The sequence below is a fragment of the Leucoraja erinacea genome, chromosome 3 (assembly GCF_028641065.1).
Source record: "Leucoraja erinacea ecotype New England chromosome 3, Leri_hhj_1, whole genome shotgun sequence".
Classification (NCBI taxonomy): domain Eukaryota; kingdom Metazoa; phylum Chordata; class Chondrichthyes; order Rajiformes; family Rajidae; genus Leucoraja; species Leucoraja erinaceus.
The window spans coordinates 106,924,590-107,068,768 of record NC_073379.1 but is presented as its reverse complement, the minus strand read 5'-3'; positions in this window follow the sequence as shown (position 1 = coordinate 107,068,768).

Sequence of the window (144,179 nt, the reverse complement as noted above, 5' to 3'; positions counted from 1 at the left end):
TTTAGCTTGCTGCCGACATTAAACAGATGAAGTAAAATTATTTACTTTCAGGGCTTACGTTACACTATCTTCAGTTACATCTGGCTGTAAAATTTATTAGTGTCACATCACCACCTGATAATCCATAACCTTATATCTGATTATAATGTAGACTGGTTGCATTAAAAGAAGGCAAAGCCACTTCACATCAGTTATTATAACTGACATATCTGAACAGGTCTAAGCGGAAGCTCAGAGGGGATAGAGCCTTTTCTGTTGCTGCTCCGGCACTCTGGAACACCTTGCCGTTGCACGTCAGACAGGCCCCCTCACTGTCCATCTTCAAATCTACCCTAAAAACTCATTTTTATTCTCTGGCTTTCGACACTGGCTGAGACATTGCTCCTGTTTTTAGTGCTTTTAATTTTTACTGTTTTATAGTCCTTTGTTTTACGGTTTTTAATGGTTTGTAATAACTTCTTGTCCATGAGTTCTCATGTACAGCAATTTGTGGCAACTGCAGTTGTTTAAAGTGCTTTATAAATAAAGTTATTATTATTATTATTATTATAACACTACTCAGTTTTATAAGTTGTAAACAATGCACAAAGATACACTTTGCTGATTTATGTGATCAAAGCCAGAATGTCAGGTGAAAGGGGATGGTGGCAAGAATTGATGTTTCTATATAAAAAATGATCAATGTGATGAAATCATCTATATATATATTTTGAAAAGAATAAAAGTACCAGAACTGTTAAAAAATAATTGTATTCAGACCAGATTGTGTGTCAAAGATTTAATTTAATTTCTGCAAGTGCTTGAAAATTCAGCATGCTTGGGTTAGATTCTGCCCTGCGGTTGTGTGAGCTAGGGGTGAAATATGTAGATCCTGCTAGTGCTGTTCCCCTTTCACAGTGCCAGTCTTGGGCCAAACACCAGGCTCAGAAATGTATGAAATTCATCAAGGCCTCACGAACGCTGGTTGATCCAGAACATGTGGGGCACTCCTGGCAGCACAAAGCACATTCCTACATTTGCGGGCTCTGCATGATATTGCAAATAGCTCCAGTTTCCCTGGATATGACCTGCTGCCGAGAGTCAAGCTGCTGTGTAAACAAAAAAAGTCTCCAGAATCACAAGTTTTTTTTTTTTTTAAACATTCATTGTGGTCCTTAAAGTCAAATCATTTTTATACATGTTATTAATTTCACCAACGATATCATAATCTCATTACAAAAATGTATTATAGTTATTTAAAAATATCTGCTTCAGTAGAGTTGATTAAAGCCCTAATTTGGTATCGTACTGTTGATCAGAACATGCTGATTCACCATCAGATAAAAAACATAAGAATGCAAGAATTAGGAAATAATTCCTCACCCTGAATTCCACCATTAGAGTTGTGTATTAAGACACAATCTGTTCATTCTCAGTATGTTTTCCCACCCCAGCTAATATTTCTCCTTGCAGAACCTATCACTTGGATGGGGAAACAAATTAAGCCAAAGATGCTGTAATCTGAAACATAAATAGAAATGCTGGAAGAACTCTGTTGGTCAAGCAGCATCTGTGGGAGGAGAAAATAGTTGGTGTTTTGAATCAGGGAGCCTTCCTCCAAACGGGAAAGAGCGGAGAGTTTTACAGGAAAACCTAATGGAATTGTAAAGATCCCAAGCAGGTTTCCTCATTTTAGCTTGATCCATCTAACAATAACGTAGGAATAAGGAATATCCCTTACGTCTGCTCCTACATTTGATCTGATAATGACAGTCTGAAGAAGGGTCTCGACCCGAAACGTCACCCATTCCTACAATCTATATATGCTACCCATCCTGCATTTTGTGTCTATCTTAGATCAATATTCTAGTTCCTTTCATTCATTTACCCAATGCCTCTAGTTTACAAAAACGTAGTAATTTCAGAATAATTGTCTTTGTATCAATTGCTGTTTGTGGAAGACATTTCCAAAATTTTATTGACCTTTATATGCATAGTAATTCCCAACTAAAGGTTTTATAGGGAGTGTTTTTCGGAGAATGTCCCCAGTACCGACTTCCTATTCAGTACCAACTATCTTATGTAATGTTAATGTGATCTAATGTTAACAAGGCAATAATATACCAATATTGGTTCTCCTGTATACATTGAACATCTAGATTGAATCATCTCTCACCCTGCTAAGTTCCAGGAATACAAGCCTAATTTATGTAAGATCTCGTTGTTGTTTAACTCTTAAAATCCAGGGTTCATTCTGCCAACTTAAAATGCATCTCCTTTAAGCTGGCTTCTTCTTCTGTGGTATGCCTTTTAGACCTGCAGCTCTGTTGAGGCGAGCCATGCCAACGTGTCATCGTCCAGGTCAATCAGACCTCGTTCACCATTCGGTGGCCGGTGTTTGGGGCAACTGGTGACTCTGTGCTCCACTGTCTGTGTTGGGTCCCCACACTCGCAGGAGGCGCTCACTGTCCACGAGGCCCCACCTCTTCATCGCAGCTCCATAGCGTCCGATGCCTGTCCTCAAGCAGTTGAGGGTTGCCAATGTTTTAGCTGACAATGTGCTTCTGAGCAGGTGATCTAACCAGTTTTGCACAGCTGTAGCATTTCACATCCACTCACCCACATACCAGGGGCAATTTACAAAGGGATGTTGCAGGAAACTGGAGCACCTGGAGGAAACCCACATGTCACAGGGAGAACATGCAAACTCCACACAGACAACACCCAAGGTCACATTAAACACTAGCCCTGTGAGGCAGCAGCTCTACCCACTGTGCCACTTTGCTGACCCCCCAAAAAATCTTCCTTTCTATTGTCTTTTGATTAGTTAAATGATTTATGCAAATGATTCTCTTAAATATCTTTGGACTTCACCTACTTTTAACGGCACTACTTAAAAGTAACTGTGTGTTCAAAGTCTAAATTTAGACAACATCAATTTAACTACTTTGATCCCCGTTTGCTACAGTTTTGCCTGTTTACTTATTGTATCAACTTTTCTTCTACCTACACTGCTAATAATGTTTTTAAGAAGGAACTGCAGATGCTGGAAAATCGAAGGTACACAAAAAAGCTGGAGAAACTCAGCGGGTGCGGCAGCATCTATGGAGCGAAGGAAATAGGCGACGTTTCGGGCCGAAACCCTTCTTCAGACTGCTAATAATGTTACCTGTCTTCAATATCAGGTGTTTGATTTCTTCATCGTTGTTTACACATACAGAGGGTAGCGTGCTCACAACATGGATTTTTTTTGTGAGCTATTTCCATTCACATTATGCTCCTTAGTATACATGGCCATTATCCCTACTTTACTCCTTTCCATGTAACTTCCTGGTTAATCCAACACCAAATTACAAGATCTTTTAACTTTGCTAAACTTTAACAATATTTTTTTTTTAATATATATTTTTTTTACAATAAAAAGGAGACAGGAAAAGAATAGAAAAGAAATAGAGAAGTGTGTGATATCAGAAAGTGAGAAAAGGAAAATAAGGAAAGAAAGAAAATGAAGAGAAAAGAAGCAGATGTAGTAAGCAGAAGAATAAAGGAGAGATTGCTATTTGTTAATAATAATAATAATAATAAGTTTATTTATATAGCACATTTATAGTCAAGTTTCATTGACCCCAAAGTGCTTTACATAATTTAAAAATCAGTTCCATACAAAGCATAAAGATGGGTTAACAAAATAATAAAATGCATAAACAGGACACAACATTGTTATTCTTGACCACCATTCACCCAGTCCTGAAACGGATCGTTTCTACGTTTGTATTGCACCATATGCTTCCAAGAAGTCGACAAATGGAGACCAAGTCCTTTGGAATTGCTCTGCTTTGTCTGTTAGGAGGAATCGTATTTCTTCAAGATGTAGGGTTTCCAACATGTTTGAAACCACATCTTAAGCGATGGCATCGATGTATATTTCCAAAATGTCAGAATAAGTATTTTTGCCGTTATTAAACCATAATTAAGCAATGATTTTTAAACATATTCAATTTATTCTCGTCTTCAACAAATTACTTTCGAAAATCGACAATTACGACATTTGTTAGTTTTGAAAAAAATGTTGTGATGGAATTTGTAAGTAACCTGTTCCAGTTCGACCTGAAATAGGTTGCATATAACATTGATGCTCTGATCAAATGATCATCATTTAATGTGCAGCTATCACTGTTATTGTGTCAGTACATGTCCATGTGGTGCAGTTTTGTTAATGCTTGTGACACTCGAATCTGGCTGACACTGATTTAAACCTTAATCCATTTCTTAGTGGGCAGTGGTTCTCATTGCCGCATGCTACTTGTGGAAATTATTGCAAAATCTGAGAATTGTGTTGTCATCAAGGACCCAAGCAGTCGTTCCAGGTGCGACAGAGGTTCACCTGCACCTCCTCCCTCATCTATTGCATCCGCTGCTCTAGATGTCAGCTGATCTACATCGGTGAGACCAAGCGGAGCCTTGGCGATCGTTTGGCCGAACACCTCCGTTCAGTCCACAATAACCAACCTGACCTCCCGGTGGCTCAGCACTTCAACTCCCCCTCCCATTCCGTATCCGACCTCTCTATCCTGGGTCTGTCCTGGGTCTCCTCCATGGCCAGAGCGAGCAACACCGGAAATTGGTGGAACAGCACCTCATATTCCGCTTGCGGAGTCTGCATCCTGGTGGCATGAACATTGAGTTCTCCCAATTTTGTTAGCCCTTGCTGTCTCCTCCCCTTCCTATCTCTCCCTCAGCCCTCGGGCACCTCCTCCTCCTTTTTCCTTTCTTCTCCCTGAGGCACACCACTTCCTGGTTTTATAGTCCCTCCCCCTTCCTCCAGCAGGGGCAGCAGAGAGAATGGCTATTTTAAAAAAAAACATTAATATCTCTCTGATTTTTCATCGATGGGAAAAATCCTCTGATCCCGGAATGCGGAGGTGGGGGGGGGGCTCTGAGCGAGGTGGCCAAAAATGACGGCCATAGGTGCCGGCGTTCTCTCGGAAATTGCAGCACAGCGAGTCAAAAGCGGTCAAGATCAGACTTTTAGTAATATAGATATCCTGCACCTAGTCAATGCCTGGCTACTGACCACCAGTAGAGCAAACACACAAGCATTTGATCTGACATGCATCCACCGCTTCAGATACTGGCATTATGTTCAGAGTAAAAGCTGCATTTGGAGTAGGATTTGTGCATGCAATGAATAACTAGGCAAAAGTAGACATGAAGGTAGGTGACTCACATGCCAGTTCTCAGGAAAGCAAGGTTACAAAAGGAGTTCTAACTCAGGGGCTTTAGATGAGGATTTAATGTGACAACCTTCAGGTAAATGGATATGTTTGGTCATCGGCAGACTTGTATCAAAGTCTGCATGAAATGTCATGTGTGCATGAAAACATCAGCCTCCTACCTTGCACCGAGCTTTGCACAGGGCCCAGTTCCAATATTTTACTTCAGAGAAGAGATCTATTCCTAAATATGCAGTCCCTAAAGTTCATACAGCGATTTCCCAGCTGAAATCCAAGGTTCCACTGCAGAACAAATAACATCCATCTGGAATGTAAGTAGTGCAGTTTTTAGCATACATTGTCATCAAATGGTTGGGCTGAAAGGAACCTTTAGGCTAGCTGTAAACTTCACACTTTAGAGATACATCATGGAAACAGGCCCTTCGGCCCACCGAATCCATGCTGACCAGCGATCCCAATAGGGCCAATTTACATTTGCAAAACCAATTAACCTACAAAAATGTCCATCTTCGGAGTGGGGGAGGAAACCGGAGCACCAAGAAAACCCATATGGTCACAGGAAGAACATACACACCCCGTACACACAACACGCACACTCAGGATTGAATCCGAGTCCCTGGCTCTGTGAGCCAGCAACTCTACCACTGCACCATTTTGCTGCCCTCCACACCATAAGCATTTCTGCTTGAACAGATTATTAGGGCTGCCAGGGCAATGTCCTGAGAGAATGGCAGTGGCTCCATGTCTGACATTGGCGATCCTCTTTAAGGATTCGTATTCCTACTACCACCACTCCGAGAGGGACCTCAAATTTGCTCAGCAGGCAGTCAGCTCAGTCTTCTGCCGCCCATGGTAAAAGGGAGCAATCCAAAGCTGGCCCATTGAACTCAGAGCTGATTGAATAAACCCTTCTGGCTTAGTGCGGGCATATATTGCAAGTATGCCTGGCATCGGAGCCACATACGGTGAAACCACATACGGTGAAACATTGCATGTCCAGACCCTCTGGAAACAGGCCACCCAGTTCACATCATCCCCACGTATTTTTTAAATGATACCAATGAACCTGGCTCCACCACTTCCACTGGCAGCTCATTCCACACCGCTACCACTACCAAACCACAACCCTACCACTCTCTGTCCCTTAAAGAAGTTCACTTCTTTCTTTTGAAAAAGGTCATTAACCAGGACAAGGTAAAGACAGTGAGTCGTTGGATGAATATTCCTTGAGTTTAACAAAATATTGTGTTTTAATTGGGTTCTAGTCTTGGTTCAATGTGACTTCCTTTTTAAGTTTGCAAACTACCAAATGTCATTGGTTTGGGTACTAACTTCACATCTCATCTTAATGTGGCTTGTACGGGAGAGGACAGAGCCGAGGGTTTTTCTAAGGTAACCTGAGCTTGTGCAGTGAGTAAAATAAATGCTGTTCTGGTTGATATTTTGTGCTTCCCAATTGTGCAAGTGGGCAGAGCTAATGTCTGTTTTATTTTGGTTTGGTTGAAGTTGATAGCAGCTTAGAAGTCAGTCATCTAGGCTCATGCAGCTGTAATAGTGTGCTTGGTCTGGGCAAAGGGGGTTGCAGGATTTTGACCAGTGACAACAATATATTTGAACATTAAACATAGAACAGTACAGCACTTGAGCAGGCCCTTCAGTCTACAATGTCTGTGCCAAACATGATGCCAAGACTATCTCTTATCTACCTGCACGTAATCCATATATATCCATTCTATGCACAGCCACATGCATATCTAAAAGTCTCTTAAACACCACCATCGTATCGTCCTCCAAACTCTGGCATTCCAGGCACTCACCATCCTCTGTGTAAAAAGTTGCTCTTGAAATGGAGCTTCTCTTAACTTAAAGCTATCCCCTTTAGTATTAGATGTTTCCATCCTGGGAAAAAGATTCTGACTGCCTACCCTATCTATGCATCTCATAATTTTACAGACTTCTAACAAGTCTCCGATGACCTCTCTTGGACCCACAATACCTCTACTCTGGTCAAGAAGGCTCACCAGTGTCTCTTCTTCCTGAGGAGACTGAAGAAGGTCCATCTGTCTCCTCAGATCCTGGTGAACTTCTACCGCTGCACCATCGAGAGCATCCTTACCAACTGCATCACAGTATGGTATGGCAACTGCTCTGTCTCCGACCGGAAAGCACTGCAGAGGGGGGTGAAAATTGCCCAACGCATCACCGGTTCCTCACTCCCCTCCATTGAGTCTGTCCAAAGCAAGCGCTGTCTGCGAAGGGCGCTCAGCATCGCCAAGGACTGCTCTCACCCCAACCATGGACTGTTTACCCTCCTACCATCCGGGAGGCGCTACAGGTCTCTCCGTTGCCGGACCAGCAGGCCCAGGAACAGCTTCTTCCCTGCAGTTGTCACTCTACTCAACAATGTACCTCAGTGACTGCCAATCATCTCCCCCCCCCCCCGCGGACACTCCTCCCACAGGAAAAACACTATGTCTGTATACATGTAAAAAGATTTATTTATTGAAATCATATTCTATGTCGCTCTTCCAGGGAGATGCCAATTGCATTTCGTTGTCTCTGTACTGTACACTGACAATGACAATTAAAGTTGAATCTGAATCTTGTCTCCCCGCAGCCTCTGGCATTCCAGAGAAAACAATCGAAGTCTGTCCCACCTCTTCCTGTAGCTAATACCCCTGAATCCAGGCATCTTTCTCATAAACCTCCTCTGCACCTTTTCACAAGGCCTCCACATCCTCCCTGTAATGGGGTGACCAGAATTGCACACAATACTTCAAATGGGGCCTAACCAAAGTCCGATAAAGCTGCATATTATGACTGAGGTATGTGACTTGCAGATGAGAATGAGAGTGTTAGTGTGACCATGTAATGCCCAAATGGCTGCCATTCTGGTTGGTAAAACCGTGGATTTTCCACATGGTGTGAAGCCTTGAAGGGTTGTTTTTTCTGCATTTAATAGATGATAGACATTGGGAATTGGTGTAGGAGGGAGGAAGTCTGATGACAGTGGATGGGGTTTACATTTACTTTCAACTTTAGAGTCAAGGGCCTGTCCCACGAGCATGCAACTCCATGCGGCAAGCGTGACCTAACCAGAAGAGGGGGCCACGCGGAGGTCGAGTGAGTGACATGAAGTGCGAGCGAAGTCCGCGGGGAGTTTGCGCGGTACGTACGGCGACGAGGCGGCTGTGGGCCGGTAGGCCGTTGCCGCGAGGAATTTTTGAACATGGTCAGTTTTTCGGAGCCTTGCGTGATGTCGGGACCAGCGCCGCACAACTCCATACGGCTCCGGCGATCGAAGTGGGACCGGCCCCGCGAGGCCGTACGGCTCAAGCGACCACGTTAGGTAGCGCCTGCCGCATGGAGTCGCATGCTCGTGGGACAGGCACGTGCATGAACAGGCGCTTCAGCCCACCGAGTCCACACCAACCAGCGATCACCCCGTACACTAACATAAACACACCAGGGACAATTTTACACCAACTTACTTAAGCCAATGAACCTACAATTCTGAATGTCTTTGGAGTGTGGGAGGAACCCAGAGCACCTGGAGAAAACACACGAGGTTCACAAGGAGAATGTAGAAACTCCGTACCGACAGCACCGTGTAGTCAGGATCGAACCTGGATCTCTGCTGCAGCAAGGCAGCAACTCTACCATTGTACCACTGTTTGTAGTTTGATTGGCTTGGTAAATGTAAAGATTTGTCCCTAGTGTGTGTAGTGTAGTGTTAATGTGCGGGATTCGCTGGTCAGCGTGGACCCAGTGGGCCGAAGGGCCTGTTTCCGCGCTGTATCTCTAAGCTAAACTAAACAAGAATAACAACCAGTACATTGTATCAGGTCTATCCAAGCTTAAGGGCCTGTCCCACTTAGGCAACTCTGCGCTCGCCTCATGGTCGCCACATGTTCGCTGGTGGGCTCTGGTGAGTCTCCTTCAAGGTCGCGAGGAGTTCCCGCATTCTGAGAACTAGTCGTGGCCTCAGTATGGTCGCAGCAAATTTTTCAACGTTGAAAAACTTTCTGCGACCAAAAATTGGTTGCCATGGAGAAAATCAGTAATCCTGTAGTCGTAGGTGCAGTGGTAGTGTGTGTGTGTGTGTTTGTGTGTGTGTTTGTGTGTGCGCGTGTGTGTGCGCGTGTGTGTGCGCGTGTGTGTGCGCGTGTGTGTGCGCGCGTGTGTGTGTGCGTGGCCATTCCAGTTCGCGTTTATTCAGGCGAGTGCCCCGAGCTTTAAAGTCGCAGGCAGTCCGCTTAAAAGTCGGCCTAAGTGGGACAGCCCCTTTACTCAAGGAAGCAAAGCTTAAAATTCTTTGCACCCTATTCCAACCTTCCTTGGATGTGGGTGTAATAATAGAGCATTTGGGGCAGTAAATGTCATTATATAGTTATATGGTTAAATGTTAATTGCAATTTTTAAAAGTAGATTCAGAAATAAACCTTAAATTCAGTTCTAAGACCGTAACATTGTAATAGTGAAACCTCTGCGGACAATAGGTTTATGGACAAACGAGGGCTTAAAAATGAAGGTCAACATGGTTTTGTTAAAGATAAATGATAGTAAACACAAGGAACTGCAGGTAATGATATACAAAAACAAGCACAAATTTCTTGAGTAACTGAGCAAGTCAGGCAGCATCTCTGGAGGACATTGAAAGTCAAGATTTCGGGACCGAGTCCTTCTTCAGAATAAAAATTCTAGTTGACTAACTAGATTGAGATCTTTGATGTAGCAACAGAAAGGGTTGCTGACAATAGTTTGGGTAATGCTACATATATAGACTCTTATAAGTTTCCATTAACCAAAATACCACATAATGATTACTTAGCAAATTAGAAGGCAATGGGATTAAAGGAACAGTTGCTTTCAGCGATGATGCAGATTGCCTAAGGGAGATTTTGTTTTAAGCAATGAACAACTGTTTCTCGAGCTGAAATTCAGAATATTGCTTTTTTTGTTATATTTTAATAACCTGTATTTGTTATACTGTACGTAATTTCAAAGGTTGCATATGGAAACAAATATGAAAGTGTAATAAAAATATGAAGAGGGGTGAGTCATGCGAAAATAGTGAGTAAAGTGCGTGGATGTGGAGCAGTGCATCAATTTTTCAAAGCAATGGTGCAGGCAAAATAATCTGAATAGCTGTGATATATTCTGTGTCATTTGATGATTCTATCTATATTACTAGACTAAGTGGGACCCGTTGGGTCCCAGCATCACACAGGAGGGCTGGTCATCCAACTGTATTGCGTACAGTTTAGGTCTCCAAATCTGAGGAAGGACATTATTGCCATAGAGGGAGTGCAGAGAAGGTTCACCAGACTGATTCCTGGGATGTCAGGACTGTCTTATGAAGAAAGACTGGATAGACTTGGTTTATACTCTCTAGAATTTAGGAGATTGAGAGGGGATCTTATAGAAACTTACAAAATTCTTAAGGGGTTGGACAGGCTAGATGCAGGAAGATTGCTCCCCAATGTTGGGGAAGTCCAGGACAAGGGGTCACAGCTTAAGGATAAGGGGGAAATCCTTTAAAACCGAGATGAGAAGAACTTTTTTCACACAGAGAGTGGTGAATCTCTGGAACTCTCTGCCACAGAGGGTAGTCGAGGCCAGTTCATTGGCTAATTTAAGAGGGAGTTAGATGTGGCCCTTGTGGCTAAAGGGATCAGGGGGTATGGAGAGAAGGCAGGTACGGGATATTGAGTTGGATGATCAGCCATGATCATATTGAATGGCGGTGCAGGCTCGAAGGGCCGAATGGCCTACTCCTGCACCTAATTTCTATGTTTCTATGTTCTATGTTTCTAATCCACCTTTCCACCAATTCTAATATTGGTGGCCAGTTGGGGGGCGTGGGCTTTCTGGAGCGCTAGTATGGGTGTTGTGGGCTGAAGGGACTGGTTTCCAGAGGGCTAGTATGCAAATTGTGCGCCAAATGGATTCTTGGGCTGGCGTTTCAGTCAATCAAACCTGTTGTGGTGGCAACTCACTCACGGCTGGTGGGCTGGTAGTTGACTCATGGCTAATCCTTGAAATTCTATTTCAAGCAGGGTATAAGGCCATCAAATTCAAGTGCAGTTTCTTACCACTTCTAACAGGGTGCAAGACCACTAAATTCAAGTGCAGTTTCATATCATTTGAAGTAGGGTGCAAAGCCACTAAAGACAGCGAGTCGTGACCTCTCCTTCCTCCATCTTGCAGAGACTGGGCCACACCCACATTTCCGAGTTTTATAACCCCCCCCCAATCCCCACCGAAAAAAGGTGTGGCTTTCATGGAGTGATTGACAGGAGAGAGATTCTCAACATTTAAAAAAAAACTAATAACACTTTTATTTTTCATTGATGGGAAGAATTCTCTGCACCTGTTCAGTGGAGGGGGACCGAGTAAGATGGTCAAAAATCACAGCCGTAAGTGGTAGTGTTTTATCTAAAATCAATATACAGTGCAAACAGCAAGTAAATGCATTTACAGTAGTGCCTTTTAACTTCAAGCCAAAGCACCCAAGCCACCATTAGCAGTAAATAGTGCCTTTCAACACTCAAGCCACCATTTGCAGTAAGTAGTGCCTTTCAACTTCAAGCCACAATTTGCAGTAGTGCCTTTCAACTTCAAGCCAATGCACCCACGCCCCCATTTGCAGTAAGTAATGCATTTTAACTTCAAGCCATTGCACCCAAGCCACCATTAGCAGTAAATAGTGCCTTTCAACTTCAAAGCCAATGCACCCAAGCCATCATTTGCAGTAAGTAGTGCCTTTCAACTTCAAGCCAAAGCACCCAAGCCACCATTTGCAGTAAGTAGTGCCTTTCAACTTCATGCCACCATTTGCAGTAAGTAGTGCCTTTCAACTTCAAGCCAAAGCACCCAAGCCATCATTTGCAGTAAGTAGTGCCTTTCAACTTCAAAGCTCCCAAGCCACCATTTGCAGTAAGTGGTGCCTTTCAACTTCAAGCCACACCCAAGCCACACCCAAGCCACCATTTGCAGTAAGTAGTGCCTTTCAACTTCAAACCAATACTCCCAAGCCACCATTTGCAGTAAGTAGAGCTTTCAACTTCAAGCCAAAGCACCCAAGCCACCATGTGCAGTAAGTAGTGCCTTTCAACTTCATGCCACCATTTGCAGTAAGTGGTGTCTTTCAACTTCAGGCCACACCGAAGCCACCATTTGCAGTAAGTAGAGCTTTCAACTTCAAGCCAAAGCACCCAAGCCACCATTTGCAGTAAGTAGTGCCTGTCAACGTCATGCCACCATTTGCAGTAAGTGGTGTCTTTCAACTTCAAGCCACACCCTGGAGCGCTAGTATGAACCATTTTAGAACCAATAGACATTTTTTTTGCAAGCTTTAGAACAAATAGACATTGTTTTGCAAGCTTTAGAACCAATACACATTTTTTGCAAGCTTTAGAACAAATAGACATTTTTTGCAAGCTTTAGAACCAATACACCCAAGCCATCATTTGCAGTAAGTGGTGTCTTTCAACTTCAAGCCACACCCAAGCCACACCCAAGCCATCATTTGCAGTAAGTGGTGTCTTTCAACTTCAAGCCGCACCCATGCCACACCCAAGCCACCATTTGCAGTAAGTAGTGCCTTTCAACTTCAAGCCAAAGCAACCAAGCCACCATTTGCAGCAATAGTGCCTTTCAACGTCAAACCAATACTCCCAAGCCACCATTTGCAGTAAGTAGTAAGCTTTAGAACCAATAGACATTTTGTTGCAAGCTTTAGAACCAATAGAGACACTTTTTGCAAGCTTTAGAACCAATAGACATTTTTTGCAAGCTTTTGAACCACTAAGGGCACTTACATTATAAAATGGTGCAATTAAATTAATTAAAGTCCATACAGATAGATTTTCATAAATTCAAACTTTAGTCTTACCTTTCAGTTAGAGTTGATTCATGGGGGCCTTATTTGTGTTCCAGCACATCAGCAGGGACTTTAAAGGCTTTCTTGCACTTTAATCCACTTCGCAGCACTTTCTTCAGCCTTTTTAATGCTTTTCCCACTAAATACAATTACCTGCTTCAAGTTTCCACGACATTTATTCCACAGAACATTAAATCGGAATCTCCAGTCAAACTGGCATCTGTGAAGCCCCCTCAGCCATTTTGTGTGCTAGCCTGAAACAAAGCGCGTGATTGGCCAACTGGCAGACAACTCAATGTTAAACGTGCTTTGATTGGACTAAAAAATCCCGACATTTTTCCGTTTTTTCTCTAATTTAATAAAAATGTGCAAGTCTTCTTCATATCGAGTTTCAGGGGTGATTTATATAATTTTTTTTACACAATATGTGAAAATTTAATGTAGTTTGGTGACTTGGGTCACGAAACTGCAGAATAAAGCTCCTCGGCCCACAGCCTATACCACTTTTGTTGACTTGACTTCAATAACAAAATCTAAAAGAGTTTAATTCATATTTGTTGCAACTTTGTAATGCCACGTTTCCAGGAGTTTGTTTTGCATGGTGTTAAGCAACTGCAGTTACTATATTTGGGTAAAAATGTGAATAAACCTTGTTAAAAATGCTGAGTAATGTATCTTGAAGATGGCATTAACCGATAAAGTAAACTATGCCTTAATCGTATACTTGAAATCTGTTTGAAACATTTAGTGAATGACATTTTGTCTTTGGTTCAAATCCATATAACCACAAAGGATGTTGAAATTGGATTCTTGCTTTTCTTAGCATATCTAATTTATTTTCTTCCTTTGAAGACAAGTCCCATTCAGTTTTAGTTTTATAATGGAAAGGGTGCACATACAGCTATCATGCCACCTAGCAGGAGTTAGGCACTCCACTCATAAAGACATGGGTGGTAGTTTTCATGCCATCACCATTTAGCAGAGAGACTTGCAGTGCATGGATATCAGATGTGCACAATTGTGCATTTAGGCATGATGATCTCATATCAATTTCAGCATCCAGACTTGCACATAAATAACAGCCAGGAAGGCCATGTGAAGTGAAAATGGTACTTCACAAACTTCAAAAAAAAGACGATGAAAGTAATTCATATGAGAAAACTCGAGGAAAAATGTACTGACTAAACATTTTGGTGCTGAGTCTGCAAAGTTAGCAAAGGGCTAAGATCATGGATCTGTGCCCATTGTAAATAGCACTCTGCACATGTGAACATATGACTATTAACAGACAACTATCTTTGCAAAGTGACCTTGACCTGTTATCTCTGGATCTAATTCCACTTCAAGCAAAATATGTTTTGACTGAGACCACTGCCCACATCTTCAGTTGCATACAAAAAAAACATTTATCTCTTAAAAATTATTGCTGATAAATGCTTGATAATTTCAAAGTAATATGATTTCACTATGATTAACCATTTCTTATACTTTCTTACAGCTTTACCCAATCCACATATCTTAATAGCACTATCTATCTTACACATGTAAGGCCAATATGCTGATATATTAGCCTTGATATTTTGGTTCAACCCCAGTAATGTAGATTGCAACCACCTGCATGGTAATAATGAAATGTAGGAGAAAGGTTGTTAATTTCTCTGATAAAAAGTAGGGGAGAAAATTCAAACGATTACCATTCCTTTGTGTTTACGTGAAAATAGGTGCTAATTGATCCGATTATATCCCAAATAATTAACCTGCACGGTTCACAATTATGGATTTTAATGATTAATCTTCTTATTTTACCATTAGATTGAATGGTTTACCATATATTCTTTTTGGAAGCATTGTACTTATTTAAATATAGATATAATTCATTATTAAATAACTTGTTTGCTAGCATTATAATGATACTTTATGAGGAATATACAATATGCGTATTCTATAAAACATACCTTTGGTTATTGCTGTTTGCTTGAAAAAATTCTGTACTTCTGGATCAACGCCAACGGAGGTGTCAAGTTCCATATGCCCTTGTCATCGGCTGCTGTGCTAGTTTTGCAGAACAGGCAGCAGCTGCTAGACAAAATAATCTAAATTCTCACATGTTCCCTTCCTTCAGGAAATAACTGACATTGCTGCACAATTCTGCCAGTTAATGGTGCCACACCTTATGTTTATGTGCGGAAAATTGTGCCCTATGTGATTAAAACTTAACCCTCCATCTTCCGTAGCTCCGAGTAATACCACTAATGCAAGCAGAATTTCACCAACACGCAATGTATTTTAATAGAGTGCGGTATATGTCTATATTATTTTTGCGCTAATCTCAGGTATTTTTGAATAAATCTTTCCAAAAATTGTTGCCTACATTTGTAACATATTTCATATTGTAATATCCTTTACCAATTCTAGTTTAACAAGTGAAAAAAATGCAGATTAACTTACTTATTCATAATAAACCATAATAAATTTTATTATAGAAGCAATAAAATAGTAAAATTGAAGATGTATCTGGATTTTGTCTTTTATGTAATGCTTTTATATGCAGCCTACCATTTTGCCTGGATGCAGAAGCAAGGTTCGGGAATTGCAAAAGCATTTTTCTCAGGAATGTAAACCCGTTAAATCCTTCACATACCCAACAAAGGAATAAGTATTGGTGAGAATCCATGATTTAAAAAGATCACACAAACCATACTTTTCATTAAAACCCATGCATCTTTGTGCATTATTATTTTCAGAACCTGCATGTCATGTACAAAAGGAACTACACTTGTTTTGATTCATTTTATCATGAGCTGTTAGCAAGTGTATGCTTAATGTGCTGCTTTGAAATTCTTGTCTTCAGATGAATGGAACAAATGAAGTTATTCCCATAAAATACTCCAGACCAACATACTGTAAGTTTTGGGTCAATGTGTCAAATATAGATTGACACAATAAGCACTGAAATTAACAACACGTGGCATTACCTTATATTTTTTGAAGTAACATGGTTAGCTAAATAGCTTGTTTTTAATTACTGAATCTTCATTAATTATGAAGATGAGACCGTGTACAGTAAATTCACTTATTCCAAACTGTTACAACTCCTTTTAGAACATCACTAATTATGATAATAAACATTTCAGCAGACGTTATTGGGAATAGTTTAGGAAATGCTAGGAGACTATGTGTCTTATTTTATTCAATTCTACAATGTATTCTAGTATTAAGCGATTTAAGGTATTCATTGGTACTGGTATGAAAGTAAGGCTGGATTTTATCAGCTAAATGTATTTGTCTATTACTTACTTGCCACTCTTACATGATTTTCAGCTCAATTGCTTTGTAACTTCATACAAATCCAGTTGTACTGTTGTTAATGTAATGCCAAGGGATTGGAGAAGTACATTTACCATAATTGATCCCTTAAGTTTAGCTCATTTGTATTGTTAGACAAAATGGCATCAAATGGAAAAATGTAGTCAACGCCCACAGATAGATGACGTCAACTTGGGGTTTGTGAAAAATCATCAATTTATTTTTCTCGACTCGATAATTTCAACAGGCATGCAAATACATCTGCAATCTATATTACATGTCCAATAACATTAGCTTATGTATATTAAGTATATAGAATGAAACATAGAAACATAGTTGCAGGAGTAGGCCATTCGGCCCTTCGAGCCTACACCGCCATTCAATATGATCATGGCTGATCATCCAACTCAGTATCCTGTACCTGCCTTCTCTCCATACCCCCTGATCCCTTTAGCCACAAGGGCCACATCTAACTGCCTCTTAAATATAGCCAATGAACTGGCCTCAACTACCTTCTGTGGCAGAGCATTCCACAGATTCACCACTCTCTGTGTGAAAAATGTTTTTCTCATCTCGGTCCTAAAAGATTCCCCCCTTATCCTTAAACTGTGACCCCTTGTTCTGGACTTCCCCAACAGCGGGAACAATCTTCCTGCATCTAGCCTGTCCAACCCCTTAAGAATGTTGTAAGTTTCTATAAGACCCCCCCTCAATCTTCTAAATTTTAGCGAGTACAAGTCTAGTCTATCCAGTCTTTCTTCCACAACGCAAACTCATTTCAAAGCCGGCAGGCAAAATATGAATTGTTAGTAACTTTCATCTTAGTAAATTAAGCAAAGTGAATGTAGTATTTCTTTTGGTTCAAAACACTGAAATTTACCACATTCATTTTCTTAGCATTAGAACATTATGCAGGTGGAAGAGCTTGCCTCAGAGTAATTATCAGTTTTTATTTTCACTGAAGCAATTTCTCTGATAGTTCAACAACATTGGGAAACAGAAGTTCTAGACAAGTTGAATGTGGTTGCCATCATGGGTGGAGGTTATTAATTTTTGATACCTTTGCAACGTTTAGAAATAGGTTCCTAAACGTACAGCAAAATTAAACTTTTCACATTGGGGCAACTACAAATATATCTTGGTCTGCTTCCAATCATTTAAATAGCTCGTGACATGTTGCTATGTCGAACTCCAAGTTGGCACAAGAAGAAAAACATTTCACCAAAAATAGTGAGGTGACAGCGATATAAATGTTATTTCTCATATTTCTCATTGAAGCAACAATTAGTTGAGGAATAACACAGATCGCATTTTTAGACAATAAATGCTGAATATTGCTCTAAAGGAAATGGGTGAAAAAATATGGACGCAGAGATTTTAACACTATGGGTGCCAATTAGCTCAAAGTATAATTTACAAGTCACGAGTGCTTAGTTGTAGCATGGTTTACACAAACTGTGTTTTGCAGCTATGTTTGCATCTGTGTAGACAGTTGATGGCGTCAAACCTCATGCAATGTTGATATGGTGCCAGGCTTCCATAGTGCCCTTGAGTCATCCAAACAATGCCACATTTTAACTACTAATGGAAAGCACGGAATTTAAAACCGCATGAAAATCTTTTCCAATCCGTAGATTCAGATTCAATCTCTATTGTCATTGTGTAGTGTACAGTACAGAGACAATGAAATGCAGTCAGCATCTCACCCAGAAGAGCGAACATAGAATAATGAGTAATAAATATATATGTGTACAGTAAGTAAATTATCGCTAGTTCGTAAATTCTCGGGAGACACGGGGCGTCGCGATGTGCCGCGCCGCTGCTATTTTAGAGTACTACTGTACTACTTAAAGAGATCTTATAATTGAAAATAAATTATTACAAAAATATGTTTAATATGTTCTTGGATTGGCAAGTTTGTTGGTGATTGGGAAAACGCCTACTTCTCATTAACCATCAACTCAGGTTCACCTTTGGGCTACATGCTTATCCCCTTGGTCTACACTCTTCACACACACGTGACTGTGTAACTAAGCACAGTTACAATGTCATCTTTAAAGATGCCGACTGCACCACTGTGGTTGGGTGAGTCAATAGTGTCAATGAATCAGTATCCAGGAGTGGCATCACATCTACAAGCCGCTCAATGTGAACCAGACCAAGAATCCAGAAAGGGGAATCCAGGAGCCTTAAAGTATCCTGACCAATTGGATCAGGATCAGATATGAGTATGTACAGAAACACAAGAGGCTGCAGAGAGTGGTGGGTTGAGCTCAGCCCATCATAGGCACAGCACTCTCCATCATCTGACCCATGGCCTCTTCTCACTAAAGGGCAGATGGTACAGAAGCCTGAAGTCCCACACAACCTGCTTAATACTCTCCCTCCATCCATCTGGTCATTTTCGTTCATCCCACCTACCCTTCACTCGCATTGTCCCATTTTTTTAAGATGGCGGATGTGCGGGAGTGGGCGCCGTCTGTGTATGGCAGCCTGCCCGCAGTCCGTCTCTACACCTTTTTTTATTTTATTTTATTTTAAGTCCTGTTAAAAAATGTTAGTGGAGGTCTTCTATGTGGGGGGTGGGGTGTGGGGAAGGGGGAAAACTTTATTTCTTAGTCCCCTACCTGGTCGGAGAGGCAGCATCCCTCTGAGCTGCTACATCGCCCCGTCCTCGCGGCCTACCATCAAGAATGGAGCGGCGTTTCCTGTCGGGACCGGCTGGGACTACAGCTTTGGCGGCGGTGGCGCAGCGCTGGGATACCAACACAGAGCGGGCGATGCCTTACCGGGTCACCGTGCAGTAAGCTCCGGAGCGCTGTGGCCGCCGACTCCCAACATCGCGGAGCTGTGGCTGCGGGCGTCCGGCCACGGGTGGCGCTGGATTTGGAGCGCCGCAGAGCCAGGGATCGAGTTCGCCGGGGTCGGAGCTCCAACCGGCGCGGCCTGAGGGCTACGAGTGCCCCGGTCTCCGGGGAGGAGGCAGCCGCTCCAGACTTTCCAAGCCGCTGAGGAATGTTTCACCCGACGCCGGAGTTCCATCTTCACGGCAAGAGGGCCCTGAAAATCATCGGACTGGCTGCAAGGCCACAAATGGGCCCCGACCTCGGGTGTTTCACTGAGGAAGAGCACTTAACTTTCTGTTGCCTTTCCCCACAGTGGAACGTTTTGATTCTGCTGTGGGGGGACGTTTGTGTTGAACTCTATAATGTGTTGGGTCCATTTTATTCATTTTTTTTAACATTTTTCTATGGTTTGTAATGGAACTTATTATTTAATTTATGTAAAGCACTTTGGGGTCAATGCGAGTTGACTTAAAACGTGCTATATAAATAAAACTTACTTACTTACTACTTACTATGGCTTAAAACACGTTTCTCTATCCTTTAAGAGGAACAGGCCTGGTTTCTACATTTAGAGCAGGTTTAATACAAACAATACAATACAATCAGTTTTATTCATCACATTGCGCATAAAGTGCAAGTGAAATGAATTTGTCAGCAGCGGTACAATGAAAAAGAACACACAAAAACACAATTAAAAATTTAACACAAACATCCACCACAGCATTCATCACTGTGGTGGAAGGCACAACATTTGGCCAGTCCTCCTCCATTTCCCCCCCGTGGTCGGGACCTCAACCCTCCGCAGCCGCCGCTGCCAGGACCCCCATGGTTTGAAATCCGGTAACTTTGGGCATTGGAAAAAGCGATGTTCTAACCACAGTAATTGAAGACATCTTTGAATTCAGTGGCAAATGCTGTTGTTTCTCTGCAAACCATGAATTCTGGACTTATGCAACTTCTTGAAGCAGCAGAGAAAAAAAAACTGTCAGAGTCATGTGAACTCAGCAACGAGCCAAATGTCTCCACTGAGGCCAGGAGAATCATTCATATCTCTGGCTGGCTTCAAACCAATCTTGTATCTATAGAAAATAATATGCCATTTTGGACACAACATTGCTTGGATTCAATAAACCTCCTGCCTTGGTCAAACTTAAATATTCTTTTCCCCTTTTTGTTTTTTCCATTTCCTGTCATCCGGTCAGGGACATTCTGCAAAATGTCACCAAGCCCCTGGCGTTTGCTCAAACGGAGAATCCCCAACATTGCTGGGGGCTTTTTAACCAGCTATTTGAAATTGAGTATTGGCTGATATCAAAGTTGGAAATCATGGAGAACACTGATGCAATTATCAAGAAAGCTCATCAGCGCCTCTACTTCCTGAGAAGATTACGGAGAGTCGGTTTGTCAAGGAGGACTCGCTCTAACTTCTACAGGTGCACAGTAGAGAGCATGCTGACCGGTTGCATCATGGCTTGGTTCGGCAACTTGAGCGCCCTGGAGAGGAAAAGACTACAAAAAGCAGTAAACACTGCCCAGTCCATCATTGGCTCTGACCTTCCTTCCATCGAGGGGATCTATCGCAGTCGCTGCCTCAAAAAGGCTGGCAGTATCATCAAAGACCCACACCATCCTGGCCACACACTCATCTCCCTGCTACCTTCAGGTAGAAGGTACAGGAGCCTGAAGACTGCAACAACCAGGTTCAGAAATAACTACTTCCCCACAGCCATCAGGCTATTAAACCTGGTTCGGACAAAACTTTGATTATTAATAACCAATTATCTGTTATTTGCACTTTATCAGTTTATTTATTCATGTGTGTATATATTTATATTACGGTATATGGACACATTGATCTGTTTTGTAGTAAATGCCTACTATGTTCTGTGTGCTGAAGCAAAGCAAGAATTTCATTGTCCTTTCAGGGACACATGACAATAAACTCACTTGAACTTGAACTTGAAATAGTATTCAGGGAACAGTCATGCGAAGAAGGGGTTTTAGGAGGTCATATTAGTTGGCAAGAATGTTGGTGTTGCCACATTGCCACATTGGCTAGTAAGATGGGCAGGTTAGACGTTTTGTGCTTGTTAATGCCTTGTAGGAGTTGGCCAGGCCTTGGACTAGTCAAAGGATTGGCAATGGATCCTGCCGTAAGTCAACTGCCCCAAATCGGTGGATTGAGAGTGAGGTTAGTTGCCGGGGGTGGGGGGGTGAGAGATCAGTGTCTGCAGGATGAGGAAAGTGAGTCAAGGGTCGAGGAGTGATTTGGTCGATTCCAAGGAAAGATCCATCATGGGGAGGCCTGGAGGAGTAGAGGAAAAGTGGTCCAGCCCGAGGCAAGGTCCCATTGTTGGGTTCCCCAGGCTTTAAGTAGCACTGAAACAGCATAGCAAGACCTACAACATCCCACATCTGTATGAGTGAGTTGTGAATGCTGTGAACCTTGCATAAATCCCAAAATATCTGCATGTCCAATCTCCTTCGGGTGGTAGCCTGCTACATTCATGCATACACTATGCAACAAATAGCTGGAATAAACTTCCTGAAGATTTAAGACTTGCCTCAACTTTGACCACTTTTAAAACAAGACTGAAAACCTTTATGTTTACTTTAGCTTTCAGCTAAATCTTAACTACATTGCACTTTTAACTTTTGCACTTTTTATAATGCATTTTTAATTTTTCTTTGTTTTCCTTTTAATTCTATTTTATTTCATTTTATTATTTCATTTTATTGTATGACACGTTTTTATGTGAAGCACTTTCAGTCTGCCTCGTGTATGAAATGTGCTATATAAATAAAGTTGCCTTGCCTTGCCTAATGACTCGGTTAATGTCTTAGTTTGACCATGTTATTATTGCCAGCAAAATCCTTCCAAATATCAATTAGCCCACACCACTCTATCTTATTATTGTCTCCTCTACTTATCCAGTGTATTTTCAAATTGGGAGGTCCACTCTTGGGGTGGATATTCCAAAATGTAAGATGCTAAATGTCCTTTCTATCAAAATTCATTCACATCTTGTTTTCATGACACAGGGGTTTAAATAATTACTAGACTAAGTGGGACCCGTTCGGTCCCAGTCACATGGGAGGACTGCCCCCCCCCCCCCCCCCCTAACGCAACCCATTCCCTAATGCAATATTTCACCACTCACCTGTTCCCCCAACGCAATATTCTACCACGCAGGGGAGGGGCTGTGGGGGAGGTGGGGTGTGGAGGAGGGGGGGGGGGGGGGGTGGGGGGGTGTGGGGGATGGGGGTGTGTGGAGGAGGGAGGGGGGGTGGGGGGGAGATGGGGGGGTGTGGAGGAGGAGGAGGGGTTGGGGGTAAGGGTGTGTGTGGGGAAGGGGGGGTGGGGAAAGGGTGGTAGGGAAGGTGGGTGAGGGAATGGGGTTTGTGTTCCGGGGGGGGGGAGGGGGGGTGTGGGGGGGGGGTGTGGGGGAGGGGGGGCTCGCACTCTGCTCATCCAACATCTTCAGCTTTCGGCCTCACGCAGCAGATCCCGGTCCCATTCCGGCTTCACTCAGAGGCTTCCGGTTCAACTCATATCTTCTGGCTGGTCGTGCTGGTCGCCGCAGAAGCAGCCCGCGAGCCACTGACTCTCTGCGAGCTGCTCAACACACTCCTCCCCTTCAGCTTTTTATTCTCTTCACCGCATTATTGACAGCGGGTTCCAGAAGGGGGCGGTTTTTATGATTTTTAATCCTTCATAACTTTTGTACTATTTCACCGATCAGAACAAAACTTATATGACCTGCAGCAGAGGAGTATGGTAAGTAAGGTGGCAAAAAATCGTAGCGCTGTAGGGGATCGTTTTTGCACAAATGTAATTACATCGAAGTGGTCAAGATGAGAGTTTAAGTAATAGTATAGACAGATAGATGATTACTATAATGATTAGTAATTTCAATCCATTTCTCAGCAAAGTAAAGGGCCTATCCCACTATACGAGTTTACCCAAGAGATCTCCCGAGTTTAGAAAAAAATCAAACTCATGGTAAGTACGCAGAATGTAAGTAGCAGGTATGTCGGAGCTCGGGACTTCTCTTAGGAACTCGGGAGAGCTCTTGGGTAAACTCGGAGAGTGGGACAGGCCCATCCTGCCTACTAGGAAAGTACAATTATCACATAGTAATATCTGAACTGTAATCTCATGCTGCAATACCATTCTCTCTGAATTGATAAGAGTACAAAACAAGACAGGGCAACTGTTAGTTAAATTATTATTTATTTAAAATTATATAGAAGCATAAATCGTAAACCAATCAGAAACTAATTATGCCTAAATAATTCAAGAACTATGAAAAAAAGTCACTAATTTGCTAGTTTTCATCACTTCTCTTGCATTAAGGGCTGAGATTTTCTTTTTTAAACAAGGCCCTGCTACAGCAATATTCTTTATCTCCCCCCAGTACTTGTATTTCTTATTTGGAATAAATCTATACATTAAGTAGTCATCGCAAGACATTAGACGACTCTTCTGACTACCCACAGAAATTAACTGACTTTCAGAGTCCAAAAAGTTCCCATATTTATCTTTCAAAACTTTTTGCAGAACTTCAGAGACATCTGACATCAGGGACTTGGTCAATTGACTGATCAAATTTGAGAATGCAACAAATAATATACAGTGTATACTTATGCAAAAAACTATCCTGACTTTATAGCATTGTATTACAGAGAGCAGTGGCCGCTGTGCACAACTGCTTCTGATCAAAAATCAAAAGAGGAACCCAGCAGGTCATTGAATTAGACTGAAGAAAGGACTCAATTGTATTGTATTGTATTGTATTGTATTCAAATTTATTGTCATTGTCTCAATTTGAGACAACAAAATGAATTTCCCTTACAGGCAGTATCATAAAAAAAAATCATTAAAAAAAAAATAATAATAATAAATAAATAATAAAACATATTAAAAATAAAGTTGTAATTGAATTTTAAAAAAAAAGGAAAATTGGACTCAACTGGAACCATCGACATTTCCATCCACAGATGCTGCCGAAACCTGCTGAGTTTTTTCAGTAGATTTTATTTTGCTCAAGATTCTACCTTCTGCAGTTTCTAATACCTCCATGCTGGACACATTATGTTATAAATTATGTTTGAAAGAGAACAGCAGCAAAGGGTAACAACAGTGCTTATGAACTTTTGCTTCTTATTTCAAATTGGATTTTCACAAAATGTATACTTGACACTGCCAAGAGAGCTTCTATGCCAACAGAGTTTACTTTAGTTTAAGGTAGACAAAAAATGCTGGAGAAACTCAGCGTGTGAAGCAGCATCTATGGAGAGAAGGGATAGGCGACGTTTCGGCTCGAGGATACACCAGGATACTTTTCCCACATTTTGGATTTAAATCTTATAATTTCTCTGATAGTTCAACACCATTGGGAAACAGAAGTTCTAGACAAGTTGAATGCGGTTGCCATCATGGGTGGAGGTTATTAATTTTTGATACCTTTGCAACGTTTAGAAATAGATTCCTAAACGTACAGCAAAATTAAACTTTTCACATTGGGGCAACTACAAATATATCTTGGTCTGCTTCCAATCATTTAAATAGCTCGTGACATGTTGCTATGTCGAACTCCAAGTTGGCACAAGAAGAAAAACATTTCACCAAAAATAGTGAGGTGACAGCGATATAAATGTTATTTCTCATATTTCTCATTGAAGCAACAATTAGTTGAGGAACAACACAGATAGCATTTTTAGACAAAAAATGCTGAATATTGCTCTAAAGGAAATGGGTGAAAAAATATGGACGCAGAGATTTTAACACTATGGGTGCCAATTAGCTCAAAGTATAATTTGCAAATCACGAGTGCTTAGTTGTAGCATGGTTTACACAAACTGTGTTTTGCAGCTATGTTTGCATCTGTGTAGACAGTTGATGGCGTCAAACCTCATGCAATGTTGATATGGTGCCAGCCTTCCATAGTGCCCTTGAGTCATCCAAACAATGCCACATTTTAACTACTAATGGAAAGCACGGAATTTAACAGCGCATGGAAATCTTTTCCAATCTGTAGATTCAGATTCAGGTTCAATCTCTATTGTCATTGTGCAGTGTACAGTACAGAGACAATGAAATGCAGTTAGCATCTCCCTAGAAGAGCCAACATAGAATAATGAGTAATAAATATATATACGTACAGTAAGTAAATTATCGCTAGTTCGCAAATTCTCGGGAGACACGGGGCGTCGCGATGTGCCAGCGCCGCTGCCATTTTAGAGTACTACTGTACTACTTAAAGAGATCTGATAATGAAAATAAATGATTACAAAAATACGTTTAATATGTTCTTGGATTTGCAAGTTTATAGGATAGGCGACGTTTCGGGTCGAGGATACACCAGGATGCTTTTCCTACAATTTTGAATTTAAATCTTATAGCTAAAACCATCCTGCCAGTGGAAACAGTTCAGTATTCAGTATTTCCTTTATTGTCATTTCACTGAGTACTTACATACACAGAAGAAACAAAACATTGTTTCTCATCAGTTCCTGTCAGTGCAATCAATAAAAACAGAATAACTACATACAACTTAAAAATAACATATCTAAAATTGATATAAAATTGAACTAAAAACAATATATTCAGACCGAACAATGGCTTTACCTTGACAGGTATCTAGCTGTCAAAGTATGGGCGAGGTTAGATGTGTGGGGAGGGGACACAGTCCGTTAACCAGTCTTATAGCCTGTGGGAAGAAGCTGTGGAGCATCCTGCTGGTTTTGCAGCTGATGCTCCTGTACCTCTTCCCAGATGGCAGAATAGATAAGATGCGATGTGATGGGTGATAGGGGTCCTTAATAACGGAGAGGGCTCTGCTGATGCTCCGCTTCTGATAGATCTCCAACAGGAAAGGGAGTGGAGCACCAATAACCCTTCGGAAATTACTTTGGAAATCATCCCACATGGGTAACATTGATGTGTTATAGTAGGGTTGAAAGTGTTTGCTATAATGGGTGAACGAAAAGATTATTTGGAGAAGCAGTTTATTATTTTTCACCAACAAATGGCATCCATACAGAATTTATATTTTGCTTTCTGAATGTTGCATGAAGCTTTCCAAATGTGCATTAAGATTCCAAACTAATTCCAAAGATTGACACAAAATGCTGGAGTAACTCAACGGGACATGCAGCATCTCTGGAGAGAAGGAATGGGTGACGTTTCGGGTCAAGACCCTTCTTCAGACTGATGGTCTCGAAGCTCTCGACCCGAAACATCACCCATTCCTTCTCTCCAGAGATGCTGCCTGACCCGCTGAGTTACTCCAGCAATTTAGGCAATAGACAATAGGTGCAGGAGTAGGCCATTAGGCCCTTTGAGCCAGCACCGCCATTCAATGTGATCATGGCTGATCATCCCCATTCTGTGTCTATCTTTGGTTTAAACCAGCATCTGCAGTTCCTTCCTACACACCAACTAATTCCAATTGTTGTAGTGACATGCCGGTTAGTGTCGTGATGGTGGATTAACAAGAAAGGCTAAAAGCCTGAATGGAAATGTAATGAGAAACCATTTTATATAATGCGCAAAATAAAATAACTGATTTGCTGAAGTTGTTCGGCGTGACAGAACTCGCTCCGGGTGCTCCATTGCTGAGCAGAAACGATAAATGTTCTCTTGTGTTCACGCAAGCAGCTAATAGCTGTGGTTAAAGAAAAAACAACCAGACATTGTGACTGGTGGGATCATTTTCAATGCTAAATCCATATCCTGGCAGATTGCAAAGGCGTCTCAGATCAGCTCCCACTATGTTTGAATTAAGCTTCAGCACGAATGATATACACAGGGATCCATGCTCATAAACCTGGACACTAACCGGCCCAGTTTCAGTTTTCCCATTAATTAATGGATTATTCTCATCACATTGATTTAATCTCTGAGACTTTCAGAACATCTATCTACATGCCCTTTAGATTCTGTGAGATTGATGGGGTATACAGGATTTTGCCGTTTTCCCCCCTCTTTTTTGTTCAAAAACCACGAACCAGTAAAGGGCCTGTCCCATGAGCATGTGACTCCATGCGGCAAGCGCGCCCTAACGTGGTCGCTTGAGCCGTGAGGCCTCGCGGGGCCGGCCCCACTTCGATCGCTGGAGCCGTATGGAGTTGTGCGGAGCTGGTCCCGACATTGCGCGGGGCTCCAAAAAACTGACCGTGTTCAAAAATTCCTCGCGGCAACGGCCTGCCGGCCCGCAGCCGCCTCGATGCCGTACGCACCGCCTCGACGGGCGTACGCAGCGTCTCGATGCCAGATGCAGCTGTCTTGACGCCGTATGTCACGCACGAACTTCCCGCGGACTTCGCACGAACTTCACGTCACTCACTCGACCTCCGCGCGGCCCCCACTTCCAGTTTGGTCGCGCTCGCCGCATGCAGGTCGCATGCTCGTGGGACAGGCCCTTTACTCTGTTTCCCTCTGCATTGATGCAGACTGACTCACTGAGGGTTTCCAGCAGTTTCTGCATTTATCTCATTTTCCCTGTCCTGAAATACCATGTGGAAAAGCAGTTTCTGCTGGAGTTTAAAAGAGTGAGTGGGATGATTGGGATATATAAGGGCCTAATGGATTTGAGAAAATGGATGGGAAGAAATGTTTCTTCTTTAATTCAGGAAGTAGGTGGTCAACATTTAAATAGGAGGTTACCCAATTAAGACAGAAGTGAGGTGGAAATATGTCTGTCAGAAGGTAGAAACAAAGAGATGCTGGTGAATCTCTGGAACTCTCTGCCACAGAGGGTAGTCGAGGCCAGTTCATTGGCTATATTTAAGAGGGAGTTAGATGTGGCCCTTGTGGCTAAGGGGATCAGAGGGTATGGAGAGAAGGCAGGTACAGGATACTGAGTTGGATGATCAGCCATGATCATATTGAAAGGCAGTGCAGGCTCGAAGGGCCGAATGGCCTACTCCTGCACCTAATTTCTATGTTTCTATGATACATTAAAGGACACAAAATGCTGGAGTAACTGCACGGGTCATGCAGCATCTCTGGAGAACATGGATAGGTGGTGTAATTGTTCTATTGTTCAGCAGTTCCCCACTCAAACAAATCAACAAGACCACCCTTCTTGTTCACATGATCTTCATATCTGTAGTTAGATAACAAAGAATATGTTTTGATATTCTCATCTGCTAACAGGGGATACACCTTGGAAATTCCAATGATGCGGAGAGGATGTTTCCACTAGTGGGAGCGTCTAGGATCAGGAGTCACACCTCAAAAGATTCATTCCACCTTTCCTCTTTTTTGATATTTGTAATTCTTTTTTTTCTCTTTCTCTCTTTCAATCTGCATAAAAACACACTAGAAGCAGAATTAATTGACAATTGAAGATTTTAATAATAGTTGATTGATGTTATATGAAAAGTTCTTTTTACTATAATATGTAACTATACTTTACCATAATATGTTTGCTTCTAATAAAAATATTAAAAAATAAATTTAAAAAATGAGGTAGGAATTTCCTTAGTCAGAGGGTGGTGAATCCGTGGAATTCATTGCCACAGAATGCCGTGGAGGCCGTCAATTGATATTTTGAAGGTGGAGATTGATAGGTTGGTGATTGATACAGGGGTTAAGGGGAAAAGGCAGGAGCATGGGGTTGAGAGAGAAAGATCGGCCATGATTGATGCGCCCAATGGCCTAATTCTGCTCTTAAAACTTATGAATATGAAACTCAAGTTACTATACGATTCAATTGAAAGATCAAAACAAAAACTACAGATGCTGAACACCTGAAGCATGCGCTGCCTGCTCTGTGGAATGTTTGGTGTATTTTCTATGTTATTTCTGCCTGTAATGGGGTTGATTCATGTTGAGGCCAGAAATGGCTCGCCTGTCGTCGATCTGAAACATCCATTCTCGTTCTCTCTTCACAGGTGATGCTAGGCATGTGGAATATTTCTACCACTTTTTAGTTTGTTTCAGATTTCCAGTATTTGCTTTTGTTAAAATGTTTTGGATCTGTCCTGAGAAAGTTTAGATGGTAGAGACATGATCTCATTCATACATGTAAAATTCCACGAGAGGGCTGACGGAGGAAGAACATTTTCTCCGAATCAAAATAGTGGGCACAGACTGAGGAAAATTAGTTAGTCAACTTGTACTAGGGTGAAGATGAGTAGGCATAGCTACATCTTTGACATTTGCCTTCGACGTGCCAATAGAAATTCAACCCACTGCATATATGTGAAGATGTTTGCTTAGTGCATTGTCTGAGGTCCCACACCAACAGGTTGAGGAGTGACTACTTTCCAACGGGCAGATGGGACTGGTCAGCCTGGGAAGGCAGTCCATCTAGGAGAGGGAAAAATCTGATTTAAAACCTCCACTGCCTTGTGGCCATATTCAGTCATGGAAAAGGCTCCTGGAATAAACCTCAAGAAAATCCGGAGTCGGAGCCCCTAAGGCAGTTCGTCGTTGTCTACAACCACGCTCTGGCAGCTCCTGCAACGGCCCTGGTGCCAAACTGTAACAGCCCTGCTGTTACTTTAGATCGATCAACGACTGCGTGGGCAACAGCCTGTCCTCCATATGATATCACCCAGGCTTGCATCCGACACACATCACCTGCTAGTATGCATCACCCATGGTCAGTCATGCGTAGAGTTTTGGTCTCCTAATCCGAGGAAAGACATTCTTGCCGTAGAGGGAGTACAGAGAAGGTTCACCAGACTGATTCCTGGGATGGCAGGACTTTCATATGAAGAAAGACTGGATGGACTCGGCTTGTACTCGCTAGAATTTAGAAGACTGAGGGGGGGTCTTAAAGAAACTTACAACATTCTTAAGGGGTGGTACAGGCTAGATGCAGGAAGATTATTCCCGATGTTGGGGAAGTCCAGAACAAGGGTTTAAGGATAAGGGGGACATCTTTTGGGACCGAGATGAGAAAATCATTTTTTACACAGAGAGTGGTGAATCTGTGGAATTCTCTGCCACAGAGGGTAGTTGATGCCAGTTCATTGGCTATATTTAAGAGGGAGTTAGATGTGGCCCTTGCGGCTAAAGGGATCAGGGGGGTGTGGAGAGAAGGCAGGGATGGGATACTGAGTTGGATGATCAGCCATGATCATATTGAATGGCGGTGCAGGCTCGAAGGGCCGAATGGCCTACTCCTGCACCCAGTTTCTATGTTTCTGTGTCATGACCGAGGGGTGTCTACTATTACTTTCCTACAGCCATCAACTCTAGAAACGGCCAACACAATCCTGACAATGCTCTCTCTCCCCATCCCCGCACTCGCAACAAGGGCCGAGTCCCCCTAGTCCTCACCTTTCACCCCACCAGCCGTCACATACAAAAAGTAATCCTCCGTCAGTTTCGCCACCTCCAACGTGACCCCACTACTCGCCACATCTTCCCATCTCCCCCCATATCTGCCTTCCGCAAAGACCGCTCCCTCCATAACTCCCTTGTCAATTCTTCCCTTCCCTCTCGGTCCACCCCCTCCCCGGGCACTTTCCCTTGCAACCGCAAGAGATGCAACACTTGTCCCTTTACCTCCCCCCTCGACTCCGTTCAAGGACCCAAGCAATCGTTCCAGGTGCGACAGAGGTTTACCTGCATCTCTTCCAACCTCATCTATTGCGTCCGCTGCTCTAGATGTCAGCAGATCTATATCGGTGAGACCAAGCGGAGGTTGGGCGATCGTTTCGCCGAACACCTCCGCTCGGTCCGCAAGAACCAAGCTGACCTCCCGGTGGCTCAGCACTTCAACTCCCCCTCCCACTCCGTCTCCGACCTCTCTGTCCTGGGTCTCCTCCATGGCCACAGCGAGCAGCACCGGAAATTGGAGGAACAGCACCTCATATTCCGTTTGGGGAGTCTGCACCCCGGGGGCATGAACATCGAATTCTCCCAATTTTGTTAGTCCTTGCTGTCTCCTCCCCTTCCTCAGCCCCCCTGCTGTCTCCTCCCATCCCCCAGCCTTCTGGCTACTCCTCCTTTTCCCTTTCTTGTCTCCACCCACCCCCGCCCCCGATCAGTCTGAAGAAGGGTTTCGGCCCGAAACGTTGCCTATTTCCTTCGCTCCATAGATGCTGCTGCACCCGCTGAGTTTCTCCAGCTTTTTTGTGTAACCTACAATCCTGATCCTGCCTCGACAACGAAATGCTACATGCACCATGTCTTGCTTTTTACATAGTTCTTTTACTTTCACTGTCTTGTGGAAATAAAATGTGATATATGTACAATTATATCCAATTTATGTTTTCTGGTCTATGTGGCTGTGATGCTGTTGCTGCAAGCAGGATATTCACTGTACATGTACCTCATTGTTGTTCATATGACAATGAACTCACATTGACTTGATGTAACTGCTGGGACTGCAGCATCACGGATGTATCCTTTATAGGAATCTGAATAACTTTAATAAATGAAATATATTACCAAACCTAGCAGATATCATTCTATTAAAACATCATGAAGGGCTCATTTACAAAAGCTTCTCAACCAGCCTGCCAAAAACTTGCTGGCATCTAGACCCCAGCGTCACACAGTTGTATATCCCCAATAATTCCATAATCAAACTATGAATTCATCAAAACCATAAGATCTTTCTTTACAAATATGTTAGGTTATTCTATGCCACCCTTGAACTTTTTAATGATCAGACTCTGATTTCTTGCAACTCTCTTTACCATCACTTACCATCCCCATGAAAACAATCCACTGCTCTCAGCCCTCACCTCTGGCACAGTGGTGCAGTGGTAGAGTTGCTGCCTTACAGCGTCAGAGACCTGGGTTCCATCCCGACTACAGGTGCTGTATTTGTGCGTTCTCCCTGTGACCGCATGGGTTTTCTCCGGGTGCTCTGGTTTCCTCCCACACTCCGAAGAGAGACGTTTTTGTAGGTTAATTTGCTTCAATAAATTGTAAATTACCCTTGGTGTGTAGGATGGTGCTAGTGTCTGTGTCACAGTCTGCCCTCTCCTCATTCTCATCCACTTCACCTCCCGGTACTTTTCCACCGGTCCCTCCTTCTCCTCACCTGCCTGCCTGCCACTCCCCTCTCATCAGCCCAACTCTCCTCACCTGTTGCACTCAGTTGCCTCTGATCACCTATTAACCCGGTATATAGACTCTCCTCACCGTTCACACAGTGCCAGATTGTTCTCAGCATTCATGCAAGACTCTCCAGTGATTTCCCGACTGCCTACACGGATTCGAACCTGCCTGCCCCTGACCATTCCGTCCTGTCGTCTTCCCGGATATCACCTCAGCCTTCTGTCCCCGACCACGGCCTTCGTCCCGTACCTCCTGGTTTCTGTCTGCCTCTCTCCTGGGCTGTTTGGTGTATCCCTGCAACGGCTCCTCGACTTCCTGCCTGGCTTCGACTCTCCTTTCGTCTGTCCCTCGCTGGTTTGTTTGCATCGTGTGTTGGATCTCCTGGTTACCGGACCTTCCGCTACCCCGACTATGTCTCCTCCTGCCTGCCCCTCTTCGGAACCCTCGCTCAATCCTGAGCCTCTGTGTGAGTACGGTGTACCCATTCCTGTGTTACTACTCTGTGCTGCTATTGGGTCCAAGCTATACCAGTTACAGTCTGGGGTGGATTGCTAGTTGGCATGGACTCGGTGGGCTGAAGGTCCTGTTTCCACACTATATATCTGAAGTCTAAAAAGCATTATCCAATTCCCTGAATCCCTGAATCAGCTTGATAAATCATTAGATAGATGTATCTCCTCCTAAATCACCATGTCCTCACACAAATCAGATTGGCTTCTTAAGGCTCAGATGCCATATTGCTGTAATCCAAATGCTCACACATCTCTCGACAACCATCCCACCATTATTAGGTACTGGCAATTCCATTTGTTCATTGAGGAATGACCCATAACCGAGATCCACCCCAGTAAATGTTGGATCAAATAACTTAAAGCAACAAATCACAATAAACAATGTCAAGAGAAATCCACTATTTATATTCTAAAATGTTTGATGTATAATGTTGTCATTTGTATAAAAGGAAAAATAATAATTGAACACAAAAGAGAATAGCACTTGATTGCCTATTATTGAAGAAGATTTTCAGTTTATCGTGAAGCTGAAACTATACAATGTTCAGTCATCCAGCATCAATGATTAAGATAGTACACATCTCATGATTTTGCTTGTTCGAAGCAGCAAATGTTAACGGATTAAATTAGTACCTGTTGTTCACACACAGGTCGTTGACTTGCATCATCCTACATGCACAACAAACACTTGGTGAAATGTTCTGCTCCGATTTGGCCTGTACACCAGTAAGGAAATATATCTGCGACCGGTGGCACCTTGTACCCTGAGATAGAAACATAGAAAATAGGTGCAGGTGTAGGCCACTCGACCCTTCGAGCCTGCACCGCCATTCAATATGATCATGGCTGATCATCCAACTCAGCATCCTTCTCTCCATACACCCTGACCCCTTTAGCCACAAGGGCCACATCTAACTCCCTCTTAAATATAGCCAATGAACTGGCCTCAACTACCTTCTGTGGCAGAGAATTCCACAGATTCACCACTCTCTGAGAAAAAAAAATGATTTTCTCATCTCGGTCCTAAAAGACTTCCCTCTTATCCTTAAACTGTGACCCCTTGTTCTGGACTTCCCCAACGTCGGGAACAATCTTCCTGCATCAAGCCTGTCCAACCCCTTAAGAATTTTGTAAGTTTCTATAAGATCCCCCCTCAATCTTCTAAATTCTAGCGAGTACAAGCCGAGTCTATCCAGTCTTTCTTCATATGAAAGTCCTGACATCCCAGGAATCACCTTCTCTGTACTCCCTCTATGGCAAGAATGTTTTTGAGCATTGGGCATGTTGACATCACACAATGGAACGTTCACCAGGGGCTGGGGCTGGGGCTGCTGCTATGGGAACTGTACGCAATACTCCAGGTGTGGTCTCACCAAGACCCTGTACAACTGCAGTAGAACCTCCCTGCTCCTATACTCAAATCATAGCATATACTCCTTGCAAGGCTATGAGCTTGCACCCCTATATCTTTCTGGGAAGTGAGAATGAAATACAGTCATTTGCTTTCAGAACAGAACAGCACAGATATAGGCCCTTCGACCTCCAATGGCAATGCTGATCGAGATGCAAGCAAATCTCATTAACACCACAAATGTGCATGGATGATCAGTCACTGTGTTGAGAATCAGAGCACAGATCAGAACACAGCTCAAGGGAAACTATGACTCTGAAAGATTAAACCTACAGATATAATAGATAGCAATACTGTGTTTATTGCAAAAGACCACGTTGTGAATATTTTGATTATGTTTATATCAGGAAGTTAACTAAAGGTGTGGTGTGTAATCGTATCAGTACGTGATTATTGATAAATTCTGAACAACACACAAAAAGTGTTAAAAAAAACACTCAAGGGATTTAATAAACTTATCTTTTCCCCTTCAATTAACACTTATATTATCACCACACTGGCCCCTTATTAACATGTATTTCACCAGTGAAAGTTTCATTATCTCATCTAATTATGGCACACATTTTTATTACCTCTCCACTATCAATGATTCTCTTTCCCAATTTCATTTACTAGGAGCGTCAAAATATTTCTACAATAGTAGACACAAACACAAGTCAAAAACAAATGTCTTCAAGCAATTGTTCAAAAAGGAATGCAAGTAAATGACAAAGTAGTCATGAGCAGCAGTTTTGGTCTCCTAATCTGAGGAAGGACATTCTTGCCATAGAGGGAGTACAGAGAAGGTTCACCAGACTGATTCCTGGGATGTCAGGACTTTCATATGAAGAAAGACTGGATAGACTTTGATGGCCACGGGACAATCGCCATCGCCAGCCGGGGGCTTTGACTTTGACTCTGACATCTGGGGGGGGGGTAGGGGGGGGGGGGGGGGGGGGGGGGGGAAGAGTGCAGTGGGGAGATAAGTTTTTTGGCCTTCCATCACAGCGATGTGATGGATGTTTATGTATGTAAATTATGTTGTGTCTGGGGTCTATTTGTTTGTAATGTATGGCTGCAGAAACGGCATTTCGTTTGGACCTCAAGGGGTCGAAATGACAATTAAATTGACTCTCTTGACTCTTGATAGGGCATCTTATTGAAACATATAAGATTATTAAGGGTTTGGACACGCTAGAGGCAGGAAACATGTTCCCGATGTTGGGGCAGTCCAGAACCAGGGACCACAGTTTAAGAATAAGGAGTAAGCCATTTAGAACAGAGATGAAGAAACACTTTTTCACACAGAGAGTTGTGAGTCTGTGGAATTCTCTGCCTCAGAGGGTGGTGGAGGCTGTTTCTCTGGATACTTTCAAGAGAGAGCTAGATAGGGCTCTTAACGATAGCGGAGTCAGGGGATATGGGGAGAAGGCAGGAACGGGGTACTGATTATGGATGATCAGCCATGATCACATTCAAAGGCGGTGCTGGCTCGAAGGGCCTACTCCTGCACCTATTGTCTATATTCTGCCGAGATGCTGCCTGTCGCACTGAGTTACTCCAGCATTGTGTGTCTACCTTCGATTTAAACCAGCATCTGCAGTTCTTCCCTACACAGTTTCCCCCTCCTCCATCAGTCTGAAGATGCATAGGTAATCAATTAACAAGCCTTCTCCACCATCTTTCAGATGGCACTAGCAGCATCAGTGTTATCTGGATTCTCTTTGTCTAAAACATATTACAGACAATCCCTTTGCCCTGTCCACTGTCCACTGTCCCCTTGTTACGGATCCCAATTGTTACGGAACCCAACTCAAGATGTCTTATGGCCAATGTACTATTTTCCTTCTTAGCCATGTTTCCTTTCAATGATTGTGTAAAGGGCCTGACCCATGAGCATGCGACCTCCATGCGGCAAGCGCAACCTAAAGGGCCAGTCCCACCAGCATGCGGCAAGCGCGACCTAACGTGGTCGCTTGAGCTGTACGGCATGCGGCATTTGAAAATCACTGGGGTAAAAAAGCGTATGTGATGCGTGGGCTAAGCATACCTTACAAGTGTTTTATAAAATAAAGTTAAATGGAATGGTAGGAAAATTAACACTGTGCCTGTTAGTCCTACTTGCTCTTTAAAAAAAGAAAGCCTACGGCAAATGAAGATACAAGTATTTCATACAATTTTCTTTAATCATCCATCTATTTCACCAAAGTAAATTTGCATAATGATGCAGAACAGGGTCAATCTCACCTGAATTTGTGCTTGTTTTTGCCCTTGAATGTGACAAGGATAAATGCATTGAATAGACCATGATGATTGGTGATGAGAAGGATGACCATGTTGCCAATGAACTTGATGTGCAAGTGTATAAGGCTTGATACTGGTACTGTTTGAGTGCACATTATCAGATTAGCATACAAGTTTCATCTCAGCTGATGGTAATAATTCATCTCTATCAGCTTGATCAAATTTCAAGTGAGTTTCATTATCTTTCATTTTCTGCACAGCTAATAACAATTAATAGGTACACAAGAATGCTGGAGAAACTCAACGGGTACAGCAGCATCTATGGAGCGAAGGAGATAGTCAACGTTTAGGGCCAAAACCCTTTTTCAGACCCATTGACGATTAATAGTGACTGTGACTAGGAACTCAAATAACAAACAGCTCAAAAACTTTTATTCAAACAGCTCTTACACATTTATATCAAACTTAGCACTTTCAATTAGATATCAGAAAACATTTTATTAAAAAAGAGAAATTATATTTAGCAATATAGCCGTATGGTGCATGGAATGTACTGTCTGCATTTGGAGACAGGTTCTTTAGTAAGTGTTGTATAATTAATTAAACAAGACTTACCAAAGAATCTGCTTCCAATAATGAGGCCTTAATACTTCATAGATAACATGTATGATCGAGGAGGGGAGGGGGGGGGGGGGGGGGAGGGGGAGTGGTGGGGGGCGGGAACTAATTGAAACCTACCGAATAATGAAAACCCTAGATAGCGTGGATGTGGAGAGGATATTACCAGTAGTGGGAGAGACGAGAGGACACTTCCTCAAAATAAAAATACGCACCTTTAGAATGGAGGTGAGGCGGAATTTCTTTAGCAAGAGGATGGTGCAGTTGTGGAAGCCAAGCCATTGGATGTTTTTAAAGTTAAGATTGATAGATTCTTGATTCATAAGAGCATCCAAGGTTATGGGCAGAAGGCAGTAGAATGGGGTTGAGAGGGAAAAGTAAATCAGCCATGATCGAATGGCAGAGCAGATTCGATGGACGGCATGGCCTATAATTTTGCTTCTATGTCTTATGATCCTTATGATTTGATGCAAGGGCAGAACTTGTGGAATATCACACAAATTGAGAGTATTTGGAATCAAAACCCTGAAACAAAGTTAAAACTGGCTGTGATACTGCAGCAAAGCTATGAATCTCGGCGACCTTGAAAAAGCCGCCTACAAAGACATGGTGACCTCTGTGGTGTCCATTCGTTCTTTTCTGACGTCATTTGGTATCAGAAACTAATTCAAAAGGATTTATGGTATCCAGAGTTGTGATTTTATCAAGATGGCTGACCAATATCACAGGAATATCACGGTTCGTAAACATGAAGAAAAAAAGGTAGAATATTTCATTAAACTTTTAAACAATTTATAATGTTTTTTAAGGATTTGGAAAATATTGAGGAGGTCTCAATATTACGAATAAACTTCTTTAACAATTCTCTATATCATTAAATTTTTGCCTGTAGACATTACAATCCATGTCTCCAAAATTATCTTTGCAGAGTACTAACATTGAGGCAAGAAAAACTCACACCAACACATAATATTTCTGGGGTAGACAAAAATGCTGGAGAAACTCAGCGGGTGCAGCAGCATCTATGGAGCGAAGGAAATAGGCAACGTTTCGGGCCAAAACCCGAAACCCGCTGAGTTTCTCCAGCATTTTTTGTGTACCTTCGATTTTCCAGCATCTGCCGTTCCTTATTAGCAGCTGTTTATATGAAACTTCCCATCATTTGACATTAAGTTGCCTCACAACTTTAGCTAACTGGGCTCAATCCTGACCTTTTCAAAGGTGGCACAACCTCCCTATGACCACATGGGTTTCCAAAGGGTGTGCCACTTTTCTCCTTAAGCTTCTATGCAGTATGACTATGACTCCCTGATTCATTGACGTTGCAGCGGCGGTGACGGCACGTGGGTGGCGCGACTCGCGTCGCAGCAGCCTCTGCAGTCCGTCTGTTGTTTTTTATTTTTTGTCTCATTTGAATGTAGTTTTATTGTGGGTTTTTTTAAACTGGGTTTGTGTGTGGGGGGCGGGGGGTGGGGGTGTAAATTGTGTTGTGTCTTGGTTCTTCTACTTGTGTTGTATGACTGCAGAAACCAAATTTCGTTTGAACCTCGATGAGGTTCAAATGACAATGAATAAATTGTATCATTATCTGTTGCGAGAGCCAAAGCACATCATTAAGACAAATAGAAGTTGACTCTATATTTTCTAAATTTGATTCCTGCCTGCTTATGGGTGCTTAATTCAGTTACAGTATGAAGTGTATGCTTAGAGAAAGTTCCAATTGCGTAGTGATGTCCATCACTGACAAACACACACGGATACAAATAAGATTTTTCAAAACGCGAGATAAGCTGCAGAATATTTAAGCGATTCCCGAATATCTTTCAGCTTGCTGGTGCTTTCTCAGCTTTGACCACTGCTCGGGATGGCATCCTACTGAAGCCCTGCGTGTGAGACACGATAGAGACATTTCAGGAGTAATCTACCGCCATGTCCCTCCTGTGCAGTTTCGCGACACTGACAGAGTCAGGAGACTTGGCAATCAGGAGCATCTGTCACGTTGAATAATGCCAGGCCAGCAGATGACAGATACAACAGGACCACACACACACACACCAGTCGACCAGTGACTATGTCGTAGATCTTGCATGTTACCACTATAATAATAATATTTATTTATATAGCACTTTTAAAGAAAATCACTTTGAACCAAAGTGCTTTACAGAGATTGATTAAACTAATTGAATAGATTAAATGTCAATAAATCCACATAAAATAAAAAAGAAAAAGAAAAAAATTAAAAATTAAAAAAAACAAACAAACCACAGAACACTATAGAAATCAATAAGAAACGTCCCCCCCGCAGCAGAATTCACTGTGAGGGAAGGCACTAAAAATATCCAGTTCTCCTCCTCATAGTCCACCTGAGGTCGGGGTCTATGTGTGGCCTCCTCAGCCAACCCGGTGTTTTCAGGTCCTCTTGCCGCAAAGCTGGATCATCGGCGTCGGGTGAACATTTTTCAGCGGCTTGGACTGTTCATGGAATTCTGATAACACAAATAATAGGCACAACACGAGTCATGGGAATGGAATAATGAGGATTATAATGAAACATTAACCTCACTCTGACAACTGCAGAAATTTGCAAAAAAATCTCAAGGTATGATCCACGTAGAAACTTACCATCAATTGACACCATTATGTTGATCACGGATTAACACATATTTTTGATACCTGATAGTCTTCAAAGATTTTCAATGGAAAATCAGTTTTGAGAAAAGAACATGGTGAATGGATATTATGTGGAATCTGCAACATTATAGGATTACTTATATAAAAATAAACATTTTGCTACATTTAAAATGTACAATGAAAAATCCTATATGAAAATAGGTAATGGCTATCCTGGCATTACATTGAGGTTACACAATGGCAGAGCAGATAGAGCTGCTGCCTCACAGCACCAGAGACACAAGTTTGATCCCGACCTCAGCTGCTGTCTGAGTGGGGTTTGCATGCTCCCCCTGTGCAAACATGGGCTTCCTCCAGGATCTCTAGTTTTTTTCCCCACATAGGTGAATTGGCCTCTATAAATTGCTCCTAGTTTGCATGGATGTGTAACTGGGGAAACATAAAACTAATGCAAGTGGTTAATCAATGGTCTGCATGGGCCGAGTCGGCCGAAGGGCCCATTTCCATGCTGTATCTTTCACTTAAATCAATTAATAAAACCACTAACAATCACACTCAGCATTGCTCAAAAACAGATCTAAAATGGTGATTAAATATAAATCATATTGATCCAATCTGACCTGAATTAAAAAAAAATCAACTTGTCACCTAACAGATGATTAGAATATATCCAAATATTTTGCAAACATATTTCATTATGTACCTACCTCAACGTTGCCAAAATGATATGTTATAATTCTGCTGAAGTCATGATTGCATTGTTGCCCATTGCTGGCAATCATAGCATCTGCTGCTGGGAAAAAAATCCCCATTAAAAATAGAAATAGGAATAATAAAAATCACTTGTAAGTCTTTATAAATTGTAAAGAATAACCTCCCTAAGTGCATTGTGTTACAAGATAGTAACACATCCAAAACCTCGCAGGTTCCATTGTCCCCCAATGTGGCACCAGTTCAACCATTTGATGTATTACTGTTATGTACTGATTGTGTTATTTCCCAGCAAACATTTTACAAATACAAACTGCATGTAAGCCAGTTTTACATAAAAAGGCACAAGAACTCCAGCCTAATTCACTGCAGCTGTATGAGATTTGCCCATTTATATTTTACCATTCAATTCCATGCAAAAAAAAACTATAAGACACTCAAAAGCCCCTGATAACCTTGCAAATCTGCAGTTGCACTGGGAGGCACGATGGGAAGAGGATTGGAAATTGGGAAAGAACAAACCAGATATTCTCCATGGAATTATCCTATCAAAGTGCTAAAAGGGGAAGGGAGGACAAGACGTGTTTGGTGGTGGCATCACATTGGAGATGTTGGAAATAGAGGAATATGAATATAGAAGAAGAGGAGAGGGTGCTAGGGACAACAGGAACCTCCTCATGGTCCTGGCAGAGACGGGACAGGATGAGAACAGCAGTGAACGAAAGAAATTGAAAATATATGGTTGTGTGTTCTATCAATTAAGGTGGAAGGGAAACAACATACATATCAAAAGGAGACACAAGGTACTGCAGATGTTAGAACCTTCATGTTAGAAAATACAAAGTGCTGGAGTAACTCAGTGGTCAGGCAGCATTTGTGAATCAAATTGTTGGGTGACATTTTGAATTGGGATCTTTCTTCAGACTTATCAAAAGAACAATAACATTTGGCGCCTGGAGTGTGTGTGGAAACACTTTCCACATACATCTGCTTTACCCTTTGCCCATCTCACCTTAAATATAAGGTGGCCCTTGTGGCTAAAGGTATCAGGGGGTATGGAGAAAAGGCAGGTACAGGATACTGAGTTGAATGATCGCTGGAGAGTCTTGCATGAATGCTGAGAACAATCTGGCACTGTGTGAACGGTGACGAGAGTCTATATACCGGGTTAATAGGTGATCAGAGGCAACTGAGTTCAACAGGTGAGGAGGGTTGGGCTGATGAGAGGGGAGTGGCAGGCAGGCAGGTGAGGAGAAGGAGGGACCGGTGGAAAAGTACTGGGAGGTGAAGTGGATGAGAATGAGAAGAGGGCAGACTGTGACACAAAGGGCCGAATGGCCTACTCCTGCACCTATTTTCTATGTTTCTATGTTTCTATATGTTCTCTAGTCATTGACATTTCTATACGGGGAAAAGGGTTCTGATTGTCTATCCTATCTGTGTCTCTCATGATTTTATATACTTTGAACACATCTCCTCACCCTTTGATGCTCCAGAACAAAACTACCCATGTTTGTCTAACCTCTTATATATGTGTGGGAAGGAACTGCAGATAAAACTACTGAAAATAGTCACAAAATGCTGGAATAACTCAGCGGGTCAGGCAGCATCTCTGGAGAAAAGGAACAGATAGAACAGATAAAGGACAGCCACCACACAGGTAACATTTCGGATCAAGACTCTTCTTCAGACTGTGAGTCAGGGGAGAGGGAAACTAGATGTATGAAAAGATACAATGAACAAATGAATAAAAGGTATGAAAAGAACAAATCAAAGCCGGCACCGATGACCAAGGAACGATAGAGCCCACAATGGTCTATTGTTGGCTGTGGAAAAGGTGATAATGAGGGGATATGAACAGATAAACTAAGTAGTGAAACTAGTAAGATGACTAGGGTGGAGGAGGGGTGGAGAGAGACAATGCAAGGGTTACTTGAAATTAGAGAAGTTTCGGCCCGAAACGTTGCCTACTTCCTTCGCTCCATAGATGCTGCTGCACCCGCTGAGTTTCTCCAGCTTTTCTGTGTAACCTTCAATATTCATACCGCTGGGTTGTAAGCTGCCCAAGCGAATTACAAGGTGCTGTTCCGTTTCTTCAGAGATGCTGCATGACCTGCTGAGTTACACCAGCATTATGTGTCTCTCTTATATCTACCATCTTCTAATATAGAGTGGATTTACAGAGTCCCAATGTCACGTGTTTTATTTTGGGAATGTGTGAAGTTCAACGTGAGAACAGGTTGAGATAAGCGGATGCTGGAGGGGGAGGGGTTGTTCGGCCTTGCAAACCGGTGCGAGAAATATAATTTGACATTTAAAGTTAGTACATGGAAGTCAATCACTAATGAGATAGTAACAATAGAACATCAATGACTATGGGATCAGAACCAGAGAATGTTGATGAATGCCATAGAGGGAGTACAGAGAAGGTTCACCAGACTGATTCCTGGGATGTCAGGACTTTCATATGAAGAAAGACTGGATAGACTCGGCTTGTACTCGCTAGAATTTAGAAGATTGAGGGGTGATCTTATAGAAACGTACAAAATTCTTAAGGGGTTGGACAGGCTAGATGCAGGAAGATTATTCCCGATGTTGGGGAAGTCCAGAACAAGGGGTCACAGTTCAAGGATAAGGGGGAAATCCTTTAAAACCGAGATGAGAAGAACTTTTTTCACACAGATAGTGGTGAATCTCTGGAACTCTCTGCCGCAGAGGGTAGTCGAGGCCAGTTCATTGGCTATATTTAAGAGGGAGTTAGATGTGGCCCCTGTGGCTAAAGGGATCAGGGGGTATGGAGAGAAGGCAGGTACAGGATACTGAGTTGGATGATCAGCCATGATCATATTGAATGGCGGTGCAGGCTCGAAGGGCCGAATGGCCTACTCCTGCACCTATTTTCTATGTTTCCATGTACTTCTCAGTACTTTTCTAGTTAGAGAGTAGTTTACATTGCAGCTCCTCTGAGATTCTGGGGGGTTTTGTTTTGCCTGTATGATCTGGGCATTTGTAAGGAGTATAATCTCTAAGTCGTGAATGATGCAAACTTGGCAAAATGATATTAGTGATTTTCTTTGCTCATTATAGTTGGCAGGTAAAAAAACTCTTAATGAAATAAACACATTAGTTAACAATGGGTCATTGTAAACTTCAACACTTGAATATTCATGAAGCAAAGTGATCAGAAGAGATATACCATGTAAAAGTGAAATCAGAGAAAGGTACAGTCAAAAGTATTTATGGTAATTCTACGAGATTTGAATATAGTTACCCATTTCTAATAATTTAAAAAGTATGATCATGAAAACAATAGTCCCTGTTACACATTGAACCATTAAAAACATCTGAACAGGAATAGGTCATTTAGTCTCTGAGGCCTAATTTACTACAGATGAACTATTGCCCAATTCCATAATGTGGCCTATTTATTTTCCTGGGTAAGAAATTGTGGAGGCCCTTGCAGAGATATTTGCATCATTATTAGCCACTGGTGAAGTTTGAGACGATTTGGAAATAGCTAATGTTCTACCATTATTTAAGGGCAGCAAGTACAAACCAGGGAACTACAAGCAGATGAGCCCTGACATCAGAGGTAAGTGAGTTACTGGAAGTGATTCTGATGGAAGGATTGTTGAGGGTGTTGGCTGTATGGACTTTAGCAAGGCCTTTGACAAGATCCCACATGATAGATTAGACTAGAAGATTACGGATTCCAGCGAAAGCTAACTAACTGGATACATATTGGCTTGATTGTTGGAAGCAGAAAATGATGGTGAAAGTTTGTTTTTCGTACTGGAGGTCTGTGATTAAAGTAGTGACACAGGAATTGATGCTGGGCCCATTGTTGTTTGGGAGTCACATGTGGACAGGGTGGTGAAGAAGTTGGAGGAAGGAACTGCAGATGCTGGTTTAAACTGAAGATCGACACAAAAAGCTGGAGGAACTCAGCGGAACAGGCAGCATCTCTGGAGAGAAGGAATGGGTGACGTTTCGGGTCGAGACTCTTCTAAAGACTGGAAACACTGCCCATTCCTTCTCTGCAGAGATGCTGCCTGTCCTGCTGAGTTCCTCCAGCATTTTGTGTCTATCTGTGGTGAAGAAGGGGATTGGCATGCTGGCCGTCATCTGTCAGGGGGGGATGAGGACAAAAGTTTGGCATATTACATTGCAATTGTACACAGTGTTTGTGAAGTCGCGCTTAGAGTATTATGTACAATTCTGTCTACCTTGCTATCGGAAATATGTCATGAAGCCTGAAAGGATGCAAAGAAGATTTATAAGCATATTGCGAGGACTCAAAGCCCAGCGTTACAGAGAAATGTTAGATAAGCAAAGATCTTATTCCTTGAAGTATAGGATATTGAGATGGTAACTTTATATTGGTATATAAAATCGTGAGAGGCATAGATAAGGTGAATAAACAAGGTAGTTTCCCAGGGAATGGGAATCAAGAACTAAAAGGCATAGGTTTACAGTGACAAAGGAATGAGTGCCATGAAAGGCAATTACTTTTCTCACAGCAATATATACATCCGCTGAGTTTCCAGAGAAAATGGTAGAAGCATGTACAATAACAACATTTAAGATATATCTGGACTGGTACTTGGATAGTAATGGTTGAGAGGGATACCAGCCAAATGTAAGTAAATCGGACTAGTTTAGATAGGCATCCAGTTTGGCATAAAAGATCTTGTGCAGAAGACAATATCTACCAATCCTGGGTCATAATCATAATAATACTTTATTAGCCAAGTATGTTTTGCAACATATGAGAAATTTGATTTGCCATACAGTCATACCAATAAAAAGCTACAGAACACACAAAATACATTTTAACATAAACATCCACCACAGTGACTCCTCCACATTCCCCACAGTGATGGAAGACGAAAAAATGTCCAATCTCTTCATTTGTTTGTTCTCCCACGGTCTGGGGCCTCGAGCCTTCTGTTGACGGGACGATCTTGGCTCCCGTAGCCGGCGGCGTTTGTGACCTCGCGTCGGGGCGATCAAGCTCCTGCATCTCAGTTCCCCCGCGCTGGGCGATCGGACCCCGGGTCGGGGTTGGTCGAAGCCTTTGGCATCGTTTTGAGCTTCCCGACATCGGTCTCTACCCGAGACTGCGAGCTCCTCGATGGTGAAATCCATTGGAGCGTCGATTCCAGGGAAGGGATTGGTATGATGGTAAGTCCACGGCCCCGCGGGGGGGGCTCAAGGTCAGTCCCAAGCAAGGCCTCCAGCTCCATGATGTTAGGCTGCAGAGCGACCGGAGATACGATCTGGAAAACAATCGCATCTCTGGCATGGTAAGAGATTGAAAAATATATATATATTAACAATAGATCCAGTATAAATTGCAGTTTGGGAAGATAATTCTAAACTTCCATAAAGCTTGTCAGCTTGTAGAAATGTGTTTTTGATGTAATTTTTGGAAAAGTCTGGTTCTAATTTTTAAACAAAACGACCTCGTCTAAAAACTTGGATGACAAGTGGAACTAATTGGTTGAATTCCTTTCCTAATTTCTAAACACTTGAATTTCTTGGGAAGCCAAATATTATTTATGGATTACCCGAGTTTCCACCTTTGAAATCTTTATACTTACATTAATTTTGAGTTCCTACTATTTTTCATGGTGTGATGAGAATGCATATTAGAAAGGTTAGTAACGGCTACACATGCATAGTCAGGAAATCAACTTGGCTTACTTTTAAAAAAAGAAATTGAGCCATTGACACAATTTTGTGTTTTGCTCTTAGTATTCTCACAGGTTCAATGTTAATTTACATTCCCATAAGAGGCTTTCATGTGCACTATCAACAGGCTGTGCTTTTCTTGCATAACATCTGGGTAGACAATAGCATGATCCAGAGATTGCAACATCGGTCTCTTGATATGTGCGCTTTCTTTGACTATTAGACTATCAGGGGAACTCTGCTCTTTGCTGAAAGTCTGAAATACAGAGCCTAAGGCCATCCATTGGATTCATGCATTCAAGTATATCAAAGGGCAGAATGCACTTTGCACCATTAATCCATTTCCCTACAGTCGTCAGTATTGGAAAATAATAAACATGACATATAATGGATTTACCTCTCCATCACATATTTCAGTTTAGAGATAAACTGTTTAGTTTAGTTTAGAGATACAGTGCGGAAACAGGCTCTTTGGCACACCGAACCTGCACCGACCAACGTTCCCCCACACTAACACTATCCTACTCATGTTAGGGACAATACACCATTATACCAAACCTGAAGGTACACAAAAATGCTGGAGAAACTCAGCGGGTGCAGCAGCATCTATGGAGCGAAGGAGATGGGTAACGTTTCGGGCCAAAACCCTTCTTCAGACTGATAGGGGGTGGCGGGGAGAAGGAAGGAAAAAGGGAGGAGGAGGATCCTGAGGGCTGGGGATGGGAGGAGACAGTTTGAGGGCTAACACAATTGGGAGAATTCAATGTTCATGCTCCCTGGATGCAGGCTCCCCAAGCGGAATATGAGGTGCTGTTCCTCCAATTTCCGGTGTTGCTCGCTCTGGCAATGGAGGAGACCCAGGACAGAGAGGTCGGATTGGGAATGGGAGGGGGAGTTGAAATGCTGAGCCACCGGGAGGTCAGGTAGGTTCTTGCGGACTGAGCGGTGGTGTTCGGCGAAACAATCACCCAACCTCTGCTTGGTCTCACCGATGTAGATCAGGTGACATCTAGAGCAGCGGATGCAGTAGATGAGGTTGGAGGAGATACAGGTGAACCTCTGTCGCACCTGGAACGACTGCTTGGGTCACATCGGTGAGACTAAGCGGAGGTTGGGCGATTGTTTCGCCGAACACGGTCAAGAAACAATCAAGAAACAAAGAACCAAGGACAAGTGTGGGAGGAAACTGGAGATCTCAGAAGAAAACCCATGCAGGTTACAGAGAGAACATAAATCTCCGTATGGACAAGCACCCATAGTCAGGATCGCACCCAGGTCTGACATCGGTGGTGAGGAAGATGCTGGAGTCAATCACAAAAGATGAAGCAGCGGCACATTTGTATAGCAGTAGGAGGATTGGTCCGAGCTAGCATGGATTTACGAAGGGGAAATCATTATTGACTAATCTTCTGGAATTTTTTGAGGATGTAACTAGGAAAATGGACAAGGGATCCAGGATGTAGTGTACCTGGACTTTCAGAAAGCATTTGATAAGGTCCCACATAGGACATCAGTGGGGAAAATTAGGGCACGTGGTATTGGGGGTAGAATGCTGACATGAATAGAAAATTGGTTGGCAGACAGGAAACAAAGAGTGGGATTAACGGGTCCCTTTCAGAATGGCAGGCAGTGACTAGTGGGGTACCGCAAGGTTCAGTGCTCGGACCTCGGCTATTTACAATCTATATTAATGATTTAGATGAAGGGATTCAAAGTAACATGAGCAAATTTTCAGATGACACAAAGCTGGGTGGCAGTGTGAACTGTGAGGAGGATGCTATGAGAATGCAGGGTAACTTGGACAGGTTGGGTGAGTGGGCAGATGCATGGCAGATGCAGTTTAATGTGGAGAAATGTGAGGTTATCCACTTTGGTAGCAAAAACAGGAAGGCAGATTATTATCTAAATGGTGTCAAATTTGGGAAAAGGGGAAGAACAACAGGATCTGGGTGTCCTTGTTCATCAGTCAATGGTGCTGCAGGCAGTGAAGAAAGCGAATGGCATGTTGGCCTTCATAACAAGAGGAGTTGAGTGTAGGAGCAAAGAGGTCCTTCTGCAGTTGTACAGGACCCTAGTGAAACAACACCTGGAGTATTGTGTGCAGTTTTGGTCCCCTAATTTGAGGAAGCACATTCTTGCTATTGAGGGAGTGCAGCGTAGGTTCACAAGGTTAATTCCCAGGATGGCGGGACTGGCATGTGCTGTGAGAATGGAGCGGCTGGGTTTGTATACTGGAATTTAGAAGATCTTATTGAAACATATACGATTATTAAGGGTTTGGACACGCTAGAGGCAGGAAACATGTTCCTGATGTTGGGGGCGTCCAGAACCAGGGGCCACAGTTTAAAATAAGGGGTAAGGCATTTAGAACGGAGATGAGGAAACACTTTTTCACACAGAGAGTTATGAATATGTGGAATTCTCTGCCTCAGAGGGCGGTGGAGGTCAGTTCTCTGGATACTTTCAAGAGAGAGCTAGATAGGGCTCTTAAAGATAGCGGAGTCCGGGGATATGGGGGGAAGGCAGGAAAGGGGTACTGATTGTGGATGATCAGCCATGATCACATTGAATGGCGGTGCTGGCTCGAGGGGCCGAATAGCCTACTCCTGCACCTTTTGTCTATTGCTTATTGTCTATTGTACTGTAAGGCAACTCTACCGCTGTGCCACCATGCTGACCATAGCTCGCCTAAGTTAGACTGGTTCAGACATTTACAATATCAGTTTAATACCTTTTATTATCATTTGAACCTATAATTTCTTACTTTACAATGTATCAATAAATCTTTATCGTCTTTTGAATTATGTTTTGTAATATGTTTTCAACTTGATTTCCTTGCATATTATTTGCTATTGGTGGGTTGTAACGGGGCTGTTATTTCAGTTTTCTTTACGTTTAAACTTTTTTGTTCATCCACATTTTGCAATTCATCTTTACATTCATTTCTACTTTCTTTTGGGAGGCCCCATTATTTATCCACATATGTTTACTGCGTAAGTTTAATAAATTCTCCTTTGTGTATTAGCAGCCAGAAGAAAAGCACTAGTAGCACCTTCAGTAAGAGAAGAGCATTGACTTTAGTCTTCAGAGTTTGGAGATAGAGTGCAGAAACAGGGCCTTCCTTCCACTGTGCCATCCAATGATCACCCCACATACTAGCACTATCCTACACACTGGGGACAATTTACAATTCTTACCGAATCCAATCAACCTACAAACCTGTATGTCTAAGCAGTGTGAGAGGAAACCAGAGCACCCACAGAAAACCCACGTGATCACGGGGAAAACATACAAACTCCGTACAGACAACACCCGAGGTCAGGATCGAACCCGGGTCTCTGGCACTGTAAGGCAGCAACTCTACCGCTGCGCCACTGTGCCACCCATTGGTAATGTTGGATGTGGAGAATACCACTTTGCAGAACCTGCCTGGAGGAGGAATACGAACACGGGCGCAGTCGTAGGAAGAAAAGCTGAGAGCGCAAAATAAATCATTCATTCTGCTTCTGAAATGGATTTGTGGCAATATTTTGTCAGGACCGAACATTCTGTGTCTTTATTCATAACGGATAAAATAATCTTAAAATAGGGGATCATTTTACCCTGATATTTTTCTGAAGCGATAAATGCATTGGATGCGCAGGACTAATGATGACATGGGTTTTATCTTTGAGATACCATGAACCACAAGGAATGATAATCTAACAATAATATGTGATGCACTTTCTTGTTCGAGTGGTAGCTTTGAAAAACAGGGACTTTCTGGGCAACTGTACTGCAATTCTGGTTTGTAAATCTATTAAAAAAAATGTTTAATCTGAAAACAAACTAACAAGTTCTAAAGCCTGCAACCCTGAAACATTTGAAACTATAGAATCACCAAAATGTCCCTATCAAAAAGGAAAAAAACAAATACTTCCTGTACAGACGCTCTTATCAAAACAGTGCAGGACCATGTTGAATAAATGGGCCATTCAAGTACTAGCTTGTTTCAATAGGTTGATGAAGAATATAAGTCACCAGCAGTTTTGACCTAATATTGTCCTCCATAGTGAAGCTTCATTGTATTGTGAGAGGGGGTTCTTATCCCAGCTGTTGCAGCTTGTTGGATTGGCCTTGAATGTTTTTGTGGAACTTTGTTTATGTGTTAGTCTTTGGCCCCCATCCAGCTCTCTGACCAAGGACATATGACATCAATCTACTACTGGAGACATTGGCCTGGTTTCCAATGGATAAATTGCTGAACAATTCCAGAGGGAGGATCAGGGAACAGCTGCGACTGTATTAAAAAATCCTCCACCTAACCCTCCCTTTCTCTTTTAAAAACATTATTGTTAATATTGTTTAATGTTCTGTTTCCAAATTACTTACTTCATATCTGTATTTTAATAATTTGTTTTCTGATCCCAGGCAACTTATGTATTGCCCCTCATTTGTTTATTTGCTTCCTGTTCTTGGTCCATATTTGGTTCCGATCATTATTTAGTTCTCTACGTTCCTTGCAATCTTTCACTCTGAGTCTTTAAATATTTTTCCTCACATTAACTTTATATCTTCCTCACAGGCTCATATGTAATGTTCTCGTGGCCCATTATGTCCCTTCTTTTCAGCCCTGGAAGCAGTTGCTATCTGAGCACCAGGTCCAAGGGCTCTGCCAATACTGATCTCAGGTGAAGAAAAGAGCCATTATTTTCCCATGATTTTGGTTCCTCCTTTCCTTCCTCCCTCAAACCATGTATAGGCGTCAATCTTCTGTTAGACCATGAGTTTATTGTTCCTAATCTAACCTCAAAGATGTAGACTGGCTCTCAGTGTTCATTTAGATTGCTGCCTAGTGAAAGGTGCCATGTTTCCGATGAGTCATTAGACAAAGACATAGAAATTAGGTGCAGGAGTAGGCCATTCGGCCCTTTGAGCCTGCACTGCCATCCAATATGATCATGGCTGATCATCCAAATCAATATCCCATACCTGCCTTCTCTCCATACCCCCTGATCCCTTTAGCCACAAGGGCCACATCTAACTCCCTCTTAAATCCAGCGAATGAACTGGCCTCAACTACCTTCTGTGGCAGAGAATTCCGCAGATTCACCACTCACTGTGTAAAAAATGATTTTCTTGGTCCTAAAAGACTTCCCTCTTATCCTTAAACTGTGACCCCTAGTTGTGGAATTCCCCAACATTAAGATGAATCTCCCCACCATCTCCCTGGTTGAATTTTTTTTAAATCACATGGCACCATTTGAGGAAGAGCAGTGAAGATTTCAAAGGGTTGGCTTTCAAATAACACCAAAAATGAAGTTCAAAAGTAAAGTATTGCGGTAAAACACAAACTGCTGGATTAACTCAATGGGTCAAGCAGTATCTCTGGAGGACATGGTTGGGACTTCTTCACTAAAATAATGCAAATGCTGAAAATCTGAAATAAAATACTTAAAGGCCCAGAATATTTAACAGGTCAGGCAGCATTGATGGATAGGACATCAGGAGATTTGATACAAAAAGCAAACTGTGGATGAACTCAGTGGATCAGGCAGTATTAGACGTGGGGAAATGGACACGTAACATTTTGTATCGGGAACTTTCTCCATGGAGGTGTGTTAAGTTTAGTTTAGTTTAGTTTCAGGATTTAGCACGGAACCAGGCCCACCGAGTCCGCACCGACCAGCAATCACAATTCATTAACACTATCCTACACATACTACGGACAATTCTTGACACATACGCCAAGCCAATTAACCTACATACCTCTACGTCTTTGGAGTGTTGGAGGGAACAGAAGATCTCGGAGAAAACCCATGCGATCACGAAGGGAATATACAAACTCCGTACAGATGGCACCCATAGTTGGGATCGAACCTGGGTCTCTGGTGCTGCAAGTGCTGTAAGGCAGCGACTCTCACTACGCCATCATGCCACCTTATTTCAATACTGGTTGTGGCACTCATTTATGCTAAGTTTGTTGCATATTATTCATTGTTTACACTAATCAGAGCATAATTTACATTTTATTGTATAACTATCTGCAGAATCAGATTTGTGAAGGTGCATTTATTTTTGTTCAAATATATTATAATAAAGTCTTGAAATTGAATCAATTTGCACCTGTTTTTCATAAGCTGGTATTTAAGAGATTTATCTCTTCCGGAGGTCACGCCTTCTGGAGGTGCAACTGCAGCAGAAACCTTCGGGAGGTGCTGCTGAGAATCTGAGTCCGGTGCCTCGCAGACTGGAACCTGGGTCTCGCGGGTTGGAGATAGAACCTTGCGGGTCGGAGATAAAACCTCGCGGGTCGGAGCCTCGTGGGTCGACGGAGCCTGCAGCCATCAGTGCTGGCGTCAACGGAGCCCGCAGCTGGGGCCTGGGTCATTGCCACGGAGGCGTCCAGAGAGGTCCTGGCAGCGTTAGTGGAGAGGTCGGTGCGGCGTCGATGATGGCTGTGACCGACGGACGAGAACGGATACGTGGAAGTGAGGACGCTGTTACCGGGGGAAGGGACAAAAGAGGACCCAGCGTGGGGGAACCGCCGTGAGGGAGGGGGGGAAGGGAGAACAAAGGGGGGCCTGATGTCAGGGGACGGGGATAATTTGTAACTTTATAAGCGCCCTTTATTGGCGACTATTTGTATACCTTGGGTTTGCAAGCAATCACATGTGACAATAAAGTAGGCCATGCAATTAATTTGTTAGATGACTGACGGATTTTGAGTGAAGTGGGTCCAAGGACTTCTGAATGCGTTTACCTCAGTGTACTTAACATTTTTCCAGCATTAGTTGCATAGTCAATTTAGTCATAAATCAAGATTGCATGCCTTCTCTGATGCTACAATGGTGCAGGTGCAGCTCTCCAGTGACCCGAGTTCAATCCTGAATTTCGAAGCTGTCTGTGTGGAGTTTTTACATTTGACTTGTGCCTCGGGTGGCATGATGGTGCAGCGGTAGAGTTGCAGTGCCAGAGTCCCAGATTCGATCCCGACTACGGGTGCTGTCTGGAGGGAGTTTGAACGTTCTCCCCGAGACCGCTTGGATTTTCTCCGAGATGTTCAGTTTCCTCCCACACTCCAAAGACGTACAGGTTTGTAGGATAATTGGCTTGGATTTATATACTTGGTAAAAGGTTAAATTGTCCACAGTGTGTGTAGGATAGTGTTAATGTGTGGGCATTGCTGATCAGTGTGGACTCGGTGGACTGAAGGGCCAATTTCCACGCTAAATTAAACTGTGCAGGATTTGTCTGGGGCTCAAATTTCTTCCCACATCCCAAAGATGTATGTCTAGTAGGTTAGGTCACTGAAAAATGTCCTTTATCTAAAGAAACATGGTTGAATCGGGGAGAGTTGATGTGAATGTGGGGAAAATGAGTGCGAGATTACAGTAAATGGATGTTTGATGGCCAATGTGGTCTTGGTGGCCTTAGAACATGATCACCAATATAACTTCCTTTGAACACTCATAGAAAACCGAGGAGCCCATTGTACGGAGATTAGAAATGATGCTTCATTCAAAGGGTCGACACTTAGATATTCATGCCACCAACTCAGTACCTACAGACCCTCAGTCTGAAGAAGGGTTTCAGCCCGAAACGTTGCCTATTTCCTTGGCTCCATAGATGCTGCTTCACCCGCTGAGTTTCTCCAGCATTTTTGTGTACCTACAATGCTCAGTTTGCTCCTCTTCTATCCTTGTTTCATACTTTCGACTTTTCACTTCTGGCCTTTTGTTCAACCATTTGCCAACAAAATCTCTTCACCCCCCCCCCCCCCCCCCCCCCCCCCCCCCCCCCCCCCATCTCTCCCAGGATTATCCACGCTCCCCTACTACAAATAGTCTACAATGAAGGGTCCAGACCCGAAACATCACTTATCCATGTTCGTCAGAGTTGCCGGCTGACCTGCTGAGTTTCTCCAGCATTCCGTCTTATTTTTCTAAACCAGCGTCTGCTGTTCTTTGTGTCTAGATTTTACTCAAAATGAATTTAGCTTAGAAGAGAAGGAGAATTGTAAGGGGGCAAGAGAGGAGGAAATGTAGTGGAGGGAATGGGTGGGGGTTATTTGAAGGTTAGTTACCTAGAATTGGAGAACATGGCCTATCTGTGGTCGGGTATGACTCCACTACACACATAACCAACACACCATGATTTCTCCTGTACAGAATCCTGTACACTATTCTGTACCCCCAACCCACTAGTTTGGATCCTAAATGAGGCACCAGTCTTGATCGCACTACAGCAATTGAATTACCCAAAAATAAAGAGTCTCAAACTTGCATCAGTCTGGATTACAAACCAATTTGGCACCACCCTACATTGATATGCACAACATTTGCACCTCTCTAGAGTGCCAGCCAGCCTTCACACCACCTTAGGTTTTGAGACCAGCACTTATATTTATCACAAGCTTGTGATTTGCACTGTTGGAGATTGTGAACCCATCCTTGTAGTGCCTGATGTCACAATAACAACACTTGTACCATCCAAGATCGTAAACCCCACGCCTACGCTGTGGATGAATACAAGCTTGAAATTCACACAGCCTTAGCTTGTGAGTCTGATCCTTGCACCTCCACAGACTGCAAATTGATATTCACTGGGGAACACAAGGTGTATAACTGCAACATCCAAAACATTGACCCTGAAGTTCCAGATCAAGGGTCTGATCTATATGGACTAAACTAGCTGGTGAGGCTGAACCTTGCACCTCACATCCTTTGAACACAAGGACAGAAAAAGCACCAGTTTAGCTCACAAGCTCCATACTGTTACCTTTCTGCTGGAGTCTATATAGAAACATAGAAACATAGAAAATAGGTGCAGGAGTAGGCCATTTGGCCCTTCGAACCTGCACCGCCATTCAATATGATCATGGCTGATCACCCAACTCAGTATCCTGTACCTGCCTTCTCTCCATACCCCCTGATCCCTTTAGCCACAAGAGCCACATCTAACTCCCTCTTAAATATAGTCAATGAACTGGCCTCAACTACCTTCTGCGGGAGAGAATTCCAGAGATTCACCACTCTGTGTGAAAAATGTTTTCCTCATCTCGGTCCTAAAAGATTTCCCCCTCATCCTTAAACTGTGACCCCTAGTTCTGGAAAGACTATAGCTTGTACACTATCTGTAGTGTAATTTGTGTGCCTACCATTCACTTCAACTGTGTACAGGGTGTTGATGACATTTTACAAGATTTACTGCTCTGAAATAGAGTTGTTGCTACCTGGAACAGAGTCATAATAGAAATATAGAAACATAGAAATTAGGTGCAGGAGTAGGCCATTCGGCCCTTCGAGCCTGTACAGCCATTCGATATGATCATGGCTGATCATCCAACTCAGTATCCCGTACCTGCCTTCTCTCCGTAACCCCTGATCCCCCTAGCCACAAGGGCCACATCCAACTCCCTCTTAAATATAGCCAATGAACTGGCCTCAACTACCTTCTGTGGCAGAGAGTTCCAGAGATTCACCACTCTCTGTGTGAAAAAGGTTTTTCTCATCTCGGTCCTAAAAGATTTCCCCTTATCCTTGAACTGTGACCCCTTGTTCTGGACTTCCCCAACATCGGGAACAATCTTCCTGCATCTAGCCTGTCCAACCCCTTAAGAATTTTGCAAGTTTCTATAAGATCCCCCCTCAATCTCCTAAATTCTAGCGAGTACAAGCCGAGTCTATCCAGTCTTTCTTCATATGAAAGTCCTGATATCCCAGGAATTAGTCTGGTTGTACAGTTGTACAGTAGCAAAAGAACCCCTTTGGCCCAGCACATTTATGCTGACTATCTTGCCTGCACTAATAATTGTACTAGTCCCACTTGCCTGCATTAATTCCATATCACTCATTCAGGCACGTGCCCAAATGTTGTTACTGATCCTGCCTCCACTACCTTCTCTGGCAGCTCATTCCCGATAACTACTACTCTTTATGTGAAAAATGTACCCCTTATATCCCCTTTGAAGCTCCTACCCATCACCGTTCATTGCGTTTAGTTCTGGGCACCATGTTATAGGAAAGATATTGTCAAGCTTGAAAGGGTTCAGAGAAGATTTACTAGGATGATATCGGGACTAGAGGGTCCGAGCTATCGGGAAAGACTGAGTTGGAGGATGAGAGGTGATCTTAATAATAATATATTTTATTGTCATGGCACATAAGTGCAACGAGATTTGGTTCTTATAGAGGTGTATAAAATCAGGAGAGGGGTAGATCGGGTAGATGCACAGAATATCTTGCCCAGAGTAGGGGAATCGAGGACCAGTGGACATAGGTTCAAGGTGAAGGGGAAAAGATTCAATAGGAGTCTGATAGGTTCACTTTTTCACACAAAGGGTGGTGAGTGTATGGAACAAGCTGGCGGAGGAGGCTGTGACTCTCCCAACGTTTAAGAAACAGTTAGACAGGTACATTAATAGGACAGGTTTGTAGGGATATGGACCAAGTGCAGGCAGGTGGAACTAGTGTAGCTGGGATATGTTGGACAGTGTGGACGTTGGGCCGACGGGTCCATTTCCACACTGTATCACACTATGACTCTATGACCTTAAAGCTATGTTCTTTAGATTCAGATACTCTGACCCTGGGGAACAGATTCTGGCTAACTGCCCCTTACATCCCATAATTTTATAAATTGCTATCAAATCACATCTCAACCTCAACCTTCTTGTAGGAAGCCAAACCCTACTCAATATCTCCTTATAACTCAAAACCTCCAATTCCAAAAAAACATCCTTCTGAATCGTTTATGCACCGTCTCGAGCTTAAAAATATCTTTCTTGTAGTTTGATGACCAGAACCCCATGCAATTCTTCATGTGCAGCCCACTCAATGTTATGTACAATCATAACATCAACTCATAATTCTTATAATTAGTGCCTCAGCAGATCAGGGCAAGCATGCCAAATGCCTTTTCCATCACCATGTCTACGTACATCATCACTTTCATCGAACTATGTACTTGCAAACTTTCTGTTCAACAACACTCCCCAGGGCCCTGCCATTCACTTGCCTGACATATCTTTATTTGGACTTTAAAGACATTGTGCCGAAACAGGCCTTTCGGTCCACCGAGTATGTGCCGACCAGTACACTAGCACTATCCTACAAACTAGGGACAATTTTACAATTTTTTTTACTGAAGCCAATTAACCTACAAACCTGTACATCCTTGGAGAGTGGAAAGAAACCTGAGCACCCCGAGACAACCCACGCATCACAGGGAGAACGTACAAACTATGTACAGACAGCACCCAGAGTCAGGATCGAACCCGGGTCTCTGGCGCTGTGAGACAGCATCTCTACCACTGCTCCACTGTACCACCTTTCACAATCAGCACAGTCTGCCTTTGTAAGCAAACCCTATTCCACACACACACAAGATCTCACAATTGATATTGTATGTAAATTTGCGATTTCCATCTCAAATGGCATTGAGAAATTATTTGCATTATATAAGCCTGATGAAAGTACTGAGTCTGATGAAGAAAGTTCACCTGGGTGCAAAAGTAGATTTCACTAGTAAACCCTGTCCCCATTGTCACGATAATGATACAGTACAAATGTGTCTGTTTAGGACAGCTTAGTCATAATATCATTGAATAATACAGAAGATAGACTTGGTCTGAAGAAGGGTCTTGACCAGAAACGTCTCCTTTTCCTTTTCTCCAGAGATGCTGCCTGACCCACTGATTTATTCCAGCATTTTGGGTCTACCTTCAGTGCAGTTCCTTCAAAAACGTTGAATTATGCAGCATGGAAAAGTGCCCTTCAGCACAACTCAGTGCTGTGGACTTAGCCCTGGGCCTTTAGAAGTGACTAGTGGGATGCCGCAAGGCTCAGTTCTGGGACCCCAGTTATTTACAATATATATTAACGATTTAGACGAGGGAATTAAATGTGACATCTCCAAGTTGGCGGATAACACAAATCTGTGTGACAGTGTAAGCTTCGAGGAGGATGCAATGAGGCTGCAGGGTGACTTGGATAGGTTGGGTGAGTGGGCAGATGCATGACAGATACAGTGTAATGTGGATAAATGTGAGGTTATCCACTTTGGAAGCAACAACAAGAAGACAGAATATTATCTGAATGGTGTCAGATTAGGAAAAGAGAAGGTGCAATGTGACCAGGGTGTCTCTGAAAGTAAGCATGTACGTACAGCAGGCAATGATGAAAGCAAATGGCATGTTGGTCTTCATAACGAGAGGATTTGTGTACAGGAACAAGGACGTCATACTGCATTTGTACAGGGCCCTGGTGAGTCCGCATCTGGAGTATTGTGTGCAGTTTTGGTCTCCTAATTTGAGGAAGGACATAGAAACATAGAAAAAAAAGGTGCAAGAGTAGGCCATTCGGCCCTTCAAGCCAGCACCGCCATTCCATATGATCATGGCTGATTATCCAAAATCAGTACCCCGTTCCTGCTTTTTCTCCATATCTCTTGATTCCTTTAGCTCTTAGAACTAAATATAACTATCTGTTGAACATTCTGGATGAATGGTGCTGTTGAGGGAGTGCAGCGTAGGTTCTTCAGGTTAATTCCGGTGATGGCAGGACTGACATATGATGAAACAATGGGTCGACTGGGTTTGCATGCACTGGAAATTCAAAGGATGAGAGGGTCTTATAGAAACATATAAAATTCTTTATGGAATTGGACAGGCTAGATGCAGGAAAAATGTTCCAGATGTTGGTGGAATCCAGAACCATGGGTCACAGTTTAAGAAGGCAGTTTAAGGGGTAGGCCATTTAGGGCTAAGATGAGGAAAAACTTTTTCACCCAGAGAGTTGTGAATCTGTGGAATTCTCTGCCCCAGAAGGCAGTGGAGGCCAATTCACTGGATGTTTTCATGAAAGAATTAGATTTAGCTCTTCGGGCTAATGGAATCAAGGGATATGGGGACAAAGCAGGAAGAGGGTACTGATTTTGGATGATCAGCCATGATCATATTTGAATGGTGGTGCTGACCCGAAGGGCTGAATGGCCTACCCCTGCACGTATATTCTATGTTTCAATGCTTCTAACCCATCCGTGCTGACCAATGTGCCTTCCTCCGATGACTTTGGCCCAAAATATTAGCTGTTTCTCCTTCTGCAGATCCGGACTGATCTGTTGAATAATTCAAGCAGTTAATGCCTTTATTTCAGATTTCCAGCATCTGCAGTTTTATTTTTATATTTATCACTGACTTGTGGAATGATGTCAAAGGCAATAATATTGTTGCCCATTATATATTTTTTTCAGTGTTGTAAGATTCAGTATTTATTTTGGCAGCTAACACTATTTTGTGTTTTGTACTGTATGTGTCCTCAGACTATTTTTCAATACTCATTCTCAGAAGTACAGATCCACATATCAACAGCTATGTAAGCCTGGTATCCAAATAACATATGACTTAGAAACATAGAAAATAGGTGCAGGAGTAGGCCATTCGGCCCTTCGAGCCTGTACCGCCATTCAATATGATCATGGCTGATCATCCAACTCAGTATCCTGTACCTGCCTTCTCTCCATACCCCCTGATCCCTTTAGCCACAAGGGCCACATCTAACTCCCTCTTAAATATAGCCAATGAACTGGCCTCAACTATCTTCTGTGGTAGTGAATTCCACAGAATATACACATGATTTATAGAGTCACAGAGTCATAGAGTCTTCCAGCATGGAAACAGGCCCTTCGGCCTAACTTGCCCACACGGGCCAACATGTCTGTGCTACACTAGTGCTTGCATTTGGCTCATATCCCTCTAACCTGTCCTATCCATGTACCTGTTTAACTGTTTCTTAAACGTCACAATATTAAATGTTTGCGATATTGTTTATAAGCAATAAAAATGTTTTTGAGCCACAGAAAGGTATGATGATATAGATCCTTTAGTATGGATAACTAAACATGATACTGTGATGTAACCAAATACATAGAAACATAGACATAGAAATTAGGTGCAGGAGTAGGCCATTCGGCCCTTCGAGCCTGCACCGCCATTCAATATGATCATGGCTGATCATCCAACTCAGTATCCCGTACCTGCCTTCTCTCCATACCCCTCTGATCCCCTTAGCCACAAGGGCCACATCTAACTCGCTCTTAAATATAGCCAATGGACTGGCCTCGACTACCCTCTGCGGCAGAGAGTTCCAGAGATTCACCACTCTCTGTGTGAAAAAAGTTCTTCTCATCTCGGTTTTAAATGATTTCCCCCTTATCCTTAAGCTGTGACCCCTTGTCCTGCATCTAGCCTGTCCAACCCCTCAAGAATTTTGTAAGTTTCTATAAGATCCCCTCTCAATCTCCTAAATTCTAGAGAGTATAAACCAAGTCTATCCAGTCTTTCTTCATAAGACAGTCCTGACATCCCAGGAATCAGTCTGGTGAACCTTCTCTGCACTCCCTCTATGGCAATAATGTCCTTCCTCGGATTTGGAGACCAAAACTGTACGTAATACTCCAGGTGTGGTCTCACCAAGACCCTGTACAACTGCAGTAGAACCTCCCTGCTCCTATACTCAAATCCTTTTGCTATGAAAGCTAACATACCATTCGCTTTCGTCACTGCCTGCTGCGATTAACAAAGTATCTATGATCAATTAGTGTACACTTACCTTTCCCGAACCTATGCTTGCAGTAGCAGTCAAAATGTACCTTGCGTTCTCTGTAAACATGGCCCTACAGAAAATAATTTACTCAAACCAAACCCGTCAAGTATAAGCTACATTACATTTTAAACTACAGACAATCTTTGTGCGGCCAATCAACTCTGCCTCTCTGTGAACCTCCCCATCACGTCTAAAATGTGTTTGCTTACTGTGCTATCAATCACAGGTTGACTGATTTTGTTTTTAAAGGGAGACTGAAATAGCCACCAAAGTCACCCACCTGGGATAAGGGTATATTATTTGATTGTAGAATGGCTCAGCGGTGCATTGTAAATTATCTCCGGCCTTGAAATGGGAGGAAAATTAACAAACCAAACCATTATTATGTCCACGTGAAATAATTTAGACCTTGAAGAAAATCGAATGAACAAGTGACACTGGTTACTAATACAATCCATGCGCAATTCCAGGAAATACACCGCGAGAAGTGGATTTGTAATTCAGACACTGTGTTTAAGAAGGAACTGCAGATGCTGGAAAATCGAAAGTACACAGAAATGCTGGAGAAACTCAGCGGGTGCAGCAGCATCTATGGAGCGAAGGAAATAGGCAACGTTTCGGGCAAAACCTTCTTCTTCTGTGTACCACTGTGTTAGAATGATTCTCTATTTGCTTTACCAGGGATACAAACTATCCTAAGACAAATTTCCAAAAGCAGTATCTCTTAACTATTATTGCAATATTCTGATTATTTATTACATTGCCATTAATGGATTTAATTGTGCACAAGATGGTGGTTAACTATTCTACGTCACCTCGAAAGGTATCTAATTGGCCCGAAGGTAACTGAGAATGCCTTGAGGTTGTAAACGTCACCCATCCACGTTCTCCAGGGACGATGTCTGACCTGCCAAGTTACTATTTTGTGTCTTTTTTATAAATATAAATCAAGGCTTTCTAGATTATTTTATCATCTTTACCAGATAGACTGGATAGACTTGGTTTATACTCTCTAGAATTTAGGAGATTGAGAGGGGATCTTATAGAAACTTACAAAATTCTTAAGGGTTGGACAGGCTAGATGTAGGAAGATTGTTCCCGATGTTAGGGAAGTCCAGGACAAGGGGTCACAGCTTAAGGATAAGGGCAAAATCCTTTAAAACCGAAATCCTTAAAACCAAGATGAGAAGAACTTTTTTCACACAGAGAGTGGTGAATCTCTGGAACTCTCTGCCAGTTGAGGCCAGTTGAGGCCAGTTCATTGGCTGTATTTAAGAGGGAGTTAGATGTGGCCCTTGTGGCTAAAGGGATCAGAGGGTATGGAGAGAAGGCAGGTACGGGATACTGAGTTGGATGATCAGCCATGATCATATTGAATGGCGGTGCAGGCTCGAATGGCCGAATGGCCTACTCCTACACCTAATTTTCTATGTTTCTATGTTTCTACTCTGTTAATACCTGCAAGATTTTTAACAAGATTTTTAAAGGACATAACTTCTCATTCTGTAACTTATTGTGGAGTATAATTTTAATCTGTCTATTCTCCTTTTTACAGGATTCCCCAATTTGGGGAATTATCACCCTCCATCTATCTCAGTATACCTTTCCTCAGGTAAAACATCAGATCTGCACTCGATATTCCTCCCAGCCTCACCCGATCCCTATCTTGTTCCATTGGTCCGTTTAATTAGTCACTTTTTCAAAAAAGTTCATTAATTTTACTAAATGCACAATCCATTTTGATTATTCCCCTCTTATTGAATTCACACTAATTGGATTTCTCATTATATGTTACAAAGGATGCGTGTTCCCCTTGACAATTACCTGGGTCTCTTAGAACAACAATATGTTAGAAGGTCTGGAGTTAGTTGCGTGGGTATTTTGGTGACATTTTACGTGTCAATGTGAAGGTAACTGCAGGTTTCATTTACACTGTAACTGCCCACTTCCTGCAATACATCCTCTGTAATTGTATCCAGCTGACTTCAGCTGTATAGGTGAAGGGAGCAATTAGATGTTGTCCAATAACTCGGAAAGAACAACAGTTCTCAGCATTTACAGGAATGACAACCTTGAATGATTGGATTAACAGTAGATCCCAACCAATTAGATTTAAAGACATTTAAAGAAATCAAGATGAAGGAGGGAATGTGTGAAATAGAACCAAATTAGTAAGAGTGGTGAGAAAATACATTAAAAATACAGGAATTAAATATGTAAATAGACTAATTCTTAATTCCTGTCACCACATCCTCAGTACATACATATACTTAGTTCAGTCTTGTTTATTGTCAGGTGTACCGAGGTACAGTGAAAAGCTCTTACTCACTCTTTTAATGTTGGTGGTAGGAAGATATCGGAAAAATGTTTTGATGTATATGATGAATCCACATTTTTGAAATCAGAGATTAAATAAAGCATAGCTTTGTTGGAGAGAAATCCTCACCAAGCAACTTGAATTTCTCAAAGAGATAACAAAATGCATCGATGGGGCAGTGCAGTTGACGTAGCTAATGCAAGGCCTTTGATAAGACCCCTCAGGAAAGACTGGTCCAAAAGTGGAAACCACTATGGTGACCAAAGCAAATTGGCAAATTGGATCCAATGTTGGCAGTTATAAAAGTGGAGGGTAGTTTTTATGACTGGATGCCCATGAGCAGTAAAGTATCAGACAGGTTACTGCTGGGATCCTTACTTTTTTTAAATATATACATTAATGATTTAGTCATGAGCATTAATGATTTAGATATGAGTGTAGGAAACGTGATTATTAAATTTGCAAATGACATGAAAATTGGAAGACACAAAATGCTGGAGTAACTCAGCGGGGCAGGCAGCATCTCTGGAGTGAAGGAATGGGTGACATTTCGGGTCGAGACCCACCTTCAGTGCAGTTGGCAGAGGAGGATATGTCTTAAGTTATAAGACATTATAACAATGGCAGACAGAGTTTAACCCTGAAGAGCGAAACAAACTTAGCACTTCAAGTCATTTCCTCACATGTATAGAACAGGATCGAACAGGCATCATGGTAGAGTTGCTGCCTTATAGCACCTGAGACCCGGGTTTGATCCTGACGATCCTGCTGTCTCTATGTAGTTTGCTCTTTCTCCCCGAGACCTGTGTGGGTTATTTGCAGTTACCACTCGCAGTCCAAAGACATACAGGTTTGTAGGCTAATTCACTTGGTAACATTGTGCATTGTCCCTAGTATGTGTAGGATAATGTTAGTGTGCGGGGATCGCTGGTCGGCGCAGACTCAATGGGCCGAAGGACCTGTTTCCATGCTGTATCTCTAAACTAAACTAAATGATAGGATAAACCATGAGACATAGATGTCAAGAAATTCATTCCCAGCCAGCCATGAAAGGCGCCATATAAACATGTCACAGTGTTGTGTTCAGGTTCGGTAATTAATTCCACTGATTTTAACATAGCACACAGTCTGCACCGGCATGACTGACTTGGGGTGAATTTAAGCAAACAACTTTATTTGATGGACATGAAATGGGGCATTAAGCAGGTTGATTGAAAATGAAGATGATAATTGCTTCATTGTTAATTATGGAATCAAAAGGGGGAAAACTTTGCCTTGACAATCTTCCTGATACCTTTAAGCAACTGACATCTCAACTGCACTCTCGGGAGTTCTTCGTTGTAATACCACGTTGGACAACGTCGCCTGATGATTAATTATGAAACTGTAAGAATGTAACGTAGACATAGTTATGGAGGGGGTGGAGAAAATGCAACGTTAAGTGTTTGAAGGCTCAGTAACGAGACTAATGGTGTTTTTAGTTGTATAACTGAATAAACTTTAGAACAAAATTGTCAATTCCTTTGTTAAGATAGAGCTCTAGGGGCTAGTAGAGTCAAGGGATATGGGGAGAAGGCAGGCACGGGTTATTGATCGGGGATGATCAGCCATGATCACAATGATTGGCAGTGCTGGCTCGAAGGTACGAATGGCCTCCTCCTGCACCTATTTTCTATATTTCTATGTTTCTATGTTAATATCAATCCAACAGCGATGGTGGAATTAAAGGGACCAGATCAGAATTTTCATATTAAATCAGACAATCGCACATATATTTCACATCTACGCTCCTTTGCTCATCCCTTTCCTCCCCATCCTCACCTCTTCAGCCTCGTTGGATTTAGGTGGTTGCACAAAGGGGCTTTTTGACTGCCAGGAACTCTCAAATATTCATCCACCAGCAAACTGCTAGGCTGCGTGATGCCCAGACACAAACGGTTGGCAGGGACTCCATGGATTGTGACTCAACTGTCCTCAAGGAGATGTCAATACTATAACAGTGTTTTCAAAGTGTCCTATCTGTCAACCAGCCTGAACAGCTGCTCCTCAAGGTGAAACACGACAGCTTGCTACCAGGTCATCTTGACCCAGAGGTGGTCGTGGCTCCCCCTGCAAACTCCTCCACTTGAAAGAAGCAACCAACCACTAACCTGGCTTTAGCCAAGGGGAAGCACTCCAAGTACTGTAAGTATTAGGATAACCAAGGCAAAGCAAAGTATATTTAAATCAGTTCATGAAATGGGGTGGTAAACTCAAAATATTAGTGGTCAATGGTTCAATAGTTCTTTTATTGTCACATGTACCAAGGTACAGGGAAATGCATATTCCACATCTAGATCAGTGAGATGATTGCCATATATAAAGACAATCTTTGATTATGCCTTGCAGTGCTTGCAGCGCCAGAGACCCGGGTTTGATTCCGACTACAGAGGCTTTCTGTCCGGAGTTTGTACGTTTTCTCCATGGCCACGTAGGTTTTCTCCGAGATCTTCAGTTTCGTCCCATACTCCAAATACGTACAGGTTTGTCGGTTAATTGGCTCGGGCTTGTATACTTGGTATAAGTGTAAATTGTCCTTGGTGTGTTTAGGGTAGTGTTAATGTGCGGGGATCGCTGTTCGGTGTGGACTCCGTGGGCCGAAGGGCCTGTTTCCGCTCTGTATCTCTAAACTAAACTAAACTAAAACTATCCCATGCATTGAATCAGCCCACTGAGTCCATAGGCGATAGTCACCAGATTTTGGTGCCATTGTACACAATCCAAGCTACAGTTGGCCATAGAGGTCTGTTGCAGCTACTACCTCATTTAGATTGGCAGTGATCTGTACGACTTCTCTTCGGGCCTTCAACCTTCATGCCCCGAGGGGTGCCTCCTGCAGCCGACATTGAAGGCATGGAAGTTTAGAACCTTCCCTGGTTCTTCTGCTGGTCCTTTGACCAACTTCCGTCAGTTTAGTAAGTAAGTAAGTAAGATTTATTTATATAGCACGTTTTAAGTCAACTCGCATTGACACCAAAGTGCTTTACATAAAATAGATAATAAGTTTCCATACAAACCATAGAAAAAGGGTAAAAAAATGAATAAAATGGACACAACACATTATAGAGTTCAACACAAACGTCCCCCCACAACAGAATCAAAAATGTCCACTGTGGGGAAAGGCACCAGAAAGTTAAGTCCTCTTCCTCTGTGAAACACCCGAGGTCGGGGCCCATTTGTGGCCTTGCAGCCAGTCCGATGATTTTCAGGGCCCTCTTGCCGTGAAGATGGAACTCCGGCGTTGGGTGAAACATTCCTCAGCGGCTTGGAAAGTCTGGAGCGGCTGCCTCCTCCCCGGAGACCGGGGCACTCGTAGCCCTCAGGCCGCGCCGGTTGGAGCTCCGACCCCGGCGAACTCGATCCCTGGCTCCGCGGCGCTCCAAATCCAGCGCCGCCCGCGGCCGGACGCCCGCAGCAACAGCACGCGATGTTGGGAGTCGGCGGCCACAGCGCTCCGGAGCTTACCGCACGGCGACCCGGTAAGGCATCGCCCGCTCCGTGTTGGTATCCCAGCGCTGCGCCGCCGCCGAAGCTGTAGTCCCGGCCGGTCCCGACAGGAAACGCCGCTCCATTCTCGATGGTAGGCCGCGAGGACGGGGCGATGAAGCAGCTTGGAGGGATGCCGCCTCTCCGACCAAGTAGGGGACTAAGAAATAAAGTTTCCCCGTTCCCCACCCCCACCCACCACATAAAAGACCTCCAACTAACATTTTTTAACAGGACTTAAAATAAAAAAAGGTGAAGAGACGGACTGCGGGCAGGCTGCCATATGCAGACGGCGCCCACTCCTGCACATCCGCCATCTTGTCTAGTTTAGTTTAGTTTAGTTTAGAGATACAGCGCTTAAAAACTGGCCCTTCGGCACACAGAGTCCGCATCGACCAATGATCCCCGCACATTAACACTATTCCACACACATTAGGGACAATTTACATTGACCAAGCCAATTTACCTACAAAACCTGTACGTCTTTGGAATGTGGGAGGAAACTGAAGAGCTCGGTGAAAACCCACGCGGTCACAGTCTTTGGGGATGAGCGTGAGACGAGCCCTGGACGCACTCCAGGTGGACTCCCCCGGTACCACAGCCCGTTTGACAACCGCCCGCACGGCCCTCTCAGAGTTACCGCCACGCAACCCTGTGTCCATTGTCGCCGGTGGCTCCTCAAGGATGAGCAGGACCGAGTTCGGCGGCGGCTTCCCTCGTCAGGCAACGGCCTGCCAGTCTAATGGTTCCTGGTCGCACGACACGCATCGCGACACAAATTAATCCAGTTAATTTATATCATGGGGACAAATGTTCAATTAAATTCAAACAAATTTAGAACGCATAGAATAATCAATGGATGAAACAATGTTTCATGTGATGCAGAGGTTAAAATCTCTGGTATAATTTATGAACTAGTCAGATACCATCAATGGCCTTTTTCCACTGTTATCTTCATGGAAAGATATTAGCTCCACTGAATTGAGAATCCCAAAAGTGAAACTGTGGATTTTGTACAGATATGGTATAAAGGACAGCAGAGTGTGCAGCTGGTAATGCTGCTGCCTCACAGCACCAGTTGCTTGGACATGATTCTGAGCTTGGTTGCTGTCTATATAGAGTCTATATCTTCTCCCTGTGACTGTGTGAGTTTGGATTCAGGGACAGTTTCTTCCCAGCTGTTATCAGGCAACTGAATCATCCTACCACAACCAGAGAGCAGTACTGAACTACGATCTAACTCATTGATGATCCTCGGACTATCCTTGATCTGACTTTACTGGCTTTACCTTGCACTAAAAGTTATTCCCATATCATCATATATGTATACAATTTAAATGGCTTGATTGTAATCATGTATTGTCGTTCTGTTGGCTGACAATAGACAATAGACAATAGACAATAGACAATAGGTGCAGGAGTAGGCCATTTGGCCCTTCGAGCCAGCACTGCCATTCAATGTGATCAAGGCTGACCATCCCCAATCAGTACCCCATTCCTGCCTGGATAGCATGCAACAAGGACCTTTTCACTGCATGTGACGATAAACTAAACTGCAAAGATATGCAGATCTGGAGGTTAATTGGCCTCTATAAAATTCTTCCTAGTGTGTTCCAGTTGTACAGGGTCTTGGTGAGACCACACCTGGAGTATTGCGTACAGTTTTGGTCTCCTAATCTGAGGAAGGACATTCTTGCCATAGAGGGAGTACAGAGAAGGTTCACCAGATTGATTCCTGGGATGTCAGGACTTTCATATGAAGAAAGAATGGATAGACTCGGCTTGTACTCTCTAGAATTTAGTAGATTGAGAGGGGATCTTATAGAAACTTACAAAAATCTTAAGGGGTTGGACAGGCTAGATGCAGGAAGATTGTTCCCGATGTTGGGGAAGTCCAGAACAAGGGGTCACAGTTTAAGGATAAGGGGGAAATCTTTTAGGCCTGAGATGAGAAAAACATTTTTTACACAGAGAGTGGTGAATCTGTGGAATTCTCTACAACAGAAGTTAGTTGAGGCCAGTTCATTGGCTATATTTAAGGGGGAGTTAGATGTGGCCCTTGTGGCTAAAGGGATCAGGGGGTATGGAGAGAAAGCAGGTACAGGATACTGAGTTGGATGATCAGCCATGATCATATTGAATGGCGGTGCAGGCTCGAACGGCCAAATGGCCCAGTCCTGCACCTATTTTCTATGTTTCTATGTTTCTATGTAGACAGTGGGTGCAAAAGTGGAATACCATACGACTAGTGTGAGCGCATGGTCGATATAGACTCAGTGGGCAAATGGGTCTGTTTCCATGCTACATCTGTCCTTTTCATGAAAAGGATTAAATATATATAGTAGTTTCCTATATTTCCCACCTGAAATTCATACTTATTACTTATGAAGACTAGAAGTGGAAGCAACATTGCAGTAAATTATTTTATTTTAATTTGATTTATATTGAATCCTTATTTCTAAAAAAAACATTAGCGGATTGAAACAAGCAGGTGATGTTCTTGTTTAATATCTCCATTGATGTAGAAAACTATCTGCAGGATAGTATATCTGACAATGCAGCAGACACTCGGAACCTTGAGCTGGCGTGTAGTTGAAAGCCAAGTGAAGAAATGAACTGAGAATGATCACATGAGGACTGAAGAGAGCAAGGAACTTGTAAGGGAGCAGTATGGATTAAGGCTGCATGAGTGCCTCTTACCTTTTAGAAGAACGAGCAAAGTATGTAGTGTGATAAATCTCGCTACAATGGAAAAGCACCATACACTGTATATCTCTGCATCATTGAAAATGTATTATTTCTGCAGCTTTCTTCCTTGCCCCTATCTTCCAAGATTTGTATTATTTAGAACGTCTGTCTTGCGATTATAAAACCTCCTGGCATCTGCTCAAAGAAGTCACATTGCTGCATGATTTCGCTCTATGCCCTTTTTAAGCATAGTATCCAAATTATTTCTATTTGCAAAAGTTAATTCTGACAAAGTCCTTGCATTCTGAATGGATTAAGAAGATTCTGGCTTTGCCAGAGGCCATTAGAAAACTGATATCAGGTCAAGTCAAGCCAGGTCAAGTTTATTATCATATAGAAACATAGAAACATAGAAGCATAGAAACATAGAAAGATAGAAACATAGCCTGTCCAACCCCTTAAGAATTTTGTAAGTTTCTATAAGATCCCCTCTCAATCTCCTAAATTCTAGAGAGTATAAACCAAGTCTATCCAGTCTTTCTTCATAAGACAGTCCTGACATCCCAGGAATCAGTCTGGTGAACCTTCTCTGCACTCCCTCTATGGCAATAATGTCCTTCCTCAGATTTGGAGACCAAAACTGTACGCAATACTCCAGGTGTGGTCTCACCAAGACCCTGTACAACTGCAGTAGAACCTCCCTGCTCCTATACTCAAATCCTTTTGCAATGAAAGCTAACATACCATTCACTTTCTTTACTGCCTGCTGCACCTGCATGCCTACCTTCAATGACTGGTGTACCATGACACCCAGGTCTCGCTGCATCTCCCCCATTCCCAATCGGCCACCATTTAGATAATAGTCTGCTTTCCCGTTTTTGCCACCAAAATGGATAACCTCCCATTTATCCACATTATACTGCATCTGCCAAACATTTGCCCACTCACCCAGCCTATCCAAGTCACCTTGCAGTCTCCTAGCATCCTCCTCACAGCTAACACTGCCCCCCAGCTTAGTGTCATCCGCAAACTTGGAGATATTGCCTTCAATTCCCTCATCCAGATCATTAATATATATTGTAAATAGCTGGGGTCCCAGTACTGAGCCTTGCGGTACCCCACTAGTCACTGCCTGCCATTCTGAAAAGGACCCGTTTACTCCTACTCTTTGCTTCCTGTTTGCCAGCCAGTTCTCTATCCACATCAATACTGAACCCCCATGTACATGTATACATGTATATGTACATGTCTGGTGAGGTACAGGTACATGCAAATCTTACTTGCAGTACATCACAAGCACAAAGACCTATTCAACGCTAAACATAAATTAGACATCCATTCTGAAACTCAGTGACTGCAAATCAAGACATTGGGAATGGTGTCCGTTATTGGCGATTTTCCGCTCTAACCGAATAACCTATTATTATTGTATAAATAGTAGAAACACACCACTGCGATTGCTGGTTAATACATAGAAAGACATATAGTGTTGGAGTAACTCAGTTGGACAGACCATCCCTGGGGAACATGGAGAGATCACGATTTGAATCTTTCGTCAGAGGGTGGTGAATCTGTGGAATTATGTGCCACAGAAGGCTGTGGAGCCCGAGTCAGTGGATATTTTTAAGGCGGAGATAGATAGATTAATTGATTAGTGCGGGTGCACGAGGTAATGGGGAGAAGGCATGAGACTGGGGTTAGGAGGGAGAGATAGATCAGATGTGATTGAATGGCGGAGTAGACGTGATGGGCTTCTTCCACCTCTTGTGTCCTTGGTAGGAATCCTTCATCACAGGCACAGCTTTCCCCACCTTCTTGAGGCTTTTCAAAAGTGGGAAGAGCTGTCTATGATGGGCCAGAACGAGTCCACCACTCTGCATTTACCATGAAGGTTTTCATGTGAACATGCACAGAGATGACCCTTCTCAGTTGGACATTTCAGTCCAAACGAATCTGGTTTATACACATTTTTATTCAACAAATCCATGTCATTGATGTTTTCCTTTGGGAATGAGGGAATGGTTTTGTGACGCCTTCACTGGTAAGTTAGCTGGTTTTTGTTGTACCTACTATGCCCACTAGGTTCAAGCTTGAAGCTTACTTCATTGTGCACTTTCCTGTAGTCCCAATAACCCGAAGCTCAGCAAGAATGACCATTAAGGGCCTAATAAACTTATCTCTCCACTGCACTCTCCCCCCCCCCGATGTCAGAGTCAAAGTCAAAGCCCCCGGCTGGCGATGGCGATTGTCCCGCGGCCATTAAAGCCACGCCAGGTGGTGCGAGGTCGCACACCGGGTCTTGGTGTTAGAGCCCCCCGGCGTGCGCTCGCAGAGTCCCGCGGCCATTCCAAGCCGCGCGGGGCAGTGATGTTAGGCCCCGCTCCAGGAGCTCTTCGACCCCGCAACTCGGGTGGGGGAAGTCGCCGTTGCGAGAGCCCTGAAAAGCGGTCTCCCTCCAGGGAGCCGCGGGCTCCGGTGCCGCCGTCCACAGACCTGCCGTTGGAGCCTCCGACTCTCTGGTAGCAGCAGCAGCAGCAGCAGCAGCGCTCCTCCACCGCTCCACCCGCTCCGGACTTGGCCAGCCCCGCGACGGCGACGGCGACGGTGAGTCGTAGCACCAGAGTCCCCGGCTTCTTCCTGTTGGAGGCCGCTCCTCGTTGCGGCCCCAACGACCACGGAAACCCGACGAGAAAAGGTCGGGTCTCCAGTGCAGGGAGAGATTTAAAAAAGTTTCCCCCCCCCCCTCCCACCCCCACCCCCCCCCCCCACACACACACCCCAACAAAAAATAACAAAAACTACATTTAAACACAGACAGAAAATAATAAAACGCGGACAGACTGCAGAGGCCGCTGCTGACCACAGTCGCGCCGCCCACCGGATTAGGGTGACCTAATCCGCGAGTTCTGGCGAGTTTTCCCCTCGACTCATACTCGCAGCGTGGTCGACACGAGGTCGTAGGAGGTCTTCGTAACTCTCCTTCATGCTTGAGAGTGGTCTCCATGTACTCGAGGCCTCAGCTAGGTCGCGGCGTTTTTTTCAATATGTTATAAAATGCCCGCGAGTAAAAAAAGGTTGCCATGGAAAAAATCGATACTTTTTTTACTCGTAGGTTTAGTCGTAGTAGGTCGTAGTAAGCCGGCATGTTAGTCGTAGGTAATCGAGTGTAGTCGAAGGTGGTCGTAGATAGTCTTCATCATAGTCGAAGGGAGGTCGACGGAAATCGAAGGAGGTCGTCTTCACTCCACTATTCAGTGTCCAATTTTCCCAAAATTAGTCATAGCTAGTCGACGCTGGTCTTCAACATAGTTGAAGGAGGTCTTCAACATGTCATTTTTTCAAACTCTTCTAAGCTCTCCAATTAGGTTGCCCAAGTGGGACAGCCCCTTTACTTATTGACCACGACTGGACTGTGCACATGTAGCAAGCATATATGAACCAAGTTCAGCTGCAATGTCCCTGATGGCCATTAGCCCACAACTCTGTTAAAGTTCACACACTAAGAATAGCAATGATTTAGTGCCAACTGGAACAGGATGGGAAATTAACTGCTGGGATAACATATAGAAGGGGTTTGATTTTTTTTTTTTGTCTGAAATCTCTTGTATATTTAAAGCCACGGAAGACGATTGCAGAAATTTGGTAACGATATTATGCTCTTTGCGAAACTGTCTCCTAATAAAAAGGAGAGTAATTGTAAAGTCATGTTATTATAATTCTTTTAAAAACATTACGAAGAAGGTCATTGTTGGCAATTCTGTGTAATGGTTTCCTTCATGATGTATAAAGTGAGCATAAACATGTAGCTCGGCAAGATGAATAGGGGAGTGATGTTGTGAGACCTGGGCAAGTGCTTGCATTAATCGGGCAACAGCACAGCTGCACAGTGTATTTACATGCTCAATAAAGGCTAATGCCCTTGTCCCACTTAGGAAACCTGAACGGAAACCTCTTCAGATTCAAGCTTTATTGTCATTGTGCAGTGTACAGCACAGAGACAACGAAAGTCTCTGGAGACTTTGCGCCCCACCCAAGGTTTCCGTGCGGTTCCCGGAGGTTGCAGGTGGTTGCCGGAGGTTGCAGGTAGTGGAAGCAGGTAAGGAGACTGACAAAAACCTTTGGGTGGGGCACAAAGTCTCCAGAGGTTTCCGTTCAGGTTTCCTAAGTGGAACAGGGGCATTAGTCTATCATATCCTAAGTCTATCATATACTATCGGCAGCACTGTAGAGTTGCTGCTTTACACCACTTACAGCGCCAGAGACCCAGGTTTGATCCTGACTACGGGCGCTGTCTGTACGTTCGGAGTTTGTATGTTCTCCCCGTGAACACGTGGATTTTCTCTGAGTTCTTCGGTTTCCTCCCACACTCCAAAGATGGACAGGTTTGTAGGTTAATTGGCTCGGTATCAATGTAAAATTGTCCCTAGTGTGTGTAGGGTAGTGTTAATGTGCGGGGATCGCAGGTTGGTGCGGACTTGGTGGGCCGAAGGGCCTGTTTCCATGCTGTATCTTATACAGAGGAGATTTACTAGAATGTTGCCTGGGTTTCAGCAACTAAGTTACAGAGAAAGGTTGAACGTTAGGTCTTTATTCTTTGGAGCGCAGAAGGTTAAGGGGGGACTTGATAGAGGTCTTTAAAATGATGTGAGGGATAGACAGAGTTGACGTGGATAAGCTTTTTCCATTGAGAGTAGGGAAGATTCAAACAAGAGGACATGATTTGAGAATTAAGGGACAGAAGTTTAGGGGCAACATGAGGGGGAACTTTTTTACTCAGAGAGTGGTAGCTGTGTGGAATGAGCTTCCAGTGGATATGGTGGAGCCAGGTTCGATTTTATCATTTAAAAATAAATTTGGTAGGTATATGGAAGCGAAAGGAATGGAGGGTTATGGTCTGAGTGCAGGTATATGGGACTAGGTGAGAGTAAGTGTTCAGCACGGACTAGAAGGGTCGAGATGGCCTGTTTCCGTGCTGTAATTGTTATATGGTTATATGTATCTCTAAAATAGGAAAACTAAGTCCTTTTTTGGTTTACCCATTTACAATTGAATATTCTAGCCAACAAAATAATTAAAATATATTAAGCAATTCCAATATGATCACAATCTCTATCATGTGATTTCATGTTATCGATTGTAACACAATCAGTCACACAGGGGAAAACAAAAATTGATTCTTAAATCTTAATTAAGGTCCATAAAGATTGTCATTAATTCATACCTCTGTAGCCAGTTTGTTGCATTTAGTGGAGTACTATATTGGCTACTACAAAAGCAGGTGTGTAAAAATTGGATTTCATTTTTTTTTAATATGGTGATCACATGGTGCATGGGACCCTAATCCAGATCAAATATTTTGCAAAGGAATTGTGAAATTAGCAAAATATATGTTAAAGCAATCCAATGAAGGTCTACATTCAGAATCATCTGGTAACACAGGTTGCCTGGGTTTCAACAACTAAGTTACAGAGAAAGGTTGAATAAGTTAGGTCTTTATTCTCTGGAGCGCAGAAGGTTAAGGGGGGACTTGATAGAGGTCTTTAAAATGATGAGAGGGATAGACAGAGTTGATGTGGACAAGCTTTTCCCTTTGAGAATAGCGAAGATTCAAACAAGAGGACATGACTTCAGAATTAAGGGGCAGAAATTTAGGGGTAACATGAGGGGGAACTTCTTTACTCAGAGAGTGGTAGCGGTGTGGAATGAGCTTCCAGTGGAAGTGGTGGAGGCAGGTTCATTGGTATCATTTAAAAATAAATTGTATAGGCATATGGATGAGAAGGGAATGGAGGGTTATGGTATGAGTGCAGGCAGGTGGGACTAAGGGAAAATAATTGTTCGGCACGGACTTGTAGGGCCGAGATGGCCTGTTTCCGTGCTGTAATTGTTATATGGTTATATGTGTGGTGCCTGAGGGGGAAAGATCACAACTGGCATATCATTGTTATACTGATAACTAGGGAGGACATCAATGGGAGATTTCAATATGCAGGTAGACTGGGAAAATTCAGTTGGTTCTGGACCCCAAGACAGGGAGTTTGTAGAGTGCCTCCAAGATGGATTCTTCGAGCAGCTTGTACTGGAGCCTACCAGAGAGAAGGCAATTCTGGATTTAGTGTTGTCTAATGAACTAGATTTAATATGTGAACTCAAGGTAAAGGAACTGCGAGGAGGTAGTGACCATATATGATAAATTTTAATCTGCAATTTGAGAGGGAGAAGGTTAAATCAGAAGTGTTAGTGTTACAGTTGAACAAAGGGGACTATGAAGGCATGAGAGAGGAGCTGGCCAAGGTCAACTGAAAAAGGATGCTAGCAGGAATGATGGTGGAACAGCAATGGCAGGAATTTCTGGGCATAATCCAGAAGATGCAGGATCATTTCATTCCAAAGAGGAAGAAAGATTCTAAGGGGAGTAAGAGGCAACTATGGCTGACAATGGAAGTTAGGCTTGGAATAAAACTAAAAGACATAGCAAAGAGTAGCGGGAAGCCTGAGGATTGGGAAACTTTCAACAGAAGGTAACAAAAAGGGCAATACGGGATGAAAAGATGAAGTACGAGGGTAAGCTGGCCAAGAATATAAAGAAAGATGGTAAAAGCTTCTTTAGGTATGTTAAGAGAAAAAGATTAGTAAAGACAAATGTGGGTCCTTTGAAGGCAGAAACAGATGCAATTGTTATGTGGAACAAGGAAATGGCAGAAAAGTTAAACAGGTACTTTGTTTGTATCTTCCTTAGTGAAGACAGAACAATCTCCCAGATGTACTCGAGGACAGAGGATCTAGGGAGACAGGAACTGAAAGAAATTTTCAATAGGCGAAAAATAGTATTGGGTAGACTGATGGGACTGAAGGCTGATAAATCCCCAGGGCCTGATGGTCTGCATCCCAGGATACTCAAGGAGGTGGCTCTAAAAATCGTGGATGCATTGGTGATCATTTACCAATGTTCTATAGATTCAGGATCAGTTCCTGTGGATTGGAGGGTAGCTAATGTTATCCCACTTTCCAAGAAAGGAGCGAGAGGGAAAATGAGGAGTTATAGATCATTTAGCCTGATGGTGGTGGGGAAGATGATGGAGTCAATTATTAAAGAAGTAATAACAGTGCATTTGGATAGCAGTAAAAGGATTTGGTCCAAGTCAGCATGGATTTATGAAGGGGAAATCCTGCTTGATTAATCTTCTGGAATTTTTTGAGGATGTGACAAGTAAAGTGAATGTAGTGTACATGGACTTTCCGAAAGCCTTTGATAAGGTCCCACACATGAGATTAGTGGGCAAAATTAAAGCACATGGTATTGGGGGTAGGGTATTGACATGGATAGAGAATTGGTTGGCAGATAGGAAACAAAGAGTAGGAATTAATGAGTCCCTGTCAGAATGGTAGGCAGTGGTGAGTGGAGTGCCGCAAGGATCAGTACTGGGGCCGCAACTATTTACCATATATATTAATGATTTGGATGATGGAATTAAAAATAACACTCGCAAATTTGCAGATGACACAAAGCTGGGTGGCAGTGTGAACTGCGAAGAGGATGCTAGGAGGTTGCAAGGTGACTTGGACAGGCTGAGTGAGTTGGCAGATGCATGGCAGATGCTGTATAATGTCGATAAATGTGAAGTTATCCACTTTGGCAGCAAGAACAAGGAAGCAGATTATTATCTCAATTGTGTCAGTTTCGGAAAAAGGGAAGTGCAACGAGACCTGGGTCTGGTTGTACACCAGTCACTGAAAGCAAACATGCAGGTTCAGCAGGCAGTGAAGAAAGCTAATGGCATGTTGGCCTGCATAATGAGAGGATTTCAGTATAGGAATCAAGAGGTCCTTCTGCAGTTATACAGGGCCCTGGTGAGACCTCATCTGGAGTATTGTGTGCAGTTTTGGTCTCCTAATTTGAGGAATGACATCCTTGTGATTGAGGCAGTGCAGTGTAGGTTCATGAGATTAATCCCTGGGATGGCGGGACTGTCATATGAGGAAAGATTGAAAAGACTAGGCTTGTATTTACTGGAAATTAGGATGAGAAGGAATCATATAGAAATGTAAAAAATTATAAAAGGACTGGACAAGCTAGATGCAAGAAAGCCTTTCTCAATGTTGGGCGAGTCAAGAACCAGGGGCCACAGTTTAAGAATAAAGGGGAGGTCATTTAAAACTGTGATGAGAAAAAAACGTTTTCACCCAGAGAGTTGTGAATTTGTGGAATTCTCTGCCACAGAAGGCAGTGGAGGCCAATTCACTGGATGAATTTAAAAGAGAGTCTGATAGAGCTCTAGGGGATAGTGGAATCAAGGGATATGGGGTGAAGGCAGGCACGGGTTACTGATTGTGGATGATCAGCCATGATCACAACGAATGGCAGTGCTGGCTTGAAGGGCTTAATGGTCTCCTCCTGCACCTATTGTCTATGTTTCGATCTTAAAGGAACTTGCAACATATAACCATATAACCATATAACAATTACAGCACAGAAACAGGCCATCTCGGCCCTACAAGTCCGTGCCGAACAACTTTTTTTTCCCCTTAGTCCCACCTGCCTGCACTCATACCATAACCCTCCATTCCCTTCTCATCCATATGCCTATCCAATTTATTTTTAAATGATACCAATGAACCTGCCTCCACCACTTCCACTGGAAGCTCATTCCACACAGCTACCAATCTCTGAGTAAAGAAGTTCCCCCTCATATTACCCCTGTCTGTCCCTTAATTCTGAAGTCATGTCCTCTTGTTTGAATCTTCCCTATTCTCAAAGGGAAAAGCTTGTCCACATCAACTCTGTCTATCCCTCTCATCATTTTAAAGACCTCTATCAAGTCCCCCCTTAACCTTCTGCGCTCCAGAGAATAAAGACCTAACTTATTCAACCTATCTCTGTAACTTAGGTGGTAACATGGTGGAACTGTATATAATGATGTCCCGTGCTGGGCACAAGCATCTGCTCCATTGGCGTGGTCAATTGGAAACTTCGGACTAATCTACATTTACACTGAACAGTCACAAACATCAGGAGTTGAGAGTGTTTAATTATCATAGGTCCTGAAATAGGACCATTAAATTCTTACTTGCAGCACACATTAGATATGCAAACAATGAAAACTTCTAGTGAGTGAATATGTGGAATAAGAGGACTCTCTTCCTCTTCCTGGTGATTAGCTTTCCTTAAACTGTGTGGTGACCACCTTTAAAACGGTGCTGTCCAGGTGACACTCTTCCTTTGAATGTTATAAAAAGCCCACACAGTTGTGAGGTTTCAAATGTCATGAGCATTGAAAACTGAGTCTTTCCGCTGACTGGATAGCACACAACAAAAAGGCTTTCACTGTACCTCGGTACAGTGTGACAATAACAAACTAAACTAAACTAAAAAACTATGAAACATGCCGTGCAATAGCAATCAAACTAAATAATAATAATAATAATAATAATAAATTTTATTTAATGGGCGCCTTTCAGACATCTCAAGGACACCTTACATAGTAATCGGAATAAAAACATATAATCGGAATAAAACAAGTAATAAAGACATCACAGAGACACAAATTAAAAACAGAATTCAATCCAAAAACAGAAAATCAAAAACACAATGTGAAGAGAGAGCAGCGGCAGCCAAAGCGCACCAGCGTCCACTCTCTCTTCACGGCAGCCATCTTGGACACAGACCTACAGGACTACAATTAGACAAAAAAAAAATCATCCCCCCACAATGGATACCACTGTGGGGGAAGGCACAATGTCCAGTCCCCACCCCATGTTCACCCCAAAGTCAGGCCTATTGAGGCCACCGCAATTGCCTCTACGGAGGCCCGATGTCCCTGGCCGTTCTCACCGGGTGGTCTTGCCCCGGCGTCGGGAGAGTCCTTTCGGCGGCTGGGCCACCTGGAACGGCCGCTTCCTGGTTGGAGACCGCGGCTGCCGAAGCTGACAAGGCCGCGCCGGTTTGGAGCTCCCAGGCTCCCGATGTTAGAGTTGGCGCCGCCTCTCCGCACTGCTGCCTCTCTGCACGCCGCCTCTCCGCTCCGCAGACCCGCAGCCCGGAGATGTTGCTCTCGGCGGTCCAGCTCGCCAGAGCTCCAGCGCGTCGCTCCAGCACGGCGACCCAGGCAAGGCATCGCCCGCTCCACTCCGCTCCGCTCCAGCGCTCCAACGCTGTGCCGCCGCCGAGGCCGAGGTGCTGGGCGGTCCCCGCCAGGAAACGGCGCTCCAAGCCCGCTGGTAGGCCACGAGGACGGGTCGACGGGCAGCCCAGAGAAAAGGCTGCCACACCGACCAGGTAGGGACCTAGAAATAAAGTTACACCTACCCCCCACATTAAAAAGACCATATCCCCTACAAACAAAAAACAGGACTCACTAAAAACTATTAAAAAAACAAATTTAAATCGGACGGCAGATGGCTAGCAGCCGTTCACCAAGATGGCTCCTCCCATCAAATAATGCATTCAGGTAACCAGACAAGACAATTCTGTTTGAAAATGACAGTTTTTGAGGAGGTGACAAGTAAAATGGATGAAGGAGAGCCAGTGGATGTAGTGTATTTGGACTTTCAGACAGCTTTTGATAACGCATACAGGTAACCAGACAGAAGACAAATCCATTTGAAAATTACTGTTGTGTAACATGTGGGACATGTGGGGCAGATGGGACTAGTGTAGGGACTAATGTATCTGGGACATGTTGGCCAGTGTGGACAATTTGGGCCAAAGGGCCTGTTTCCACATTGTATGATCCTATGACTCTATGTGTAACAGATGTGTAAGGATGTGTAACCTTGTTGACAACCTTGTAACCTCTGACTTTAGACTTGACTTTATACTTTAGAGATACAGCATGGAAACAGTCCCTTCGACCAACTGAGTCCATGACAACCAGTGATCGCCCCGTACTCTAACTTTATCCTTCACTAGGAATAACTTGCAAATTACTGAAGCCAACTAATCTACAGTGGGAGTTTGAAGTCTGAAGAAGGGTTTTGGCCCGAGACGTTGCCTATTTCCTTTGCTCCATAGATGCTGCTGCACCCGCTGAGTTTCTCCAGCTTTTTTGTGTACCTTCGATCTTCCAGCATCTGCAGTTCCTTCTTAAACCAATGAATCTACAAATGTGTACGTCTTTGGAGAGTGGGAGGAAACTGGTGCACCTGGAAAAAACCCACGCAGTCACAGGAAGAGCGTACAAAATCTGTACAGACAGCACTCGTAGTCAGGATCAAACCCAGGTCTCTGGTGCTGTGAGGCAGCAACTCTACTACTGTGCCACTGTGTCACACTCTAAACCAGCAATATAGAAACATAGAAACATAGAAAATAGGTGCAGGAGTAGGCCATTTGGCCCTTCGAGCCTGCACCGCCATTCGATATGTTCATGGCTGATCATCCAACTCAGTATCCTGTACCTGCCTTCTCTCCATATCCCTTGATCCCTTTAGCCACAAGGGACACATCTAACTCCCTCTGAACTCCCAATGAACTGGCCTCAACTACCTTCTGTGGCAGAGAATTCCACAGATTCACCACTCTCTGTGTAAAAAATGATTTTCTCATCTCGGTCCTAAAAGACTTCTCTCTTATCCTTAAACTGTGACCCCTAGTTCTGGGCTTCCCCAACATCGGGAACAATCTTCCTGCATCTAGCCTGTCCAACCCCTTAAGAATGTTGTAAGTTTCTATAAGATCCCCCCTCAATTTTCTTAATTCCAGCGAGTACAAGCCGAGTCTGGAATTATTTACATGGTACATCTCAAAAATGCACAAAAAAATACTTAACACCAACCCCCCAACCAGATATGGAAGTTCATTCATATTAATGTTGTTCTTTTGTCTTCACAAATGCACATTTGTCCTCAAAATATTGTTGCGTCCATTGATTTTTAAAGCTCCAATTGATGTCAATCTAAACACCATTACCTTTGGGCCTTGAGACATAGAATAATCATAGTTCTGAAATTAAATGGCAATTATTAAACAATAAAAAATCTATGGTTTATTGGGGGTATATATCAACAGGTCAATTACAGCAGAGTGTTGTAGATGAATAGAGACATTGCACTACATGTCACAGAGGCAGGCCCTTCAGTGAGCTATCAACTCCCTATATGAATCACATTCTTTAACACTTAGCCTTTAACCTTCCATGCAATGGCATTTCAAGTGTTCATTTAAACACGTATTAAATGTTGTTAGTGGACTCATCTCTTTCACCCCCTCAGACAATATATTCCAGATCTCAGTCATGTTTTGGGTACAAATACTGTTTATTGTTCCCCTTTAACTCTCCTCTGTCTAATTTTAAACCTATGTTCTCTGGTTAAAGAAACCTTTGCTGCTCACTACCTACCCTGTCTATACATAATATTGTATATCTTGATCAGATCTCCCCCACCCCCATCCACTGCACACCGTAACCCATCCCATTTCTCAGTCTCCTTCAGTGCAAGGAAAATTGTCCCTGTTATTCAGTCTCCCGAGACAGAAAAGTCCCATCCCAGGCAACTCCTCAGCGAAAGGAGTTGTTGTAGGGCGTATCACTGATGGGGACGAGTCAGAGTATAGAAGTGAGATCGACCGATTGGCCAAATGGTGCCAGCACAATAACCTGGTATTAAACATAAACACAACTTCAAACAAACTCTGAACTATAACAGCCTATTGCACTTTATCTGTTTATTTATGTGTATATATATGGTCTATAGATGTGACCCTTGTGGCTAAAGGGATCAGGGGGTATGGAGAGAAGCAGGTACAGGATACTGAGTTGGATGATCAGCCAGGCTCGAAGGGCCGAATGGCCTACTCTTGCACCTATTTTCTATGTTTCCATGTTTTATGTTTCTTTGTATACATAGATACATAGAAAATAGGTGCAGGAGTAGGCCATTCGGCCCTTCAAGCCTGCACCGCCATTCAATATGATCATGGGTGAGCATCCAACTCAGTATCCTGTACCTGCCTTCTCTCCATACCCCCTGATCCCCTTAGCCACAAGGGCCACATCTAACTCCCTCTTAAATATAGCCAATAAACTGGCCTCAACTACCCTCTGTGGCAGAGAGTTCCAGAGATTCACCACTCTCTGTGTGAAAAATGTTTTTCTCATCTCATATGGTATATAGACACACTGATCTGTTCTGTATTTATGCCTACAATATTCTGTTGTGCTGCAGCAAGCAAGAATGGCATTGTCCTATCTGGGACACATGACAATAAACTCTCTTGACTTGACTTGACTTGAACAAAGAACACAAAGTGCTGGAGTAAGTCAGCAGGTCAGGCAGCATCTCTGGAGAACATGGATGGGCAACGCTTCGGGTCAGGACTAACTCTCAGTGAATCTCTGCGGTACCTTTCCATTGCAATAATATCATCTTGTCTCTAGGCTATTCTCAAGGTCGAATAATGGCACATTCATGTAATTCACATGATATGTCTGTTCAAACAAGTAAAATGTTTCTATTTCACTCACAATTACACACACACACACAACACCCTTGGGGTGGGAGATTGCAACCTTCACGTGGTCCGCCCTGTTTCGACTAATGCAATCAACCCGGCGTGCACAATCAAATAAGATCAAATAGAACAAGTTGTCCTACAACTTTAGGCTGTGCATGCCATATGCAAGAAGAAGACAACACCCTCAGGTCTTCATGTGTGAATATAGTGTTATATTTAAGTGCTCAGTAATCAAATATTTAAACGTAGATAATTCTCATACAAGCCGATTATCAATTATGAGCAACTGGAATTGAATATTTATTTTAATATGTTCTACTGCTTGCTTGAAAACTTAAATTGACTCATTCTAGTGATTGTGCCAAGACCAGTACGTCTAACATTTCATTTTCTTCCCAAATACTTGTCCCCTTGTAGTTTCCTTAGACACCGGTTCCCACTTCATTATGATTTATTAATGAATTCAAAAGTATGGTTGATTATAACTCAGAAGGGCATTGGAAATAATTCAATTTAAACATTCTACAACTTTTGCTGTTAAACATAAAAATGAGCATCATAAGAATAAATACAAGCATTATCTTGGTGATATTTACAAAATATTTCTGTGTTTGCCCAGTATCATTCCACTTGGGCAATGAATATGCCTATTCTATTTAAAAAAAAAACAGATTCATCTCATTTAAATCAGACTTTAAGCAGTTTTCACCGGAGCTCTAGTTATTCATGCTACATTTAATAATTAATAATATCCCAATCATGGTCCAATTTTATGACTTCTTAAATCACAAAATGTTGCTAATATCTAGCCAACATGAAATGAATTTGTGCAGCTGCCATTTAAACAATGCGCTGATGTGCATAAAAGTGCTTCCAGGTATGTTCAGCAGGCATAAATAGGCCATCCAAATCAACCAACACAACCTCCACATAAACACCAGGCTGCACAAATTCCACTAAATCAAAGGGATTTCAGTAATATTGGAAGATTTTCTCATTGTAATATCTCCAAAACTTAAAAAGAAACATAAAACTGGATTATATAACACACAAGATTACTTTCTTCTTTCTAATTTTGTTTTTACATAGAAACGTAGAAAATAGGTGCAGGAGTAGGCCATTCGGCCCTTCGAGCCTGCACCGCCGTTCAATATGATCATGGCTGATCATCCAACTCAGTATCCTGTACCTGCCTTCTCTCCATACCCCCTGACACCTTTAGCCACAAGGGTCACATCTAACTCCCTCTTAACGAACTGGCCTAAACTATCATCTGTGGCAGAGAATTCCACAGATTCAACACTCTGTGTGAAAAATGTTTTTCTCATCTCAGTCCTAAAGGATTTCCCCCCTTATCCTTAAACTGGGACCCCTTGTTCTGGACTTCCCCAACATCGGGAACAATCTTCCTGCATCTAGCCTGTCCAACCCCTTACGAATTTTGTAAGTTTCTATAAGATCCCCCCTCAATCTTCTAAATTCTAGTGAGTACAAGCCGAGTCTATCCAGTCTTTCTTCATATGAAAGTCCTGATATCCCAGGAATCAGTCTGGTGAACATTCTCTGTACTCCCTCTATTTTGATCAATAGCCTACATCAACAAATGATTTTGAAATATGCCAATGGTCTTTATTGACAAGAGAAATACGAAAGGACTGTAAGGAGATGCAGTATATTCTGTATCTCCACGGGAGACTGCACACTGAGATAACACACTGTTTACTCTATTTAGTGACACGCTGTATTATTTTAATTTAGTTTAGTTTAGTTTAGAGATACATCACGGAAACAGGCCCTTCAGCCCACCAGGTCTGCACCGACCAGCGATCCTTGCATACCAGCACACACTAGGGACGATTTACATTTATACCAAGCCAATTAACCTACAAACCTGTGCGTTTTTGGAGTGTGGGAGGAAACCGAAGGTCTCGGGGAAAACCCACGCAAGTCATGGGGAGAACGTACAAACTCCGTACAGACATTATCCGTAGTCAGGAACGAACCAGGGTTTCTGGCGCTGTAAGACAGCAACTCTACCGCTGTGCCTCCATGCCGCCCCTTTCGTTTTTGCAAAGGTTTTTAATTTTTACAAATCAAAATGGCTCCTGAAGAGGTTCTTCAGTTCCAACCAAACATTGTTAGCATTATCCAACATTTTCTGACCCTCTCCGGGTCTATTTATTGACGTCGATGGTTCGGTCACTCGTGTGTCAGACAACGTATAGTTCGCTGTTGGCTTCCGGTGGCGTCCAACATGTTGACAGAATTGGTCGCCTGACGTGTCACAGAGTGCATCGTGTCGTCGTTTCTGGGGGGTGCCACAAGGAGGCTTCTGTCATGATCCCCGACGTCGATGGTAAAAGGTAGTAACGAGTAATCCACTATGCTGAATGAATCATTACCGTTGCAAAATAAGTTAAGTTAAGTTAAGTTTATTCGTCACATACACATACGAGATGTGCAGTGAAATGAAAAGTGCCAATGCTCGCGGATTGTGCAAAAAACCCTACAGAACAGAATGGAACAGAATCACATATTCACATATTACATATTTGTGGGAGGAAAAAAAGAAAAACCAGCAATTTTAAAAAGACACAACACAACAGTAGAGTGGTTCAGTAAAGTTAGTCCCTGGTGAGATAGGAGTTTACAGTCCTAATGGCCTCTGGGATGAAACTCCTTCTTATCCTCTCCGTTCTCACAGCATGGCAACGGAAGCGTTTGCCTGAACGTGGCAGCTGGAACAGTCCGTTGCTGGGGTGGAGGGGGTCTCCCATGATCTTGTTGGCTCTGGAGTTGCACCTCCTGTTGTATAGTTCCTGCAGGGGAGCGAGTGGTACCTTTGAAGATCTGCAGCTAAAATGGGAGTCCATATTACATGGCCCCTGAAAATGAATGCATAGAGTATAATTTGAAATGTATCTCTATCCATTAATTCTAATACAGGCAGTGTGTCAACTTTGTCCTGCTATCTGAAATACACATTTGCCCTATGCAGTCAGCCATATACTGTTGAATGACTGCAAAACTGAGATGAGATTGTGTTGTGAGTGATGGTATCATTTTCAAGCTACTTTGCTACACATACACCTTAAGGAACTTATTCTGACTGCAGAATGGATCGGGAGAGGGTGGGCTTCTAAATTTCCCAAATACGAGAGGTGGCAAGAAGTGTTGAGTTCCATCCTAAGTACCCAGGAGTTTATCGAGCCGAACTTTCAGATGTGGTGGAACTGGATAACCATGCCAATCGATTAGCTGCAGCTAATACTTAATTATATTAAATTAAGTTTGCTGATGACACTGTGGTGGTGGGCCTGATCTCAGACAATGACGAGAAGGCCTACCGGGAGGAGGTGGCTGATCTAGCACTCTGGTGCCAGGATAACTGCCTCCTCTTGAACATCAAAAAAACGAAGGAGCTGATCATGGACTTTAGGAGGGCACATCATCCCAGGACGTACACTCCATTGAGGATAAATGGGGATCCTGTGGAGAGGGTGAACAGTTTTAAACATCTGGGAGTCCACATCTCCGAGGATATGACATGGGCATCACACACGTCAGCACTCGTGAGTAAGGCAAGGCAGCGCCTTTACCACCTCAGGCAATTGAGGAGATTCAGAGTGTCTCCGAGGATCCTCCAGTGCTTCTACGCAGCGGCGATGGAAAGCATCTTGTATGGGAACATTACCATCTGGTTTGGGAATTGCTCTGCCAAGGACAAGAAGGCTCTGCAGAGAGTAGTGCGTTTGGCCGAACGCACTATGGGAACTTCACTTGCCCCCCTGCAGGAACTATACATCAGGAGTTGCAACTCCAGAGCCAACAATATCATGAGAGACCTCTTCCACCCCTGCAACGGACTGTTCCAGCTGCTACGGTCAGGCAAACGCCTCCGTTGCCATGGGGTGAGAACGGAGAGGATGAGAAGGAGTTTCTTCCCAGAGGCCATTCGGACTGTAAACGCCTATCTCACCAGGGACTAACTCTACTGAACGTTTTTCCTTCCATTATTTATTATGTAAAAGAATATGTGTGTTATGATTGTGTTTATAGTTTGTTTGGTTGTTTGTCTTTTTGCACAAAAGTCCGCGAGCATTGCCACTTTCATTTCACTGCACATCTCGTATGTGTATGTGACAAATCTACTTGACTTGACTTGACTTGACTGCCAATCTGTCAGAATTTGTGGATTGGATCAATGATTGTCAAAGGTTCAATTACTTTGACTACCACCGGGGGCGCCGGGGAGATGGCAGCCCTGCTGGCAGTCTATTCGTCTTTTCACTCTTTTGCTATTTTTTAGTTTGTTAAAAGTTTTGTTTTAATGTTCTTCGGTCTGTTTTATGTGGGGGGAGGGGATCGGGGGAAACTTTTTTTCAGGTTCTGAACCTTACCGGAGATGTGATCAATTTTCGGATCACATTCTCCGGGCTCTGCGGCCAACCATCGATGGAGCTGGAAGCCTCCTCGGACTGTCGTGAGCCCCACCACGGGGCGTGGACTTAACATTGGAGCTGATCCCTTGCCTGGGATCGTTCCCACCGTGACCACCGCAGAATCACCATCAAGGGCTCGCAGTCTCGGGTGAGGCCGAGTCGGGAGCTCCAATGTCGCGGAAGGTTCGACCAGCCCCAACGTGAGGTTCGATCGTCCAGCGTGGGGGAGCTGACATCCCCCCGATGCGGGAGCGGATCGCCTCCACACAGAAGGGCCCAAATGCCGCTGGCTATGGGAGTCAAGGTCATCCCGTCAACGGAGGCTCGAGGCCCACGAACGAGGAAGAACAAAGGAAAGGACAAACTTTATTTCGCTTTCCATCACAGCGAGGAATGTGTAGGAGTCACCGTGGTGGATGTTCATATTAAAATGTGTTTTTGAAGTGATCTATTACTTTTAATTGTATGACTGACCAGACCAATGAAATTATGTTGCAGAACATACTTGGCGAATAATGTGTGATCCTGATTCTGATTCTGATTGTGATTTTGAACTTTAATGACTTTGCGGGTGGCACCGTGGAGCTGCTGTCCTATAGTGCCAGAGACATGGGTTTGATCCTAAGTACGGAAGCTATCTGTATGGTGTTTGCACGTTTAGGGGAGGAGAATCATCTCACTTCCACCATTTGCACTCATTCATAATGCAATTAATGACAGTATTCTGCTGGCCTTCCTAACTAATTTCTTAATCTGCGTAATTCTTTATTACAAAAATCAAAAACCAGGACACTGAAATAGAATGCATGTTTGCAATCTGTCACCTTTTTGTTTTAACTTTCCTGCCAAAGTAGACAGTTTTAACATTTCCTGGAGCAGTTCAGTTTAGTTTATTGTGTGCTAACCAGTCAGCACAAAGACATTATATGATTACAATCGAGCCATTACATTGCATAGATACATGATAAGGGAATAACGTTTAGTGGAAGGTAAAGCCAGCAAAATATGATGGTCAGATGGTCACCAATGCGGTAGATAATAGTTCAACACTGCTCTCAAAACCCATCCTCTTAACCCATCTATTTTCCTATATCAGCAGCATTTCATCAGCCATGCTGTACATGCTCTGCTGGAAGTGTGTAGGAACTCTAGCAAAGACACATAGGAGGATTCAAAGCAAAAGGATATGAGTACAAGAGCAGGGAGGTTCTACTGCAGTTGTACAGGGTCTTGGTGAGACCACACCTGCAGTATTGCGTACAGTTTTGGTCTCCTAATCTGATGAAAGACATTCTTGCCATAGAGGGAGTACAGAGAAGGTTCACCAGACTGATTCCTGGGATGGCAGGACTTTCATATGAAGAAAGACTGGATAGACTTGGCTTGTACTCGCTAGAATTTAGAAGATTGAGGGGGGGATCTTATAGAAACTTACAAAATTGCGGTTAAAGGTATCAGGGGGTATGGAGAGAAGGCAGTTACAGGATACTGAGTTGGATGATCAGCCATGATCATATTGAATGGCGGCGCAGGCTCGAAGGGCCGAATGGCCTACTCCTGCACCTATTTTCTATGTCTCTATATTTCTATGAATGAACATTTCCATGCATTCTGCACACCTTGATATAAATAACGTTTTTACCAAATGGAGGGTTAGGGATTAGTTTACAGTCACGACAGTCGGACTACCCAGGATGGCTCCTGCTCATTTGCTGTTCACTGCACCTTTCGATTGAGAGCTTGCACAGCACAAAGCAGACCACCATGAGTCCTGACCTCCACACTGCCAAGTAATGTGGGTTTTACTCCAGAGCTTCCAGGCAGTGGAAGAGTCATTCAAACAGGCCTGTTTTCCACACAGGGATATGACTTTTGTTGACTGCATGAAGCTCAAGCGTGCATGATACCTGGAGTATTGCATACAGTTTACCTGGAGTATTGCGTACAGTTTTGGTCTCCAAATCTGAGGAAGGACATTATTGCCATAGAGGGAGTGCAGAGACGGTTCACCAGACTGATTCCTGGGATGCCAGGACTGTCTTATGAAGAAAGACTGGATAGACTTGGTTTATACTCTCTAGAATTTAGGAGATTGAGAGGGGATCTTATAGAAACTTACAAAATTCTTAAGGGGTTGGACAGGCTAGATGCAGGAAGATTGCTCCCGATGTTGGGGAAGTCCAGGACAAGGGGTCACAGCTTAAGGATAAGGGGGAAATCCCTTTAAAACCGAGATGAGAGAAGAACTTTTTTTTCACACAGAGAGTGGTGAATCTCTGGAACTCTCTGCCACAGAGGGTAGTTGAGGCCAGTTTCATTGGCTATATTTAAGAGGGAGTTAGATGTGGCCCTTGTGGCTAAGGGGATCAGGGGGTATGGAGAGAAGGCAGGTACGGGATACTGAGTTGGATGATCAGCCATGATCATATTGAATGGCGGTGCAGGCTCGAAGGGCCGAATGGCCTACTCCTGCACCTAATTTCTATGTTTCTATGTTTCTGTGATATGTGCACCAGTTTGACACCTCTTACAGTCGTAGAGTGATACAGTGTGAAAACAGGCCCTTCGGCCCTACTTGCCTACACTGGCCAACAATGTCCCAGCTACACTAGTCCCACTTGCCTGCGCTTTGTCCATATCCCTCCAAACCAGTCCTCTTGTCATTATGGACAGAACTTACTGCCCAGTGCCACACTTTAGTTTACTCTAGATCAAGTAGAGTGCCACTAAATGGAAGCTGTGTGATTGCTACCAAGATAGCTATACTGTATTTATCCTGTGTGTATGAAGGAACTGCAGATGCTGGTTTAAATCGAAGATAGACACAAAATGCTGGAGTAATTCAGAGGGACAGGCAGCATCTCTGGAGAGAATGAATTGGTGATGTTTTGGGTTGAGACCCTTCTCCAGACTGATGTCAGGAGGGTGGGAGACACACAATAAACAATAAACAATAAACAATAGACAAAAGGTGCAGGAGTAGGCCATTCGGCCCTTCGAGCCAGCACCGCCATTCAATGTGAACATGGCTGATCATCCCCAATAAGTACCCCGTTCCTGCCTTCTCCCCATATCCCCTGACTCCGCTATTTTTAAGAGCCCTATCTAGGCTCTCTCTTGAAAGCATCCAGAGAACCTGCCTCCACCGCCCTCTGAGGCAGAGAATTCTACATTCCATATGGAAGTATATAGATGAGGATGTGAAAATGGGGCAAAGGGAATGGAGATCAAGGAAAATGTAGAATGCATCATTTTTTAGTTGGAAGGTAACCACAATGCAAACAGAGATAAAATGTAGTGTTGCAGGCTATGGCCACAGACCGGCTGCATGCAGAGGGAGTGGGAACACTGTCATCTGAATGTTGACATGTCTTGCCTGAAAAAGGGAATTTCATGCAGTCAATGGCACACACCAGCAAGGGAAAACCTGCAATATTTGCCCGTTTTTCACTGGCTATCGGGAAAACAATATGTTCAGCAATTTGACCTTCCTATAAACAACAGATAGCATTGGATAAAACATAAATATTACTAGAAGCACTGCAGCGATTCGGTGTTTCAGGCAGAATGTAAAGATGCTGTTTTGTGTCAAGACCCTTGCTCAGATGTCTGAAGAAGGGTTCCGACCCAAAACATCACCTATCCACGTTCGCCAGAGACGCTGCCTGATCATTTGGGTTACTCCAGCACTTTGTGTCCTTTTGTGTAAACCAGCATCTGCAGTTCATTTCTCCTACACAAGTATCACCTTCACCAGCCTGGTGTGGGTCTGATGCATCAACGTTTATGGCTATAGTCACCTCTACAGCCACTCTGGCCTGATGTTGTGGTTGTGGCTTCAGCAGCTAGGATATTTCAGTGAGGTCATCCTTTAGGTAAGTAAATTGTTCCCTGCACTTCTAGGATGAAAACAATTTGCTGCTAAGAACCCCTATTCAACTCTTCTCCATTCTTTCATCTCTTCTTTCATCTTGTCCTGGGATGTACGCAGTCTACTCATTCAAGTATTCAGGCAATATCCCAGAGGGAATGCTGACTAAAATGTCCATGTCTCAAAGCAACTGGCTCGAGTAGAAGCTTTGAACTCAAGCCAAAGTCCGACAACACCTGGCATGTCAATCCCTTTAAACTCTAGTGACTTTAAAGTACTGGAAAGAGCACCAAACTCTCATGCAAATGTCGCAACAGGCACTAGAAATCACTCAACAACTAATCTGGGTGTGTTTAATAAGCTCTTTAAATAGTGTTTGTCGATGTCCATCCTGCTGCTGAACATACCTTCAGTTGTTCAACCTAAAGACAGTGCATTAGCCAGAGTATCGAGCTACAGAATGGCAGTGTTGGCTTCAAATAACCTCTACAAGTTAGCTTACATTTCATTCTTCCTACATTGCACTTGCTTCTGGTGGGCGTTAGCTGTGTACATCCTCACCAATGTGGCATTCAAAGTCACCACTAAATGACATGTGTTGTATATTAGACACACACAAGTTCAAATGAACATGCAAATGGAATTCAATTTTGCTGCCATTATATTGTTGTTGTTGCCCTATTCTAGGGCCAGGGGAAGATCGTGTTCTGAAGCAGGCACTGAGACCAGGATTCACTATTAACCACATAACCAAATAACAACTACAGCACGGAAACAGGCCATCTCAACCCTTCTAGTCCGTGCCGAACACATATTCTCCCCTAGTCCCATATACCTGCGCTCAGCCCATAACCTTCCATTCCCTTCCCATCCATATAATTATCCAATTTATTTTTAAATGATAAAAACGAACCTGCCTCCACCACCTTCACTGGAAGCTCATTCCACACAGCTACCACTCTCTGAGTAAAGAAGTTCCCCTTCATGTTACCCCTAAACTTCAGTCCCTTAATTCTCAAGTCATGTCCCCTTGTTTGAATCTTCCCTACTCTCAGTGGGAAAAGCTTTTCCACGTCAACTCTGTCTATTCCTCTCATAATTTTAAAAACCTCTATCAAGTCCCCCCTTAACCTTCTGCGCTCCAAAGAGTAAAGCCCTAACTTGTTCAACCTTTCTCTGTAACAGTTGCTGAAACCCAGGCAACATTCTAGTAAATCTCCTCTGTACTCTCTCTATTTGTTATTATTAGAGCAATTATCGTTCAAATGGCAGCAGGTTACAATGCCACTGGGGCAAAATGTTGACTTCATTTCAATAACCAATGATTATTGCACGCAACACAAATAAACCAAGAAGGAAAGTTTTTGGATTTGTTGTAAAAACACAATTGCTTTGAATATGTCTTAGAGGGATGTAAACATACCAGCCATGCCCCAGTATAGTTTACATCAGAGGATACGTTTACAGCAGGAAATGAAAGCAGACATCCATAAATATATCCTTGGAGGGGAAACCATATATTGGCAACCCGGTTGGTTTACATTGTGCTTAACACTGATACCTGTTTTGAAAATGCAGAAATGTATGGCAGAAAAATGCCGGTGTTGGATAGATCACACGTCCATATCTGTGTAAGGCATACACCATTAATGGCCTGTCCCACTAGCATGCGATTGCATGCGTCTAGCGCGGCCAAACGTGGTGGCTTGAGGCGTAAGGCCTCGCGGGGCCGGTCCCACTTCCAACCGTGGAGCCGTCTGGAGTTGTGCGGGACTGGTCCTGACATCATACTCACCAATCAGCTGGGCAGGAGGTGGGCCGACTGAATTTGGACATCGCACGGCGTCGGGTGGTTACGTCATCACGCAACGGCACGCCGGGCGGTGACATCATCGCGCAATGCCACGCTCTAGGCGTACGCCGTCAAGACACTGCGTAAGACGTCAAGACGCTGCATACGCCCGTCGAGGTGCTGTGTACGTCCGTCGAGGCGCTGCGTACGGCCTCAATGCGTTGCCGCGCGGAATTTTTGAACATGGTCAGTTTTTCGGAGCCCCGCGCGATGTCGGGACCAGCCCCGCACAACTCCATACACCTCCGGCGATCGTAGTGGGACCGGCCCCGCAAGGCCGTACAGCTCAAGCGACCACGTTTGGTCGCGCTTGCCACATGGAGTCACAAGCCGGTGGGACAGGCCCTTTATCAACAGAAAATAATATATGAATTAAACAGAAAGATAGATAGGAGGGTAAAAAGGACATATGAATGAAAGTATTAGAAAACAGCACTTCGTATGTAAACTGTTTTATTGATTCTGAGTCATACAGCTGTATTTGCCCTTATGCTCCATCCCATCCATGCCCGTCAAGATGCCTAACTGAGCTCGTCCAACTTGCTTGCACCAGGCTCATATCCCTCCAAAGACTCATTCCCATTCATGTACTGTCCAAGGGCTTACCTGGATCCGTGGCGCTCCAATACTTTCAGTATGTGGACTTTTGGGTTTGTCTTAGTAAAATGTGGCAACATATGGTGCCTGTGCCTTTATGGGTTGTACAACTGAATTTCACTGTGCTGTGCACACATGACAATAAAGAACCAATGCATCATTGAAGTGTCTTTTACATGTTGCCATTTTACCTGCCTCCAACACTTCCTCTGCCAGCTTGTTCAAGGAACGTACTGTCCTCGGTATGAAGGAGTTGCCCCTCAGATTCCTTTTTTAAAATCTTTCTCCTCTCACACATATGTGTTCTATCTTTAGACTCCCCTACCTTGGAGAAAGTTACCTCATCTATACCCCTACAGTGATTTAATAGATCTCAATAAGATCATCCCTCTTCCTATACTGCAAGAAAATAACTGCTAGCCTGTGAATCCTGTTCTTAGAACTTAAGCCCTCTCAACACGGAAACAACCTTGTAAATATTTTTGCAGCCTTTCCAGTGTCATCTTTCCAATAGCAAGGTGGCCAGAATTATACACAGTACTGCAAATGTGGCTTAATCACCATCTTATTGAGTGATTAAGTGATTATCACCCCTGACAAGCATGCTCTTCAACACCCTTCCACCCATGTTGCCACTTTCAAGGAACTATGTTTCTCTGTTCTACAACACTCTACAAAGGCCCAACTATTTACTGGGAGAGTCCTGTCCTGGTTTGTCTACCAAAGTGAAACATCTCACATTTATCTGAATTGAAATGTACTCCATTGAATTATTTGATTGATATTTGATTAATAACAAGGGCATTTGGGAAAGCCGCAAAAGGCATGATACCAAAAATGGCAGCAATACTGCATTAATACTCCAGTTTAGACTTGACTGAAGAGGATATTAAACAGGGAATGAAACAATTGGGGAAATGGATATATATGAGAAAAAGCAGTAAAGAGCCTTATAGGCTATATAAGCCACACTTAAGTCGACACAGGGCTTGTTTACCTTCTTTGCATCCATTTTTTACTGATAAGAGCTGTGTTTCTGCTACATCCAGAAATTATGTGCAATACAATTAAAACAAGAATATTGACCCACTCCAGGTGAACAGCTTCATTAATTCCCACCTTCGCTAAGCCAATGAAATGAATCCAGGCCAGGATTCTGCATCCAGACTCCTGCTCCTAATTTATATGTACCGTTCAGTCACATCTCCTTAACAAATGAAGCAACCCTGGCCTATAAGCCTCAAGAGCCATGCAACATTCAACACTGACATGTGGGAAATAAGCCATGCAGCAGAAAAGGCGATGTGACCATCTCTCACTATTCACCTTCTCTTCACATTCCATGTCCTTACTATCACTGAGGCCCAAGTATCAGTTTCCGAAAGATCAACCAGAATCTCAAATGGACCAGCCACATAAACATCATCTTAACAGTCATCTATACAATACAATACCTTTTATTGTCATTTGAGCCTCAGTGACAATTTCCTACAGACATACACACAATTTAATTAATTCACACATGCAGCGAGTCACCACCGCTCCCCATGCTCCGAGGCCGATGATAAGCCAGCGGCCCACGATTTATGGTGAGTAAAAGTCTCAAAGTTGGAGCCCCGCATGTCTCCACAGCTCCGGGCATGTACGTCTCCCCGGAGCCCCGCGGGTCGGGCTTCAGAAGTGGTTGCGCCGCTCCACGGTGCTAGGCCCCAACAACCCCCGGAGACCCGACAGGGACCAAAGGTCTGGAGCCTCCGGTCTCCCGAGTCAGCAGAAGAGATTTTAAACAGTCCGCAGCTCCGCAGTCTCCCCCCCCCCCCCCCGCTCCCCCCCCCAACCCCGACAGGGAAAAGGTCAGGTCTCCCGGACAGGGAATAGATTTTAAACAGTTTCCCCCTCCCCCCCACAAATATACACATTTAAAATCAGTATTAAAAAACACCAACACTACATTTAACTAGACAAAAAAAAAAAAAAGACAGGGGTAGGGACCACTGCAACGGGTGAGTCTTAATATAATCTTAAAATCATCTTAACAGATTTGGGCATTCAGAATACATCAGATGACCTAGCCTGAGGTTTGCCAGGTAACAATTATTTCTAGAATTACTAGAACATACTAGAAAATATAAATCACTATTTAATGCAAATTTTATGTCTTTATTAACTAAATTGAATGCGCTGATTAAATTCTGGAAAACCCTGCGATGTCTTTAATAGGCAGAATAAATGCTATAAAAATTATTTTTCTACCACAAATATTATATCTATTTCAATCAATACCAATATACTTACCAAAAAATGTCTTTAAAACATTATACCTGTACTCCAATATTACAAACTTCATATGGGACTACAGATCACACAGAATCCAAAGAAAACACCTGTGTAAACCTAAAGAATCCAGGGGACTGACACTCCCAAACATTTTATACTACTACTGGGCAGTACATAGCAAAAACATAATTTATTGATTGGACAGCTCTGCCCAACAGGTAGAATGGATAAGAATGGAGATAGAGGATTGCTCTCCTTTTAATACAGGAGCGATCCTCTTCTCCCCGATAAAATTAAACAATACAATATATAAGAAGAACCCAATTATCCACAACACAATTTCAAATCTTTCACAGCAAATGAGAATTGTAACCAGCTATATTCATCAAACATGTATCAAACAGACATCATTGTTGTAAGGTCAGCCTGAAAAAAGGTTTCAACCCAAATGTCACCCATTCCTTCACTCCAGAGATGCTGTCTGTCCCGCGGAGTTACTCTAGCATTTTGTGTCTATTGTTGTGAGGCACTTGTTCGATACTGCAGTCTTGTTAATTACGTGTCTGAATGAATTTCAGATGTAACCTGCCCAAGTCATTCTGTTGTGGGTGTCTAGATCTCCACAGTTGTAGATTACACGTTTCTGTGTGATTTCATTTCTAGGCCAGCAGTTCCAATTGCTCCATTTCCAGAGTTGAACCTAGAATACCATCTTCAAGGCATTGCAATTGGTGCTTTCAATGTGCAATGTCTTCTGATCCTCATTCAAAAAGGCTACAGACTGGAAATAAGCTAGACTTTGCTTTGCAAGCAAATTTATTATAGAATAAGATATCAAGTTGATAGGAGCATGCATTGATATATACTTTTAAAGCAGTTGCAAAGATCCTTGAATGAAACACAGAATTATTTGGTGGCTACTGTATTAAATTATGAGATAATCAATATGCTTTTCTCAAAGCTTCTTCTTATTTCTTCAAGCTAGCTGACTTCCTTTCACCTTCACACAGACTGCAATATGTGCAACGCAGGCAGAGAAATGTATGCCAAAACTTAACAGAGCTGCACAAATTTAAATAACCATTAAGCTCAAAAAGAAGCGTCTAATTAAATTGAAAGCAATCTTGAAGAGATTTGCATCTCAAATCATTGGCATAACCTCTCCATCGTATGACCAGCTAATACTCCTTGTGCATGTAAATTAGCATTTTGCTTCAGTGAGAATCACTAGTCTAACTCTCATTCATCATGACAATTTAAAAAAAAAACAATATCTGGTAAAATGTTCAAAATTGGTCAGGATGCATCAGCAGAAGGGAAAAGAGTTAACATTTGCAGGTGAAGACTTGTTGGTAGAACTAAGGGGGAGAGTAGGGGAGGAGTGATGAATCGGATAGGGTGAAGATGGGGTGAACATGGGGATAAGCTGTAAATAACATTATCTGGAAAATGAGTGAATGGGAGCAGTTAGCAAGTGAGAACAGATGATGTGGGTGTGCAAAAAACAGAGCAGGAAGAAAACCCAGCAGGTCAGGCTGGGCATGTCCTTTGCACTAGGACAGGAAAAAAATGGGGAAATAAAAATATACAAACTGAACTACTACTGCAGATAAGTGACAAATACAGAAATAAATCAAGTTACCTGAAGTAATCGAATTTTATATTAAAAATGAGGCTGCAATGTGTCCAGATGGAAGATGAGATGGGTTTTTTTCTCGCTCTCGAAAGGCACAGACTAGTGAATCCCACCTCCTCCATCAGATGGTCACAGAGACACCACGACGTGTGCGCCTCAAGTCATGGCGCCCCTTTTCCACGCAAGCCCAAGAGCTGCTCTGCACAACACCGGCTGACACTTCTAAGGCTGCCTGGGTCAAGACGAGATGGAGAGACCAGTGGAAGTCAGCGGAACCATCTAGGCTACACCAGTACATCAATGACCCCATGGACGTCCCTGGCCAGGACCTGCCCCGAAAACAGTGGGCAACCCTCAATTGCTTGAGGACAGGCATCGGATGCTATGGAGAGGTGGGGCCTCGTGGACAGCACCTCCTGCGAGTGTGGGGACCAAACACAGCCAGTGAAGCACATAGTCACCAGTTGCCCCAAACACCGGCCACCGAATGGTCAACAAGGTCTGATTGACCTGGACGATGACACGTTGGCCTGGCTCGCACCAACGGAGCTGCAGGTCTAAAGGACACACGACAGAAGAAGAAGAAGAAGAAGATGAGGTGTTGTTCCTCAAGCGTGTGTTGGACCTCATTAGGTCCTCAATCGTCAGGATGCCACAGACTGATAGGTCAAAGTGTGAGTGGGATGGAGAATTAAAGTGGCAGGCAACAGGAACTCAGGGTTGACTGCGGACTGAACGCTGGTGGTCCACAAAGTGGTTGCCATCTGTGTTTGGTTTCTCCAATATAGAGACGAACACACTGCAGTACATTAGATTGGACGATGTTCAAATAAATTACTGCTACAACTGGAAGAACAGTTTGGGTTCCTGGACTTTGGAAATGGAAGAAGTAAAATGAAAAATGTCAAGAGTCTGGTTTTATTGTCCCACTGAATTACTTCAGCATTTTGTGTCTATCTTCGAGGATTTGAGGAAGTCTATCTGACCAGAAGGAGAGATGAGAGGTAAGGTGCGGGAAATGGATGAGATGCGGCCAAAAGGTTTATGATAGGGACGCCATGTTTCAGGAGGAAGGAAGACATTTTTTTAATTTAAAAAAAAAAATTATTAGAAGTAGTGTACGAAAATATAGCGGCATATGACACAATACAATTATTGTACAACTTCAATTTTAATTTTTAGCTAAAGATGAGAAAGAAGAAGAGAGAAAAAGCAAGAGAGAGAGAAAGTGAAATGTGCAAGAATAGAACCCCTAGACTATCAAATTGTTGGAGCCGACGAGTGAGTAAGTAAAAGAAATAAGAAAAACGTAGAGAAATAAAAAGATAAAAGCAGAAAGAAAAACAAAAGATGATGATATACCTGCTTCGTATCCCTCCCCACCCATCACCCAATCCATAATTCGATTTAATTCCAAAGTTGTGTTGCACCATGCTATGCTTGTAATGAATCAATGAATGGTGCCCATGTTTTTGAAAATTGCACTGGTTTTTCTGCTAAGACTCATATTTTCAAGATGTAGCATCTCAGAAGGAAGACATTTTAACGCCACTTGTATGGAAAGTCTTAACATTGGAGTAAATGTGATTGAGAATGAGGAACTAGGAGAACAGAAAGGGGCCGTTGTAGGAGGCAAGATGGGTCCGAGACTAATCAAGATATTTGTTGAAATCAGTAGAGTTGTAATGGATGCTGGTATCTAGACTATCTCACAAGATGGAGACAGAGAGAGCCAGCAATTAAAGGGATGACTCCAAGATCTAAGTTCATAAGCTTATGTGTGATATGAGCAGAAGCAGGCCATTCGACCCATCACGTCTACTCCTCCATTCAATCTGGCCGATCTATCTTTCTCTCTCAACCCTATTCTCCCCATAACCCCTCACATCATTGCCAATCAAGTGTCTGTCAATCTCCACCTTCAAAATATCTGATGACTTGGACTTCACAGCCGTCTGTGACAATAATTTCCCCAGATTCTCCACCATCTGACTAAAGAAATTCCTCCTCCTCTCCTTTATAAAGGTACGACTTTTTATTCTGAGGCTATGTCTTTTGGTTCTAGACTCTCCTACTAGTAGAAATATCCTCTCCACGTCTACTATGAGAAAGTGAGGGCAGTGTAGCAATTTGTTGCAAATGTAACAACCTTTGTCAAGTTCTGCATGAGTGCAGTAGGCAGTGGGAATGCATTTATCAATGTACTGGTGAAAGAGTTGAAGAAGTGGGTAGGACTGAAACAAAGACTGTTCACATCTCCCGCACAAAGGGTGGCATGGTGGCACAGCGGTAGTGTAGCTGCCCTGCAGTGCCAGAGACCCGGGTTCGATCCTGACTACGGGTGCTGTCTGTACGGGGTTTGTATGTTCACCCCATGACCTGCGTGGGTTTTCTCTGGGAGCTCTGCTTTCCTCCCCCATTACAAAGGCATACAGGTTTGGAGGCTGATTGGCTTGGTAAATTTGTAGATTGTCCTGAGCGTGTGTGTGGGGTGCTGGGATCACTGTGCGGGGATCACTGGTCGGCCCGGACTTGGTGGGCCGAAGGGCCTGTTTCTGCGCTGCATCTCTAAAATAATCAAAACTTATCTAAGCAAGCTTAACTTGCTGTGCAAGGGCTATCCAAATGGAGAAGGATATGGTGCTCGCCACCAATCGGACATCTCCACTGCCATCTTTCTATTTTTTTGAGAATTTTGTGCCACTCGTTCTGTTCAAGTACTCGAATTCATAGAAACATAGAAACATAGAAATTAGGTGCAGGAGTAGACCATTCGGCCCTTCGAACCTGTACCGCCATTCAATATGATCATGGCTGATCATCCAACTCAGTATCCCGTACCTGCCTTCTCTCCATACCCTCTGATCCCCTTAGCCACAAGGGCCACATCTAACTCCCTCTTAAATATAGCCAATGAACTGGCCTCAACTACCCTCTGCGGCAGAGAGTTCCAGAGATTCACCACTCTCTGTGTGTGAAAAAAGTTCTTCACATCTCGGTTTTAAAGGATTTCCCCCTTATCCTTAAGCTGTGACCCCTTGTCCTGGACTTCCCCAACATCGGGAGCAATCTTCCTGCATCTAGCCTGTCCAACCCCTTAAGAATTTTGTAAGTTTCTATAAGATCCCCTCTCAATCTCCTAACTTCTAGAGAGTATAAACCAAGTCTATCCAGTCTTTCTTCATAAGACAGTCCTGACATCCCAGGAATCAGTCTGGTGAACCGTCTCTGCACTCCCTCTATGGCAATAATGTCCTTCCTCAGATTAGGAGACCAAAACTGTACGCAATACTCCAGGTGTAGTCTCACCAAGACCCTGTACAACTGCAGTAGAACCTCCCTGCTCCTATACTCAAATCCTTTTTCAATTCAATTCAATGAATGTCAGCAAATACAAACAGTACACCATTGCGCTTTCTAACATACCATTCGCTGCCTGCTGCACCTGCATGCCTACCTTCAATGACTGGTGTACCATGACACCCAGGTCTCGCTGCATCTCCCCTTTTCCCAATCGGCCACCATTTAGATAATAAGAATTAGATAATTCAAGTCAGAGAAGACTACTTTGTGTCGCCTTGATAGGTTGAACACCTTACTTTGTCAAAAACCTCCATAATATTAAGGAGCAACGACACTGGCAGGATGTGAGGTAGGTCAGGACTCAGAAAAACTGCTATGGGCAGTATGTGTGATCAACACAAAGGAACATTTGGATGGAATGGTAGGACTTAATTCTTCCATGAGATTGTAATAAAGGCAAATAATTCTCATGAAAGCTGCCTTGGGATGTTTTACGCTGTTCCCGATGCCAGGATAAATAGAATTATTTTTATGAGTGGCAGCCTGCATAATTGAACGTTGGTGTAATGGAAGGTCTGAAAGATGAAAGCCTAAGGTACAGAACTTTCTCTGCAATGTAGAATCATGTCAATAAATTCAGTGGAACAAAAGCATCAAGCGAATGAGAGAAAGGCAGAAAAGGGTTTTAAGGCTGGCTGACTTCTATGGATAACGTTTACGGATTTGCACATTTGGCACTCAGATTTATCCACCAAAAATATTCCTTTGCAATCCAAATGCAAGGATCAGTGGCCCCCACAGAGTTTACAATTGGCAAGAAATGCCTGGTGAGAAAATCTATTAGAGTCTACTCATCCTCTGCAGTCTAATTATTGATTAGTTCTAGATAGGAGCTTGGAGCTTTAACGTATACTACACTGCAACTTAATTTCACAGACAATAATTTGTTGCCAGGTTTTCTTTTTTTTTAAATTTTATTTTTATTAGAAGTACGGTAAATTACAATCCTACACAACACATATATCTTAATACATTTTTTGTACCGCTTCATTTTTTTTGAGCTTTAAGAAAAAGGTAGAAGTAAGGAAAGTAAAGAAAGTGCGCAAGAGTCGTGAAGTGCAAGAGTGTTGGGAAAAGAAAGCCCCTTAGGAAAGAAGTTAGAGAAGGAAGTAAAGTGAGAAAATAGACCCTAGAAAAGAAAGAAAGAGAAAATAGAAACAATCGCTCTATTATAACATTAAACTTCGCAGAAAGGGGACTACCAACCAAGTCTGTTTTTGTTGTTTTACCTCCCGTTACCAGGTCCTGATACCACTTATTTATATATTTGTTTTTTTTAGATTACTATTGCACCTCATACTTGTAATAGGTCCAGAAACATAGACCACGTCTTTTGGAATTGGTCTGCTTTACCTGCTAGGAGGAATCTCATCTCTTGCCAGGTTTTCAGTTAAGAGTTTGTACTGAGGCAATGGTTAGACGTTTGTACTGAGTTTGTACTGAGGCAATGAAGAAAGATGTCCATTGAAACTTCTGTGAAATCAGGTGTACCACAGGGGAATGTCATGGGTCCATTGATCTTCGTACTGTATATCAATGACATTCCAAATGCAGTTTCATCCAGAGTTCGACTCCTCGCAGATGATGCCATAATTTATAGAGAGATTAAAACACCAGTAGACAGCTTGTCCTTACAGAAGGATCTGGATGCTCTCTGTGAGTGGGGATAAAACTGGCAGATGTCATTCAACGCAACCAAATGGCATACCTTGCATGTCTCACACGAGATTAAACCACTTTTATTCGAAATACAACATGGGTAGCCATACATTGCTTGCTGTCGACCATCTAGGAGTCGAATTATGCAAAGATTTAAGTTGGGCGAAGCATATTAGTCACGTGTCCAACAAAGCAAATAGAACTCTCGGCATACTCAACATTTTTTTTCACACATGTAGTACATCCGTCCATGAGAATGCTTACAAGTCCTTGGTCAGGCTCAAATTGGAGCCGTATGGGATCCTTTCACCAACAACAACAACACGATCACCCTGGAGAAAGTACAACGCCAAGCAGCCCGCTTTGTATGTAATGAGTACAAGCGCAAGTTAAGCGTGAGTAATATGCTGACTTCCCTCGGATGGATACCATAGTGCTCCGCAGAATCAGGCTAAGATTTATTGCAATTTACAAGGAGATTCACAAAATCACTCCATCAAATCTCCCCGTCCTCCCAGAGCACCAACTGCCATGAAATAAGACAAAATAATGGTTCCTACATCATCAACTAGCTAAATGTCAATACATTTTGCTACCATTATTCCCTTTACCCAAGGACGATAAGGGAATGGAATAGGTCACCACCCAACACACGCGCTGCTCCCGATGGTAAATCATTTATAAAGGGGATTGAGCAACTAGATCTCCTCAACTTGGTCAAAAAGGCCCTCTTCAAAATTTAATCACCATTCTACTCACTCTGACCTGTGCGAGATAACCATTGATGAGGTGTTTGTGCAGCAATCAACCAGAACCAGAGCCAGAAATGCCAAGTGGTATGGAGTCAGGGGTATAATGTAAAAATTAAATCAAAATGGAATAAATCCTTGATCCAACTTTGCTGGCTTTACTTTGCACTAAACGTTATTCCCTTATCATGTAGATTCAATTTAATTGTCATTGTCAGTGTACAGTACAGAGACAACGAAATGCATTATATCATGTATCCATCCACTGTAAATGGATCAATTGTAATCGTCTATTGTCTTTCTGCTGACTGGTTAGCATGCAAAATAAAACTTTTCACTGTACCTCGGTACACGTGACAAAATATATGAACTGAACTGAAAGAGCTACTACTTGTTAAATGTGAGCAGTTTGCATCTACCAGTCACGGAGGGGGTAATATACAAATGATAAAAGTAGCAATGCAGAGGAACTGAAAGGACTAAAAATGTTGCTGTATTTAGTTCAAGAGTCAAGAGTCAAAAGTTGTCAAGGGTGTGTTATTGTCATATGTCCAAGATAGAACAATGGAATTCTTACTTGCAGCAGAACAACAGAATATGTAAACATAGTACACCATAAACAATATGATAAACGAGAGATAAAAATGTTCAGTGTGTGTATTTATACACATACTCACAAATACACACACACACACACACACACACACACACACACACACACACACACACACACACACACACACACACACACACACACACACACACACACACACACACACACACACACACACACACACACACACACACACACACACACACACAAATACATACATCTATATAATTAGAAGTCTCATCTTGACCACTTCCTGTCTGCACTGCATATTGATTTTAGAAAAGAACGCTACCTTAATTCTCTACGATTTTTGGCCATCTTACTCACAGTCCTCCTCCGCTGAGCAGGCCCCGAGGATTTTTCCCATCGATGAAAAATAAAAAAGTTATGAGTGTTTAAAAAACCTTGAGATCCTCTTGCCTGTCAATCACCGCGATGAAGGTAACGCCCCTTCTGGGAGTGGGGGGGAGGGGGGGGGCAGGACTATAAAGCCCTGGATGCCTAAACATGACTCAGTCACTGCAAGATTGCGAGTGAGAGGCCATGACTCTCATTCTAGGCTGTGAATCAACTGAACTGTGAGCCTGCAATGTACTTGCAATAAATGATTTGTTAGCCCTCAATTAAAATGAAATGAGTTGTTTGGCCTGCCCTGTGCTTGAAACTACAATAGAAATCAAATGAAAATGCAATGAGCTGTTTGGCTTGGCCTGCCCTGTGCTTGAAACTGCAATGGCAATGGAAATGAAATTAAAATGCAATGAGCTGATTGGCTTGGCCTGCCCTGTACTTGAAACTGCAATGGCAATGGAAATGAAATGAAAATACGATGAGCTTTTTTACTTGGCCTGCCCTGTGCCTGAAACTGCAATGGCAATGGAAATGAAATGAAAATGCAATGAGCTGTTTGGCCTGCCCTGTGCTTGAAATGAAATGGAAATGAAATGAAACGCCTGCCTGAAACCACTAATTTTGGCCCACAAGGCCCATATTAACTGAGAAACCAGTCCCTTTTGCCCAAAAATGCCCGTATTAGCCCAGGAGAAGCATTTTGGCCCAAAAGGCCCGTGCCAAGCCAGGAAAAGTCCAGAAAAAGTGCCATTCACTGAGATTTCACTCAGATTTTCTTTTAAGAGCCCCTTCTGCCCATCATCCTGTACTAGCCCAGGAGAAGTCCCTATGGCCCATCAGTAAGTATTCCCCCTACAAATATATAACCTCACCCCAGTATTTTTCTCCCTCCCTTCATTGCCTTCCTGTGAGATCCAGGCCAGGATAGACTTTCCTCCTTCATTGGTGTGATTTGCAGAAAAAGATGAAAAATATCTAAAATTGATTCTCCCCCCTCTCCCCCTTCCCTCTCACAGAGTCTCTCACCTGTTTTGGGCAGTGTTTCTGGCAGTTTCTGAGCTGTCAGCCCACCAGGCCTGAGTGACTGAGCTGCCAGCCCACCAGGCCTGAGTGACTGAGCTGCCAGCCCAAGAATCCATTCGGCCCACAATGTCCATACTAGCCCTCTGGAAACCAGTCCCTTTGGCCCAGAACACCCATACTAGCGCTCCAGAAAGCTCCCCCCCCCCCCCCACTGGCCACCAATATTGGAATTGATGGAGAGTTAGAATATTGCGTCGGTGGACCAGCCCTCACGTGTGAACATGGGACCCAACGGATCCCACTTAGTACAGTATATATGTGTGTGTGTGTGTGTGTGTGTGTGTGCGTGCGTGCGTGCGTGTGTGTGTGTGTGTATATATATATACGCACAGAAAAAACACCAAACAATGTTTATCTGATTACATATATTGGTTGAATGGAAGTAGGCCCTCCCAACCTGGTGATGCTAGTGAGAACAGCGTGTCTACATTTGTATACCATGCTGACTATAATATAACTGTGGTACTAACACTGTATCCAGGCTGCAATAGAATGCATGCAGCACATGTTGCCAGGAGCTCATGGTAACATGAATCATAGAACCACTTGATTTTTTTTCAGGCTATTCTGCCCATTTCTGCACTTTAGATTGCAAACCTAGTTATTTAATTAATTTGCCATCTCCCTTTCCCTATTTCAAATACATTCAATTCCCCTTTAATTATGTTTCAGGGCTTGCTTCAATGGTCACTGGTGTCAAATCATTTCATGCTCTAATGACTTTATGTCTATAAAAACTCTCCAAGATTCTCCGATTGTTCTTTCAGTAATAATTCTCCACCTTTGGTTCATTGCTACAACCTTCATTAGTCCATATTCCCTTTCCTCAAATGCAGTGCCTGAGTGCCCACTCTTTTTCAACTCAGCGAAGTACTTAGAACCGCAGCAAAAATAGCGCGATCTCTTCGCACATTTTAGTGGCAACGAACAACAAAATCGCAGCCATTCAAATCCAAGGTGGTGCCTTCAAAGTGCATTCTAGATAATCCCACTCCTCCCCACTTTCCCGATTTTTGGCAACGTTTTTACACCTTTAAAAAGTAACCCAGTTAATTTTTGAGGGATATACTAGGATTATATCCATTGCCACGATGCCTGTCTTTTTCTCTTCCTCTCTCTCCCTCTGTCCCTGAGATAATGGAAAATAGTCAGTAGTTGAAATGAACAACAAGGGTGCTTTATTCACCAAAAGAAAAGAATAAGCTTGCAATACACTCACTGTATTGTACTGAACAACATTCTTTTGACCATGGCTTTTTCCATGGAGAGAGACAGACTCTCAAAAAGTTCATATTATCTTGGAACAACACAGACAGTAGATATTTTTTTTTTTAAAGTGGTAACAACTAATGTTGCACTTGCCACGTGTCATATCTACTGCATGTCAAGCATTACATTCCTAGTCAAAATCACTCTGCACAAAGATTTAGTTCCTCATATTGTGCTGTTTTGCTGTTGATCACATATCTACCGCAAACAATTTTCATCTGCCTATATACGGAATGATTTCATTTCATCGCAGGAATTTTGGAAAAAGTTTACTGGGATGATCTTAGGTTTGGGGAGTTTAGTTAATTTTAGTTTAGTTTAGAGATACAGCGTGGAAACAGGCCTTTCGACCCACTGAGTCCGCGCCGCCTAGCGATCCCCATACATTAACACTAGGGACAATTTACAATTTACTGAAGCCTATTAAGCTACAAACCTGTACATCTCATTGAAACATATAAGATTGTTAAGGGTATGGACACGCTAGAGGTAGGAAACATGTTCCCGATGTTGGGGGAGTCCAGAACCAGGGGCCACAGTTTAAGAATAAGGGGTAAGCCATTTAGAATGGAGACGAGGAAACAGAGAGTGGTGAGTCTGTGGAGTTCTTTGCCTCAGAGGGCGGTGGAGGCAGGTTCTCTGGATTCTTTCAACAGAGAGCTTGATAGGGCTCTTAAAAATAGCGGAGTCAGGGGATATGGGGAGAAGGCAGGAACGGGGTACTGATTGGGGATGATCAGCCATGATCACATTGAATGGCGGTACTGGCTCGAAGGGCCGGATGGCCTACTCCTGCATCTATTGTCTATTGTCTATTGTCTATTATCTTTGGAGTGTGAGAGGAAACCGAATCACCCGGAGAAAACCTACATGGATATGGGGAGAATGTGCAAGATCCATTCAGACAGCACTGACAGTCAGATCAAACCCGGGTTTGTGATGCTGTAAGGCGACAACTCTACCACTGTACCACCGTGCTGCCCCAGGAGAGAGTTGGCCTAAGAGGGACAGCTAAACAGGTTGCTCACTGGAGTTTTGAAAAGTTAGATCCAATCTTCTTGAAATACATAAAATTCTTTGTGCGCTAGGCAGGGTAAATGTTGGGAGGATATTTCTTCTCATGGGAGAGTTTACAATCAATGTTATAGTCCCAGAATAAGGGCGAGTGTTTAGTCTATGGCAGACTGAGCCATGTTAAACAAACGTCAGGTTCAGGCAGTTCAGGACCCGGCATGAGGGGGTCCCCATAGTGGGGGGGGGGGGGAGGGGGAGGGGAAGGGGGGGAGTAGTATGCCCCTGTCCCACTTAGGAAACCTGAGCGGAAACCTCTGGTGACTTTGCCAAGGTTTCCGTGCGGTTCCCGGAGGTTTTTGTCAGTCTTCCGACCTGCTTCCACTACCTGCAACCTCCGGCAACCACCTGCAACCTCCGGGAACCGCATGGAAACCTTGGGTGGGGTGCAAAGTCTCCAGAGGTTTTCCGTTCAGGTTTCCTAAGTGGGACAGGGGCATTACTTAGCGGGAGAAGAAAGGAGATCCGGAGTGGGATACGTTATAATTTGTCAGTGCTCTTTACGTGTTGACTATTTGCATAACTTTGGTATGTAAGCAAAGAATTTCACTGGGACTTGTTGAAACAAGTTTATTCATGGATAACCCCTTGAGATGGACAGTCATCTCGTTTTCGAGGGGGTCCAACATAAAACATACAGCACAAGACATAACATATATGAAAATAAAGGCTCTCATTGACCCACCTACCCACACACCAATCCCATAACCCCTCCATCCCCACTTGTTATAGTTTATAACAATCGTTAATTGACTTTACATATCCAATAATAATAACAGTTATATGTTACAGCGCAAATGATCACACACAGAGCAAGCTAGATAAAGGAGCTTGAAGACTCTAATACTAGAAACAGGTGCATGGTTTTATAAGGAAGGGTAAAAGTGTAATTTTAAATCGACAAAATGAGCTAATAGTTCTTATGGTACTAGGCAAAGTGTTCCAGTCAGAAGGAGCTTTGAATTTAAATGCACGTCTCCCAATTTCTTTGTTAGTTCTTGGAATAAAAAAGAAATGTGACAATAAAGTATTCAATTCAAGAGCAGAGCTGTTGCCACACCAGGTGCCTCCCATCAGAATATGTTCTATAATGCATCTGTAGAAGTTCGAGTGAATTTTTGTGGACATGCTGAATCTTCTCAGACCCCGATAAATATGTTGGTGTGCTTTCTTAATCACCACATTAATGTGATGGGAGCAGGTTATGTTGCCAGCGGTAGAAATGCCGAGGTACTTGAAGCAGTTGCCCATCTTGACCAAAGCTCATTTGATGCGTTCACCCCTCACTTCCCAAGGTCAACAACTAACTCTTTGGTCTTGCTGTTGTTAAGGGATAGGTTGTCCTAATCCCATGACCCAAGGTTCTTGATCTCTTTCCAGTACTCCATCTCATCGCTGTTGTTGATCTGGCCGACACCAGCGACAAACTTAAAGTTTGGAGTCTGAAGAAGGGTCCCGACCTGAAACGTCACCTTTTTCTCCGGAGGCGCTGCCTGACCTCCTGAGTTATTCCAGCATTTTTTTGTCTATCTTTAAGTTTGAGATGATGTACTTGACCTCACAGTCAAGCGGCTGTCCCACTTGGGCGACCTAATTGGCGAATTTAGAAGAGTTTGAAAAAATGACATGTTGAGGAACTCCTTCGACTATGTAGAAGACTAGCTACGACTAGCTACGACTAACTTCGGGAATATTGGACACTGAATAGTGGAGAGTGAAGCTGACCTCCTTCGATCTCCTTCGACCTCCCCTGGACTATGATGAAGACTATCTACGACTACCTTCGACTATCCTCGATTACCCACCACTAAAGGGCCTGTCCTACTTTCCCGAGTTACTCACGAATTCTCCCGAGTTTCTCCCTTACGTTAATTACGAGAATTACGGTAATAGCCAGCCGTAGGTATTCGGGGCTATTTTTTTTACTCGTGGACATTTTCAACATGCCGAAAAAACGTCCCGACTTGCCTGATGCCCCGAGTACCTACGGCTGGCATTACGAACCGCTACGAAATATCCACGGACACTCTATTGACTCCTATGGACTCGCTACGGACTCGCTATGGACATTCTCCGAGATCCCTGATCCAAGGGGAAAACTCGGGAGAATTTGTGAGTAACTCAGGAAAGTGGTACTGGGTCTTAACATGCCGACCTACTGCAACCTACTATGACTAAACCTACGAGTAAAAAAGTATCGATTTTTTTCCATGGCGACTTTTTTTACTCGCGGGCATTTTTTAATATATTGAAAAGATGCCTCGACCTAGCTGAAGCCTCGAATACATAGAGACCACTCTCAAGCATGAAGGAGAGTTACGAAGAGCTCCTACGACCTCGTATCGACCATGCAGCGAGTATGAGTCGAGGACTCACAGATTAGGTCGAGTGAGTAACTCGGGACAAATAGGTCAGGGATTACACACTTCACTGTGTATAGGGAGTAAAGCAAGTGGGTGTGCACACAACGTTGAGGGCAGAGGTTCATGTGCAAAATTCCTTTCACCCCTGGAAACTTTGACAATTGATAGAAACAGACACTGTGATTGCACAAAATTGATACCCTGGTGATAGACACACACTGTTGAGAAATCACCTGCTATATGTTTTTGTAGATAGCTTAGCAGCTGAACCCTGTGATGTCCTTCACTGTGATTTGGAATTTTCCAGTGACATGGAAACCGAGAGATATCATTACCTTGACGGCCTTCAGCAGGAGACGGCTGACTAAAGATTTCTACAGTTAGCATTGGAAGATACACATCATCCGAGGCAGCCTGCGTCTCAGTGCACACCGCCACTCCACTGGATATTGGTCCGCGTTCTATCTGTGATTGATGGCTATAAACAGGCTGGAACTTGTGTGTAAGAAGGAACTGCAGGTGCTGGTTTACACCGAAGATAGACACAGAATGCTGGAGTAACTCATTGGGACAGGCAGCACGCCTGGACAGAAGGAATGGGTTACTTTTCGGGTCTAGACCCTTCAGGCTGGAACTTGTTGCAGCTGCAACAGTTTGCAGGAATTACAGTAAGTTCAAATCAGGTAAGGAGCAATGAGTGTCAGTGAAAAATAAGTTGCATCAAATGCAAACTGGAGCTTTATTGTCAACAGTATAAACTGATACCATTCATTACAATGTTAGACTTCTGGTGTTATTTTATCGATTTTGTAAATTATCAATATAATTAATGTTTAAATATGCTTGCATAGTGAGAAATGTGGAATAGCAAGCAGGCAAATAACAAATGACATTTTTAAGTTATAAAGTTTTTTTTAGACCTCTTTTCCACAAGGATTAGTAATTAAAAACCAATGATTTCAAGATATCCATCTCATCTTTAAGGACATAAAACATTTCAATTTTTTAAATGTAGACTCAGATGCTGGAATCTTGAGTAATTGCCCCAGCACTTTGTGCTTTACTCGATTCTAAGAAAGTATTTGATTTCAAATTATTTCCTCCATTTATAATTCCTCTTACATAAGTTATGTATCTTTGCTGTAAGCTTCCATTATCAATACCATTATGAAGCACAGAAAGACCATACTGTTCTGTGTGGCCTTATTCCACAACAGAATGGCCGAACTCCAGAACGCATCACGAGGGCAATCAAAAGTTCAAGTTTCTGTATCCCATGCCACAAATTGCTTGTCATCTCCTGGTTAATGAGGTCATCCTAAATTGGTGCAAGTGCACCCTCCGCCATTTGTGATTCGTTGTTTAATCAAAAATGCATTAAACGTTTTTTTGTTAAGATTTTGTTGAAGAATTTACAGCAACTTCAAGTTTTTGTACATTTCTTCGATTCTTCTTTTTTTCTAAAAAATCCTGCTGTTCTCCTGCTCTGGGGTAAAACTTGTGAGCACCTCGGACACCTATGGAAAAAGAGGACATTATTTTGAACGGATTTACTAGAATGTTGCCTGGGTTTCAACAACTAAGTTACAGAGATAGGTTGAATAAGTTAGGTCTTTATTCTCTGGAGCGCAGAAGGTTAAGGGGGGACTTGATAGAGGTCTTTAAAATGATGAGAGGGATAGACAGAGTTGATGTGGACAAGCTTTTCCCTTTGAGAATAGGGAAGATTCAAACAAGAGGACATGACTTCAGAATTAAGGGACAGAAGTTTAGGGGTAATATGAGGGGGAACTTCTTTACTCAGAGAGTGGTAGCGGTGTGGAATGAGCTTCCAGTGGAAGTGGTGGAGGCAGGTTCATTGGTATCATTTAAAAATAAATTGGATAGGCATATGGATGAGAAGGGAATGGAGGGTTATGGTATGAGTGCAGGCAGGTGGGACTAAGAGGAAAAAAAGTTGTTCGGCACGGACTTGTAGGGCCGAGATGGCCTGTTTCCGTGCTGTAATTGTTATATGGTTATATGGTTAAGTAGTAGAGATGAATAATCATTGAACAAGTTATAGTAAAACCCTAAATGTTTTTTTTTAACTGCAGCTGCTGAAAAATGAAGCCAAAACAATAAATACTAGAAAAACTCAGGTAACATCCGTGGAAAGAGAATCAGCTAAAATTTCAGTTCTGTGATACTCTGTCAGAACTGAGAAAGAGAGCAAGTTAGTTTTCAGTTAAAAAGTAGTCAGGGATGGGTGTTTCAAACCAAGCGAGTATCTGTTGAAGGATGAATCAAGATGGAGACATGAGAAGCTGCGGATGCTGGCATCACGGTCAAAAAACAAAGTGCTGGAGGAATTTGACGGGTCAGGCAGCATCTGCGGAGGGTAACGGGCAGGCGATGGTTTGGCGAACCTTCTTCAGACTGAGGAATGTCAAAATGGCATAATTTAAAAAAAAATCAATAATATTTATTCAAATATTAAAATAATGTATACAGCACAGTAAAAAATAAAGCAGAATCCACCGCCTTTATACACAACACAGATAAGCTATTATACAACCACCATACACTCCTTGTCAAGGAGGCATTCAACCCCCCGCGGTGTTCAGCAGTCCCGGAATCCCTCAGGGGGCCTGTGGACAGCGCTTAGTCCGTCTCTAACCCCACCCGGGCACGGACGTAACCCCAGAAAAGGGGCAGGCAGCCGGCTTGGCTATAAAAGGATTGCCAGAGAGGGAGTTGCGATACGGGCAAAGCCCTCTTCCGCCTGGTGCCGTGACTCGCGGATGGCCAGCTTGGCCAGACCCAGGAGCAACACAACCAGGACATCCTCACCCCTACCCTCTCCCCTCCGAAGATGAGGATGGTGGGTGAGAAATGCAGTCAGAAGGCAAGGAGCAGCCCCTTTAAATAATGGAACTAGAACAGCACCCACACACATTACATATTCACGTGGTACACAGACACTTCCAGCCCGCAAAGGTGGCAGGCGGCTGGCGAGTCTGTGAACCGCGAGAGAAACAGGTTGCAAGGGATTCCTCGGTGCAATACCATCCTCCCCAGGTCCCCGATGTAGAGGGGGAGAATTCCTGCGTAGAGGGACCCCCACCGGGGGACCCCCTCGTGACCTGGAAGGCAACACCAACCGCCACTTGTCAGGGGGATGTCCAGACGCTCGGCACTTTCCGGGCCGACCGTGGCTCCTACAGATCACTGCGCTTGTCCCCGCTGGAGCTATCTGGTGAGCACAAGGTCCCATAAAAGGAACGATGCGCTGCGTTGATGTCTTCTGCTTCGGTGACGGAGGAGTCATCATCAGCGATATCTCCACTAACTGCTGACGGACTCCCCGCCACTTCTCCAGCGAGTAGAAGAAGGGTGAACCGCGGTCCAAATCGTGGAACATTTTGATCTGTGACCTCACGTACGCACCTCGGGATTGCTCCAACTGCAGCTCTTTCAGCAGTTCCTTCTTCTCCTGGTATTCCCTCCAGTCAAAATGGCATAATGCCAGTGGCTACCTGCACGTTAAGCTTCTTGGTTTGTGCAAAGAGTTGGTAATGATATGGTGATGTACAATAACTGCAAGAAAAGTGCAGTGAGCAGTAGTACCAAAATATAGTCTTTATCAGTCTATGAAAAGCTATTGACGTCAGCAAAGAGGGAATGTGGAGCATTCTTCACAGAAATTCAATTCCATTCTGCACCTGCTTCAAGGTGGCAGTGAAGCCGTGACTCTAACAATAATTCAGTCACAGACACAATTCCAGTGCAGGCCAACATCAAACAAGGCTGTCAACACAAAAAGACACTTCTCAATCATTCTCTTTGCAATGAAGATCAGACACAAATAACTGGAGGAACTTAATGGGTCAGACAGCTTCTCTGGAGAAAAGGAATAGGTGACATTTTGAGTCGAGATCCTTCTTCAGACTGAGTCAGGAGAAAGGGAACGAGAATAGACTGGAGTAACTCAGCGGGGCAGGCAGCATCTCTGGAGAGGAATGGGTGACGGTTTGGGTTGAGATCCTTCTTCAGTAAGGGAACGGGAGATATGAACTGATATAGAGAGATATAGAACAAATGAATGAAAGATAGACAAAAAAGTAATGATGATAAAGGAAATGGGCCATTGTTAGCCGTGGGCTGGGTGAAACCAGTTACAGCCAATGTTCCCTCTAAGGTGTGCACGTGTGCGCGCGCACACATGCGTTTTGCAACCAGCGCACAAAGAAAACTTACGTGCGCACAAAAGGATTTCCGCGGATTTTGTAATTCGGAAAACAAAATCTCCGCTATAAAATTTCTCCGCTAAAAATGATAGTGGAGAAATTTTATAGCGAAGATTTTTCTTTCCCGATTTTCAAAATCCACGGCCCGATCCGGCACCGGGAAAGCTGCAGAAAAATCATCAATTGGACACTTTCGCGGGCTGCATCCGGTCCGCGGGCGCTGCATCCCATCTGCGGGCACCGCATCCGTCCCCGCGCTTCACCCGGGGGAGGGTCAGGGCTGCCTGCATTCAAGCATTCAAGAGTCTGAATGTCATAAACACTACAATGTTACCTAAAATGTAGTAAAAGTAATCAATAAGGGAACGAGAATAGTAAGATTAAACGAGAACTTGCCAGTTTGAAGTTTGATCTTTATTTTATGAGGAGTTACGATGAGGGATTACGTGAAGATCCTGCCAGCATGCATGCGCACCATTCTTCAAAGCAGCGGTGTGAAATCACAGACAACAGTAGATGAAATAAACATAATAAGATAAGAAGAACTAAAATACCAGTTGACCTTTAGGATAGAGGGCAGGAGCGGAGGGCACGTAATCCCTCATCGTAACTCCTCATAAAATAAAGATAAAACTTCAAACTGGTAAGTTCTCGTTTAATCTTACTATTTTACTTCGGAGTCACGTGAGTGACTACGTGAAGATTTTAAAGATCTGTGATTTCATGCCGTGGAACGAGTCCATGCTTCACTCACTGCCTTAGTTGACCAGGGGAGGAAGTATGTTATCGTATTCAGACATGAATAATGACAATAGTAACCTCCCTCACCCGGGAGGAACTATGAACAGAACTTAACATAGAGTTCGTAAATACCCTCATCTGGCAATGAGTTAGTATTAAATGTATGGAAAATTGCTAGATTGACCATCCTGCAACCGCTAGGATGTGGTCCCGCCTACTTCCATAACCCTGCTGCTGAGGTTGTTGCAGCCTTGGTGGAGTGATTTGAAATGTCAGTAGTTACTCCTGTATAAGCCAGACCCAAGGTTTTATGGTAAGCCCAAAAATGCCCCCGATGCGGGTTCAATTTCCATCCTTGATTGGAGCATAGGGCTGCTGGTGTATGTGGACCCATGTCTTTCCAGGTGCATGGTAACTCCCAGCCGGCACCTGTTCCTCGGACATGCTTCCAAGTTCAGAGTCAGTTGCCAACTGACTCCTCGCACTCACCTTCGCAGAAGGGAGTTTTGTAGGCAGCCCTGAAAAGGGTGCTGCCACAGGCTCTCGAGGAGACCTGCGCTGATATGGCCCTCCTTGGCCAATCAGGATGGGTAAAACTCGGATGAACCCATGTCGGAGGGAACCCTTCTGACCTGATTGCAGTCTGGGCCTTTCAGACTCCTGTTTTAGCTCTTACCCTCCTCGGGCAGCTGGCGTCTGAATTTGCCGCCGGCTACCCGCTCTTCTGCGGTCCTAGCCGTGTCTTCCACACGGTCCTCGTTGCTGGGGTGTCCCCCAAGTACGGTTCTACCCGCGGTCTTCCACACGGTCCCCGTGGCTGAGGTTTCCCCCATGCACGGATCTACCCGCAGCTTTTACATGGTCCCCGTAGCTGAGGTTTCCCCCAAGCACGGTTCTACCCATGTTCTTTGCAAGGTCCCCATAGCTTGGTTATCCGCAGTCTTCCCACGGTCCCTGCAACTGGGTTACCCGTGGTTTTCCCATGGTCTCCTTTTTTTTTTTTTTTTAATCTAATTTTTATTAGCAGTACGGGTTTCCGGCATATATCTTTTACATTATGTTGTCCCGTGGCCTCTAAAGTAAGGAAAGTAAGCCGTGAAGGTGCTTGGGAGAAAAGAACCCCTTAGGGAAGGAATTAGAGAAGGAAGCAAAGAAAAGAAATAAGACCCTAGAAAGAAAAGAAAAAAAAAAAAGAAAGGAAGGAGACCACCCTTCCCGTGGTCTCTGAAGTCGGGTTATCCGTGGTTCCCCGTGGCCTCTAAAGTCGGGTTACCTGTGGTCTTCCCGTGGTTTTGGAGAACGGGTTACCCGCGGTCTTCCCCCGGTCCCGGTAGTCAGGTTACCTGTAGTCTTCTGAGGTTCCGTGGTCCCCGCAGCCAGGCTTCTTCCTGCAGTCGGCATTTCCCCACGGCCCTTGTCGTTGGGACCTAAAATGCTGGCGAAACTCAGCGGGTGCAGCAGCATCTATGGAACCTTGTAGCAGGGATCCTTGCAGTGTCGAGAGTCGGGATTTCCCCTTTGAATGCTTCCTTGGTTTTGGGCTTCCCCCGAGCGGGCGTGGCTTAGGAAACGGGGTTTCCCTCGCTGTCCCTGATAAAGGGCTTCCCCGCGATTCTGTGGTCGGCTTCGGATATCCCCGCGATTTGCAGCCGGGATTCCCCCCCCCCTCCCCCAACCCAACCCCCCCCCCCCCCCCCCCCCGGTGGTCCCTGTAGAAGAGAGCCAGGTGGAGCTGGGGTTCCGACCTCGGACCTCTGAACGATATGTCGCGCATGCGTGCTGGCGGGTTCTTCACATAGTCACTCACGTAACTCCGAAGTAAAAGACAAAACACTTACAGACATTGAGACGCAACAAGATGACTTTGAAGCTATTATGACTTGGGTGGGGAAGGGATGGAGAGAGAGTGAGTGGATGCAAGGGTTTACTTGAAGTTAGAGAAATCAATATTCATATCTCTGCCCAAGCAAAATATGAGGTGCTGTACCTCCAATTTGCATTTGGCCACACTCTGACAATGGAGGATGCCCAGGACAGAAAGGTCAGTGTGTGAATGGGAAGGGGAATTAAATTGGAGTAACTCGGCTGGCCATGCAGCATGTCTAGAGAGGGGCCTGACCCAAAACGTTGCCTATCCATGTGTGCCAGAGATGCTGCCTGACCCGCTGTGTTACTCGTGCACTTTGTGTCTATTTTGAACTGCAAATTAAATGTTCATAACCAACTTGTCCTGGTCGGAAACATTGCGACCATAACGTTCCATGTGGACTACTTTCCTTATCTTGTCAGGTAGCTTCCAGTGTAAACAGGCAGTGATGAAGTTTATTATAACCTTCAACCTGCTATTGATGATCTGAGAAAAAGTGTTTGAAGATCAATAGTCACAAATTTCAAGGTCCAGCGAGCAGCAGCATCAAACTTCTGTTCAATGCTGAGATATAGACGGGCTACATCAGGAACCACAAAGCACATGAATGGTTTTGCAGCAAATCCTTCAAATCTATTAGCAGGATAAACAGGCCAACATTGGTGTCCTCTCCCAGGCTATAATCCCCAATTACACTGCATCATCTCACACTACCCACCCTTTTGTCCTATTAGACACTGCCTGCCCTGCACAGTCTAATTGTTCAAGAAATAAAGTTTACAGATGGTTTATTACCTGAATGGTGGCCGATTAGGAAAAAGGGAGATGCAACGAGACCTGGGTGTCATGGTACACTAGTCATTGAAAGTAGGCATGCAGGTGCAGCAGGCAGTGAAGAAAGCAACTGGTATGTTAGCATTCATAGCAAAAGGATTTGAGTATAGGAGCAGGGAGGTTCTACTGCAGTTGTACAGGGTGTTGGTGAGACCACACCTGGAGTATTGCGTACAGTTTTGGTCTCCTAATTTGAGGAAAACATTCTTGCCATAGAGGGAGTATGGAGAAGGTTCACCAGACTGATTCCTGGGATGGAAGGACTTTCATATGAAGAAAGACTGGATAGACTCGGCTTGTACTCGATAGAATTTAGAAGATTTGAGGGGGGATCTTATAGAAACTTACAAAATTCTTAAGGGGTTGAACAGGCTAGATGCAGGAAGATTGTTCCCGATGTTGGGGAACTCCAGAACAAGGGGTCACAGTTTAAGGATAAGAGGGAAGTCTTTTAGGACCGAGATGAGAAAAACATTTTTCACACAGAGAGTGGTGAATCTGTGGAACTCTCTGCCATAGAGGGTAGTTGAGGCCAGTTCATTGGCTATATTTAAGAGGGAGTTAAATGTTTGTCTATTGCTTTACAATTGTTTACTTATGTTTGGTTACTTCATATATGAAGTTTGTATGTGTATAATAGTTGTATGTATATATATGTCTGTAGGTATTATGGGAAATTGCCTGGGGTAGTATTATTATTATTAATTAGTTGATTTTCAAATATGGTAGAAGTGTTGGGGAAAAGGGGTGAGATTTAATAAGTTATTCTTCTTCTCACTCCTTTTCGAGCTTGTACAGACACAGAGTTGGACATTGGAAATTTGCTTTTTGTTCTTTTCATTGCTTGTAAATATTGATTGTAATGTCCAATTGTTTGATAATTTCGATTTTGTTACTATTAATGTCTTTAATGTCTTTACTTGTTCGGAATAAATAAAATAAATAAATAAATAAATAAAATAAATGTGGCCCTTGTGGCTAAAGGGATCAGGGGGTATGGAGAGAAGGCAGGTACGGGATACTGAGTTGGATGATCAGCCGTGATCATATTGAATGGCGGTGCAGGCTCGAAGGGCCGAATGGCCGTACTCCTGCACCTATTTTCTATGTTTCTATGTTTCTATTATCCTTGACCTGAAGGACTGCTCAGGAAGAAGAAGAAATCTTGGCTGGTAAAGGGAAGTCCACCACACTGCCGCACGCGGTTCTCAGTAATAATTGCATGTGGAATGTGAATAGATTCCTGCTGAGCCAAACTTTTGACAAGCACTTCACACAAGCATCAAGAATCCAATTTGGCATCATCAGGTGGTTGCTGTAGAGAAGTAATCCCACTTTATTGGTCAGAGTCTTCAGAAGAGGAGGGGAGAAACTGAGAGAAGTTAAAAACGGTGACAATGAAACTCACCAGACTCGTAGAATAAAGATTAACTGATACAAATTCCAAATCTCCATTCGTGGGAGGAAACGTCACAGCATGAAATGTGCTAGTATGCTCTTTCATGCTATATTCTTTTGGTCTGCCATGTACCTATAGCATATTGGTTCTAAATATTAAAGTGTAAATATTAATGTTCTGTGTAAGCCAACTTCCAAACCTGTATTAGCTCCTTTAAAAACTCTCATTACTGTTTTTGAAATCCAATAATGGATCGCACCTCCCCATCTCAGTCATACAGTGTGGAAACAGGCCCCTCGGCCCAACTTGCCCATGCCGACCAACATGCCCCATCTATACTGATCCCACATGCCTGCATTTGGAGGGTATCCATCTAAACCTAACCTATACATGTACTTATCCAAATGGTTTTAAATATTGTGATAGTACCTGTCTCAACTACCTTCTCTGGCAGCTCGTTCCATATGCTGACCACACAGTGTAGAAAGGTTGCCTCTCAAGTTCCCATGAAATCAATCCTCCCTCACCTGAAATCTATGATCTCTGGTTGATTCCTCGACTCAGGAAGGTAACTGTGAATTTACCCGATCTATTCCCCTTACGATCGTATACTCCTCTATAAGATCACCCCTCATTCTCCTGCACTCTTATGCCCCTGTCCCACGTAGGAAACCTGAACGGAAACCTCTGGAGACTTTGCGCCCCATCCACGGTTTCCGTGCGGTTCCCGGAGGTTGCAGGTGGTTGCCGGAGGTTGCAGGTAGTGGAAGCAGGTAGGGAAACTGACAAAAACCTCCGGGAACCTCCGAGAACCGTATGGAAACCTTGAGTGGGGCGCAAAGTCTCCAGAGGTTTCCCTTCAGATTTCCTAAGTGGGACAGGGGCATAAGGAATAAAGTCCTAGCCTCAACCTCTCCCTATAGCTCAGGCCCTCAAGTCCTGAGTCCTGTCATCTCTCTTGTCTGTGAGTCCTCGAATCTCCTCCATCTTCTCTTAAACATCTGTTGAAGATAGCGGGTGCTCCTCTGATGTGGGCCTGTTATACAGCAGTGGTTTTAATCATTCCACCACTGACACTTCATTTGCAGCTGCCAAAGGTTTTAACCTTTGCCATTCCCTCCCTAAACTCAATGCATTACAGGTCCTTAACGATAAACTCTATTTCCTCTTTAAAGCCGCTGTTCCTAATGCTTCTCTTTGACTAAGCTCATTCTTATAATCTTGGCAACAAACCCACGAGTTACACTCACAAAATAAGAGGGCTGCTATTCAGGATTGAGATTAAAATACATTTCAAAAGTGTGGTGATTTTTTTGGTATTGACTGGCCAAGATAGCTGTGGGCTGCTCAATCACTCATTATATTCAAGAAAGACTGACAGGCTTTTGGCTATTATGGGGATAAAGGGATATGGGACTTGTGAAGGAAAGTGGCATTAAAGATAGATCCACCATAATCTCATTGAATGGTGGAGAAGGCACAAGGAACTAAATATCTGAATCCCAGCTTCTGTATCTTTTGTTATTATACCTCCTTATACGAGCAAGTGTCAAATTTTGTTTGGAAACACTCCTGTGAAATTCTTGGCATATATAATATATTAAAAAGCAGTGTACATTTCCGTTATCACAAAGGCCCTGTAAAACATTATCCTATAACATGCACAGTTTATTCATTAAAATATTGAAACAGAATGTTTCAATTACAACCAAATATCTGTGATTTCAATTTCAATCTGAATTTCCATTCTGCGTAAACACCTGGAATGTAATAATAGACATTTCACAAATTGTTTAAAATATATATTTTTGTTTATTAAATTTCCCTTTGTGACGAGAATAGTGGAATGCTAGGATCCGGATGTGTTGTCATTTTTTAACGGTTATTTCGTATAGATTAATAGGCCCCATGATACTCGCACACCTACTTTGCACCTCAGTCATCACCTTTTGGACCGTTCCCATGGCAATGCTGCCAGCATAATGTATACCCAGTAGAACTGTCCTGTTCTCTACCTCTTCCTTACTGCCAGTTTCCTGCGTGTAAAATCCCTGAGCTGGGATACGAGCTGAGCCACTGTAAAAACTTGCCTCGCATCCCAGCTCGCAAGAAAAGGTTACAAATTGGGCAAATGAATGTTTCAAAAACCAGAAATCCAGTTGTACTTCTAGCTGCATGAATAATAGAAAACACAACTGAGCTCAAATAATGATATTATTTTTATTCACAAGGTAAAACCTGTTTATTATATTCTAATTTGGACTGGAAAAGTAGCGGGTCCCAAGAGTCTACAGGTATAATTCATTTTACTTTTTTGTTTAATAATTTTTTAATGCGAGGTATATCACATGATTCACTGTGTTGAATAATATACTGCCGGGCTGCTTAACACAGAAGCTATGAACTTCAGAGAATTGTGGTGTAGAATATAGTATCTTCTATTGTAGTACTCCAGCAAATGTCTGGCAAATTTAATTAACAAAAAAGTTTGGAGAAAGAGAAACTCATGTCAAAAGTGAAAGATTATTCTGGGGTTTACTTTCTATTCAATTATAGCGAAGCATATATGGTTTAGTTGACTTTCCAATCTACTGGTGATTACATAGAAACATTGAAACATCGAAAATAGGTGCAGGAGGAGGCCATTCGGCCCTTCGAGCCAGCACCGCTATTCATTGTGATCATGGCTGATCATCCCATATCAATAACCCGTGCCTGCCTTCTCCCTTGACCCCACTAGCCCCTAGAGCTCTATCTAACTCTCTCTTAAATCCATCCAGTGATTTGGCCTCCACTGCCCTCAGTGGGAGGGAATTCCACAAATTCACAACTCTCTGGGTGAAAACATTTTTTCCCACCTCAGTCTCAAATGATCTCCGCTTTATTCTAAGACTGTGGCCCCTGGTTCTGGCCTCGCCCAACATTGGGAACATTTTCCCTGTATCTAGCTTGTCCAGTCCTTTTATAATTGTATATGTTTCTATAAGATGCCCCCTAATCCTTCCAAACTCCAGTGAATACAAGCCTAGTCTTTTCAATCTTTCCTCATATGACAGTCCCGCCATCCCAGGGATCAATCTCGTGAACCTACGCTGCACTGCCTCAATCACAAGGATGTCCTTCCTCAAATTAGGAGACCAAAACTGTACACAATACTCCAGATGTGGTCTCACCAGAGCCCTATACGTTTTCATAGATTGAAATTGTCCTGAATGAAATTGGTTAGCCATTTCCTTGATAATCACAGACTAGGGGAGAATTCTAGTGGTCGTGAATTGGCAACATGTTGTATAACCAACATTCCTTTTAACATCCATAGAGGTGAACAATTAGCAGAGCAGCTGACCCAGCTGTCAGTTTCTTTCAAAGGATGTGTAGGAAGGAACTGCAGATGCTGGTTTACACCGAAGATAAAGAAAATGCTGAAATAACATAGCGGGGCAGGCAGCATCTCTGAAGAAAAGGAATAGGTGACGTTTCGGGTTGAGACCCTTCTTCAGACTGAGAGACAGGGGAGAGGGAGGAGAGAAGTATGCTAAGGTACAAAGAACAAATGAATGATAATATGCAAATGATAATAGATCAGCCATGATTGAATGGCAGAGTAGCCTTGATGGGCTGAATGGCCTAATTTTACTCCCATCATTTATGACCTTATGACCCACTTTAATAGTTTCACCATAAAAGCTGGGCCATTTTATTTGACCAGACACCCTTTTCAGAGATTCGGGCTACTGACTTCCACTTTGCCCTTTGACCACAAAAGACTAAAACACTCATCTGTTGTTTGAGAACATGAAAAGTTAACGGTGTTTCCAGAACAAATTTCCAATCATTTTGGTTATTATCATTCAAGAGTTTGCCACTTTCTGTTGAATGTTCCCACAACCATCAAAGTATTCACCTGAGCTGTCCTTGTGTTGGAGTATGAGATTAGGTCTCTCTTGTTGAGGCATAAAGGTCTTCCTGAGGTTTTCTCCATGCTGCAGCTCTACAGGGAAGAATACAAATGACAATGTATTGTTCACTGAAATATTGGTGCAAGGACAGATAATTTGCCAAGTGTACTTCGTGTAAGAAAGAACTGCAGGTGCTGGTTTGCACCGGAGATAGACACAAAATGCTGGAGTAACTGAACGGGTCAGGCAACATCCCTGGAGAAAAGAAATAGGTGACATTTTGGGTTGGGTCTGGAGAAGGGTCTCAACCCGGAACGTCACCTATTCCTTTTCTCCAGAGATGCCGCCTGACCCGCTGAGTTATTCCAGTATTTTGTGTCTATCTACCAAGTACAGTTCTCACCTATCTCACATGCACGTTCTACAACACTCCTTACATTTTTTCATCTTCAGTTATTTAGCTTTTATAAAAAAATAACATGATTTAACGCAGTATGTAATCCGATGGCCCTTTGCTAGGTTTAACATAGAATATGGAACATAGAACAGTATTGCACAGGAACAAGCTCTTTGGCTCACAATGTCCGTGCCGAACATAAAGCCAATTTAAACACATTCCTACACTGCCTGCACGTGATCAATACAAGATACAAGATACAAGGTACATTTATTTGTCACATGCGCCAGTTGTGCCAAGAACGCAACACACGAAAGAGTTCAACATAAAACATCCCCACACAGCAGGATCAAAAGTTTCCCACTGTGAGGCAAGGCACCAAAGTCAGTCATCTTCCTCTGATGTTCTTGATGTTCACCCATGGCCGGGGCCTCTGGAGCCCTCCACAGTCACTGCTACGGGTGGCCTGCTGCTCAGGCCAGCTCGCCGGGATGTTGGCACTCCGACGTCGGAACGGGAGGCCAACCTCAGCGCGAGAAGGGGGGTCGAGGATACGACTTGGAGAAATAGTCGCATCTCCGCCAGGAAGCGACTGGGAAGTGGTTTCCCCCTCCCCCTCCCCCCTCCCCCACATAGAAAAACTAAGGATTCCCCCAAAACAAACTGATTAGAAAAACTAAAATAAGAAAAGATGGAAAAAAACGGATGGGCTGTAGGCAGAGGTGCCTTCAATGCAGCGCCCCTAGTGAAAACAATATTCCTCCATTCCCTGCATATACTTCACCAGCCATCCCTGGCAGCATAATCAAAAAAACCCCATCACTCTCTGCATGAACAATTTTCCCGCACATCTCCTCTAAACATTGCCTTTCTTACCTTAAACCTATGCCCTCTAATTTTGGCATTTCCACCCAGGTAAAAAAGATTCCGACTATCCGTGCCTCTCATAATTTGATGAACTTTTATCGTATCTCCCCTCAGCCTCTGGCGCTCCAGAGAAAACAATCCAGGTCCGTTCAACCACTCCTTTCAGCTAATATCTTCTAATGCAGATAGCATCCTGGTAAACCTCATCTGCACCCACTCCAAAGCCTCCAACTTCTTCTGTCACAGGTTTTCTTCTCATCATATCCTTTAGGCAAGGAATACTGTGTTCCTGTTCCTCGGGTCAACCTCGGAGACTTTGACAGCCACAATGTAACTCGATAGGTTGACAAAGAGCCAACAGTGGTGAGGCTATACACAAAAAAAAAAAAATTCCTCCTGAAGTGAGACACAAAACGCTGGAGCAACTCAGCGGGTCATACAACATCTCTGGAGTAAAGGAATAGGTGATGTTTCAGGTCAAGACACTTCTTCAGACTCAAGGGGAACAAGAGATATAGAACAAATTAATGTAAGATATGCAAAAAAAGTAACGATGACAAAGGGAACACGCCATGGCCTAGGTGAAAACGAGTTACAGATAATGGGACTCTACAAGAAGACTTTGAAGCCAGTAAAACAACCTGGTGGGGGATGGATGGAGAGAGAGGGGATTCATGGATTACTTGAAGTTAGAGAAATTAATATTCAATAAACATCAAGCTACTTTCCCTCCATTGAGGCAGCAAAATGGGCTCACACCATGTTTCTCCAAAGATAACAAGGACAATCTGACCAGTAACTCCAGAATCATTCCTGATGACTCTCCAACAGTCAACAAATTTCAAACAAAATTTTGTTCAGACCGAAAGGTCTGAATGACAATAAATGAATTCTATCTAATCTAATCTAATCTAATCTAATTGTTGGCAATTAAATTCCTATTTTTGCTATCATGACAAAGGGATTTCAAAAATTCACATTGGGAAACATTTCAAGATTCATTTGACAACAAATCAAATGGATTCCTCAGAGTTATAGGAGTTATTAAGGCAGATTCATAATGCAGTGTCACTTGAGGTTGCAAGAAGACATCCCTTGATGGATGGAAAGAAAGCAAAGCTATTGATCACAAGCATTTGCTTAATAAGAAACCTGGCATTGCCACCATGGAGTCAGAAGACCTTGAAGTTGACAAGATATGAAAAATGCAAGAGTGTCCTGGGGAAAAATAACTTTACCCACTCTGGCAGAAAGGATTGAGCTCTGCCCTGCCAAGCTCCATAGGCAATTTCTCCCAGGGACATTGGATGATCACCAAAGCAGATGCTGTTGCATATTATCTGAAACATGTATCAAACGGATAAAGAATATTGATGCCAGGTGCGGCTACAGACAACAGACTTAAAGATACACCAAAAAAGGAGAACTGCTGGAGGAACACGGTGAGTCAGGCAGCAACCTTGGAAGGAAATGAACAATCGATGTTTAAGGATCCAGACCAAAAGAGTAGAGGGGAAGCGACCAGTGTGAAGAAGTGGGGAAGGGGGGAGTGGCAAGAGCTGGCAAGCAGCACTTTGAAGAAGGGTCTCGACCTGAAACGTCACCCATTCCTTCTCTTCAGAGATGCTGCCTGTCCCGCTGAGTTACTACAGCTTTTTGAGTCTGTCTAGCAGTTTAATTTAGTTTAGTTTATTATTGCTCAGAACATAGAACAACACAGCACAACAACGGGACATTCAGTCACCAATGTCTGTGCTGAGTATGATGCCAAGACCATTTATCCCTCCTTTCCCTGCATATCATTTGCCTGTCCAAAAGCCTCTTAAATGGCAATATCGTATCTGCCTCAACCACAAATCCTGGCAGCGTGTTCAAGGCACTCACGGCCCTCTGTATATAAAAGTTGCCCCGCACATCTCTTTTAAACTTTGCCCCTCTCACTTTAAGTCCCGCGCCCTCTAGTATTTGGATTTTCCATTCCATTTTCCAAAAAAGGTTCTGACTGTCTTCCCTATCTATGCCATGTGACTGATATTGTTGTCATTTGTTTTGTGTGCCATCCCGACAAATCATACCAGGAGTACAATCCCAATGGTATGTGTGCTGAGCCCCCTCCTCTACTCCCTCTTCACCTACGACTGTACACCTGTACATGGTACTAACACCATCATCAAGTATGCAGATGATACAACGGTGATTGGCCTCATCAGCAACAACGATAAGTCGGACTACAGGGAGGAGGTCCAGCACTTAGCAGCATGTTGCGCTGACAACAACCTGGCCCTTAACTCCAAGAAGACCAAGGAGCTCATTGGAGACCTCAGCACGCACACCCCCATCCAAATTAACGGGACGGAGGTGGAACGTGTGTTTCCAGCTTCAGGTTCCTGGGAGTCAACATCTCCGATGAGCTCTCCTGGACCCACAATACCTCAACTCTGGTCAAGAAGGCTCACCAGCGTTTCTTCTTCCTGAGGAGACTAAAGAAGGTCCACCTTTCTCCTCAGATTCTGGTGAACTTCTACCGCTGCACCATCGAGAGCATCCTTACCAACTGCATCACAGTATGGTATGGCAACTGCTCTGTCTCCGACCGGAAAGCACTGCAGAGGGTGGTGAAAACTGCCCAACGTGTCACCGGTTCCTCACTCCCCTCCATTGAGCCTGTCCAAAGCAAGCGCTGTCTGCGGAGGGCGCTCAGCATCGCCAAGGACTGCTCTCACCCCAACCATGGACTGGTTACCCTCCTACCATCTGGGAGGCGCTACAGGTCTCTCCGTTGACGGACCAGCAGGTCCAGGAACAGCTTCTTCCCTGCGACTGTTACATTACTTATCACTGTACCTCGGTGACTGCCAATCGCCCCCCCCCCCCCCCCCCCCCCCCCCCCCCCCCCCCCGGACACTCCTTCCCCCAGGAAAAAAAAATAATTGCATGACTGCGATGTATGCACGTATATATATTTATTTATTGCTCATATTCTATGTCGCTCTTCTAGGGAGATGCTAAGTGCTTTTCGTTGTCTCTGTACTGTACACTGCACAATGACAATAAAGTTTGAATGAATCTGAATCTGAATCTGAATTGTGAAACATCATTAAGTGCTGGAGAAACTCAATGGGGCAGGCAGCATCTCTAGAGAATATGGATGGGTGACGTTTCAGGCCAGGGCCCTTCTTCAGACTGATTAGTGTTCTTCTCCTCTTCTTCTTGCGTATGGCATGCACAGCTTAAAGTAGTCGAACAACTTGTTCTATTTGATCTTATTTGATTGTGCACGTCAGGTTGATTGCATTAGTCAAAACAGGATGGACAACGTGAAGATTGCAATCTCCCACCCCACTGATTAGTCTGATTAGCGTAAAGAAGGGCCCGAACCAAAATGTCATCAGCCTGCCTCACTCAGCTGTGTTACTCCAACACTTTGTGTTCTCTTTCCTTTTCAGAATCACAATTTCCTACCTTTATCACAGTACACCAACATTGAATATCATATCATATCATAGAAACATAGAAACATAGAAATTAGGTGCAGGAGTAGGCCATTCAGCCCTTCGAGCCTGCACCGCCATTCAATATGATCATGGCTGATCATCCAACTCAGTATCCCATCCCTGCCTTCTCTCCATACCCCTGATTCCTTTAGCCACAAGAGCCACATCTAACTCCCTCTTAAACATAGCCAATGAAAGGGCCTCAACTACCTTCTGTGGCAGAGAATTCCAGAGATTCACCACTCTCTGTGTGAAAAATGTTTTCCTCATCTCGGTCCTAAAAGATTTCCCCCTTATCCTTAAACTGTGACCCCTTGTTCTGGACTTCCCCAACATCGGGAACAATCTTCCTGCATCTAGCCTGTCCAACCCCTTAATTTTGTAAGTTTCTATAAGATCCCCCCTCAATCTTCTAAATTCTAGCGAGTACAAACCGAGTCTCTCCAGTCTTTCTTCATATGAAAGTCCTGACATCCCAGGAATCAGTCTGGTGAACCTTCTCTGTACTCCCTCTATGGCAAGAATGTCTTTCCTCAGATTAAGAGACCAAAACTGTATGCAATACTCTAGGTGTGGTCTCACCAAGACCCTGTACAACTGCAGTAGAACCTCCCTGCTCCTATACTCAAATCCTTTTGCTATGAATGCTAACATACCATTCGCCTGCTTCACTGCCTGCTGCACCTGCATGCCTACTTTTAATGACTGGTGTACCATGACACGCAGGTCTCGTTGCATCTCCCCCTTTCCTAATTGGCCACCATTCAGATAATAGTCTACTTTCCTGTTTTTGCCACCAAAGTGGATAACCTCACATTTATCCACATTATACTGCATCTGCCATGCATTTGCCCACTCACCCAGCCTATCCAAGTCACCTTGCAGCCTCCTTGCATCCTCCACACAGCTAACACTGCCCCCCCAGCTTCGTGTCATCCGCAAACCTGGAGATGTTGCATTCAATTCCCTCGTCCAAATCATTAATATATATCGTAAATAGCTGGGGTCCCAGCACTGAGCCTTGTTGTACCCCACTAGTCACTGTCTGCCATTGTGAAAAGGACCCGTTTACTCCTACTCTTTGCTTCCTGTTTGCCAGCCAGTTCTCTATCCACATCAATACTGAACGCCAAATACCGTGTGCTTTAAGTTCAGTACCCTTGTATCTGAATTAACAATATCACTCTCCATCCTAATGAAGAACTCAACCATATTATGGTCACTCTTGCCCAAGGGGCCACGCACAACAAGGCTGCTAACTAACCCTTCCTAATCACTCAATACCCAATCTAGAATAGCCTGCTCTCTCGTTGGTGCCTCTACATGTTGGTTTAGAAAACTATCCCGCATACATTCCAAGAAATCCTCTTCCTCAGCACCCCTGCCAATCTATATGTAGATTGAAGTCACCCATTATAATTTTTTATTTTTCATATCATATCATATCATATCACATCATATCATATCACATATCACATCATATCACATCATATCATATCACAGGTAGACAAAAGTGCTGGAGAAACTCAATGGGTGTGGCAGCATCTATGGAGCGAAGGAATAGGTGACGTTTCGGGTTGAGACCCTTCTTCAGACTGATGTGGGGGTGGGGAGATGAAATGAAGAGGCAGAGACAGTGGGCTGTGGGAGAGCTGGGAAGGGAAGGGGGTCAAGGGAGAAAGCAAGGACTACCTGAAATTGGAGAAATCCATGTTTATGCCGCTGGGGTGTAAACTACACAAGCAAAATATGAGGTGCTGCTCCTCCAATTTGCGGTGGGACTCACTCTGGCCGTGGAGGAGGCCCAGGACAGAAAGGTCAGATTTGGAATGGGAGGGGGAGTTGAAGTGCTGAGCCACCGGGAGATCAGGTTGGTTATTGCGAACCGTGCGGAGGTGTTGTGCGAAGCGATCGCCAAGCCTGCGCTTGGTCTCACCGATGTAGAGCAGTTGACAACTAGAACACCGGATGCAGTAGATGAGGTTGGAGGAGGAGCAGGTGAACCTCTGCCTCATTTGGAAAGAGTGCTCGGGTCCTTGGGTGGAATCGAGGTGGTGGTAAAGCGGCAAGTGGAGCATTTCCTGCGATTGCAAGGGAAAGTACCAGGGGAGGGGGTGGTTTGGGTGGGAAGGAACGAATTGACCAGGGAGTTACGGAGGGAGCGGTCTCTGCGGAAAGCCGAAAGGCGAGGAGATGGGAAGATGTGGCCAGTGGTGGGATCTCGACCCAAAACGTCACCTATTCCTTCGCTCCATAAATGCTGCCTCACCTATTGAGTTTCTCCAGCATTTTTGTCTACCATCGATTTTTCCAGCATCTGCAGTTCTTTCTTAAACATATCATATCACCATCTCATATCACATCATATCATGAGAGCCTCGCAATATAGTAAGTGGGAAATTAATTATTTTGTTTTGTCAGTCACAGGTAAAACATGTCCACAGGTAAAAGGTTCACCCTATCTCTGCCTCTCATATTTCTTATATAATTCTATCAGGTTTCCTCTCAACCTCCAGTGTTCCAGAGAAAACAATCTAAATTTGTCCAGTCTCTACTTGTAGCTAATGTCCCCAAATCCAGGCAGCCTCCTCAGCGTCCTCTCCAAAGCCTCGACATCCTTCCTGTCATCCTCCCTGAAGTTCAATATTTAGAGCCAATGCTAGTTGTCATTGATATGACAATTCCAATCAATATACCATATAACCATATACCATATAACCATATAACAATTACAGCACGGAAACAGGTCATCTCGGCCCTATAAGTCCGTGCCGAACAACTGTTTTTCCCCCTAGTCCCACCTGCCTGCACTCATACCATAACCCTCCATTCCCTTCTCATCCATATGCCTATCCAATTTATTTTTAAATGATACCAATGAACCTGCCTCCACCACTTCCACTGGAAGCTCATTCCACACCGCTACCACTCTCTGAGTAAAGAAGTTCCCCCTCATATTATCCCTAAACTTCTGTCCCTTAATTCTGAAGTCATGTCCTCTTGTTTGAATCTTCCCTATTCTCAAAGGGAAAAGCTTGTCCACATCAACTCTGTCTATCCCTCTCATCATTTTAAAGACCTCTATCAAGTCCCCCCTTAACCTTCTGCGCTCCAGAGAATAAAGACCTAACTTATTCAACCTATCTCTGTAACTTAGTTGTTGAATATACAGTTGGCCAGGATTCGAGGACAGAGATTTGGAGGATTATGAGTCTGGAGGAGTTTAGATAGGGATGTGACATTGTATAGATTCAAAAATAAGAATACTGAATTTCAAATTGAGACATTTTCAAACTCAAAGCGTGTGAGCAGGCAGGGTGAGGACAAGAGTGCATGTGAATCCAAGATAGGAAAAATAGAAGGTCATCTGGTAGTATAGGAAGTAGTTCAATCATGAGATAACAAGGCTATTTGTAAGAATTTCAGTCACAGATTTGCTGAATGTTTTAATGTAGAACAATAAGTTGGATCTAAACGAAATGACGTGGAAATCTCATTTCTATGGTGGCAAAATATCACACAATTGCAGAACAAGAATAGCTAATAACACAATTGCCTGCATTCTGCCGAATCCAGCTGTTTTGTAAAAGCATGCAGAAACAATGTTCTTGAAACCTACACTTCATGATGTAATTTCCTGAAAGTATCCTTATTAGAAGCAGGTCTCGATCTATCCCTTGAGAGTCCAGAGAGCGTGTGAGAGTATGAACATAAGACTTGAAGTACTGGGAGTAATCTGAGCATTGTTGCAAAGTAAGGAAAGATGATTTTTTTAAAGATTTGTACAGACAATGGGTTCAAATGTAATTGTTATTAGTTTGAATTGAACCATAGCACTATTCAAGTCTGTGTGAGCACCTTAACTAAAATCTTTTTCTGCTATTCCGGTGCACCAAAAATTGACAAGCTGCATGAACCGAGAAGAGAGCTTCACTCTGTATTGTTAGTCTGTGTATTAAGTTGTACTTCCACTCTGACTGAATTCTCCCTGGCAGAACAACAAAACTAAAGCTCAATGCCAGACAGCAGAATTACCAAGGCTTTAAAAATGCGTATTAAATATTTATCTCCATCAGCATGCAGACAGTTTCTGAAACTAAAATGAGAGCAGTGTGGATTACATTCTGTGTAACATTTATGTCAGAATGCCTTTGTCACCTGATACACTCATCTAGTCTTATATGCCCACGATAGGATATCAGTGGTCTCATATGGCACACTTGCAGTTTGACAGGGTTTGGCGAGGAGGTAATTCAACTTTTAAAGTTACACATTGGATGGTAGTGTTCTGGAGTAGATGGCATAAGATGGGTTGGAAGGATTATTCAGATCAGTTATTGCAAATCCGACCTTCATTCTAAAAGACACAGCCTGCATTCATGTGCAAAGTTAATATTTCATTTCAGGCTTCTGTTCATGATAAATATTAGTGGATTACTTTGGTGGCGATTTAGGTGATAACCTGTTCAAGCAGGTCATGCATTAATGCATTCAACATAAGCAGTACATGCAATGTGGTGAGAAAGTTATATTACTGGAAGAGTGATCTGGCATTCTAAAACAACAGCGACGTCCGTTAAAATCTCATAGAGCAACAGGGAATTTAGTTACAGTACATCACATTAATTGTAATCCATCACACAACCATTGATTTTAACCCTGGATTCTTTCTCCTTTGTATTCCCAGTTCATCTCTGGGATATAAGCTTCATAATGTCTTCGTGCCTGGAATCATGCATTGACTGGATTCAGATAACAATAGGAGATTTCTTTCCCTCAAGGACATCAATGAACCAGATGGGGTTTTTTTTTGATAATCCAATAGATTCATGATTGTGTTACGAGCCTCGAAATTCTATCTTGCAGTGCAGTGTTTATGTAAACCACATGATAGAATTTCAAAGAAGAGCTAATTGCTGAATGGAATTGAGTAATGACTATGTCACGCAGAGTTTAGTGCCAGGGTCCCTATGCACATGGGCCACAGCGGAACTCGCTATCAAAACATGGAGGGGACCGGGGGACACAATTTTTTGGCGTCCACGCGCGCATGCGCGCACTCACACACACACACACGCACGAGGCTTCGGAGGCTCAATCCAGCGCTAAATGCAGCTCAACTCAGCCTGTCTCACCGGGTTAATTCCAGCCCTGCCTGGACTGACGGGATACCAGCGCGGCTTCTCCGCGCTGGCCATATTTCCCGCAAGTCCAGGGAGGGCTGTAGGTTCACCTGGCGGGACAGGCAGAGTTGAGGTGGGTTTAGCACTGCTTCTCTGCTTTGGCTGTGGGCCTGGGGGATACAGCTCGCGTCTGACTCCCGACATCTCTGGCCACCCCTTGTGGGGGGGGGGGGGGGGGGAGGAGGAGGGGGGGGGGGAGGAGGAGGAGGGCACTCGGGTGGGGATGGGACAACGGCAGAGACCCGGCCGGGATCGATCCTGGCTGCGGATGAGGCGCAGGTCTGTGGCACGTCTCCCTCCTCCAATCACCGCACTCAGTCCCCCCTCCCCCCCCATTCTTCCATCCTCCAATCATCGTGCTGAATCATCATGTCCCGCCCCATTGCCTGCTGACTGACGTCTCTGTCATCCAATCGGTGCCCTCGATCAGCAGTCCCACCTACAATGTCTCGCGCCAAGCGGAGATTTTAAAATCCGGATCACAAAAACTTGGGGGGGGGGATGTCCCCCACCTCTCAAAACATGGGGGGGACGTGTCCCCTCTGCCCCTCCCCCAGGGATTTCCGCCCCTGCACATGGGTGAGACAGTGCATGTCCAGTTGCATTCATTCATTTATTCATTCATTCATTCAATCATTCATTCATTAATTAATTAATTCATCCATTCATTCATTCGGTCATGCATTCATTCATTCATTCAATCATTCAATAATTCATTCATTCATTCATTCATTTATTCATTCATTCATTCATTCAAGAATACATCACAAACCTGTTGTCTACTCCACTAATCTGATCTTGAACCTACAGGTTGCTACATAGCTTCAACATCGTCTTTAAATCAGCTCACAATACCACCATTGTTGGACACATAACAAGTAATGAAGAGTCAAAGCACAGAAGGGAGATCAATAATCTGGTAGAATGGTGCCAGAGCAACAATTATCTGTGTTTGCAATACCAAGGAGCTGATGGTTGACTTCAGGGGCGGGGGAGTTAATGGTCCATGGACCTGTCTTCATTGGCAGGATGGTGGTGGAGAGAGTCAAAAGCTTCAAGATTCTAGGCATGCCCAACTCTGGAGATTTTTCCTGGGTTCAGCACATTGATGCCGTCACAACGAAAACTCATCAACTCTTCCACTTCCTCAGATATTTCAGGCAATTCAGTGCGTTGTTGAATAATATATTGAATTTCTCCAGGTGTATGAAAAAGATCACACTGACTGGCTGCATCGTGGGCTGGTTCAGTAAGTCAAAAGCCCAAGAACAAAGGAGTCTGCAGAAAATGGCAAAAGATCAGGTTATTAGCTAGAAAGTGGTAGCCGTTGGCCAGTCCAACATGCATATTGACTCTTTAAGAAGGGTTCAACCACCAACCCAGCGAATTATCGTCCTGTTTAATTAACAAGTACTTGCTGCAAATTGCTGGAGCATTTAATTGATAGTAATCTGATGCGACACGTGAGCAAACATAACATTCTTGCTGACAACCAACATGCATTTAGGAGGCATAGATCATGCGAGTCTCAGCTTATCCTGACGACAAATGACCTGGCCAAGCACCTCGATAGTAACGTCATCACGGATTTAGTTGTGCTGGACTTTTCTAAAGCATTTGATGTCATCCCACACCAGAGACTGCTTCGGAAGCTTGACTTCTATGGTATTTGTTCCAACACGAAACGATGGATTTCCAGTTTCCTGACAGAACGTCTTCAGCGTGTGTGTGTGAACGGAAAGAGCTCCAATCAGCATCCAGTGTTGAGTGGTACACCACAGGGCACAGTACTTGGCCCACATCTATTTTTGCTTTACATAAATGACATCCATGAAAAAGTCGCAAGTACGACTAGACTTTTCGCTGATGATTGTTTGCTGTACCGCCCAATGAAGCCAGCTGATGATGAAGATGCTCTCCAAAAGGATCTTGATACTATGGTTGAGTAGTCACAACAATGGGGCATGCAGTTCAACCCTTCCAAATGTGAAACCATGCGTGTCACCAGAAAGAGGAATCCAGGCGAAACATCTTACAATATACTTGGTGCCACCCTTGAAAAATCCAAACAAACCAAGTATCTTGGCATCAAATTGCAGAATGATCTGCGTTGGAATGGTCAGACTCATCATGCAACGGTGAAAGCAACAGGTGTCCTAAACTTTCTGAGGCGCAACTTTCATCATTGTTCAACTTCTGTCAAGGAGAAGCTATACTTCACCCTCGTTAGACCTCATTTGGACTACGCAGTTGCAGCATGGGACCCATACACAAATAAAAACATTTCTTCCATCGAACGTGTCCAAAGACAGGCCGCTCGATTTGTTACTAACACCTATGAGAGAGAAGCGAGTGTCACCAAACTTCTGAATTCTCTGGGGTGGAACCCTCTCCAAGACACACGTGAAGCTCACCGTTTGACCTGTTTTTACAAAATGTTAAATGGTCAGCTCGACGTAGACTACAAGACCTACACCAAACCCAAACCAATTAGGAGCAGACGAGGGCATTCGATCCAATTTGTGATCCCAGCTACAAAGACAGATGTGTACAGCAATTTGTTCTTCCCCCGCACAATTAAAGCATGGAATAATCTCCACCCAACTATAGTTACCCAACCAGATGCAACTACATTTAAAGTAGCTCTTTCTTCCCAATAACCCTTTCTGGATTAAGCCCTCCCTTCACCACCTCCAGTTTAAATTCCATTTGGAGTATTTTGGAGGACCAAGAAACCAAGAACCAAGAACCAAGACCTCTCCACAATCAGAAGGATTGACAGGAAGGGCTGCCCCAAGAAGGCAGCTAAAGTCATCAGACCCACACCATCTTGGCCACTATTGCATCTCACTGCTACCATCAGGAAGAAGGTACAGGAGCATGAGAATCGTTAGCTAAAGGTTCAAAAGCAGCTTCTTCCCATCAATTCTCGGCCTCTTGAACCACACTGCACAACTCTACAGCAACTATACTTCAGCAATAAACATAGAAACATAGAAAGTAGGTGCAAGAGCAGACCACCAGGTCCATCGAGCCCGCACCGCCATTCGCTCATGGCTGAACACTAAACAGACACACTTACCCACAAACAGTAGACACAAGACACAGAACACAAGACACTACCCTCCCCTTTATACCGCTATCACCCCTCTCCACCCCAAGAACCTCGTGATCTCCTGGGGGAGGCAAAAAACCGGATAAAAACCCAGGTCCAATTCGGGAAAAAAATCCGGGAAATTCCTCTCCGACCCCAATCTAGGCGATCGACACTTGTCCAGGAGATCACTCAGGTCTTACTATACTAACCATACCTAGGTCCATATCCCTGCCCTCTCCCCGTAGCCCCTTATCCCCTTGGCAGCTAAAAAACCATCTATTTTAGTCTTAAATATATTTAAAGTTTCTGCTTCCACTGCTCCCTGGGGCAGTGAATTCCATAAATTAACCACCCTCTGGGTGAAGAAGTTCTTCCTCATCTCAGTTTTAAAAGAGCCCCCCCTTATTCTGCAACTATGTCCCCTAGTTCTAGTTTCCCCGATCATTGGGAACATCCTCGGGGCATCCACCCGATCAAGGCCCCTCACGATCTTATATGTTTCAATGAGATCGCCTCTCATTCTTCTAAACTCCAAAGAGTAGAGTTCCAGCCTACTTAACCTTTCCTCATATGTCAATCCCCTCATTGCAGGAATTAATCTTGTAAACCTTCACTGCACTGCCTCCAGGGCTAGTACATCCTTTCTTAAGTATGGACCTCAGAACTGTACACAGTATTCCAAATGTGGTCTCACTAATACTGTGTACAGCTGCAGCAAGACCTCCGTGTTTTTATACTCAATCCCCCTAGCAATAAAAGCCAAAACTCCATTGGCCTTCCTGATTGCTTGCTGCACCTGCATACTAACTTTCAGTGATTCTGAATAAGCTACTATGGGATTAGTATAGGTTGCACTAAGTACTTCAGCTTGCACTATTATGGTCCAGTTGCCTGGAATTACTAATTCATTATGTTTATTGTACATTTACTTATTGTATAGTTGTGTTACTATGCCTGTAAAGCATAGAAACATAGAACATAGAAATTAGGTGCAGGAGTAGGCCATTTGGCCCTTCGAGCCTGCACCGCCATTCAATATGATCATGGCTGATCATCCAACTCAGTATCCCGTACCTGCCTTCTCTCCATACCCCCTGATCCCCTTAGCCACAAGGGCCACATCTAACTCCCTCTTAAATATAGCCAATGAACTGGCCTCAACTACCCTCTGAGAGTTCCAGAGATTCACCACTCTCTGTGTGAAAAAAGTTCTTCTCATCTCGGTTTTAAAGGATTTCCCTCTTATCCTTAAGCTGTGACCCCTTGTCCTGGACTTCCCTAACATCGGGAACAATCTTCCTGCATCTAGCCTGTCCAACCCCTTAAGAATTTTATAAGTTTCTATAAGATCCCCTCTCAATCTCCTAAATTCTAGAGAGTATGAACCAAGTCTATCCAGTCTTTCTTCATAAGACAGTCCGGACATCCCAGGAATCAGTCTGGTGAACTGTCTCTGAACTCCCTCTATGGCAATAATGTCCTTCCTCAGATTTGGGGACCAAAACTGCATGCAATACTCCAGGTGTGGTCTCACCAAGACCCTGTACAACTGCAGTAGAACCTCCCTGCTCCTATACTCAAATCCTTTTGCAATGAAAGCTAACATACCATTCGCTTTCTTTACTGCTGCTGCTGCACCTGCATGCCTACTTTCAATGACTGGTGTACCATGACACCCAGGTCTCGCTGCATCTCCCCCTTTCCCAATCGGCCACCATTTAGATAATAGTCTGCTTTCCCGTTTTTTCCACCAAAATGGATAACCTCACATTTATCCACATTATACTGCATCTGCCAAACATTTGCCCACTCACCCAGCCTATCCAAGTCACCTTGCAGTCTCCTAGCATCCTCCTTACAGCTAACACTGCCCCCCAGCTTAGTGTCATCCGCAAACTTGGAGATATTGCCTTCAATTCCCTCATCCAGATCATTAATATATATTGTAAATAGCTGGGGTCCCAGCACTGAGCCTTGCGGTACCCCACTAGTCACTGCCTGCCATTGTGAAAAGGACCCGTTTACTCCTACACTTTGCTTCCTGTTTGCCAGCCAGTTCTCTATCCACATCAATACTGAACCCCCAATACCGTGTGCTTTAAGTTTGTATACTAATCTCTTATGTGGGACCTTGTCGAAAGCCTTCTGGAAGTAAGAAGCTAATTCTTATTCTGAACTTCTGAGTAAGAAGTTTGAAGAAGGGTCCTAACCCGAAATGTCACACATCATTTTCTCCAGAGATGCTGCCTAATCCGCTGAGTTAAGGGGCTGTCCCACCTTACGAGCTAATTCAAGAGTTCTCCCGAGTTTCCCCTGATACGAACTTGGAGAATTACGGTAATAGCCGCTCGTAGGCACTCGGGGTTCTCATGGACATTTTTCAACGTTGAAAAATCTTCACGAGTCTTCGCGAGCTAACCGCGTTTCCCAAGTACCTGCCATTAGTGTTCCGAGCCGCTAAGAGACGTCCCGAGCTCCGACGCGCATTCTACATGCTTACCACCAGTTTAATTTTTTTTTAAACTCGGGAGAGCTCTTGAATGAGCTCGTACAGTGGGACAGCCCCTTTGCTACCAGCACTTGTGTCTATCTTTGGTATAAATCAGCATCTGCAGTAGTTTGTTTCGACAATAAGTTAATTGTTCTGTTCCCAGTACATATGGCAATTAAACACCCTTGATACTTGACTCTAGACTTTACGATGCCTCCCACCAACCCCAACCCAGAACGTGGTCCTCATTTTCCTCATACCTCCCTCAAACCAAGGCTAATGGCCTGAGCTTTCCCACTAACTCTAAATCAATGGGTATTTTTAATGCAGAGTTTGACAGATTCTTGATTAGTAAGTGTGTCAGGAGTTATGGGGAGAAGGCAGGAGAGAGGGGTTGAGAGGGAGGGATAAATCAGCCATGATAGAATGACTTGATGGGCCAAATGGCCTAATTCTGCTCCTGGAACTTATGAACTTAATGCTGTTAATTTAGAACTCTGCAAAAACCACTTTCACAATAATGCCGTTTCTTAGATTTTTGTGGCGGATATTATCTTCATTTCTGCTTCACCGGGCATCTCAGTGAGCAGATCACGTCACCTGCAAAGTACAAAGTGGCTGCACATTATCAGAGCAAGTGATAACACAGATGGTCTCCAGCATCCACCGGAATGTTTCACATGTCAGTCACCACATGCTTCGTGTACTTCCTATAAGTGAATTTGATTAACACTCTTTACCAAAGCAAAATAAAAGCTCTGGATAATGAGAAGCTGCTGAAGTGATCCAGGGGCCTGAACTAATGATCTTGAGACATGATCTTAAATCCCACCATGGTAACTGAGGGATGCAAGCTCAGTGAATTAAATAATTTAGAGCTAAATAAATGTTGCCAAGGAATTCTTCATGTATTTTAGACATGCCACTTCATATCTATTTGAGAAGGGAGGAACAGAGGTAAAAGTATTTCACCATTACATAATTTATTGTTTGTCCCTCTGCCACATGAATAAAAACGTACTCTTTATTGAAATACTATCATTACACAATGTTAGCGTGCATTCGGGCACAAGGCATTACATAAATGAATGTCTAACATGGGGAAGAAGGATAAGTCATGGATCAGGTTGTGGAGTTAGGCTGTACGTTGTGTCGCAGTGAGGATTTTAAGATTTTAAGTTATGTGGGAGGGGGAGGGGTGTGTGTGTGGTGGGGGAGGGGGAGAGAGGGGCTCCGACTGCAGTCACCGGCGCCAGGACCCGGCTCCGGACTCACTCAACGGCTCCCGTCCCCAGTTCCTGTCGCATTCTGCGGCTCCCGGACCCGGCTGCATTCAGGGGCTCCCGGCTGGTCGTGGTGGTCACCACCACCCGCAGACACAGCCCCCGCCTGCCTCCCCCCCGCATGCCTTAACCTGCTGGACTCAACATTTACATTCTCCAACTGTTAGTATCTTGCTTTTTCTGTTTGTTTCAGTTCTGGCCGATAATGCTACAAGTCATCCATCTGTAGTTTGGTTCTATTTTTCTCTCTCCATTAGTTTAGCAAGCCCAACTGGACATGTCCCACAACTCTTAACATATAAACATGATGAAGAAACAATCACCTCTAACCACCCATATTAATCTACTAGACTAAGTGGGACCCGTTGGGTCTCAGCATCACACGGGAGGGCTGGTCACCAACGCAATATTCCACGTCTCCACCAATTCCAATATTGCTCACCAGTGGGGGGGGGGGGGGGGGGGGGGGGGGGGGGGGGGGGGGGGGGGCTTAAAAAAAAAATTTGCGTACCCCCCCCTGTTGCGCTAGTATGGGTGTGCAGGCCAAAGGTACTGATTTCCAGAGGTATAGTATAGACATTGTGGGCCAAATGGATTCTTGGGCTGGCAGCCAACTGTTGCAATGATTTTAAAAGCCAAGCCAAGGCAAACAATTGGGCCGCAACCACCTGACAACCAAAATTCATTTTGTGAACACAAACTTTTTTAAGAGGCGAGGCAAACAATTGGGCTGCAGACACTTTACAGCTCCATCGAGGGGACTCACCATGGAGTAGACGTGCGTTCAGTGTTATTCGCAGATCAGAGAGCCGTGACCCTCTCGCTTTCTGGGTCTGGCAGAGACTGAGTGGGGCACTACACTTCTGGGTTTTATAGTCCCTTCCCCTACCGCCAGCCGGGGCAGGAGAGAGAATGGGGAATGTTTTAAAAACATTAATATCTCTCTGATTTGTCATCGATGGGAAAAATCCTCTGGTCCCGGAAGGCGGAGGGGGTCTCTGAGCGAGGAGGCCAAAAATCTGAAATCTCTCGGAAATCGCAGTAAAGTGGGCCAAAAGCGGTCAAGATCAGACTTTTAATAATATAAGATTTGACCGTGCCCCATCCAATGACAGATATTCCCTATATTCTTTTCATCTCACCCATCAAGAAGAGGATGTAACAGCATAAACCACACTCCCCATACAGACATACACCAACCACAAACAATATAATAGCCATAATGAAGGTGAAGATTACAGAGGCTGGAGAAAAGCATCAAGAGGAGATGTTGGGATCAAAGAGCATTAAGATAGATATATCCCCTAAATCTGATGGGATCTATACTAGGTTATTGAGAGAGGCAAGGGAGGAGATTGCAGGAGCTTTGACAAAGCTCTTTGCATCTTCTCTAGCTACAGGTGAGATCCCGGAGGATGGGAGAGTAGGTAATATTGTTCCTTTATTTAGAAAGGGACGTAGAGAGAATCCAGGGAATTATAGGCCTCATGTTAGGGAATCTATTGGAGACATTTATTTGGAATCTTCCCATTTGTAAGAGGATGGGTTAATAAGGGATAGTCAGCATGGCTTTGTACATAGCAGGTCAAGGGCCCCATGATAGGCTGATCCAGAAGATTAAGATGCACAGGATTAACGGTGACCTGGTTGTATCGATTCAGAACTGTCTTACTGATAATGGACGGAGGGGATGTGTAGGAAGGAACTGCGAATGCCGGTTTAAACCGAAGATAGACACAACATGCTGGAGTAATACAGCGGGACAGGCAGCATCTCTGGAGAGAAGGAAGGACGATGTTTTGGGTTGAGACCCTTCTTCAGAGGGTTGTGGTGGAAGGGCAATATATAGACTGGCCAGAGGATTGCCGCAGGGATCTGTGCTGTTACCTCTGGTGTTTGCAATGAATATAATGTGATGTCTCCCCCTCTACTCTCAAGGTCTGTGCCGAACAACTGGCACCGACACAGACATTTTCAACCAGTCCCTGCAAACCTGTACTATCCCTGTCTGTTTCAAAGTCTCCACTATTGTCCCTGCACCCAAAAAGGTGAGGATTGTCGCACTGACCTCTGTAGTTATGAAGACCCTCGAAAGGCTTGTGCTGGCCAAGGTGAAAAATATCACAAACCCCCTGCTGGACCCTCTGCAGTTTGCATATCGGGCCAATAGATCTGAGGATGACGCAGTCAACCAGGGCCTGCATTTCATCCTCCAGCACCTAGATCACCCTAGCCACAAACTCTTTGAATCACTTCCCTCTGGAAGGCGACTCCGGACTGTCAAAGCTGCCACGGCCAGACATAAAAACAGTGTTTTTCCACGAGTAGTAGCTCTACTCAATAACCAAAAATCTGTAGCCTCCTTTTGATCTGGTATTTTATTTCATTCACATGTTTAATCGATAATGTTTTGTTATTAATGTTTAATATTTTATGTGTCATTCGTAACTGTCGCTGTATGTCATGTTGTCACTTGCGAGTGGAGCACCAAGGCAAATTCCTTGTATTTGAATACTTGGCCAATAAACTTATTAATCCATCATTCATTCATTCAATCATACTTTTAATCATACATTCATTCATTCATTCATTTATTCATCCATTCATTGATTATTTTAAATGACTGATGTTTAGTTTAGTTTAGAGATACAACGTAGAAACAGGCCTTCCGGCCCATCGAGTCCGCGTTGACCAGAGATCATCGGTACATTAGTTCTATCTCACACACTAGGGTCAATTTACAGAAGCCAATTAACCTACAAGCCTGCATGTCTTTGGGATGTGGGAGGAAACCAGAGTTCCTGGAAGAAACCCATGCAGTCACAGGGAAAATGTACAAACTCTGTACAGACAGCACCCGGAGTCAGGATCGAACCTGGGTCTTTGGCTCTGTAAGGCAGCAACTCTCTTGCTGTGCCACTGGGCATTCTGGAAACGCATTCTCGCCCTTGCTTGTGTGGAGATGGGCCTCACTGGCCATGCTGCAGATCCGGGCGTATATCTCAGTTGTAAAGATTGCTCAAGAAGGATTGCCAGCACTGTCACCACTGAGGCATCTATTGACAGAGTATCCTGGCAGCTTAATGCTGAACACAAGCACTCTCTGTTCATATGGTACACTCTGTGAACTTTAGAGTATGTTTGAGCAACTTCAGTTCCAGCCTGATAATGTCCAGTCATGTTTCTCAATAAATAGAGTGCCCCTTTAAAGTGGAATGATGTTCTGGTTGTATGGAGGCAGTGGCAACTACATTGTACAGTTTTGTCACATCTAAGCCTGTTTACAGGGGCCCTCTGCTGACTTCTAGATACTTGACCGCGCAGCTTTCAAACTGACGACAGTCTGCTCCAAAGTTCACAAAGTGTGCCGGGTCTAACAAGGAAGTGCTTCATTCAGCATGTAGCTGCTGCGATACTCATCTGGTGTGTGCCCCAACGTCACACAACAGCACTGCTGTGCTCCACTTCAGAGTGGAGGAGAGACAAACAACATGCTCATCCCCAGCCTACTCCTACAGAGTGTTTCGAGAGAGTGGATCAGGAGGATGAGGAAAGTAATCGTGGAGTCTCTCCATGAACCTTGCCTCCCAGCAGAGCAGTGGGACTTGACCTGACTTGACTTGGAAGTATTGATCTGTGTAAATAAACAGCTGAAGGACTGAGCCATTCAGGCAAGATCTGTGGGGGCAAATGGACAGATGAGGTATCAGGTCGGGACCCTTCTTTAGACATCAGTCAAGCACTCGGCGAATTGACGCCTTGATTAATAAGTACACAATGTCGTATCCCAATGCTTTGCACGTCTTTGCTGGGGACTTCAACCAAGCTAGCTTGAAGAAGTGTTTAAGATGGAACTGCAGATGCTGGAAAATCGAAGGTACACAAAAATGCTGGAGAAACTCAGCGGGTGCAGCAGCAACTATGGAGCGAAGGAAATAGGCAACGTTTCGGCCCGAGTTTCTCCAGCATCCAGCACTTTTGTGTGCCTTAGCTTGAAGAAGTATCTGTCGAACTAACATCAACACATCACTTTCAACATCAGAGGACCCAACATACTCGACCACTGCTGGACCACCATCAGGAATGCCCATTGCCCCATTCTTCACCGGCACTTTAGAAGATCAGACCACTTGGCTGTGCTTCTTCTTGCCTACAATCAGAGAAGAAAAAGCGCGGCACCAGCGAAGTGGAGTACAAAGCACTGGTCAAGAGAGGATGGGGAATGGGTATGGGACTGCTTTAAGTCGGTGGACTGGGCCATGTTGATGGATTTGCCAATGGTCCTGAATGATTATGTCACAATCATCACCGGTACCACATAACAAATGTGTGGTCAAAGTATGTATCTACAACAGCATTCTGAGTATTCCCCACCCATGTACCCTGGATGAACCAGGAGATTTGTAATCTGTTGAGGGCTAAACCTTTTATTTTTTTTAGAACTGGTGATCCAATACCATACAAGAAGTCCAGGTGTGACGTTTAGATGGCCACCAAGATCACTCGGAGACAATTTTCAGCTACTCTGGAGTCACAGACAGATGTTCAACA